Source organism: Labeo rohita, chromosome 1 (assembly GCF_022985175.1).
Source record: "Labeo rohita strain BAU-BD-2019 chromosome 1, IGBB_LRoh.1.0, whole genome shotgun sequence".
Classification (NCBI taxonomy): Eukaryota; Metazoa; Chordata; class Actinopteri; order Cypriniformes; family Cyprinidae; genus Labeo; species Labeo rohita.
Genome location: NC_066869.1, coordinates 26,311,791 through 26,443,341, shown reverse-complemented (window position 1 = coordinate 26,443,341; position 131,551 = coordinate 26,311,791). Strand labels below are relative to the sequence as shown.

The 131,551-nt window shown below is 37.5% G+C and overlaps 2 protein-coding genes across 5 annotated transcripts; one reads left to right on the top strand and one right to left on the bottom strand.

Moving 5' to 3' along the window:
* The first annotated feature begins 5,314 nt into the window (after positions 1–5,314).
* zgc:152968 (uncharacterized protein LOC564848 homolog) lies at positions 5,315–16,835 on the top strand. The gene is made up of 16 exons (XM_051123365.1): positions 5,315–5,666; positions 6,780–8,572; positions 9,274–9,360; positions 10,999–11,203; positions 11,289–11,491; positions 11,620–11,760; positions 11,843–11,957; positions 12,066–12,137; positions 13,590–13,730; positions 14,963–15,076; positions 15,156–15,229; positions 15,453–15,557; positions 15,650–15,765; positions 15,842–15,980; positions 16,127–16,247; positions 16,590–16,835. The coding sequence occupies exons 1-16, from the start codon at positions 5,540–5,542 to the stop codon at positions 16,679–16,681; spliced, it is 3,645 nt and encodes a 1,214-aa protein (XP_050979322.1). The 5' UTR covers positions 5,315–5,539; the 3' UTR covers positions 16,682–16,835.
* Positions 16,836–33,733: 16,898 nt separating this feature from the next.
* On the bottom strand, positions 33,734–127,453 carry znf827 (zinc finger protein 827). Of its 4 annotated transcripts, none has more exons than XM_051122138.1 (14): positions 127,033–127,453; positions 104,519–105,733; positions 100,532–100,704; positions 99,548–100,046; positions 84,667–84,894; positions 65,227–65,466; positions 62,120–62,174; positions 61,933–62,033; positions 51,626–51,763; positions 50,295–50,633; positions 46,545–46,742; positions 44,748–44,925; positions 38,423–38,473; positions 37,967–38,076 (listed from the first exon to the last, which is right to left on the bottom strand). In XM_051122138.1, the coding sequence occupies exons 1-13, from the start codon at positions 127,073–127,075 to the stop codon at positions 38,425–38,427; spliced, it is 3,456 nt and encodes a 1,151-aa protein (XP_050978095.1). In that variant the 5' UTR covers positions 127,076–127,453; the 3' UTR covers positions 37,967–38,076; positions 38,423–38,424. The 4 variants fall into 4 exon arrangements, with proteins under 4 accessions (XP_050975737.1, XP_050976528.1, XP_050978095.1 ...); XM_051121404.1 differs by having other exon boundaries at positions 37,970–38,106; XM_051119780.1 differs by lacking the exon at positions 38,423–38,473 and having other exon boundaries at positions 33,734–38,106.
* Positions 127,454–131,551: the final 4,098 nt, after the last annotated feature.

Sequence of the window (131,551 nt, the reverse complement as noted above, 5' to 3'; positions counted from 1 at the left end):
ACATTTAGAAATGTTATTTATTTCTGCAATGCAAAGCTGAATTTTCAGCAGCCATTACTTTAGTCTTGTGTCACGTGATCCTTCAAAAATCATTATAATATACTTTCTGGCTGCTCAAGACACAATTTGCCTTATTATCAATGTTTAAACAGTTGTGCTGCTTAATATTTTTGTAGAAAAATGCACGAACAGCATTTATTTATTTATTTATATATTTATATTTCATTTTATTTTACTTTATTTTTTTATTTATTTATTTTTTTTTATATCAGGACTTAAGGACTGATTTTGCTGACCAAAGTTTTTAAATAGTAAAAAGCAGTGAAGTTTTTGTTACTTAAAAAAAAAAAAAAAAAGTATATATACAGTAGTCAACATTTGAAGTGGATCAAAGTTCATCAAAGTTATCCTAAGACAAGAACGGGTATTGTTTTTGTTTTAGAACAACTTTGATGAAAGGTTTTGATCCACTTCAGATGCTGAGTACTGTATGTATAATTATACCAAACAAATTAATACAGCTTTATTTTCTTGATTTTTTTTTATTTTAGTATTGTTTTCTTCATTATGATATCAGAACAGTTGTATATACCCTGTTGAAAAAAACACATATGCTGGTTAGGTATGTTTTGAAACATGGCAGCTGGTTTGAGCTGGTTTAAGCTGGTCCTTAGTTGGTAATGAGCTGGTTTAAGATGGTCGTGAGCTGGTTATAAGTTAGTTATGAGCTGGTCCTAAACAGGAGCTAGTTGCTTAGGACCAGCTTATACCAAACTCATAACCATCTTAAACCAGCTCATAACCAGCTTAATCCAGCTCATGACCAGCTTTGGACCAGCACATGACCATCTTAAACTAGCTCAAACCAGCTGCCATATGCTGTTTTTTGTTCAACAGTGATAGACATGGCAAAAACAATCAAACTTGATTTTAATATATAAAAATCCACATGACAACAGAGATGTATTCAAGTAATTGTAAGAGTAAACTGCAGTGTATGTTTAAATAAATTCATACAGCAGTCTAATATAATATATAATAAAGCCACATTTTATATGGGATCAGACAGTATTCACAGCCAGGCATGTGAGAGATAGTTAACATTCAAATAAGAAAGAATAACAAACGAATTTGGGCGCTATTTAAATGGGTAATTGGATGCCCATTTTCCAAAAGTTGATATGATTCTTTAGGGCCTTAATGTAAAGTATATAACATACAGTGGCATGCGAAAGTTTGGGAAACCCTTGCAAAATCTGAAAATGTGAAGAGATAAGAGAGATCATACAAAATGCGTGAAAACTTCTGAATAGGATGAAGATGTCCATATTTTTCATATTTTGTTGAACTATCATTTTTTTTCCATTTAGCACTGCCCTTCGGAAGCAACAGGAGGTACAATTTACCTTGATCTTCAAATTCCAAAAGTTTTCACCCCCCGGCTCTTAATGCATCGTGTTTCCTTCTGGAGCATCAGTGAATGTTTGAACCTTTTTTAATAGTTGTGTTTGAGTCCCTCAATTGTCCTCAATGTGAAAAGATGGATCTCAAAATCATACAGTAATTGTTGGAAAGGGTTCAAATCTGCAAAAGATGCTGGAAAACTGCAGAATCTGCAGGACCTGGAGGATTTTTCTGAAGTGTTCAGTTTAACTGTTCAAAACAGACAAGGGACTCATGAACAACTATCACAAATAAAGAAAAACAGTCGTAGATCATCCAGCTAACCACACACAGTATTAAGAACCAAGGGTTCCCAAACTTTTAAAGGGGATTATTTTAAGAATTTTAGCAATTTTTTTGTCTTGTGGACTATATGTAAAAATTGTTTGTAAAATATCTATCAGGACGGGACTAAATAAAAAATAACATCCATCTCTCTTATTTTGTTAAAATTATTCACATTTTCAGATTCTGCAAGGGGTTCCCAAATGCCACTGTACTTTTGTTAAAATTTCTTAATGGTAGTGTGAAACAACACCTTTTTTACCCTGTCAAAAACAGCTCTGTTCACAGTGAGCCGTTTCAGTGCATGTCCCTTTAAATGCTAATGAGCTTTGCTAAACCCGCCCCTCTTTTCCATGGGGTGATGAGCAGTTTTCTGAGACTGTAAACTTTAGCTGCATTCGTCGCGGAACTTGCTAACTAGCACATTATTAGGAAAGGTGATTTGCAAAGATTCATAAAAAACCCTTAAACTCATATCTTCTGTAGGTGAAGCTGGATCATGAATGATTCACGGGGACATAAACGCATTTAGGCAGATCGGGGGCAGATTTAGGCATTCCCTTCAAAAACAAAAGTAATCCTCTGCATCCTCAGGGGCTCAGATGTCGGGAGTAAATGATGACTGCTATGTTCATTATTACATCTACCAATAGAACACCTCAATCAATGGCGGACAGTATACAGCTCACTCAGGGCGGGACTACGCTAAAACACTAGTGTCAGTCAACAATCGTCGGAGGGGCCTGGGCCTGTGTGACATCACACAGACAAGAATCTGAGAATGGCTTGATTTGATTTTTATCATTATAGGGTGGTTGTGTACACTGCCAACACACATTTATGTTCAAACAACATATAAAAGTGAATTTTGCATGTGATGACCTCTTTAAAAGAAATGTAGCCCACCTATAAAGCAACAGTTTCTTGTAGTTTTGCTGGTCTGAGTCTCTCCCTGCTGCGTTTGTGCTATTTCCCTCGCTTACATCTACACTCACATGTGCATGTGCTCGGCTGGCTGCCTCGCCGTCTCTCTAGTGACTGATGAGTGCGTAAGGCATTTCCTTCAGGGCTGTGAGCTCGGTTGCTGCAAAATGATCCTATGAGTGACAAACTAATGGGACAAGCCTGGAAGTGTGGAAGGGAGTAATACAAACTCCGGTTGGCACATTTAGAATAAACCGGCAGTCCTTTCAACTGTAGCTAAAGTGATTTTAGCCCTGTTGCGATAAGCCTTTTGTAATCCCTCACCACATCTGCAAATTACAGTATCATTTTTAGGGTGTTCTACTATTGCAGAATAAGTATTGTGTTTACAGTAGCTTAAAGGGATAGTACACCCAAAAATTTAAATTCCAAGCCTGACATTGGACCCCATTGACCCCACTGTCATCCTAACCCCACTGTCTTTCCAAACCCATAAACTAATGTTCATCTCCATTCAACATTGTTAAAATAGTCCATGTGACATCAGTGGTTCAACCGTATTTTGAAGATACAAGAACACTTTTTGTGTGCAAAGAAAATGAAAATAATAACTTTATTCAACAATTTTATCTCTGATTCAACTCTCGGATTTCATCAAAAATATCTTTATTTATGTTCAGATGAACAAAAGTCTTACAGGTTTGAAACGACATGAGGGTGAGTAATTAATAACAAGAATTTTCATTTTTAGGTGAACTATCCCTTTTTGGGAACACATTTTTGTGTTCTACTGACAAAGAAAAGTCATGCATGTTTGGAATGACATGAGCGAGAGCAAATGATGACAGAAGTTACATTTTTTGGTAAATTATCCCTTTGAGAGCTAAATTTAAACTTTAACGTTTGGCAATGAAAAATATAATATTACAGATACTGTTCAAATGGACAGCTCCCTAGGCTACAACTCAGAAATGTTTTTTAAAAGAAAATGTCTGCTTCAGAATTAAGAGAAGAGGAACTCAATTGACCTGTGGTAATAAAATGGAGTGAATAATTATTCTTAGCAACTATTGAATGATGATATCGAATAGAGGTGAATTCCTTTAAATAACTCTGTGAAAAGCAGGCTGCCGCCAGTCTTCGCCTAATGAATTCCATCTGGTTTCTGTCCCAAAATCAGGGTTTGATCAGGCCATGGTCCCACTGGTTATACTATTGCCTCTACAATGCTGATGTCAAAATCAACCTCTTCAGATACAAATGTATTTCCTGGCAGCACCGAGTGGCTTTTTTCTGCCTCTACCCTCAAGCGGAAACTCAGCATGGCTTGTGTTCTTGATGGTAATGGAGTGTCTCGAGATGGCAGGCAAACTCTCCTCAGGCCTCTAAACTCAATCCTTTTTAATCCCGGGTCTAATTGCTCGCTTTGCCAGCCAAAGTGAATTCAGCTGCTGGCTGTCTGTGAGACCAACAGTCCCTCTAGAGCACAATGTAATAACATCATAGATTTACAGAAATTAAAAATTTAAACAAAAGACAGCAATGTGGCAGCTCGCCTGTCAAAGAGGCCAGCGGCCTTCGTACTCCTCTTAAGACGAAAGAAAAAGAGACATCAAGAGAAGCGTGCCATCCATCTCTCTTGTTGCTTTAGTGGGTGTGAAAGGAGCAAATCCACTGTACTCTCCTTCCACCTTTCCTTTTATATTTTATACATATTATTCTAATATAACACTGCATTGTCATGAGCAGATGAGGAGAGCATTTGAGTCAGGCCGACACAGCACCCTTCCATTGTGGTGCTGAGTTTTATTTTCCACAGAAAACATCTATTTTGCTATGGTTTTGTAATATGCACTTTTAATCCTATGTGTCATTTTAAAAGGATGAAACGTCATAGCCTATATGATTACATTTTACAGTTGTTTGGAAGTGTATGCAGGGATGTTTTTCTTTTTATTCTGTGATTTTTGCATGCCATATTATGTTGAGAAAAACAAAAGTATATTTGCATTTTCAGAAGGAAACTGTTTTGCTGTTGCTTGCAAAGCAGCAACAGCACGGAACTAATCAGTACTGTCTAAACCCTGAAGACAATTAGCATTTTCGAGACAAGGATTCCCTGGAGAATTTTCATTGTTGAGCTCTGAATTTTGTTTTAAACTAAAGTCTGCATACAATCACAACTCAAACATGAATTATGAGCCACTAGTGTTTTGAAGAGATAGTTCAGATCAAAGTACGTGCATGTGGTACTCGGCAAAATGGAGCTAGGGTGACGCGAAGGAGAGAAGAATTTTGAATAATAAAGTTGTTATTTTAGTCTTCTCATAGCTTCATAAAACTTGAACCACTGATGTCACGTGGACTGAGTGGTGGGACCCTTGCTGTCTATGGAGGGTCAGAGAGCTCTTGGATTTCATACAATACATCTTAATTTGTGTTCCGAAGACGAATGAAGGTCTTACTGGTTTGGAACGACGTGAGGTTGAGTGGTGACAGAATTGTCATTTTTGGGTGAACTATACCTTTAAATCAAGCGATTCATTGAAAAGATTCGGCTCAAAAGAATTGTTCGTTCACAAATCAAACCTCGCTTCAAGACCAATCAGCCACACCTGAGGATGGACTAATTAAAACACTACCAGCCGCTGACGTTGCTAAAGTCCTTCCCAGTTTCACAAATACTACATACTTTTTGTTGAAAGCAGATACTTTTCCTCATACCGACTTTGTCCTCTTTTCTATCTTCTCAAAAGACTTTTGAAAAATGTTGTCAAATCTTTTCGTGTCACAGATGCTGAACTCTACAAAAGATAGAGAAATTGCGTTATACTGACAATCCAACAGTTCACAGAATAACACGGTATTTCGTGTGCAGAAAGCTCTTATGTTTCCTTCCACAGCTCTCTTCGATGAAATTGATTGTCCCTTCCTTCAATTGGGACGATGCAAGCGACCTTATTGCTTGTACAATCACGGTAAAGATAATAGGTCTGGCGAAATGACAACGACAGGTAAGTGAAGTTGATTAACTGTTATTTTAAAATAAGGTTTGGAAACTACGTTACATGCGCTGTGATAGACGCGTTGTTGACTCGCGAACCGTTCACTATGGAGCAAAAAATAGGCAATGTGCGAGTTTCAATCACTAATGTAAAGTTAAAATGCAATGCTAACACAATGGTGCCATCACATAAAAAAAAAAAAAAAAAAAAAAAAAAAAAAAACTGCTGAGTAACGTTAACTTTTAACTGATTCTTAGAACTAGACGATCTAAAAATAACCGTTTCCTAGAAATTAATGGAATTTCTAGATGTAAGACCTTAGATTTATGTCATGAAACTGCAGAAATATATATAAAAAAATGTTTTACGCCAATACAATTAACAGTTAGTTGATTTACGGTGCATTTTTATTACACTGACATTTTGATAAAACAAAGTAAAGCTCTCTTTTTCTCATTCATGATTTTCCACTCATATGCATAGTTTTCTTACCTAAATATTCTTGAACCGAACGAAATTTGCATTTTTTGCTAATTATTGCTGCTGAAAATGGTCAATTACTGTCATGTTTTGGGCTGTACTAATTGGTCGGACAGGTAAAAACATTTGAAGTATAGACTGCCAAAAGTTATAACAAGTAAGTGTACAAAAAGACTGTCTGAGGAACAAAAGGCGTTTGTGGTTGGCCAAACTGAACCAGGATTTCCAGGGCAAGAATCGTGTCAACATTCGTGTTTACCATTTCCGGGAACTATTAGGGTAATATTTTAATTAATATTGCTGGTACCTATCTTTACTACGTATTAACTTTAGTTTGTCAAAATATTGCACCCTTTCCTTCTCTATATGATTTCCACACATTTTTTTTTTTTTTTTTTTTTTTTTTTTTTTTTTTTTTGTGGTTTAGTTTTTTCAACAGGGCCATGCAAATAGTAACTGACCAAACCTTGACACAAGTGCAAACACTTTATATTTCCAAACTCACTTATGAAGTTTTTTGAGTTCTGCCATCACAGCATGGACAGATAACTAATGAAAGGGGTGGAAAAACATCTGCTGTGCGCTTCAAAGTATTGTTTTTGGGTTTTTAATGGTAAAAGTTTTTCTCTGCTTCATATTTAGATTTTGGAGATCCTGAAGTCACTTCTGGCAATGGAGCTTCTCACACTACTGAAGACAATTATGCTTGCCTTGAGGAATTGGAGAGGATCAACAAAGAAATAGAGGCAGTAAAGTATGAGGTGGAGAAAGAACAAAAAAGACTGTCTCGGTATCAGACATCGCAATCGCTTGCCCAGACAGATAGTGCAGGTCTTTGTTCTGATAAATATTTGAGAACCACTAACAGTCAGGGTAAAGACCAGAATGGAAACCATTTGAAATACAAACACTCAACCAGTGGTCTTAAGTATGTGGTTGATCGTGCCAGACCCAAGACCGATTTGGAATATGACCCTTGTTCCAATTTCTCAGCAGACTTGCTTTCTAGCAGCTCAGTAGACTGTAAACTAAAGTCAACTGATAAGGCGGATGCTGAACATAGCCTGAAGAATAACCGAACAAGAAAAAGCATTCAACCTGTGTCCTGTCATTTTGTTGACTCTGATGATGAAGGTACCTTGGTCATTGACATTCCACCTTCAGCAAAAGACCAGGGAAAACGCAGAGCCAAACAGAAAGGCAAGAGTACACCACGTTTACCTGAGGGGAATAGTGCAGTTAATAATGATCTTCTTGCAAATGCCCAAACAAAACCCAGGCAGTGCAAGGAAACCTTGTCTTCTGATAGACTTCCAAGTCATGAAATTAAAAACAGAGTGGGTGACCAAGAAAATCATACAACATCTGTGAAACCTGTGATGATCCCACAAGAACAGGAGTCTTCTGAAGGGGAACTTGTCATTGATGTGTCACCTCTAGAAGATGAACATAAGCTTTCAAAGCAGTTTGGAACTACAACTAAGGAACTACCCAGATTATGCCCTATTAGCGATGTCCCAGCTGAAGGTGGTAAAGAGCCTAATGAAGGGCCCTTAAATAAACAGGTAATGACTGCAATGAACTCTATAAAAGAAACCAAACCTTTTCTGGAGGATCTAACAGAAGAACCTGTGGCTGAAGCAGTTAAGTCTACAAATCTCAGTATGGAAGCGTTCGCTACACAAAAAGAGAAAAAAGCTCACAACATGGAGAATGTTCTGGATGACATTTCTACATGTCTAGACAATCTGAAAAGTGAGAGTGAGAGGATCAAATGCAATCAAGATGTTCTTCCTTTAAGTTCTGTTTATGGAGATGAATGTGTTTCTTCACAATCTTCTGCAGTTGTTGTACAAGATGCAACTTTTGTGGCAGAACCACAAATTGACATTTCAAGTTATACTCAAAAGTCAGAAGTTATTTCTTCTAACAAGATTTTGCAAGATCAAGCACTTCAGCAGTACTTTCCCATGGTCTCATCTCAATCCTTTCCTTCATCCTTACCTAAGGTAGAAGAGCACAGATGTGCTTCACACTCTCAAAACCTGCCTGAAACATCTTGGCTAACTGTTCCAAAAAGTCCTGTTGAACCATTTGTTCAGAATACACCTGCATATGTTTCAAGGATTGACACTGGAACTGTTTTTGCACCAGCAGCTAGTCATCTAAACCTAAGAACAACTGTGGAGCAAAAATTACCGACATCAATTGCATCATTGCCTGTTCCTTGTGAAATACCTGTTCCTTCACAGACCTTTGCATCCACAGCAGTAGCAGGAAGTAATAATGAAGCCATCGTAATTGACTCCAGTTCTGATGAGGAGCTAAAGTACTCTGACTTAGATCTTTCAGAATCAGACCCAATAGAAGAGTGCTACAGAATCTTCATGGAAGCCAACCAGAATGAAGGTCCTGTGGTTCAATGTGATGCACCTGTAAGTATTCACCATTATGTATTTTTATTTATTTTTTTCCTGATGTAGATCTTCTGTTGTGTGGCCACGCTAGTGTTCATAAATTTGGAGTATTTTATTTATTTATTAGCTGACCAAAAATACAGTAGAAAGGTAATTATCTGAAATATTTTAAGTTAACTTAAAACTTAAATTTGAATTTTCAGCAGCCTTTACTCATTCTTCAGCATCACATTATCCTTTAGAAATAATAAACAGATTTTGAGCTTAAGAGCCTTTTTTTATTGTTATAAATGTTGAAAACAGTAGTCCTGCTTAATTAAATATTACTTTTTATTTTTTTTTCTCTCAGGATTGAACAAAATTCAAAATAATAGCAGTGTAAGATTACAAGGCCAATTCACACTGTACTGACAGATGCAGAAAAACAACAACAGACATGTTCTTCAGGTTTTGTTAAATCAGTGTGTTACCCCTGTCTGTGTTTGTTTCCATTGGTCAGCACTTGTTGTTGATGTAATAAGTTGAATCTTTGACAGACTGTGGAATGTCTTGGTGAGTTAGTGAGAAGTTGGTGCAGTGTGATTTGTCTTTGTCAATTTAATGTATTATTGCTGAATATAGTTATTTTCTTTAAATCTTTTTTTTTTTTTTTTCCCACTAACCCCAAAGTTTTGTATGGTGAATGTACGCACCTTGTATTTTTTATTTTTTTTTGTTAGGAAGAAGTATTAGAGACCCAGGAAACTCAGAAGTCCAATTCAACAGCAGTGCTGAAGAAAAGGGTGGCACATGTGGCAAAGTTTGAGGTATGAGACGATTCATCCTCTGTGTATTATGAAAAGTACATATTGTATTTAAATTGGTACAGATGAGAAAGTTATTTCTTTAAGGAGAAGTCCACTTCCAGGACAACAATTTATAATGTACTCACCCCCCTTGTCATCCAAGATGTTTATGTCTTTCTTCAGTCTTAAAGAAATTTTTTTTTTGAGCAAAACATTTCAGGATTTTTCTCCATGTTATGGACTGATGTGGTGCCCAGACTTTGAACTTCCAAATTGCAGTTTAAATGCGGCTTCAAACGATCTCAAGTGTGGTTGTAAACGATCCCAGCTGAGGAAGAAGAGTCTTCTCTAGCAAAACGATCGGTTATTTTTATAAAAATAATACAATTTTTAATACAGTTTTACCTTTTTAATGTCAAATGCTCGTCTTGTCTTACTCTCCCTGAACTCTGTGTGTTCTAGCTCATGACAGTTAGGGTATGTCGAAAAACTCAGACGTCCTATATCCTGTTTTACTATTTTTGCAAAGACTGGGTCGGCACTTCTGCAGCGATGTAGGATGATTTTTGAAGTTGAGGGAGAAAATACGGTCAGAGTTTTTCGACATACCCTAAACTATCATGAGCTAGAATACACAGAGTTCAGGGAGAGTAAGACAAGAAGAGCGTTTGAGATTTAAAGTATTTAACTGTGTTTTTTTTAAAATGAAAGTAATGTTTGCTAGATAAGACCCTCCTTCCTCCGCTGGGATCGTTTGAAGCCGCATTTAAACTGCATTTTGGAAGTTCAAACTCGAGCACCATATCAGTCCATTATATGAAGAGAAATCCTGAAATGTTTTACTCAAACGCAATTTCTTTATGACTGAAGAAAGAAAGACATGAACATCTTGGATGACAAGGGGGTGAGTACATCTGTAAATTGTTGTTCTGGAAGTGGACTCCTTGAAGGGGCGCCATTATTTCGATGACATGAAATGGTTGCACTCAGTGAGCTACTGGCGCTACCTATTTTTACCGCAACACTAATACGATGCCATATTGTGTGGCTTTTGGTTATAATTTTCAGGCAAAGGGCAACAAGAGAAACCGTGTAAATCTTCACTGCTTTCCTAGTGATAAGAGGAGAAAAGAATAAGAAGATGCCCGTAGACGAATAAAACTTCCTAAAGACCTGCGCCTTTGTTCTCTCCACTTTACCCCTGATGCCTTTGGGACTTTTAGTAGATCACAGCTACTGAAAGAGCTTACAAATGGCAGAGACAAGAAATGCTAGATGTCATACTGGCAGGATGTAAACATGCCGACACATGTCATGATGCCGCAGCCACTGAAGGAGGTTCTCAGTGCGCAATTCACTCGATAGCCGGGGGCGATTAGATTCCTTGTTGGGGAAAAATCGATGGGAAGGCATTTGGTTTAAGCCTATGCTTGTATCCATCACCATCTGTAAGCACTTTCAGTAGCTGTGGTCATTGTATTAGTGTTACCAGTAATACACGGAGTTCCCTTTTAAAAAAATCATTTTTTTTTTCCCCCAACAAATTAATATACTATCAGGGTTTTTTTTTTTTTCAAAAGTCAATCCAAAACGTTGTGATATTTTTTTGGTAGAACAAATACGGAGTATAACAAAGCTGTTTTTGACTTTATTTAACAGCCAGCCAGTAAAAGCAAAGCACAGATTATCGTCCCTCTTCGAGAAGGAGGCTCCCAGTTGACCATTCCCTCCAGAACTCAGTTATGCCAACGAAGGGCAGCCATTTTGACTGCTGCAGTGAAAGGGTGTCAATCCCAGGTGACAAGCACTGCTCCAAAGAAGGTTTATACAACCAATGTCATCCATTCAAGTACAGTGCAAAACCGTAAGCATCATACACAGGTCCTTATCTTATCAGATTGGTTATAGTTTAGAGAAATTGTCTTTACTTTTGTTTGTTTGTTTTCAAGCCTGTGTTGGTATTATTCCGGTTGGTGCTACTGTACAGCTGGGGGCAAACTTGCACCTTATCGTACCTGAAGGAAATTGCGCTTTACCTCTGACACTAATTCCAACCACAGTGTCCATCCAACGGCCGCCTCAGCCTCCTCCATCTGTTCAGCTTTCACAAACTCTACATCCTCCACAACCAGCCAACTACACACCAGCTAAGGTTTACTTCACTCTACTATTCTGTTCGTGTTTTTCTCTTGAGACCCTTTTCTGCAACCCAGGTTTTGTATATTGTAACATTAATTTTTAAAATCTGTTAAGATGTGAATATTTGTATGCATTGTATAGGCTATGGGTGTGAAACGAAAAGCAAAAGTACGTCATGAGGTCGGGGCGAAGGTGCCACATGATGTTCGTCAACGCTACGTGAACCTCTTTGTGGAGGAGTTCCTGAAATCATCTGTGACAGTGCAAGATGCGTTTGAGAAGGTCTGTGCGTAAGATTATTTAGTGCTCTGGTTGTGTTTTCTAATGTGTGTTTTTCCAATGCATCTGTATTTCAATGCTCTAGGCTCTTGCAGAAGAAAAAAATGTTTATGACCGCAGTATCAATAAGCTCAAGTATCTAAGCATAGCTGTCAATGCACTCAAGAGGCTTAAAAACCAAAACATCTTGCCTGCCAAAGGTACGTTTGTTATATTTATGCATGTGCTTTTGTTCAAATTACTGCAGCCACTTTTGTTTACTGCACTGTACACTCCTATCAGGTCACCCTCCTTATATGTACTTACAGCTCCCAGTGAGAGAGATCAGCATGTGTCTAGAGGCAATGTACCACTAAATACTCAAGCACTTCAGGGACCCGGTAAGAGCCGGCTCTCATTTCAGGGTCAAACTAGAGTGCTCACCTCTGTCGCTATAATTATTTTTTTTTTTTTTTTTTTTTTTTCTTTTTTTTTTAGAGAGTTTATTAAAATGCACAGTAGGCGGTACTCTATTTTCATATTGTGCTGTTTATACATGGTAGTAATTAAAAACTAGATTTTACATTTTCCCGACTAAGGTGCTTTAGGGAGTTGCTGTGTATTGATTCATTTGTTTACTTAATATGTATATCAATACATTGGGACTCTATCCATCGGCATTCAAAAGTTTGTGATCAGTAAAACTTGTAATGTGTGTGTTTTTTTTTTTTTTTTTTTTTTTTTTTTTTAAAGTTTATACTTATGAAGGCTGTTTTTTTTGTTATCACAAATACAGAAAAAAAATGTAATATTGTGAAATATTTTTGCAATTTAAAATAATTTTCTATTTTAATGTACTTTAAAATTTGTGTCTGTGATGCAGAGCTGAATTTTTAGCATCATTACTCCAGTCTTCAGTGTCCCATGATCCTTCATAAATCAATTTATATACTGGTTTATCATCAATGTTGGAAACAGTTGTGCTGCTTAATATTTTTTTGGAACCTGTGGTACTTTTAGGATTCTTTGGGAAAAGAAAAGAAAATCTGCACCATCACTTGATGTCAATTTAACACATCTTTGCTGAAAGTAAAAGTATTGATTTCTGTCACAGGAAGAAAGAAATGATGACCCCAACATTTTGAACAGTAGTGTATATTGTTAAAAAAAAACCATTTTAAATAAATGCTGTTCTTTTAAACGTTTTATTCATAAAAGAACCCTGAAAAAAGTTTCACAGGTTACAAAACAAAAAAAAAAAAAAACTTAAAAATAAATATATAAAATAAAAACTTTAAGCAGCACAACTGATTTTAGAATTATTTTCTTAAGGATCATGTGACACTGAAGACTGGAGTAATTCACAGAAATGCATTATATTTTAAAGTATATTAAAATAGAAAAAACATTATTTTATCACAATAATATTTCACAATGTTACTTTCCCCCCTGTGTTTTCCTGTGTTTTTAAATAAATGCAGCTATATATATTTTATAACATTTAATAACTTGTATATAATTATGTATTGCTAAGATGCTAGGCATTGCTTCACTCTTTAGTGTCACATGATCTTTCAGAAATCATTTTAATATGCTAATTTGCATATAGCGTTTCTTATGAATGTTGAAAAATGGTTTCCAAAACCAGATACATTTCAGGATTCTTTGAATAAAAAGATAGAAACCGTTTTTTTTTTTTTTTTTTTTTTAACAATGTTTTTCAGTTTTTACTGTCACTTTTGATCAATTAACTGTGCCCAATGTGTTTTTTTTTTTTTTTTCTTTTTACATGTCATTGCAGGTGTACTTTAGTTTATGTATGTGATTGTAAGTGTCTTGTTTTATTGATGCAGGTGATTTGATTCTTTATGAGCAACTGAAGGAACATGTTCTATCTGAGGACATGTTGCGGGTAAACAACTTCCCTCGTAAACACAAGGATAAAGCTGATTTTGCTATCCAGTATGGAGATACCAAGAAGGCCATAAGTGACCGTGAGTTTCAAATGTTTGAGTAGTAACTTGTTAGGCTGTAGGAGTTTTTGTTTTATGATTACAGTCATTTTTAATTGAAAAAATGATTAACTTCAATATAGATCAGTGGTTCCCAAACTGGGGGATCAATGTGTGACGGTCCGCTCAATATTCGGCTCTATGAATGTGCGTTCCGTTGAGTTGCTCACGGCCCATATGAATACTCCACTCGTGTACCGCTTATGCTCAACGGAAATACAAAGACCGCTCAAATAACGTGCCAACAGAAAAGTTCTATGTATACTTGTTCCTGTTTGCAATCACATGCTCTGATAATAATAGCTTTGTAGGACTATACATTATTTTGATAATTAGTCAAAGAAAAGTTACTTTCAATAAATGTGGTTATTTTATTGGCTTGTGATTAAAAAGTCTTACAAAATGACTATATTAATAAAATATTTAAATTATTACAAAGCAGTTTCAGCCAAGAATTTATTTATTGGTACATCCTTAGATCCCTTGCTACATCCCTAGATTTTTATGTAAAAAGAAACATTTTCAGGGTGATACAACACCCCACTGTGAAATTATCTTGTTTATTATACGGCTACTTGGCACATATGTAAATAATTTAACACAAAATATGAATTTCATCATATTTTATTACCTCAAGATGACTCGCAGTACCCGCTGCAAGCTGTCTGTTATCAGCTGTGGCGATTTTTGTCGTAAAATAACAGACCACTGGATGGTGCAATTGATACCAGAAATGAGAATTGCCGCTAGCCGAGTAAAATTATGAATGAATGACGCATAGTAGTTCTGCTCTAAGCATGGACAAGTTTTTGAAAGACAACAAGTGCCAGGTAAACGTAAAGTAGATGATGAATCTACTTCAAAGATCGCAACTACAGTGAAGAAGAAAATGAGAAATTCTGTTTAAAAAACAATGAATGCTGTTACATAGTACAAAAAATAGTACATAGTAAAGCTGCATGCTTTACTTTTAATGTTTCTACTCTAAAAGTGACTAGTTCCTTGTTTAGTTTTTTTCAGTAAGTTGTCACTGAATTTTAATTACGTTTAAAATAAATCCTTCTGAAGTTTTATTTATGTTTGTGTAAATGCGGGGGTGGGGCTTGAATTTTTTTTTTATTCTACAAAAGGGGGGGCCAGCAGAAAAAGTTTGGGAACTACTGATATAGATGAAGCTATTAGCCTTTAAATAATTATGAATACAATGGTAACAGCTTTGAAGAGAATCTGCTGTCGATGTGGAGCAACATTTTCTGTTGACAAAAGTGGAAAGCACACCCGCAGAGAGGAGTGCAACTACCATTATGGAAAAGTCATAGAAAATCGAGGTAAGAACAGCTTAGAATGTCTCAAAAAGTGAATTTCTAGCATTTTCTATTATCTACTGTTTTTTTTGCTCTCTCATAGTGCCAGGAGGTGTTGAGACGCGCTACAGCTGCTGTGAGAATGCGGTTGGGTCACCAGGATGCCAAGTGTTCAATGTATTATGATTTGTGTTGGACTTGTACTCAAGCTTATACTTTGTTAGAGGGGCTGAAAGCATTTCACCTGCTTTGTCTCCACTCCTGTATGCTACGATCTTTCCTTGACCTGGGTTTTCAATAGTGATATTGTTGCATTTTATCAAGCCTTTAACCTAATGATCCTTATTCAGTGACTACAGTCAAAAGTGTTCACTGTATTTTCTAATGTACATGTTTACAGCTTCATGTCCATGACGCAGTAAGTCTTCAGGGCTTTGTGAACAGTCTTCCTCAATCTTCAGTGGCCAAAACATGTCCAGGAGTCTTTGCGGTCGACACGCAAACAGTAAGGGTTGTAGTAATCGTAATTTAAGATTTAAAAAAAAGAACGGAGGTACATTAATGTGATATTTTATTAATTTAAACTTGTTTTACCAGTGTTACACGACTCGCGGTCTGGAGCTAGCAAGAGTGACTGTGGTCAGCAGCGGTTTGCAAGTCGTCTTCGACTCTTTTGTCAGGCCTGATAGTGATGTCATTGACTATAATACCAGGTGGGATGTATTAATTTAATATTTTAATTAGTTTCATATTTAAATGTTGTAAACTACAACTTTTTATCCTGCTCAGGTTCTCAGGCATCAGCGAGGATGATGTGAAGGGTACCAACTCAACTTTGCGTGATGTACAAGCGGTGCTTTTGAGCTTTATTAATGCAGACACTATTCTAATTGGCCATGGCTTGGAGAATGACTTAACCACTCTCAAAGTGAGTTCTAACAGAATGCTCTCAAGGTTTTGTAGCTGAAATTTCGATGCAAACCTTGTCACCTTGGCATTGGCCTTTAGAACTAAGGTTGTGGTTTTCATTAGAAGCTCTTAAGAATTGCCTTTTGGTTGTTTTGCCATCTTTAGATTATTCACAACACTGTGATTGACACCTCTGTGGTGTTTCCTCATCGTCTGGGTCTGCCACACAAAAGAGAACTGAACAGTCTGACTGCAGACTATCTCCGGAGAATTATCCAGGAGAGCGGTATGTTAGCCTGTTAATCGCATTTGTAAGAAATGACCATGAACAAACCTCACTGAATCAGAAGCTGTAGCTTTTAACTGGATTCCAGGTGTATGTTTTCTTTTTTTTGTTTTGTTTTTGTTTTTTTCATGGCACATTTTCCATACACTCAGAGGTAAAGTACACAGGGATCATTCAGATGTGTTTAACTCTTCCATGAAAGTGCTGTTGGATTAATTGAGTCAGTAGTGAAGGGAAACTGGTCTTTTGGGGACCCTTACCATCATGACTTGCATACACTAAACAGCTCATGCTTCTTACTCACAAAGAAAACAAACAAAACACATTTTTCATTTGCCACAGTGGTGGGTCATGACACACGCGAGGATGCCACGGCATGCATGGAGCTCATGCTTTGGAGGGTGAAAGAAGACTCCAAAGTGAAAAGATGGTGACCTTCAATAAAGTTTATTCATTTTTCTTTGTTCATTCAAGGCATGAACCAGTGTATTTGGTATTTTTGCTTACATACAAATCTGTGTGGAGGGTTGGGTGTGTAGTGATTTTTGTTTATTATAAATGGGTGTTTGATATTTGGTCATAAACCATTTTTTTTTTTTTTTTTTTTTTTTTTTTCGTTTTCCTTTACACTATTAATTGTATATTTGTAATTTTTTTTTTTTTTTTTTTTTTTTTCTTTGTGTGGGGCTTATACACCGTGTGAGTAAATGTTCTAATGAATTCTGGAAAAGGGGAATTAAATAAAAGGCATTAATGAGAAATATCTGCATCATGTGACTTCTTTAATCATGCATCATATCTACAAGTGTTAATTGGCATTCAGGTGTTTGTGCAATCATGTGTAATGAGCTAATAAGACTCTGCTGCTTAGCACCACACATATGAAGTCTTATTCATTAGATAATGTGAACAAAAGTGACTAAGAAGTGGCTCTGTCTATATATATATATATATAATTTGTATGTGTGTGTGTGTGTGTACTTGTTTTTGCTACATTGTGGGGACCAAATGTCCCCACAAGGATAGTAAAACCTGATGTGCCGGTCCCCACAATGTTAAAAAATTATTAAAAATAGTAAATGGTGTTTATCTGAAAATGTAACGATGCAAACATGTTTCCTGTAAGGGGTAGGGGTAGGGTTAGGGTTAGGGTTGGGTTAGGGGATAGACAATATCGTTTAGTCAGTATAAAAACTATGGAAGTCTATGGAAAGTCCCCACAATTCACAAAAACAAACATGTATGTGCGCGTGTGCATATATGTCTGTGTGTATATATGTATATATATATATATGTGTATATATATATGTATATATATATATATATATATATATATGTATGTGTGTGTGTGCGTGTATATATATTTGTGTTTATATATATATATATATGTATATGTGTATATATATATTTATTTATATATGTGTGTGTGTGTGTATATATATTTGTGTGTATATATGTGTGTGTGTGTATATATATTTATATATATATATATATATGTGTGTGTGTGTGTGTGTATATATAATTGTGTGTATATATATATAAAAAGTCACTCAATTCTCATTAAAAAACTCAATTCTCATTAAAAAAAAGTTCGAATTGCAAGTTTATGTCTCAAAATTCAGTGTTAACCGTTGCACGTAATAAAGTCACAATTCTGAGGAAAAAAAAAAAGAATTGCAAGTTTATGTCTCAAAGTTCAGACTTAACTTATTGTGTGTTATAAAGTCACAATTGTGAGATATTAACTCGCAATTCTGAGGAAAAAAGTCAGAATCGGAAGTTTATATTTCAAAATTCAGACTTATCTCCCAATTGCGTGTTATAAAGTCATAATTGCGAGATATTTGCGAGTTAATATCTCGCAGTTGTGACTTTATAACAAAATTGGGAGTTAAGTCTGAATTTCTGAGAAAAAAGTCACAAATGCGGGTTTATATCTCAAAATTCAGACTTAACTCCCATTGTATGTTAAAGTCACAATTGCTAGATATTAACTCATAATTCTGAGGGAAAAAAGTCACTGTTGTGAGAGATTAACTTGCAGTTCTGAGGAAAAAAAGTCACGAATGCGGGATATAAACTCGCAATTCCAAAAAAAAAGTCAGAACTGCGAGTTAATATCTCAAAATTCAGACTTAACTCCCAACTGTGTGTTATGTGTTAAGTCAAAAATGCGAGATATTAACTTGCAATTCTGGGATAAAAAAGTCACAATTGTCTCAGTAGTGATTTCATTTTATGCAAAACCATTTATACCTTTATCCCCATTCCTTTCCTACTGTGGTGCTTTTTAGTATCCAGATCCATTGGAATGGTAAAAAAAAAAAAAAAACGAAATAAAAATCATTGACATGATCTGAAAAGTTTTAATAGATCCTGAAAAAAAGGTCACACTTGTATTCCTAGCGGTCAATAATCTATAATCTGTCCAGTGTCTTCTTTAAAAAAGAGACCAAACTTAAATCTGTGATCCAAAGCATTCAAGATTTATGACTGTTTTAGTTGGAAATTTCCTTTTCAGGTCTATGCTTATGTTCAGATCATTTGCCAGCTGTAGATAATCACAATTTAGTAGCTAACCTAATTCGTAATGCCAATAATAGTAATTTCAGACCTGAAGGGGTTCTAGATCAGGCCTTAGTCTCTATATCCTAATTGTTCAGAGTCTGACCCAAAATCAAAATCCCTGTAATTCATTCTAAAGGGACTGATTCCTGAAAAGAACCGAATCCGGGACAAGGCTACTGCTCTGAATTGACTTTTAAATGGCTCCTGGTGGAGTTTTACCTGCTGCTTGACTCTTTCCACTCTTTTGACAGGTGTTTGAGGGCCGTGGCTGCAGTGAAAAGCCAGTGTGAGGGCTGGTGAAACAGTGGGCTGACATGCCCGGGAGCAGTGCCAGGGCGCTGTTGGTGCTGCCCGTTTGGGCTCATGCTGTACAAGCTGTGTGAGCGTGGCCCAACTGGCTGCTGGGAATGCCTCAGCGACAGCCCTGGACTACTGTACCAGCATCCAGACGAACACGCTGCTCTTGGCACAGAGAGAAAGGAACCAGATGCTCCCCTTTCCAGCCGGGAATGTAGGAAAATCTGTTTGCATGGAGATTAATGATTAGTTTACAGAATATTTCCAAAGACATATAATCAATATAATATCTGTGTGATTGGATTTCTTTTATTACAGCCCCATACAGAAATGCATTATTTTACACATGAAGTAAAAATATGTGAAAACTATTAGAAATTGGAACAATTTTATGTTTCATCATTTATATTTACTTGTATAATATCAACATGTATTTAAAAAGTTGATTATAAATATAAACATTTTTGTATACATGTTGTTTTAATAAAGTTGCATATAACTTCTAATGTAAATTGCATATAACAGTGCTTATTGCTGGGTGACAAACTCTTGTAATATGTGGAGAACATTTTGAAAATGACATCTAATCTATAATCTTTTTAAAATTAACTATTTTGTACCGTATCCATGTAATTCTCTAGCCATAAAGGCTCTCTCTGGGGTTTTCTGCAACCATGATGCGGACGCATCCCGAATTTTTACAAACATATATCACGTTCTCAACATCACTTATCGCGAGAACTCGTGAAGACCGCGTTGCAAACAGAAGATGTTCGTCAGCCATTTTGGTGAGCTTCACAAACTTTGGAAATCTTGGCAATTTATAAATCTCGTAAGTAAATATTTGTATTTATTGGTTTAATATATTTAAAATTCTACATATAATACCATATAAAATAATAGATATGGATGGATTTTATATAAATTTTATATAAACTGTAAACTTTTCCCTGGTGAAAAAACAGCATATGCTGGTAGGTATGTTTTGATGCTGGTTTAAGCTGGTCCTTAGCTGGTCATGTTGCCGGTCAAGGACCATCTTAAACCAGCATCAAAACATACCTACCAGCATATGCTGTTTTTTTTCACCAGGGTTATTTTCATGTATCACAGAATCCAAAACTAATTTTGTGTTTCGAAAGATAATTAAAATATGTTAGCATGTAATTTTTTTTTTAAAGTATCCATTATCTATAATACATAAGGTTAAATAGCATTTTACAGTGGCATAGCAGATATTAAGATTGTATCTTTTCTTTCAATTTGTTTGACCAGGTCTTCCCTCAAAACAGAATTAATGACTTGTTACCCAGTGTCTTAATTGTAAGACAAATGACTATGTGGTACTATGCTAATTGATTGAAGACAGGAATTCAGTTTGGCTAATTGAATGACGCAGGAAAAATCATTCAATCTAAAGTGTGTTGCGTTCCTTGAAAACTCACCAAAGGTTAATTCGTTTTACCTTAGAATCAATTAAATGAAGCAGAAATAAAAAACAACCTTATAACCTTTTGGTTATGTTCCTATTCACACAAAAAAAGTGGCAAGAGAAATTTTGGATGACCGTTTTTTTTTTTTTTTTTTGGGGTGATGTGATCCAGTGTTCTGTATAAGAGAATGTTTCAAACAGGATATTTGCAGAATCCTTGACTTGTTACCTTTCAACACAAAGCGCCAAAATGATTTCTTTCCAATATACAGGCCATTCGCCTCCAAACCAGACACTGAAACATCAGAAAATTGGTAGCAATTTCCAACATTCCTTATTTGCTCTGAACCCAACAGCTAGAATGCAGCCTGCTGAGTGCATAGGAGATAAACCAGTGTCACAAAGTTAATTGCATTACTTAAAACTGTTGGCCTGGCGTTATCAGCTGGATGAGCACATTTATGATGGATGTCATCTTTGGACATAGTTCCAACATGGTTGGTGTGATAGTAATATAATAATATTTCTTTGATTCTCACTGGTGTAAAATATGCTGATTTCTTCTCGTATTCAAATAAAGACATGTCATTTTGCTATCATTATACTGTTGAATAATTAAAGACCGTAAAATAAATTCAAATTATTAGTGTGCACTTTCAGAATCATGAATGGCATTTCAGAAAAAAGAAAAAGGTACTGCTGCCACCTATTGTTCTATTGTTGCACCCAGTTCCAAAATAATTACATTTCCTGCAAAAAAACATGCAATGTTGCCTGTGTAACGCTTTTCAGCTCCTTAATTTTATAAGCTCTGGATAGTATTGTCAGGAAGGAAATTGTGCTGTTTAGAGCCTGAATTTGTTGATGGGCTTTTTGCTTTTGATGACAGGATCGTTGAGATCAGAAAGAAAAGTTGAGGAACAAAGAAGGGCAACAAGATAAGAACATGCTGCAGACAAGATTTGAAATAGCATCCTTAAGAATACAACTCATTACATCAGGAGCATGTGCACTATTCACTAAGGTAGGTGATGTACATATTCACAAACCCTTAGGAAACCAGTATTTGTTCCAGAGATTTTGTTATAAAGATTGTAATAATACCAATCTACGCAGCTCTATCATTGGAGAAAATGTAATGGTCAACTTGGATTTTCTTTGTATTATTTTTATTTAGAAATCAATTATGTGCTACATCAGATTGAAATGGACTGTTGATAACAGAGAAGTAAAGATTGCTTTAACATACAATATAACATTCTGAAAAAGAAAGAAAAAATAATTATCTTCCTTTCTTCCTCCAAGAGCAAAAAAAAAAAAAAAAAAATAAAATCTGTATTTGGCGATGTGTTGTAGGGGAAGTAGAATTCTCCCATAAAATGTCAGTTTTACATTTTTGTTTTTGTTAATAATAAGCATTAAGGACATCATTAGTGACTGTATTTCTAGTAAAAATAGGTTACAAGATCACACGCCTTATAAACCAATCAAATTATAGCTATTATGTCATTGAATCACTTTTGGAGTTGTACAAGTTTTTATTGTAAAATATGAATGAGCAGTACCGTAAACAGAATATTCCAAAATTGGCTGTGATCTCTCTAATAAAACAGGAATTTTTTCATCATAACTCTGAAATTAATATTTAATGGAAAATGCATTGAAGATTAGCAAGTTCAATAAGCGATAAGATGTTTCCTAAGCTGTTTCCTCTACTGACATCAATCCAAAAAAAAGAAAGAAAAAGAAACCTCTTTTCTCCTTTGCAGTGTACCACTGTGTTACGGGTTTTGTTTTTTTGGGGGGCTAACCTTGGAGGCTCCCCTAAGGCGAAGGGCTCTGTGTGTACTCTTAATTGGTTGCCATAGCAACCTGACCACCTGAACGATAGCATCATTCAAAAAATTGCAATCAACACACACTGTACAGTCAGCTAGTTCAAGTGTAGTGACTACACAAACCACCCTGTCTAGAGAGGCCAGCTTGCCAAGGGCTTGTGTATAATCCCTCTTTCCAGTGAGCGTTCCCTGTTGCGCCTCCAGATTGCTACACCCCTGGTCTTATCTGACACGTGGGATCACGCTATGGATGGGTGTGGCCTGTGTGGTCACCAATAGATGGAACATTTGTAAATCTAACAAATGCCAAGTTTTGTCATGAAACTCTAGATTGGTCGTTAATGCAAACTGATGATATTTGCAAAGTTAAAGGGGTCATATGATGACATTTCATGTTTTCTTTTGTCTTTAGAGTGTTACAAGCTGTTTGTGCATATATAAGATCCATTAAGTTGCAAAGATCAAACCCAAAGAGATATTATTTATAAAAGTTAAGACTCAGCCACACCTTCCTAAAACGCCTCATTCAAACACACCCCCACAAATATATGTCATTGTGTGGGAAGATTTGCATAACACCGCCCAAATGTATACGCAAAGAAAGAATGCATAACTTTTATTCTCGCTGTAGTATTGTTGTCGCCGCTGCTATGTCGTGGATACGCTGTGTTTCGTTGAGAAAGTGAAACTACTTTTGTTTGGCCTTCAAATTAGTACACAACTAGAAATCAGTGGTTAAGTTTTTTATATTTACAACACTGTTCCAGAACAGTACAACCCAAATATTCGAGTGTGCAGTGCATTTTATGGAGGATTGTTTCCTGAACCTGGGAGAGTAGCCTACATGACCGGCTGTGCACAAAGGCTGTTTCTATAAAGTGGGGCAATTCCAACTTCGCAAGGACAGTCTGGCGCTTCTGACTCACAGCCTGTAAGTACGTTTTCATATTTAAAGAATTTGCTACTGACTATCCAAACACGAGTTTTGAGTAATGTAAAGTAGTGCTTGTTGTTTGTCATTTTTTGCGATCAGAAATGCAGACATGGTGTTATGTTTACGCGGTGCGGTGCGACACAACGCAGCGCGTAAAAAGAAAGTATATGTCATTATAATCAGTAATTATGTCCCCACTGGATGCAACAAATGCCTCATTTCTAATGGGTTTTATTGTTTTTGTCTCATCGCGCCAGGACATGGCATCACAACAAGGTAAGGGGCGTAACATTTCCGGCACACGATTGAGGTATTCGACCAATCACAACGCACTGGATAGCTGGCCAATCAGAGCACACCGTGCTTTTCAGAACGATGATCTTTGTAAAAATCAACGTGTCTCAGGAAAATAAGGTGTTGTTTGAACCTTAAATCGCATTAGCACATTGCGTTACACCAAATACACAAAATTATGTTCTTTTTAGCAATATCATATGACCCCTTTAGACTACTTGGCACAAGCTGATTGGTTCATGTTCATGTGGCTGGTTAGCATTTACTAGAGCATTTTGCAGTGCAGAGTTACTCTGAAACCCTTCACCTGTATAGATCTGCTTTGGGTAATTATATATGCTATTTGTGCAGCAGCAGTATGTCTTCACTGTATTGGCAGTAGCAAGTTCCTGTACTTGTTATACAGCTGCAATAATCTACAACAACAGCAGCAGCAATTCAGTAGCATAGCAGATCTATTTCGTCAAGACCAAATACATTAACATTGTTGTATACATTACCATGCAAAAATCCTCAGAGAGTTGTCATGATAGAAATGTAAAAATGATCCAACCTGTGGATATGACAGCTTTTTTGCAACCCAGGCTCATTTGAAAAATGTGCCAGTGGGGACATTTCTGCAAAATATTGTTACTTCTCTAAACCTAACTGATAATGTTAACAAAACCAAATGTGAGTTAAATATGCAAACCATGCCATTTTAATTTGCTTCTACATGTCTTTGTGCTCTTTTATAATGACAGGACTGTGTTCGAGTTTCGTGTACGTGGCGTAGCACTTTCCAAAACATACGCGTTCCAAGATACACATGCAAATTTGCCTGATCTTTGACGTGATCGCGGGCGGCAGCGCAAAGTTGATTCTGTGCTTGCATGATTTAATATTTGGTGTTTTAAAAAATGTGAATCGCTAAAATTTCTGAATGTATCTTCCAGAACAGAAATTGACAGATGTCTGTCAGTGTAATGTAATGTAATGTACTCACCCCTTGTCATCCAAGATGTTCATGTCTTGCTTTCTTTAGCTGTAAAGAGATTATGTTTTTTGAGGGAAACATTTCAGGATTTTTGTCCATATAATGGACTGATATGATGCAGAGTTCAGGGAGAGCATGACAAGACCAGCGTTTGAGATTTAAAAAGTGTTTAAATTGTATTTTTTTAAAATGAAAATAACCAATCGTTTGGACCCTTCTTCCTCGGCTGGGATCATTTACAACTGCATTTGGGATCCTTTGAAGCCGCATTTAAACTGCATTTTAAAAGTTCACAATCGGGGCACCATATCAGTCCATTATATGGAGAAAAATGCTGAAATGTTTCCATCAAAAAACATAATTTCTAATATTTCATAATTCTTGAAGAAAGACATGAAGAAAGACATGTCGGATGACAAGGGGGTGAGTACATTATCTGTAAATTTTTGTTCTGGAAGTGGACTTCTTCTTTAATGATTTTCAGTTTGAAAGAATATGTAAAAGTATGGTATTTGGGGTAAAAAGCGCCCCTGCTGTAGAGACTAAAAGGCACACAAATTAACATGATAATTAATAGAAGGCTGACCTTTTCAATTGTTGACATTAGATTTAGGTAAATATCATATATTATGTTGGGTGTCCATCTTAGAGATAATCACCATATTTAGAATGAAACCATCATATTTAAAAACATGCTGTTAATCATATCACATAATAAAATATCATGTTGTTACTACTGTAAATCTATATTCAATTACTATGGGGTCTCCTTCAATGCTTACAAAATCTTTGTATTTTAAAATTATTTTTATCTGTACTTTAAAATATATGTTTTATATTAACATTTTAATGACAGTAATTGTGCTGAAGTAAATCTTTACAAGTCGATAATCATAATTTAAGTGAAAAAGAACAAAAGTCGGTGGTGTTTTACTGTTTCTAGTATCCATTTCACCTTGGAACTGCTTTGAATTTTGAATGTTTGGAGTTTTTCAAAATTGTATTCAAACTTTGTTGCTTTTTTGACAGCTGATTTTCTGTATCTACATTGATCTTACATCAAGATTAGCAAAAAGTCAACCGGTAAGTTAATCAGCCTGTTCAGCAGTCCTGCCTCCATACAGTCATTCCGTGTCTTTGCGTGCCCCTACTCTGTTTGTTTTCTCATCCCCGACCTGAACAGGGATCTCTCTTCACTTGGCTTGCTGCGGCTCCCTAACGCCCTCAGATCCAGCCATCTGACAGGGGTGAAGTGAGGGAGCCTGGGAAATATTGATGTTGAGACAACTTGGGAGGAGAACGTGAAGGTAGAAGAGAGCGAGGCGATGGAATGGAGGAAAAAGGGAGAACGGAGGTGGAAGGGGGGGTCTTCCTGCAGACAGGCACTCCTCTAAGCAGCTTTTCCTCTGGAGGCAGGGTTGCATGAGGTCACAGAGGGATTACACTTTTGGCAAACAGGAGGGAGCTCCTCTCACTCAGGCTTTTGCAGCAGCCAAAGACTGCAACTCCCCCATGACTCGAACCCGGCTGTAATAAAGCCAAGGCCGGCTTGAACCTACAAACAAAAAAGCCAACAGCCTATCGATTGCCTGCCGCCAACTTTCACACGCCTGTGTCGAAAGGTCGCCTCGGCATAGACAAGCTCCAAGCAAGGCGAGAGTAAAATCCCTTTACTGTTTCAAACTAGACACATCTTGGGTTTGAACACTACATTTTTTAAATTTTAATCCCTGACCCTATTATACAATTATTCAAGAGGATTACGGTTCCTCTCCTCTTAAAAAATGGATCAGATGCGATTCTGTTTTCGCTCTCTCGGCTCACTTGCAGAAATAGATACAGCCTTAAAATAAAATATGATTGCTGTATTCAAGTGTCTGTATGACTAAATTAGCCGGTATCTGGCAGAGAGATACAGTGTGACCTCATCACCCTGGAGACCCACTTAATCAACTTTCCCTTTCCAGCAGAGGTCAAGCTAAGCAGAGGCTCTCGCTGGCCTCCAGCCCTGCTTTGATGTTAATTAAGATGCGATAGAACATGGAGAGGATTCATTAAAGCCAGAGTCAATCTAGTGGCACAAAGCTGCAACATGGTGGACTTAAACCACCTCCAAGGTGACATCCTCCAGACTTGGACCCACAGCATACCCCAGCTCTTTGTTCCTCTCGGTAGAGCGACCCATAGTTCATTGGCGTTTAAACACGTGATTGGACGTTTGCCATTATCTGGGGTGTTGAAAGCATAGCAGCACATAACCCACCTCGGTCACATTAGTCACTTGGTAAGCGATAATACACTGTCAGCTGGTCAAAATCTGTAAAATTAATAAATATTTATTTTCATTAAGTGCATCAGTTAGGTTCTGGAAGTAAAAATCCCATTCATGTTCTCCATAGGCAAACAGAATTTGAACGATAACTTATAAATCTTTGTATTGCCGCTCTCATACTACACATCATGTGAAAAATACATGAAACAAAGAGGAAACTGACAGCACGCCAACAGACAAGACAAAGCAGGTTACTTCTGGTATGAAACAAGGTCTTAGCTTTAAAATGCCATTTTTTGTTTTTTTTAATTCAAACAATAAATACCGTTTTGTGGCTCTTTGTTGTGATAGAACACTGTATTGCCTTATTAGATCAGTCAAACCGATTGTCTTTTCTTCTTTACGAAAGCACAAAAGAAACATGAATGAACATCAGAATGTATTTGATTTCAACCATGGAAAGATGTCAGTACACACAAATTTTCAAGTTTAACGCCACCAAAGTTAATCCACTCTCCTGTCTGATTTGTTTGTCGGACAGAATGGCGGATTTGGCGTTATGACTTGTCAGATCACTTGTCAATCAAGCCGCTTGCGATATGTGAACCTATATATTAATAATAGCATTTAACATTCCAGGTAATTCCTGGTAAAAACTACATTGCCTATTAGAGAATCTGAAACAAGCATATCGTACTGAACGAATTAGCGGTAGTCATTTTTAATCTAATTGAAGTCTTTGTCTTTTTGTCCAATTTTCAATTTTTTTTTTTGCTTCAAAATTTTGTAATGTTGTGACTAACTTGATAGCTGTTTGGTATGGTTTATAACTTATAACTTTTATTTAAAGTGATAGTTCACCCCCAGAAAAAGTAAAATCTATCATTAATTATTGTTCATGTTGTTCCAAACCTGTAAGACCTTCATTCATTTTGTGAACACAATTTAAGATATTTTTAATGAAATCCAAGAGCTTTCTGACCCTGCATATACAGCAACTGAACTTCCACATTCAATGCCCAGAAAGGTAGTAAGGATATTGTTAAAATAGTCCATGTAACATCAGCGGTTTAACATTAATTTTATAAATTTAACCTGTTCTTCTCTTCATGTCAGTCTTTGACGCACATTCACGAAAGTGCCACAACATTGTGATGCTGTCATGAATGCGCGTCAGAGACTGACATGGAAGACAAGAAATCATTGTATAAAGTTACAAAAAGTATTCTCGTAGTTTTATAACATCGTGGTTGAACCACTGATGTCACATGGACTATTTTAACAATGTCCTTACCACCTTTCTGAACCTTGAATGTGTCAGTTGCGTTGCTGTCTACGCAGGGTCAGAAAGCTCTCAGAATTCATCAAAAATATCTTAATTTATGTTCCGAAGATGAAGGTCTTACAGGTTTGGAATGACATGAGTGTAATTAATGTTGGAATTTTTCTTTTTGGGTGACCTATCCCTTTAAATCCCTATAGGAACAATACTTCCAGAAGCAAGGCTGTTGAAAATGTGAGCACCACTGGTGCACTCTGTAAGACCCTATATCAACCTTTTACAGTTCATTATGCAGACTTTTTCTCTTTGCATTTGTGCTATTCATTTTTCAAATGGAATTTAGACCCTAACTGAACCTCAAGACTGAATGACTTGTAATAAATCAATCAAACCTCTGGCTGTATACATGGATGTAGGGGAGGAAATCCATACAGATTGCCTGCCTCCACCAGCATTACGGAGCAAGCCTGAGAGGGAGAGATGCCGTCCAAGGTGCTCCATAGCTCCGGGGCTAACAGTGATGAATGGAGCTCTTAATGTCAGCAAACACTTTATCTCTGCTTCATCTGTTTTCATTAGGCAGGACCAACCTTTGGCTTGGACGGAGCGCTCTAGCGCTCCCAGGACTGCTGAAGGCAAAACTAAGGTGGAGAGTGCTTCGCTTTTTTAGGCACAGGCAACCTCTCTTTTGGATGTCATGATCTTGCTGTAAACAGGAATTCAGGAAGGTTTTGGGACTTAAGACGAATTCTAAGAGGCATCTGAGGGATATTTACACTGATCAGCCACAACATTAAAACCACTGCCAGATGAAGTTAATAACATTGATTATATTGTTACGATGGCACTTTGTCAAGCGCTGTCTTGTATTTCAGTGTTGAAAGCAAGAAAAATTAGCAAGAGAAAACAGTGACTTTGACAAGGGCCAAATAGTGATGACTATGCAACTGGGTTAGAGCATCTCCAAAACAGTCTTGTCGGGTGTTTCTAGTATGCAAGAGTCATGGGTGCTCAAGGCTCATTGATGCATTTCCAATCACACAGAAGAGCTACCGTAGCTCAAATTGCTTAAAAACATGATGGCCAGTATAGAAATGTGTCAGAACACTGTGCGTTGCAGTTTGCTGTGTATGGGGTTGTAGAGCTGCAGAATGCCAATTATGACCTCTGTCCACTGGCTGAAACAACTACATAGGGCATGTGAGCATCAGAACTGGACTTTGAGCAATAGAAGAAAGTTGCCTGGTCTGATGAATCATTTCTTTTAGGTCAGGTGGATGGCCAACTGTGTGGGTTTTGATACCTGGGGAAGAGATAGCAGTAGGATGCACCATGCAGAATTTATGAAGGTAAATGCAAGGCTTAAAAAAAGACTTTTTAAAGTCCAAGAAAGAAAATGTAAACAATAAATTGAAGAGAAAATTTAGGGAATAAACTGAAGGGAGCACAATATGTCAATCAGGAGTGTTGAGATATACCAGTATTGACAATATTTAAAAATGAATAGTACACACAGGACAATATGACCCATAATAATCCAGCATCAGTGCCATTATGGAATGCTAAATTCTCAAAAGTAATTTGTTTCATTCATACTCTCACACAGAAAGTGACTCAGAGGAGCAATAGTAGATGAGTAAAATGCAGAAAGAAATGTTTTATTTGATGAAATGTAAAGACAGACAACACACGATTGCGTAAGTATATAGTTTAGATGTGTTCTTCAAGCCATCTCAGGTATTTTAAAAAGGACATGTATGCTAATCGACATAGCATTTGTCACTGTATAGAATACTATAAAATATCTGCCTTATTCTGCTATAAGCATCAGTTTACAGAAGGAAGTTAATTAAAACACTTGTTTTAAATATGTTGTTATTCTTATAAATTGTTGTACTTTGAAGCTGTAGTAATTTGTTAAGCTGTTAGCATTTTAACAACCTTCTTTTTAGGGTGATTGTTCTTTTTAAAAAAGGAAAAAAAAAAAAATCAGAATTTGATTGATAGCATGATTTATTTATTTATTTTTTAAGATTTATATGTCATGATCGTTATTGTGAATTTTTGTGGCCATGTTAATCGTGTAGTGAAAAATCTAACATCGTGACAGGCCGTTAAAGAAGTCCACTTCCAGAACAACAATTTACAGATAATGTACTCACCCCCTTGTCATCCATGATGTTCATGTCTTTCTCCATATAATGGACTGCTATGGTGTACTGAGTTTGAACTTCCAAAATGCAGTTTAAATGTGGCTTCAAACTATCCCAAATGTGATTGTAAAAGATCCCAGCCGAGGAAGAAAGGTCTTATCAAGTGAAACGATCAGTTATTTTCATAAAAGTAATACAATTTATATACTTTCTAATGTCAAACGCTCGTCTTGCCCTGCTCTTCCCGACCTTTGTTTTTTCCCGGTTCATGACAGTTTAGGGTATGTTGAAAAACTCCCATCTCATGTTCTCCCTCAACTTCAAAATCATCCTGATCACTGTTTGACCTTTTTTGTTAAAGGGGTCATCGGATGCGATGCTAAGTTCACTTTTTCATGTTGTTTGAACATTAGTGTGTTGGCAGTGTATGTACAAATCTACCCTAAAATGATAATAATCCATGCAGTGGTTTTTAATTAATCTGTAAAAATAATATCCCTTTTTTCAAATCGAGCGTCACACCGACAGAGGCCGCTCCCACGATGGCTGATTGACATGAGCTCTTACCTCAGACCAGCTGTTACAGTCCAGTAACTTTCCTTGTTTCGATGCCGAAGCAGGGATGTAAGTTAGATAAGAATATCTCAGATTGAGCGATTGAGGTGTTGTGTTGCTGGATGTAATAATGAACATAGTGGTCGTCATTTACTCCCGACATCTGAGTCGCTGAAGATGCAGTAGATTACATTTGTTTGTGAATGGAATGCGCCTCCCGATCTACATATATCCGTCTATATTCACGCAAATCATTCGTGATCCAGCTTCACTTACAGCAGAAGTGTGTATAAGCGTTTTTTTTAATGAATCTTTGCGATCGCCTTTTCCTTATAACGTGGTAGTTAGGAAGTTTAGCGGCTAAACGCAGCTAAATGCGGCTAAAGTAAACAAGATCGTCATTCCACAGAGAGCAGAGAGGGGCGGGGTGAGCAGAGCTCATTTGCATTTAAAGGAACAACCCCTCAGAATGAGATGATTTTTGCAGAGCTCATTTTGACATGGTAAAAAGGGTGTTGTTTTACAAAACCATTGAGAATTTTTAATCAAAGTATATTAGAGACTTTTCATTAAGACCCTAAAGAATCATATCAACTTGTGGAAAATGGGCATCCGATGACCCCTTTAAGGGTGTTTGATCTTGCATGTTCACTTTGCAAAGACTGGGTCGGCACTTCTGCAGCGACGTAGGATGATTTTGAAATGATTTTTGAAGTTGAGGGAGAAAATACGATCTGATTTTTTCGACATACCCTAACTGTCTTGAGCCAGAATACAGAGTTCAGGCAGAGCAAGACAAGACGAGCGGTTGAGATTAAAAAGTATTTTTAATGAAAATAACCGATCGTTTCGCTAGATAAGACCCTTCTTCCTCAGCTGGGATCATTTGAAGCCACATTTAAACTGCATTTTGGAAGTTCAAAATCGGGGCACCATACCGGTCCATTATATGGAGAAAAATGCTGAAATATTTTCCTCTTTACGACTGAAGAAAGAAAGACATGAACATCTTGGATGACAAGGGGGTGAGTACATTATCTGTAAATTAACATCAGTGATTAAACTGTAATGTTATAAAGCTGCAAGAATACTTTCTGTGTGCAAATAAAACAAAAATAATGACTTTATTTAACAATGTATTATCTTCCTTGTAAGGCAACACGCATTCAAAGAGTACCACAACACATGCATGTGCTGCTGGTGACGCAGGAGCTGGCATTCTGACATAGAACCCAGATGCGCTGTATCTTGTGTACAAGCAGAGGAATGCAGACACTGACACACAAGAGAAGAAACTGTTGAATGAAGTTTGGCCCTTTAACGTGGTAAATTAGTTGACGTTTATTTTTGATATTATTTTAACCAACATAACAGCCACACTGTAAAAAAAAAAAAATAATAAAAATAGGTACTGTAAATTTGTTGAGTCAGCTTAAAATAATTTGTTTCCGTGCTGCCTTAAAATTTTAAGTTGAGTCAACTAAAATAAGTTTAGTCAACTTGAAATGCTAAGTTGTATTAAGTAACAACTTAGATATTTGTGTTTGCTAAACTTAACAGATGGGTAAGTAACCCAGCTGCCTTAAAATTTTAAGTTGATTCAACTCAAATATCCAAGCTGTCACTTAGTATATTTTAACATTTCAGGTTGAATAAACTTTTTTTGAGTTGACTGAACAGCCAGGTTACAAATTATTTTAAGATGACTCAACAAATTGTTTTTAATAGTGCAGAAGGGATCATGTAGTGTGGACCAAGATGTAATTTTAAAGCAATATTCATTTTCACTAAATAAGAAAAATAAAAAGTTCTTTGGTAAGCCATAATAAAATATTAAAATATTAACATTTTCAGATACTAAGTCATAATTATGAGATAGAAAGTGAAAATATAGTAATGAAAATAAGAAAAACATAATTTTTATGACAAAATTATGTCATAATTTCTAAGGCTGCTCTTGACTAAAGATTTTTCTGGTCAACTAGTAGTTGTTCATTTTAAGCATTAGTCAACTATTAGTCGCATGTTTATTAATGAACCATATAAATCATAATAATGAGCCTTTAACTGCCCACATAGCCTAATAAGCGTTCAAGCACATGCAAAAAATAATTAAGGCATGGCAGATATAGTAAGTGTCAGGGAAAAACAGTAAGGAGACTACATTAATGTTTTAATAATTTATTGATAAACTAGTGCTTTCATTGTTTTCGGCTAAAGAGATGAAGTCATGAGACGACAGAAAGTGCATCCTGTTTGCTTTTATTATTTTAGAAAAGCACAACGTTTCGTTGTTATTCTGACCGCTCACAAGTAAACGTAGAGTCTTTACAGATTCAAAAGATGTGTTACTCTTATCTGAATGACCAAAATGACGGAGTATTTTAAGAGCAAGTGACCGCAGCTTCCACACTCCACACAGACACTTCAATAGCGCACATTTTTTTAGTTTAACATTAGAATGAGCTGTCATGTGAAGTTGCTACTACATAAATCTTTCAGATAAAAGCCATATTTGAGGTCGATGACTGATAGGTGAGCACGGACCGTCACGGACTGCGTGACTTTTCCACTTCCTCGACCAAGGCTGCTCTTGTCGATTGACGTTTAGTCGACTATTAGGGGGCAGCCCTAATAATTTTAACTATTTAAGTCCTAATTATGATTTACCATGATTTTCTCTTATTCTTATGTGGTAGCAATGGACTTCCATACCAAGTCCCAGCTTACCTGGTACAGACACCTTGGACTGATGTCACTCCCTGTGTTGTCATATATTTTTCTCCATTTTAACTACTTTAATTTTGGACCTGAATAAAACAAATGCAGGTTATGATATCAAAGTGAAACATGCATGGATAAAACAGACAACGAGACCTTTAAGGTAATATGTGATGTAAGCTTTACTTTCAAATCCTGTTACATTTAGAACTGGCAATTTGAACATAAAGAATGCAAAACCAATAAAACCAAAATACAAAACAAAATAAAAAGTACAAATGGTCTAATTACCAGTTATTGTCACAAACAACCCTGTACAGCCTTAAGAATGAAGTAATAAAAAAGCTTTATACAGCACATAACAAGTTTACTGGGTGCCAAATAAGAAAGAAAACAAAATGATACTTGAGCCTTATTGAGTTGTAGAGTACAGCAAGAGATAAAGCAAACAGATTGTGCAGAATAACCCGCAAAGCTAAATGCAAAACGAGTTGGTCTTTTTTTTCCGGACCCAAAAAAAAAAAGAAAAGTAAGTGCTACAAACTAGAGATCAAGAGCAATTCATGCATCTTTTGAAGTGCTAAAAAAGGTAGTCAGTCTTGTTTGATGCGCAATGACGCTAAAACAAAAAATGCTGCTCCTTGCGATTAGGCAAACAGAACGCCAAGTATTAAGTATTTATAAATACTGGTATTGGAACAGAGAGCGATCCCTGTTGCGCTCCTCTTGCCCACACAACTGAGCATGAAAGAGCAGCAGCCATGTTCTTCTACATGATGAATACATGGTGTTCCAAGGCAGACGGACAAAAGGATGTTGCCCAGTGGACATTCCGTTTGAATTCATTCTATCAAAATGGGTCCTGAGGATCAGTTTCACTTCATCTCAGGCTCTCGGGCCACTCCTTGCCACCAAGTGGCACTAGAGCATAAAAGATAATGGGTCGAGCAGGAGCTTTATTAACAAGCAAAGAAGCTCCACTTAAAATACAACATACCACTAGACTGCATGCTGGGCATCTATATGAAGAAAAAGAAATGATACTATGAGAGCAAGAAATACAAGTATAAAATAAGGATACTGTGCGGGGCCAAGAAACTGTCTGCCATCTTTTAATGGCCTGCATTTCATTTATAAACTGGCCTTAAATACAGACTTTTTAAAATTCTTTTTCATCCGAATCCTCTCAATGGGCAAGTTGGAGGAGAAAAAACTTAAGAAGAATTATCTCTTTGCAGTTCAAGGTTGACCTATCAAAGTAATGCTGCTACTTTTTTCCTTTTAAAACATCTAAGGTCAGCTGCTTTCGAAAACTTTTGTGTACCTGACGTGATTGATCTGAACAGGCCACGTTTTTATCCTTGTCCCTTGCTTGCATGAATAAACACGGAAGAGCATTGTACATCTATGATGGACAACGTTCAAACTATCGATCAGATTCTGTTGGCTGGACAAAAAAAGACTAAACGCATGTGTCAAAGAATAACGTTTCTTTAGGACCTCAAGTTTGAGCTTTGCACGTGTTTTCTCACGGTTCATTTAGACCAATATATTGGCTACGCCATTTGGAATTGGCCGTATAGAGCTTATGCGCATCAGCTGATTGGTGTTTGGTTACTAAAACCGAACACGCTAAGTTACTCTTTTAGCACCAATTAACGTTTCCTATATTCTAAATTCTTAAAACATCTCTGTCTATTCAGTAACTAAGCAAAGTGCTCATCAAAAATCAATCTGCTACAGTTTATCTGTTTTGAACATGAATTAAACTGTATTTGGATCAAAAAATGATTTATTCAGAGCTCGCCAATATTACGGCCAGTAAAGCCGTAATGGATGTTTTCCATTTTAGAGCGTTGAATAGAATTGCGTTCTGATACTTTGTTTAGAAAAGTGCAATTTTTTACAGCGCTGTGCAAAACCGCTGTTAAAAATTTAGCCTGGCCGTTTGGTGTCCAGGGTGGATTTTGAATTCAGCCGTCCGCATTACACATGCCGTACGATCCTTAAAAAACAGAGCAGTCTGCTGTTTGGCAAATACCTACAGGAAAAGGCTGAGAATTTGTGTTTTCAACCATCGTAGCAGACAACAAAGAAAAACGACACTAAAGGAAAAATTACTTAAGTAGCATTGAGGCTGTTTGACGAGGCAGTCGAAATAATTGGCATCAAGAACGTTTTCTATTGTGTGTAAGTGCTTTTGTTTGAAACATTTCAAAATTTTAAGTGCAATTAAAACTCAAAACACCAAGAGGGGAACATATGGTACCATGTTTGCCCACATATGGAAAGCCATGCTTCCAAAGATCCTACTCAAAATAATGGCTGCCTCCACATTGCACTTGAGAGCCATTTTCCAATGGGGTTCTCATAATAGCTTGTTAGTACAGGATATATATTTTTATATATATATTTGTATTTTACATTTCAAAGGCTCTTTCAAATGAAAAGTCATAATAATAATAATAAAAAACAACTAGAAGAACAAAAATTTAAGACACAGAAGGCCACCGAGATACCATTGTTTTTCCATGATCTCACTTACCACAGTCCAGCTACCTCTGTATCACTTCAACATTAACCAACAGAAAGTACATTCATTCAAGTCATTTTGGAACAGGTTTTTTTTTTTTTTTTTACACACAAAATTACAAAAAGCTCCAAAAAGCACCATTGAATCGGCCTTGGTGACAGAATAATTGGGTCTTTCCCAAAAACCCGTCACCTCATACATCTTGTTAAACGTACAGGTGCGCATTATATACTTTAGCTATGCACAGGGCGCTTGACTGGTCATTTCTATCTCATGCCTAACGGATACGGGCCACCTCGGTCAGCTATGGCACAATCTGTAGCGACCAAAAGGATGGTGAAGATATTGAAGGGCTGCATCATGGGTTGACGACCACTGCGGTAGTGGTAATGATTGCTTTTGCCATTAGCGTGCCCTGAATGGCTTGTATTAAGAAATGCCATCAGCTGCGCCTCGCAGGTGTCGTAAAGGGCCTTATGCTCGTTGCCGAGGCGAGATTAAAATTTGCAGACGGTCTCGCAATTCAGCAAAACCAGTCGACGCCAACGGGCGTGAGGGGGAGGAGAAGAGAAAAGAAAGACTACAAAACTATGTACAGCTTGATAAATTAACAAGTGCGTGGTCTGAGGCTTTGCTTTGGAAACAAGACTCGAAAGATAGCAATCCGTTTCATTGGTTTTTGTCGTGCCATATACTGATACTGAGCCCCTAAATGACCTCAAAAAACGATTGCAACACATAGCGAACATGCTTTCGGATTCCTGACAAAATGCACAAAAAAGCTTAGCGCTTGCGAGCTAATATGTTTCCTTTCGCCCATCAAAACGAATACAAAACTTGTAATAGATAAAGCACTGTTATCGGATCTTCCGGGTCATTCACAATTCGTAGAGGAAAACAAGTGTTGAAGAGGAACTCTTAGAAAAGAGCGACGGTTGGATTGCGATAGAACACAAATCGAAATGCCTTGAGCGTGAACAGCTTTTCCTCTGATAAACGGATGGTTTACTATCATCACTAGTTTTTAGGGCAGCGTTGTAGGCTGCCTGTGGAACAACAGTTAGTGGCTTCGGTGACTGATGATACGGGAGAGGAAGAAGAAGAAGAAGAAGAAGAAGAAGGGACGAGGATGGTCAAATGGTCTTAGCTCTCTCTGTCAATCCCAGGTATGCCAGGAAGGAGTGTTTGAGTGACGTGGGAGAGGGCGGCGACTGCGAGGACGAGTTGGACCAGAACGCCGAGAAGGGCGGAGAGGAGTTTGAGGGCGAGGGGCTGTGGAATGTGAAGCGGCGGGCCGTAAAGAGCGTGGTGAGGGGGATGAGGTGAGCCAGGTCACAGTTCCTGTACTGTTCCAAGTAGCGAGCCGCCAGTGTGGAGAACGTGCCGTTGGCCGAGAGGTAGCGCGTGGTTGGGGTGCCGTCTTGCTGCTTGCTGGTGATCGACAGGGCGACGGACTGCAAGGCTTGAGAGGCGGACAGGTTCATGAGCGGACTGGTGCTCCCGCTGTCCCCGCTCCCGCTGCTGCTCCCACCTCGCTCCAAAAGGCCCGGACGTGGCGTGCCTGGCCGAGCCTCACCTTCCTCGGCGCTCCCCTCCCCGCCTTGGTGCTTTTTAACGTGGCGGCTGTAGACGAACGGGTGAGTGGTGGTGAACGGGCACTGGGCGCAGCCGAAGGTCTGTCTCGGCGCGTGCTTGAGCCGCTTGTGGAGGTTGAGATTGTCCTTGCGTTTGCAGCTGTAGCTGCAGCGGTCGCAGTGGAAAGGCCGCTCGCCCGTGTGCACGCGCACGTGCTCGATGAGCTTGTTGGCTGTTTTGGAGAGGTAGCCGCACTGCTCGCACTTGTAGTGGTTGCCCAGGCGGTGAGCACGCGTGTGCCTTTCCAGCTCTGCCTGATTGGCCCACACGGCTTGGCAGATGCGGCAGCGATACTCCATCTTGTAGTGCGTCTTCAGGTGGCCCTCCATGGCGGCTGGCCTGTTGGTGGAGTAGATGCAGAGAGGGCACCTGGTCAAAGAGACAGGAGGAGTAGGGTGTAGGACACAGAGGTGGAAGACATTTAATAATGCGCCTCCCGAATGACAAAACACACTCTGTTGTCTTAAATGAAATGAAGAACACACAGAATGGACAAAGGGAAGGGATGAAGGAGGCATTTAGTGTGTCTTACCCTCTGTCGTGTATAGAAGCTACAGTCTGTGTGTGTATAAACTGCTACATGTGAGAGAGGGTGTGTGTGTTGTGTGTGCGTATGGCTGTGTGGTTGCGGACAGGTTGGAACGGGAATCAGATGAAGGTAAATGAATAAATGAGTGGCACTTACATTTAAATAGCACCTTTCATCTGCTCAGGGCCCCAAAGCGCTTCACAAACCCTGCAGAACAGAATGACCTCAGAAAGCACACTGTGAAGGGCGCCTCGCTACCTCAACACTGAACTAGAGCGCTGTGAAACTCTCTTGCCCTGACTAAAAAAAACAGTTGGGCAGCCATAATACAGCTAGAGTCCCGTCAGCTGACAGTAAGCTCTAAATGTATTTGGTCACTATTGTGCTTTTATGTTTTGAATCTGTATTGTGCAAAGACTCTGAAGTTTGTTTAAACAACCAAAAATCAGTTCATAATTTTGTTAAACCCCAAGCAGACACTGCATCCAGTCTTGTTTTTTTTAGTAAAAAAATCTATCTATTTTTGGCACCCCATTGGCAACTCTTGTAAAAATGTTTTCAGCATAAATCTATGGAAGCACGTTTCTGCCACTGAATACAAAAATAAAAAATGTTATTGACTTTTTTCTCAGAATTGCATGATACAAACTTGCAATTCTGACTTTTTTCTCTCAGAATTGTGAGATATAAACTCGCAAATGTGAGTTATAAAGTCAGAATTGCGATATAAATTCACAATTCAGATTTTTTTTTATTAGAATTGCGTGATACGAACTCACAATTGTGAGAAATGAACTAATTTCTGACTTTTTTTTGAAAAAGTGAATTTATATCTCAGAATTCTCGCAATTCTGACTTTTTTTCTCAGAACTGTAAGTTAAACTCACAATTGCGAGTTATAAAGTCAGAATTGTGAGATTTAAACTTACAATTCTGACTTTATTATCAGAATTGCGTGATATCAATTCACAATTGCAAGAAATAAAGAATTGCAATTAAAAACTTGCAATTCTGAATTTTTCTCGCAAATGCGAGTTTATATCTCGCAATTCTCGCAATTCTTTTTTCCAGCTATTCTGACTTTTTTCTTAGAATTTTGATATAAACACACAATTACGAGTTACAAAGTCAGAATTGCAAGATTTAAACTCACAGTTCTCACTTTTTCTGAGTTGCGCAATATAAACTCACAATTCAGACTTTTTAATCACAACTGCGAGAAATGAATTGTTATTGCATTTTAAAAACTTGCAATTCTGACTTTTTCTCACAATTGCGAGTTTATATCTCACAATTCTGACTTTTAAACTCACAATTCTGACTTTTTTTTATCAGAACTGCATGATATCAATTCACAATTGCGAGAAATAAAGAATTGCGATTGTGATTAAACACTTGCAATTCTGAATTTTTCTCGGAAATGTGAGTTTATATCTCACAGTTCTTTCCAATTTCTTTTCTGTTTTTTTGAGAAAAGAATTGTGATTGCAATTTAAAAAGAATTTTGAAATTGGAAAAAAGTCAGAATTGTGAGAAAAAAGAATTGCGAGAATTGTGAGATATAAATTCACAATTGTGAGAAATAAAGAATTGATTAATAACTTAAGTTAAAATTAATAACTTTTTTATAGCAGTTGTGAGTTTATATCTCTCAATTCTCTGAATTATTTTTTCTCATAATTCTGACTAACTCAATGGCATGTTATAAAGTCAGAATTGCAAGATATAAACTCACAATTCTGAGAAAAAAGTCAGAATTGCGAGTTTATGTCTAGCAATTCTGACTTTATAGCTCGCTATTGTGAGTTTGTATCATGCAATTCTTACTTTTTTCTAAAATACCTTTTTTTTTGTATTTTTTATTCAGTAGCGGAAACTGCCTTCCATATAAATCTAAAACACTTTTCAACAGTTTATGCATGTAACTAGTAGACAGTAAATTAAGTAAAAAAGTAAATTTAAGAAATTCTCCATAAAATACTTACAAGTATACTAAGTAAGATTAACACTGACCAAATATGTGCCAGCAGAAAGTATGACATCATACAACATAATCTACTGGTACACCTAAATTACAGACCTGCCTGGTAAAAGTTGACTTAAAACAATATGAAAGCTTCACCATTGGATAAATACAGAGAAAAGGGAATTTAAAGTATAGGTGTTTGTAAAACAAAACAAAAAAAAGAAGAAAGAAGAAGCAAACCATTTCATTTGAGAAACATTAATATTGAGGATTTTTTTATAGAAAAAAAAATATCTTTATTAAATATCATAGCTCTGTAATCTTTTAGTAAGTCTCAGAACCGTTTGAAACAAGGTTGCTACAGTTGCTTCAACAAACTGCAAATGAATATTCCATCAAGTAATGAAAAAGCAACCTCCAAGGAGTAACATTTTCCTATGGAGTATATTTACTGCTGCTTTTCTTGGTTACATCTTATATGGGATTATGTAAATAGCATAGAATTAGCAGAGAATCCCCAGAGACTATATGTCTAAGATAAGGACACTTAAGTACAAGTATTTATATACAAAAATATACAGTCCAGTTCCAAACTATGACACCTTGTATGGAATATTCATAAGCAGACATTAATCCAGCCAACTGGAACCCTGCTGTGGGAGAAAGATCCCGTGAAAAAAAAACATGCAGTGATTTGTAAGCAGTCAGCTGCTATACATATACTGTAACATTAATGCCGACCACACACACTTAAACCTCAGAGTCATTGAACCATTACAGATTCAAAATGTAAGAACACATAGTCGAAACAGGAATTGTTTAAGATATTTACCCAAAAAAAAACCACTCTGGAAATGCATTATTATTGGCTCAAATTCTGGGAATACGAAACATTAAATGGAGGATTGTTTTTCCAGTGGCTTTTATATAAGAGTTAACAAAAAAAGAGAATAATAAACCATAGATTACATGCTGAGTCCCTTTTAGATAAGTTCCCATCTGATACATTTTTAAATAAAAGGCAGAAAATAGATGGCCTGACTTAATTCAGAGTCATAATATTTAAAGGCGTATCATCCTTTAAACTTTTAATTGAAAATTTGTAATAGAAAATGCTCTTGTTCTGCTACATAAATGCTAAATAAGACCCCAAGTATAATACTGTCTGTCCCTCCAAGTTAGTTATGTATTGCTACTGATCTAAGTTTATTTCCTCCTTTACCTGTGGTAATGGCTAAGCGCTCTAATGAGTGATAACTACAAACTATCAAATGTGACTAGCATGGGAAAGCATAGCCATAAATGACAAGATGAGGCAATGAAATCTGAAATACATGACCTTAAGACATGAATTATGTATGTCAAACAACTAGACAAATACAACAGAAAATATCAAAGACTGGACTTTGTGTTAAGTTGCAAAAGAAAAATAAAAAAAGCCCCAAAACAAAAGATCTCAACTTGGGGGTCAGTGTGCCTTGTAAGTGTTTGGAAATCGAGTGTCTATTTGCTTTCAGATGAGTATTCATTGTGTTTAAATGTGTTGATGTAACTGTGGTGGCGGTTATGACAGGCTGAGAAAGAACAGTGTGAACTGTAGCCTAATGGTCTTGGCAGTGGAGCTGCTCAACAGATGGACAAGTGCTGACTGGCTTGTTGTGATTTCTTCAGATATATTTTCACATGCGGGCCCAGACCTTTTGCAGTAATGTCTACCACAAGCGTTCCAAAGGAAGGGTCTCGTTCCTGAAAGTGCCTGTGATTTGTATGCTCACCTGTGTAGATTTAATATCCCTGACTGTCAATAACACTTGTGAAGTGGAATTATGGGGAGCCCAACTTCCCTAAACACTGATAAGTAAAAAAGGAAAGGGTCTTTATTATTCCTCTTCTAAATCAAAATGTAATTCAATAAATCGAAGGTTTGTAGAACTTTTCCTTCTCTCGTTAATAGCGGCAGACTCTCCCAGGAGAGAAGAAATTGTCGTTTTTTTTATTCTTTGCGCACAAAAAGTATTGTTGTAGCTTCATAAATTTACAATTTAACCACTGGTATCACATGGACCACTTTAATGATGTCCTTACTACATTTCTGTGCCTTGACCATGATAGGAACCTTGCTGCCTATGCAGGGTCAGAGAGCTTTTGGATTTCATCAAAAATACAGAAATTTTTGTCACGATAATGAATGAAGGTCTTACGGGTTTGGAATGACAAGAGGGTGAGTTATTAATGGGTAAACTATCCCTCTAAAAAGGTCGTATAATATTAAATTCTTAAACAACTTCAAAAAGTATGGATAAAACAATAAATGTGGTCCTTATGACTCATGTGCTATTTTCTTAAAGCTATGTAAGGAACAGACCAAATTTGATTTTACAGAATATCTTTCCCTTCAAAAAAAGCTGTTAACTACAATTAGATCATGAATCATTCTGATCCATTTTGTGAAGCAGATGAACGTATTACTTGACAAGATTTAGACTTTCACTACTACACTAGAATAATCGCTAAAATTATGGTCTGTTCCTTTCAAAAAATAACAAAAGACTAGTAATATGTTGTAAGGACAACTTATACTTTCATGCCATTTTTGCATTCTTTTTGAAACCTAAAAGTGTCCATTTATGAGTTTCTTTCTTCTGTTGAACACAAAAAAAGATATTTTGAAGAATGTTGGAAACCAAACAGTTGACGGTAGCCATCGACTTCCATAGTGTGGAAAAAAAGAACTATGAAAGTCAATAGCTATCGTCAACTGTTTGGTTACCAACATTCTTCAAAATCTGTGATCCAAATCTGGTCATAAGGCTCAGTTTTTTGAAGTCGAGACTTATAGATCATCTGAAAGCTGAATAAATAACCTTTTTATTGATTTGTTAGAATAGGACAATATTTGGCCAAGATACAACTATTTGAAAATCTGGAATCTGAGGGAGCAAAAAATGTTGTCCTAATGAAGTTCTTAGAAATGTATATTACTAATAAAAATTATGTTTTTAAATAGTTTTACAAACTATCTTCATGGAACATGATCTTTACTTAATATCCTAATGATTTTTGGCATAAAAGAAAAATCAATAATTTTGACCCATACAATGTATTTTTGGCTAATGCTACAAAGATACATGTGCTAGTTACATCGTGTCTTAATTAATAGACAATATAAAAGGTGTCTTTTCCATGTTAAGTAGAGTTTTTGTCCTAAGTAGCCACGGCGGCAATGCGCAAAATTTCTATTTAAGAAACGGTTCCTATTTCCGTGACATCGCGGCTGGAACAACAACATACAAATGACGGTGATAATTTTCAGGTACAGATTATGTGGGTCATTCTAAGTTGAATGTGTCTAATGTGAGTTTGAATATCATTTTGTATGACCTTTATGGCCATACTCACAGAAACAACAGAAAGTTTACCTCATATTTTGAGAAAAAATTAAAGCAAATGTGTACATTAAAACTGTGAACTCAATGCAAACCAACAAGTGTGTCCCATAACAAAGACAGTATCAGTCACTCAATATGTACATTTAATAATGCTAAAAAGGTTTAATATTTATGAATTAGATCATAAACTTGCCCATTTTGTTGGGAGTGCAGTGTCTGCCCTTCTAAATGGCTGTGATAACTGTCGCGTTGTGTGTGGCGTGGACACCCAAATCGCTTGTCGCTGGAATTGTGCGTCGCGTGTGGTTAGGACATGGTGTTAAGACTGGTTTTGTGGTCCAGGGTCACATACATTCTTTCGTGCTCAAAGAAAGAAACTCATAGAGGTTTGGAACAGCTTAAGGGACAGTAAATGATGACTGCATTTTCATTTCTCTTTAAAGGAGAAAAAAACAAAAGAAAACAAATAATGATTTCATTCAACAACTTCTTTTCTGGTACTCTACTGAACGTGCAGTGAAGACTGACGTTGTTAGAAACTGTTGAATAAAATCATTATTTTTGTTTTCTTTGCACAGAAAAAGTATAAAATTAAGGTAAACAACTCATGCCACATGGACTACTTTATCGATGTTCTTACTACCTTTTTGGGCTTTGAACGTGTCAGTTATGTTGCTGTCTATGCAGGGTCAGAAAGCTCTCAGATTTCATCAGAAATGTCTTAATCTGTGTTCTGAAGATGAGCGAAGGTATATTTCAATTTTGGATGAACTACCCCTTTAATTGGTCAACTCTTCCTTTACTTTCTTTAGTAAATTCAAATCTCTGACTCAGTCGATTTGATATGAGTTGTGTGCTCATATATGTTTCAGGCACATTCAGGAACTCTCTGTCTGCAACATGCTTTTACTCTATGCAGCTCCACAGAGAGGTTACCCTGAAGCAATGATCGATGAACTTTCGCTCATTTATTTTGTGAATCCAGCCTGATCCTCGACCAGTGCTCCTGGATAGACTCTGTTTTTAACCCGGGCTGTGTCCTGTCTGAGGGGGTAGGGGCTGAGGTTGGGTGGGGGCGGGTTTTGTGAGGTTGTGGGGAGGCACGTGCTGTACTTGCTTTCCTTACTTGAGCCCTCCAGCGGGGACGGTGTGGCACTTCTTGTGCTCCAGGAGCTGCTCGGGTGTCTTCATGAACTTGTGGCAGACGTCGCACTCGAACATGCGCGTGATCAGGTGGATCTGTAGGTGCCGCTCGTACATGGGTCGAGTTTTACACACAAAGTTGCAGAAGACGCATTCAAAGCCTAAGAATTGGGTCAGGAAGAGAGAGGAAAAAAATGTTGTTATCATCTCTATATATTATGTTGTGTCAGTATGCGTTGGTTATAAGCAACTGGATCATCAAAAATTAGATATTTAATCAATTATTTAACTCGGTGATTCTCTTAAAGATTACTATATATAAACACAGCAAAATGTAAGACTTTTAATGTTTTTTAAAGAAGTCTACTGCCAAGCCTGTATTTATTTGATCCAAAATACAGCAAAAGCGCTAATATTGTGAAATATTTTTACTATTTAAAATGTTTTCTATTTGAATGTATTTTAAAATGTAATTTACTTCTGTGATCATAGCTACATTTTCAGCATCATTACTTCACAAATGTGTCACATGATCCTCCAGAAATGATTCTAATATGCTGATTTTTTTTTAGTAACATTATACACTATACCATTCAAAAGCTTGGAGTAAGGTTAATTAATTTATAGAAATGAATATTTTTATTTGGCAAGGATGCTTTAAAATGATGATTAAGACATTTCTAATGCCTAGATAATTTCTATTTCAGATAAATGTTGTTCTTCTGATCTTTCTATTCATCAAAAAAATCTGAAAAAAACTCTACTCAGCTGTTTTAAATATTGATATTAATAATAAAAATGTATCTCAACATAATAACAAAAATTACTCAACATAATAATGATGAATGCTTTTTTTTGAGCAGCAAATCAGAATATTAGAATGATTTCTGAAGGATCATCTGACTGGAGTAACAATGCTAAAAATCACAGGAATAAATAACATATTAAAATATAAAACAGTTATTTAAATTTTTTAAACAGTAAAAGAATTTCTAAATTTCACTGTTTTTGCAGGTCTTTGGTTTAATTAAATGCAGGCTTAATGAGCAGAAGAGACTTCTTATATATATATATATATATATATATAAAATCTTTTTTTTTCTCCATGGTAACACTGTATAATAACTTCTGTTAACTTTCCTGAACTACCATTATTACATTATAATGGTTATAATAATGTTAATATCATAAAAATTCAGTATTTTTTAGTTTTTTTCTAGAATACCATTCAAAAGTTTGGGGTCACTAAGATTTCTTTGTTTTATTTTTGAAAAATATTTTTGAAAAACGTCTCTTACGCTCACCAATGTTTGCAATGTTGCATTTATTTGATGGAAAATTCAGTAATATTATGAAATATTATTACATTTTTTTATTGGAATATAATTTAAAATGTAATTTTTTCCTGTAATGCAAAGCTGATTTTTTCTAGTAGCTATAACTCCAGTCTTTTGTATCACAAGATCCTTCAGAAATCATTCTAATATGTTAATTTGCTGCTTCTTCTTATTATCATCTTATTATGTTGAAAACAGTTGTGCTACCTAATATTTTTGTGGAAACATGATATATATATATATATATTGTAAGATTATTTGATGAATAGAAAGTTGAAAATAACAGCATTTAATTGAAATATATGTTTATGTAACAATGCAAAACTTTTAACTGTCACCTTTGATCGATTTAATACATCCTTGATGAATAAAAGTATTAATTTATTTTAAAAAATAATTTAAAAAATGTCAAACTTTTACAGAGTACTATATAAAAGCCTCACCTTTCTCTGCTTTTTCCTCTGTTCCTGGGCCTGAGCTTGATTGACTGCCCGCAGAAGAAGGCGGGGCCAAAAGGCTTTTTAGTTCTTCGTTACCTTGGGCAACATCTCCACCTTCAGAGCTGTTGAGGGAGTCGCTGAGGGCTGAGAGAGAGGAGGAAGTGCTCTTGGTCTCACTGAGAGGGCTTCTGGAATTGAGACCTGTGCGGGATACAAAAAAGAAAGAAAGAGAGATATTATGGGTCACTTCCAGAATATAAGACAAACTCCGCATTTGAATGACATGATGGTATCAAAGACTCGGCTTAGCTTAAGCCATCAGAGAATTAGGCGGGAGCATCTCTCAGAGCTCAAGGTTTGATAATGAATTCTGTAATGAGTAAAGCAAAAGGCAGAAAAATCCTCCAATTGATCGAAATCCACCCAGTGAGCCGGGCTGGAATATGTATGCCTAGAGCAGTGCAGTATTAAGCCTTAAAAGTCGGGAGGCGGGCTCTCTTCCCTAAGAGGCACTCTTGCGGGTTTAGCCTGACTTCTGTATCCAAGCAGCCAGAACACTCAAGCCTGCGCTCTTATTGATCTACGCTGTGCCTGAGAGCAGCAGGGGAGGGGGGCTGCCTAGGTCAGGGCCGCCACAGCTAAGATGGCGGGAGCATCTCAGGCCACGGCTCTCCCCTAGGGCTCTCAGAGCTCACGAAATGGCCGATACCAGCTCACACACGCGCTTCGCTCACATGTTAAGACTGCCGTTCCTTTGAAAGAACGCATGCGGAATACAGAGTAGGTGGTCATGTTTAATCTTTTGTCAGCTGCAATGACATCTTTGAATACAGATGCGCTGTGTGACTCGTATGCCTTATGAAGAGCAGGACTTCATCTCCGTGAGTGAACTCGACGGCCTCTTTGAGGCTACTGTACGCGGTGGAGGTGGGACGAAATATCAGGATGAATTAACGTCCAGGTTTAGCCGAACACCTGCGGTGTAAAGCAAAGCATGTGTGATGAAGAGAACAGCTGCCAGGCGGGCACCCTGGTGACAGCCACAACTCTCAGCCACCTTCCTAAGCAGGAGACAAAGAAGTGCGGGCTGGTAGGCGCTGACCCGAGGTCAGCCAATCTGCAGCAAGGGGTGTCTCTGGCAGGGCGCTAAATCGCAGTTGACAAACCAACTTGTTCTTTTGCTGTCACTCTCTGAGCTCACTGTCTTGCTGGAAGTGGACTCGAGCTCCGTGGTGTGAGGGTGAGTGTGGGAGACATGGCGGTGTTGGGCCTTCTTGGATGGTTAGTCGTGAATGACTAGGGCTATCGATTTTTCAGCCTCCTTGGGTCTAATAACACAAGGCCTCGCAGTTAAATATAAACTCACACACCCACTCAAAAGTGAACCCTCGGTCGGTTCCACGACCGACTAATAATGAACCCCACGCAGAACCTGAAGATTGAGGTGTTTGTCTATAATAACTCTGGTGAGTTTCTGTGTCAACAAGAACCACCCAGTGATTCAGACCTTAAAGAGATAGTTCACCCAAAAATCTAAATTCTGTGATTAATTACTCTCAGACATATAATTCCAAATCCCTAAGTCCTTCGTTCATTTTTGGAACACAAATTAAGATATTTCTGATGAATTCCGACAGCTTTCTGACCCTGCATAGACAGCAATGCAACTACCATGTTTAAGATCCGAAAAGGTGGTAAGGACATTGTTAAAATAATCCATGAGACATCAGTGGTTTAACCGTAATGTTATGAAGCTATGAGGATACTTTCTGTGCCAAGAAAACAAAAATACTATCTTCATTCGACAGTTTCTTCTCTTCCATATCTGTCTTTGCCGCGTGTTCAGGTGAGTACTACGACACGTGTAAAATTATGGATGAACCACTAATGTCACATGGACTATTTCAACGATGTTCTTAATACCTTTCAGGGTCAGAAAGCTCTCGGATTTCATCAAAAATATCTTAATTTGTGTTTTGAAGATGAACAAAGGTCTTACAAGTTTGGAACGACAAGAGGATGAGTCATTTATGACAGAATTTTTTTTTTTTTGGGGTAAACTATCCCTTTAATAGTGTAATTTCTGCATCATTGGCACCACCAAACATAACTTATACACCAATTTACTGTTTGCAAACAGTGATGACGTTTTCAAGTGGCAGTCAATGGAAGCCATGGAATAAACAAATACAAAAAGGTAAATTTGAGTCTTTCAAATCTTTCTCGGAATTCCGAGATTATATCTCACAATTCTGGTAAGAAAAATAAACTCGCCATTCTCTCTTTTGAGTTTATATCCTACGCTTCAGACTTTTTTCCCCTCAGAATGGACAAACTCGCTATTGTTGAGTTAAATAGAGTTATAAAGTCCGAAATACGAGATATAAACTTGCGTTTGCAAGAAAAAAGTCAGAATATGTGGAATAAAATAGGTTAATGTAACATGTTATAGCTTTAAACTGCTGTAACTGTAGGGCTAATATAATATGTCCCCTATGAACTGCATATGTGAATATTATGTAGAACTATTGCTTAAATTAAATTTATGCTTTAAAAGTAAAGTAATCATAGCAGGTTTCAACCATAGTCTGTCTGTTTAAACGTCTGCGTTTAGCTTCAAGTGGCGGTTTTGACGACAGTATTCAATAAAAATGATCTGCATTCCGATTCTGACATCCAAAGGCACAACAATACATTTTATCTCTTATTCTGTGGATTTTTCCCGTTTCTCTCGACTTATCACCAGTGTTTTTCTGCAACCACTATGCGCGCACATCTGCAAATGAAGTAACTGTGACGTCTGCTCCAAATTGGTCTATAGAACTTAATAAATGTAATAGAAAATAACTACAGTTATCAAACAAGTCAACAAGTCGATTTAGCAACTTTTCAGACCCCTTTAGCAACCAAAGATAATTGCGTAGCAACAAACCTAGCAAATCTGAATCCAATTCTTTCTTGGACAAACCTTACTTAGATTCTAGCAACATTTAGCAAGCATGCTTTAGCTGCTTTCCAATGAATGCAATAGTTTTTAGTTCCAAAATCTTTCATTTTAGGCAATCAGAACTTACCTAATTACAACTTTAAGGAAAGGAAAGGAAAGGACATGATGTGTGGCCAAGTATGGTGACCCATACTCGGAATTTGTGCTCTGCATTTAACCCATCCAAGTGCACACACACAGTATTGAGTAGTGAACAAACACGCACACACACCGTGAACACACACCCGAAGCAGTGGGCAGCCATATTGCTATCGCTGCAGTTAGGGGTTCGCTGCCTTGCTCAAGGGACTCACCTCAGTCATGGTATTGAGGGTGGAGAGAGCGCTGGTTATTCACTCCCCCCACCTTCAATCCCTGCCGGACCTGGAACTCAAACCCGCAACCTTTCGGGTACAAGTCCGACTCCCTGCCCCTTAGCAGAAGCAGTTTGAGTTTCAAAAGAAAAATGCAAATATTATGATGGACTTGCGCCAAGGTTTACCAAGTGTTTAAAACAAGATCAAGAAGGTATGTTAGGCACCCCCGCTAAAAAAGACCAGGCTAGACTATAGTGGTTAGATGCTAGTCTAGCTGGAGTAGCAGCAGTGGCATGATGTACATGCAAAATTTAACCAGCGTGGTCTTTCTGGAAAGGCTAGTTGACCAAGAAGACCTTGCTAGTTGAATTATTTAAGTGTACACACCAGCATCTAAAACTCAAGATTTCAACAGGTAATGTGTAAAATGTAGGAACGGTGAGATCTTACCTGCATGCCCTGCACTGATGTGAGCCTTCATCTCGGCCTCGTCCACTCCCACATACTCACAGGTGCTACAGCAAAGCGAGAACATCCACTGCTCTTTGTCTACATGGAGAGACATATGACTGACAAACTGAGCGTTTAACTCTGTCTGGAAGCCACAGACGTGGCAGCTGTAGTAGTAGGGGCAGTTTTTGAGCTCTGGGCCTTCGTTGGTAACAGCGGTAACAATCTGCTCGGCATCTGTGTTCACCAGTTTGACTGAGTGGATGGTGAGGTGCTGGTTGAGGTTGGCTCGGCACTTAGCCGCGTACGGACACAAATGACACTTATACTTCCTCTCTTCTGCGGAGACAAACAAGAGAGCATTTAGAAAGAAAACAAACAACATACACACTTTTGAAGATAGATGATGTTTATAAGGTGTCCCGTCTCTTCTTGCCTATTCTGAGATCTACTCTTGAGGCTCACCGTTCTCACAGGATTTTGTATTTATGTATTTGTTTTGTAGTCTAGACTGAGATGTATTTGAATGGACTGTGATCAGACGGCTCATTGATGCTCCTCAGGGACCTGCGGGATGCGATTGTTCAAGGATCAGGCGAGGCTGGTCATGGTTGTGTGGTGCTCCAGGGGAGCTTAGTGCTTGGGGAGACTTCTTTACAGCTTAGTAATTACTTAGGTACTTTTCCCACCAGGACTAATCAGTAGCCTAATCTCTTTAAAAGAAGGGTAATCTAGTCCAGTGAACCTTATTTACTTACTTAGAGAATTAGTCGTCCTAATGACAACATTCAACATTGTTGGACATATATGTGTACATGTGCAAATATAACATTTAACAAAGCTTTTTTTTTTTTTTTTTGGCCTTTGTCTAACATTTTGTGAACCAGCAGATGTCCTTAACCTGGTCAATTGGTAAAAGCCATTACCCAGACAAATTAAAGGGGATACTGGATGCAAAGTTCACTTTTACATGGCGTTTGCATATATATGTCTTAGCAGTGTGTGTGGACACAACTACCCTACAATGATAAACCCCCCTCCCTCCTGTATTAGTATATTTCCGCCCTCAGCTAGTTGTACACTGTCCGCCACTTTCTTTGTGCTCAAGCAGCTGTAGTGACAACGTCTTGTAAGCAATGCAGGTGTTTTAAAGTTGGATGTAAAAGTGAACATAAGAGTCTACATTTTCAGAGCCACTGAGGATGCAGTGGATTAGTTTTGTTTTTGATGGTAACGTGCTACCGAACACACCTAATTTCGCCTAAATATCCCTAAAGGTGGACCAGAAAAATGTATCCAGCTGAATGTTGTTTGAGAGCATGTATTCTCACCTGTGTGTAGGGAGAGATGCCTGGAGAGAGTCTGTTGGCGACCAAACACTTTGCCACAAACAGGGCAGGGAAAGAGCTGTTCGTTGAGTCTCCATTGGGCGAGTCCATTTCCTGGCTCACTACTCACCTTCTCTGGATCTGGACAGATTGAACATCAGATATTATACAGTAGTTAGTTTTGGTTCTTTAATATAGTCCAACAGCACTGGAATGTTTCTAGGGCTGCCCCCTAATAGTCGATTAACCATTAGTCGACGAGAAGAGGCTTGGTCGACCAAAATTTTGTTAGTTGCTTAGTATACTGCAGGAAGTGGCAAGGTCTCGCAGTCCGTGACGGACAGATCGTTAACATCTGGTCTGTGTGGTAATGTAGTACACTGAGCAGGACATCATAACGTGCACCTATCATTCATCGACCTCAAATATAGCTTTTTATGTGAAAGATGTATGTAGTAGCAACTTTAGAAAAGTGTCTGTGCAGAGTGTGGAAGCTGAACATAGCGCGCTCCCTGCATAACAAATTGAGGCACTTAAAATACTCTGTCATTTTTGGTCTTACAGATAAAAGTAATACATCTTTTGAATCTATAAAGACTCTATGTTTATTTGTGGACTCAGAATTACAACAAAACGTTGTGCTTTTGTAAAATAATTAAGGCAAACGGGATGCACTTTCTGTATAGTCTACTTGCCTTACAGACATTAAAAATATATCTACAGAGAGTGAGATGTCTACTTTTAAATGAACCAGTTAAACTAGAAAACAAATATTCTCAGATTATGTAGCCATATGAAACATGCATACAGGCACATCACTACTGCAGAGATGATGAGTCAGTGTTGCTGAATTCAACTCTTAAGCCAAAAACAAAGAAAGAGCTAGTTTATCAACAAATTATTAAAACATTAATGCAGTCTCCTTGTTGTTTTTCACAGACACACACACTCTGGAAAGCTTTTTTTGTGTGCACTTGAACAGCTATGTAGGCAATTAAAGGCTCATTATTATGATTTATATGGTTTATTAATAAACATCCGATTAATCCTTAAAATGAACGACTACTAATCGATCAGAAAAATCTTTAGTCGAGGGCAGCCCTAAATGTTTCACCGTTTGTATCACTCTACTTGTCTGTGCCAGCATTTCAGACCAGACTACTGCTCTTGTGATGCTTCTTAAAGGTATAGTTTACCCAAAAATGAAAATTCTGTCATTGATTACTCACCCTCATTTGTTCCAAACCTGTAAGATCTTCATTCATCTTCAAAACACAAATTAAGATATTTTTGTGTTTGAGATTTAATTCCAAATTTAGTTCAGAAGATGAACGGAGGCCTTACGGTTTTGGAACGACATGAGGGTGAGTAATAAATGACAGAATATTCATTTTTAGGTGAACTATCTCTTTAAATGATTCACATTTTGTCTCATTCCAGTCTGAAATCTTGGAATATTATAACTAAAAATTCTTTGGGTGATTGCTCTAGACATCCTTGAGATCACAATACACATGCTACACCAGAACATTTACTTCCTCAGATGAATCTGTCTGAATTCTTGACATATCATACTCATACTTGTGAGACATGAGGACTACTAATTGCAGGTACAACCGGGAAACCAAGAGACACGGAGGTTGGCAAGAGGTCAGTGTGTGTTCTGTCCCTGTGTTGGATAATATGTTGATGAGTCTATACATCCAGATCAGGGAGCCAACAAGGTGTTTTTTATCTTGACATTGGACTGTGTGCTCCTTTTTCACCTTTCATTAGAAGAGCGAGAGAGGGGAAGACAGAGAGTAAGAGAGAGAGAGAGAGAGAGAGAGAGACAGCATGCCACACAAGTGGAGGAGACCGGCTGAATTAACCTTCTGATGAAGGTGGTTGGCTTGGCGTCAAATTAAAATGCAGCGCCACGCCTTTTCTCTCTCCGGAAGGAGGCAGAGAGAGATAAATAAATGAATAGATAAATAAATATATAAACCGAAGAGAAATTCCGTCATCATGCAACACGGCCCCTTCAAATAGATGTCTGGTGCAATATGAACGCCTGGTCATAATTCTGTACAAAACAAGAGGCAGAGAGGTTGCCAAATGTTAAGCAACGTTTCTTTACGAGCCAAAACGGAACAGAAATATGTATACTTATTTAAAAAAAAGCCTGCGGTTTACAACTGAAAGGGTCTTTAATCATGTCAAGGCATTCAGAGATGCATGTTTTGAGTTTATAGGTCATATCAATGACTTGAGGGTTTTTTTTGTTTGTTTTTTTTGCTTGTGCATGTACCGATGCATTCTGATCCAGTCAATAAACATTCAAGGGGCTTTTTGGATATGCAGCGGGTGTGTGCCCGTCCCTTTGGACTTGTGGTTTGCTCATAAATAGGCACATTTTTTACAAATGCTGTCATAAGCAATGCAGCCTCAGGATTGATGGGGGCATGGCAAGGAAAAGGGGGGGCAAGTGGTTGGGGAGAAACAGCATTTTTTTGGCATATCAGAGAGGATTTAATGGTGGCAATTAAAGAGCAGATGCACTGGCCTTGGACGCAAGACCTGAAGGACATTTTCATGAGACTGCTCGTATCTTCTGCCAGAGACCAAACCCAAAAGTCCTGACGGGAATAGTGTCTCAGAGTGGCCCAGCGGGAGGGGTCGTCTGACTTGTCGGAGTCATAGGGAACGATGCTAAAAGTGCCCCTTTACTCCTCACGGTGATCTTGGATGAAAGACGCTTCTGAGTTAAATATATACGTCTACAGGGCAATCTAATGTCAGGGTGTCAATTTCATTGTTATCATGCACAGGGATGCCAAGGTTTTTATTGGTCCTAAAGCACCCGTTAAAACTAATGTAAGCCATCTATCCTGTGGTAAGTTCTGAAATCCATCATTATTTTAAGAGACATGAGGATAAGTGATGTCTTGCTTGCCTGCTCGATTTTACTGCTGATGTATTACTTACTTGAGAAAAACGAGGCACATTACTTCGGTTTTAAGCCAACGGGGGAAAAGTAAGGAAATTATGACCCAGAAGAAACTTTTATTGCTCAGACGCTACTCTTTTATAGATCAATGGAGTTCTCGGTTATGTTTTAAATAAGTAACAACTTTTTCTCCGATTTTTCTTTTAAAATTCCTTAGGTGAAATAAAAACAGACACAAATGAGACAATTGTTGATATACAGTAAAACCTCTACACTGTCAAAGAAATAGTTCACTTGCAGAATAAAAATTTCCTGATAATCAAAATATCATCCAAGATGTTAATGTCTTTCTTTCGTCAGTCGAAAAAAAAAAAGTAATTAAAACATTTCAGGATTTTTCTCCATATAGTGGACTTCAATGGTGGCCAACAGGTCAAAGGTCCAAACTGCAGTTTCAGTGCAGCTTCAAAAGGATCTACACAATCCCAGTTGAGGAATAAGGGTCTTATCAAGCTTTTGTGGTTAAATTGTATATATATTTTAGAAAAAGACAGATTGTTTTGCTAAATAAGACCCTTATTTCTCGGCTGGGATTGTGTAGAGCCATTTGAAGCTGCACTGAAACTGCAATTTGGATCTTCATCCCACTGGCTCCCATTGAAGTCCACTATATGGAGAAAAATCCTGGAATGTTTTTCTCAAAAACCTTAATTTCTTTTTCGACTGAAAACATCTTGGATGGCATAGGAGTGAGTAAAATGATCAGGAATAATACATTAAATCATTTGGGCTTAAAAGAATCTATTGAGAAATATTTCAGAAAAGAAAGATGATGACGAGGCAGTGTGTGGCCACTGCTGTCACACAAAATCATGTTGGAGGAGATGACAGGTGAAAGCGAGATACTGGAGAAAAAAAAGAGAATGCCAGTGTGTGAATTTTTTAAATTCCATAAAAAAGCAGGATGTTAGACATCCCAGTTTGCAGGAAGTGTAAAAAGCATTTTTATACAGTTATGATGAAAAACTCTCACTGCCTCCCTGTTTGCAAATCATTTACCAAAAATGAGAAAACACAAAATAAACAAGATGATGAATTTGACGGGGAGCTTTATTTAGTTTTTTTAGATATCATGATAATATTGTCTTTTAACCATGATAATCATGTAGTGAAAACTGATGGTGTCACAGCCCGTCTCTTCAGTGACAACAGAGAATCTTGCCCTCATTTGGCTTAAAGGGAAAGTTCTCAATCAATCAATCAATAACCTTTAAGTTGTTCCAAATTTTGAAAATCAGCAGTGGTCACAAATATTTTTCAATATATATGATCATGGACCAAAAAAAGTAGTCTTAAGTAGCACAGGTATATTTGTAGCAATAAACAAAAATACATTGTATAGGTCAAGATTATCAATTTTTCTTTTATCAGGGTTTCTGCATGGTTTTAAAAACTCTTACATTTAGTTGTATCAAATTTAAGGCAATAATAAGTCTTAAATTGTACAAGAATGTCTTAATTATGATTTCAAGGGGTCTTAAATTTGAGAACGGAAAGACCATAATTGCAATATGGCTTAATGTGATGATTAAAAAAAAAAAAAGGCTATGATTCCATTAAATATGTGCGCTGCACATTTCAAAGTCAGGTGCTGCGTTGCTTTGTGTTCTTTCATTACCGAGAAAACCGAGTTATATTTCTTCCGTTCCAAAAGCGCCACCTGCTGGCAGAGAATAAATGTGGATTTTCAACAAGCCTGTTGTTTTTGTTTAGACCTGTGTAAAAATCGACAATGTTTTTACCCTGCAAGCAAGCAGAGCTGAAAATGTGAACTTGTGGATATATAAGAAGATAATACATTATAAAATTCTAAACAGTAAAATGTATTTATATGTTATTAAATGAATAAAAAATATATTGAGAACAATTGATTAAATTAATATAATAAATACTTTAGACTCATCCATTTTCTTAAAAATGGTTTAAAGGCTGAAATGTGAAGTTTATCATTTTATAAAACTTTTTGTTTTTGTGAAAAGTTGTATCTGAACGGTAAATCATGCTTTTACAGTCATTTTACAGTTCAATATGTTACCATAGACATTGTCCTACCCTGCACATAATATATTAATTTTATTTGTGCAGATCTTAAAAAGTCTTAAATTTGAGCTTAGAAATCCTGCAGATACCCTGTTTATGTCAAAAAATCATTAGGATAGTAAGTAAAGATAATTTTCCATGAAGATATTTTGTACATTTCCTACCGTAAATATATCAAAACTTTAATTTTGATTAGTAATATGCATTGCTAAGAACTTCATTTGGACAACTTTAAAGGTGTTTTTCTCAATATTTAGAATTTTTCTTTCTTTTTTTTTGCACCCTCAGATTCCACATTTTCAAACAGTTGTATTTTGGCCAACTATTGTCCTATTCCAACAAACCATAAATCTCAATTGCAAAAAATTGACTCTTATGACTGGTTTTGTGGTCCAGGGTCACATCTTTTGTGTTCTATGAATGAAAGAATATAATACAGATTTGAAACAGCATGAGGATGAGTAAATTACACCAGAATTGTCATTCCTGCACAAAACTATTGCTTTATCCCCAAGCACCATTGCCTTATACCACTGACACCTTTAAGCACCTATTGATATCAAACTTAATATTATTGGCTGCTGTTTTGACCATATTTAAATCTTAAAGACTCAACTTTATTAGTAGTGCCACACTACCAGCATGAATTAGCATCGCTAAAGCGCATAATTAAACAACGGTGCCATGTGTGTGCCGTCTCCCAGTCGTCCCCCGCGCTGACCTGCACTGCATAAGAGCTTTAATTAAAACTACAGTGGGTGTTTTGCCCTCTGCTTCAATCTATGAGCGAGTTTAGAAAAGGCAACACACAATCAGACACAGGGCCCTGAATCAGCCTCGTCACCCTGGGGCCCACGGTTCCACTGAGTCACTGCGCTCATTCGAACCTGTGCGTCTGACTCACGTCCCACCAAGCGGCAGTGCGGCGTGATGTGGTGCTGACAGCTCTGGTGTGACACAGAGCCTGGGGACTGCCAGGGAAAAGATGGCACCTTCCCACAATGCCTCAGTGGGGGGACAAGAGCGAACGAATGCCTGTGCAATGCTTATGACTCTCACCTAATACCTTCATTTTCCTGTAACTGATATGTTTTTCTCTCTCCTTCTCTCCCTGTTGAAAAGACCGGCATTGCTGGGAACCAATGTTTTGTTTTCACAACCAGGCTTCTCAACAAACTTACAGAGAGAGTTTACCTAAAAATTAAACTTCTGTTATCATTTGCACACCCTCATATCCAACCTGTATGACTTACTTGTATACACTACTGTTTCTAAAATTCTAAAATCTAAAAATAAATTAGCTTAACTGATTTCAACATTGGTAATAATAATACATTTTTCTAATGCATATTAGACTGATTTCTTAAGGATCATAGGACACTGAAGAGTGGAGTAATTGTTATGCTATCACAGAAATTAAAATTTAAAATACAGAATAAATACATTTTAAAACCGAAAACAGTCATTTTAAAATGCCCACATATTTTTACAATATTTTGTTTTTTTTTCTGAATTTTTGATCAAATAAATGCAGCCTTGGTAAGTATACGAGACTTCAGAACTAAATTTTAATATATATATATATATATATATATATATATAATACATTTTATGAGACCCCAGAAAAAAAAAAAAAAAAAAAAATCAAAACTAGAAAACAGCTTTAAATACATTTTCATATATATAAAGAAATGTTATTTTAAATCATAAACATATTTTATGATTATTATTATTATTATTATTATTATTATTTTATTTATTTATTTTTTTGTATTTTTGATCAAATAAATGCAGCCTTGGTAAGCATAAGAAACTTCAGAAATACATTTTAAAATATATAAAAGAAAATAGTTATTTTAAATTGTAAACATATTTTTACAGTATTATTATTTTTTCTCTATTTTGATCAAATAAATGCAGACTTGGTAGGCATAAGAGATTTCAGAAATAAATATTAAAATATCTAAAAATAGAAAAGTTATATTAAATTATAAATATATTTTATGGTATTATTTTGTTCTATATGTTTGATCAAATAAATACAACCTTTGTAAGCATAAGAGACTTAAAAACATTTTAAAAAATCCCCAAACGTTCGAGTGGTATTGTACTTTGAAAAATCTTTCTTTCTTTCTTTTTTTTTTTTGGTGTATACATGAAAGTCAATTGTTTTTTTGGACGACATTGACTTTCATAGAATGGTCAAAAAAAGTTCTTTCAAGTATCTTTCATATTCCAGGTGAGTTAATAATGAAATAATTTTTATTTTTGGGTAAACTATCCAGTTTCTCGTTCAGTCAGCTGGATACGGGTTAACAATGCTACATTTGGGGGAAAAATATACAGAGTTCATGACTCTGCAATAAAAAATAAGGCATTGACGCTTAATTGAGACACTACAGCATTTACATCAATGCCTTGAAGTGGTTAATGGTTTAATTAGTGTTATTAGAGAGAGAAGAGACAGCCTCCGCAGTGATGCTGAAGATGACTCGGGGCAAGAGACAAGGATAGAAGAGGAGTGTTACACACACACACACACGCCGAACACAAAAAGGATGACACAGACCCAATGAACATAAGTATACTTGTGTAATTAAGTGAAAATCTAAAAGTAAGATGTAAAAGCAGACAGTGCCGTTCATCTGGTGCAGCCAAGAGCAACATAAATGCAGTTTTTATAGAAATGCTCAAATTGGCCATACAGACACACACGCAAACAAACACTGATTCAGATTATCTTTCTGGCATTCATACAGAACTATTTTAGAGCAATTCATTATTTTTCGACCACTGATTGTGCTGTTAAAAATAAAAAATTAGAGCTCTTTGTCTTAACTAAGGAGTGGGAGTTACTACCCACACCGGGTCAGATGTTAGACACTCAGCAATGAAATGCCAAAAACACGGAGCAAGAGAAAGAATTTGAAAGAGAAAGCAAGAAAGAGATGAAAAAGGTAGACAAGGGTCATGGCCGCTCTTATGTGATTTGTGTACGTCCGCTTTGTGTCTGCGCGTAAGAACCAACGCATGTCTGAGTGTGTAGTGAATTAACTTTCACGCACCCTGGACATGAAAAACCCAATCATTTTTTCATTAACTGGTGTAGGGAATCGGGCCAGGCGAGCGCAAACTAATTACCCTTTGCCAGAGGGGCCAGTAGAGGGAGGCAGGGAGTGCCAGCTGCCCAGTGCAGCGGTCTCAGAGCTGGGTGGGAGCACGTGGGGCCTCTGTAGCCTCGCATTAGTTGAGAGGGGCGGCTTGTATGCACAGATCTATGTAGATGTGAGCAGGCTCCAAAATGAAAACCAAATCCGCATAAAAATGACTTGTTACTGGACAGTACAACTGAAAGGAACATAATGTAGTGCCTACATTGATTTGTACAGACTGTCATCTGACCATGAGGGATGTCAAAAACATACAAGTGTCTACTAAACACAGAGTTTGTAATTCCTCGTGTTCATTTTTTTCCCCCAGCAGAAATGTATGTGGGATATTCCTCACGTTAAAGCACCAAAACATATATTAGCAGCAAATTAACACATGGGTCATTCTATAATTAGGGGTAGATTTAGAATTTGACATTATGAAGAAAAAGTTTCAATTTTTCCCAAAAACCCAAACATGACTTTACATAGCTGCTTTGAAACAATCTATATTGTATACAGTGCTATATAAATAAAGGTGATCTGTAGGAATATGTGCATAAAACACCATCTATGTTTGCTGCTGTCCACCATGTTACCTTTACTGGGTAACTTAGTTGACATTTTTAGTGTTTTGGGCCTATACTCAACATCGAGGCTTAGAACTACTGAGCATATGGTATGTTTAGAAATACATTTTCATAAACATAAGTTTTAGTTAATTTGTCTTGTTAAAATTTGCAGCAATAATACTTGTGTAACACTGTTGACAGTCAGTTAATCCACTCTTGACACCAATATTAGGGGAAAGAGAGAGAATACAACTTCTAGCATTTCATCCATGTGCTTTTAGAGGAAATATCATCATACTTCAAATTATGCGAGAATGGGACAAACCATTCCTTTTTGAGGGGGAGTTTTCTAGTGGGGAACTTAGTTGACAATGGTTTTCCTGACACAAAACAGAATTTATCACAATAAACACTTATTATTTTTAAAGCGCACACCCAAATGTCCTGATAACCTAATCTAACTGAAGGCAAACTATGAAATTAATTTATATTTGAGGTAATTTTGCTTAAATGCAGAGTACAATGAGGAAATGTATAAAATCAGAGAGCTGAATACCAGGGTTGTGTGTGATATGAATATCATTTTTAAACAATATATATGGCTTTTCAACACATAGTAGAGTGATTGGGAAAAACATAATTGTGTACTAAAAATTAAGCATCGGGGCTTTATATTGATGAAAATATATTAAAAATATACTTCACAGACATGAGATGTACCCACAATTATAGAATGACCCACATGATCATCAAATGATATGTGCTTTTTTTAATTTTTAAGGGGACAACAGATGTAAAATTCACTTTCACATTGTGTTTGCATATGTGTCTTAGCAGTGTGTAGACACAACCACCCTACAATGATAAACCCATTCACTCCTTTTTTTAATCCGAAAAAACCCTAAACAGTTTCAATTATCAAGCCGTTTTGATTTTCTGTGCAGTATGATGTCATACTGCTCAAGCCCCGCCCACGACCACTGACCGTCCTGTATTAGCATATTTCCACCCTCAGCCAGTTGTATGCTGTCCGCCATTTTCTCCACGCTCAAACAGCTGTAGCGACAACTATGTCTCGTAAGCAATGCAAGTGTTTTGTAGTTAGATGTAAAAGTGAACATAAGAGTCTTCATTTTCTCCCGACATCAAACCCACTGAGGACGCAGTGGATTAATTTTGTTCTTGATGGTAAGGCACCTCAGAATACACAAAAAAACAAAAGTGGGGGGTGGAGTGAGTAGTAGCTCATAATCATTTAAAGAGACATGCACCGAAACAAGCTGCTGTGAACAGAGTTGTTTTTGACAAGGTAAAATGTTTGTTGTTTTACACGACCATTGAGGAATTTTAATCAAAGTGTGTTGTAGATATTTCGCAAAGACCCCAGAGAATCATACCAAGTTGGGGAAAATGGGTATCTGATGTCCTCTTTACATATTAAGAATAATGAAATATACAGTTTCATGAACAGTAGAAAATACATACGACCGGTAACTGTCATAATGGCAATTTTGGATGCTGAATGTGAGTAAGTAATGGGTGAAGAGGAGACAGTCTTACCTTGCTGGGCAACCCTGCTTGAAGATCCGGCTTCAGCTGGGGAAGAGCTCTTGGAGCGCGTGCTGAAAGGTGATTGTCTAAAGCGGTCGTCTAGGAAAGGGCTGGAAAATCACAAGCTACTATTAGATTCGATAAATGTGATTCATTAAATTTTAGCAGCGTAATAGTTGCACAACAGCAAACCTACCTGTGTATACCGAATGACGCATTGTCTTTGTTTTCGTTAGCTTTACTTACTTTTTCTGAAAAAGAAAAACACAATGGAGTTAATAATAGGCTTGTTTTTGTGTTGTACTTACAAAAAGCATATGCCACCAGTAGGTGTAAATAAGGCAAACTTTTTGTTAGTAGAACTATTCATTAATAAATCTAACGATTAATCCATCCCTGTTAAAAAGACAATCATTGCTGGTCTCCATGTTTCGTTGTTTTGTATGTTTTGGACGGTGGTAGCATAGAATGCAGTTTTGCTGGTAATGCAAGATCAAGATAAGTTTTACTTATTTTTAGTCATTTCAATGCTTTCAATAAAATAAAACTATAATAAAAGTATTTTTTTAGTAAAAAGAATTAACAAGTTTCAGTTAATAAAATGATTGTGCTTGTCCATCAGCTAGAACAGAATTATCCAGCCAGGACAGATTTACCAGAATGGAATTCTTGTTTTCCAGTAAAAATATAAACATGAAATTGTTGGCACAGCTGTGATTCATTCTGATATACATCATTAAATTTACATAAAACATAATGTAATGAGATTTTGCCCTCTGCCAAAACTATTTGTTCTGGAACAAATAGATTGATGAGACTAAAGACTGCCCATTAGGTTTTCCCAAAATGAATTATATCTCATATTTAACCAAGACATCAGAGCCAGCGGCAAATTCCAGAAGAGGTAAGGCTGCTCTTGGCAGGTTCATGAGCTGAACAGCCATTGACGTCATGGAGCTCACATCTTCGAAAACGTCAAAGCAAATTTTCAAATAGACGTTATCCTCATTGACAAACTCTAAAAGTACATTCTCGCCTAAAAACTTAACCTAAAACGTGGCACAAAAACAGTATTATTTATTAAATTATAGTGGATTTCGGAGTCTGCCATGACACTCGCTGTGAGAAACAGCGCAAGCCGAGTGATACAAATGGTAAAACGGTTGATTTCTGATATGACTAGAATATCACACTCCTCTCAGCCAATCAGCAAAATTTACTGAGTTTACTCTTTAAAAACAATTATTTGCCAGTGGGGGTAAAAATGAGGATAAATAATGGAATTCTTGTTTTCCAGTAAAAATATAAAGAAATTGTTGGCACGGCTGTGATTCGTTCTAATATACAGCATTAAATTTACATTAAATATAACGTAATGAGATTTTGCCCTTAGCCAAAACTAAGGGTGAAATATATAGATTAATGAGACCAAAAACTGCCAATTAGATTTACCCAAAACAAATTATATCTCATGTCTAACCACTATAGAGACATCAGAGCCAGCTGAATATTCCAGAAGATCTGGCCGAGGTAAGGTTGCTCTCTGCGGGTTCATGAGTACTGGACGGCCGCTGACGCCCTGGACCTCACATCTACGAAAACGTTGAAGCAAATTTTCAAATAGACGTTATCTTTATTAACAAACTGCATATGTGACCATGGACCACAAAACCAGTCATAAGGGTCATTGTTTTAAAATTAAGATTTATACATTATCTGAAAGCTGAATAATCTTTTGATAATTGATATATGGTGTGTTAGGATAGAACAATATTTGGCAGAGATACAACTATTTGAATATCTGAAATCTGACGGTGCAAAAAAATGCCTTTAAAGTTGTCAAAATTAAGATTTAGCAATGCATATTACTAGTAAAAAATAAAGTATTGATATATTTAAGGTAGGAAATTTACAACATATCTTCCATGGAACATGATCTTTACTTAATATCCTAATGATTTTTGGCATAAAAGAAAAATTTATAATTTTGACCTATTCATTGTATTGTTGGCTATTGCCACAAATATACCCATGATACTTACGACTGGTTTTGTGGTCAAGGATCACATATTTGAAATTTAAACAAGTACATTCTCTCCTAAAAAAAACTTTTAAAACTACATTCCATGACACAAAAACAGATTTAGAAAAATTTAGTTAATTTGGGTGTCCGCCATGACACATGCTGTGACAAATACCGCAAGTGGAGTGATACAAACGGTAAAACGGTTGAATTACGATATCACTAGAAAATCGCACTCCTGTCAGACAATCAGCTAAATTGCTGAATAGTGAGTTTACTCTTTAAAAATAACTATTTGCCAATGGGGGTGAAAAAAAAAATACAAAATGCATTTCAGTAAATATTAGAATTTAATAAATTCTCTAACAAAAAGGCTTAATATATTACACAAACGTACTCAAGTAAATTTATGTTAGATATTTCTACTGGAAAAACAGGACAGAAATACTAAATAAGGAAATAATTCTGCTGTGCATGCTGATTTAAGATGGTCTTTTCAGCAGGGATTGCAGTGGTTAGATTTTTTTTAACCATGTTTTGCCAAACTGCTTTTAAAATCTCAAAAAACAGAGGGCAAAAGAGAACAGTGTCTCGTGTCTGTCTGTCTATCTGCCTGTCTTTCTCTCTTCTGGTGGTCTGGTAATGACCTTGCTCCCTGGGTGGCACTTCCTAAGCCCCCTCTCCCTGACACCCTCTCGGTCACACAGCTCACAGAGGATGGAAGGGCTCTCTGCGTTGCCATGACGATGCTGCACAGGAGCAAGAGGGAGAGAGAGAGAAAGAAAGAGAGAGACAAGGGAAGTGTGTGCAACCGAGTGTGCTTGAGCCAGAATGTTTGAGAACAATCTGAGGGAGTCGAGGGTTGAGGGGTTATACATACACACTGTGCAGCTACACACCACTCCCATGGGGTAGGGGGGGGAGGTGGGAGGGTGCGAATGGCGTGCGTGTGAGGTTCGTGTATAGATATATATACATGTGTGTGTGGGGGGAGGTTTTTTGTGATCGGCTTCCGAGGTGCTAGATGGCATTTAAAGAGAGCCGTAGCTGGCAGCGAGGAGCGCTGGGGGCAGGTTTGTCTCTGCTAATCCTCAGAACGCTCTTGGAAGAAAAGCTCAATCCTGCCATCATTTAACACCACAAATATCCCTCCACTCTCTAGTGTGTCAGTGCAGCAATCAGAGAAGACGGCGAAGAAGAAAACCTGAAGACTGTCGCTGCAGAGAGCTTTTTTTAAAACCCACAGTCTGTCCTTTGTTTCTTCTGTCATAGAGACTTACCAGACAGTTTGAAAAGCAGCTCGGAGGCCATTTTGACTGATATGTCCTGGGAGAAGAGGTCATTTTGGGGGCGGGGCAATGGATCTGGGAGGTTGACCATTGGTTCCTTCTTCTCACATGCCCCTGAAGTGCTGAAGCCCAGTAGATGGGAGGAGGGAGGGGCCAATTCTAGGGGCGGGTCCACTTCCATAGGCTCCGCCTTCACTATGACGTTCTGGTGGCAAGCTTCTTTGTTATTCTCTGAAAATGCAAATTAAAGTGAATGTTAATTCACTGGGAAACCACCATTATAAGACTGATTCTAATTAGCAGTGCATGCTAAGGAAGGAGATTTCAACAAACTTCTAAACCTAAGTGCTACACTTCTGCTTCAGGCAAAGATTTCAAGTAATGGCAGAAGTGGCCATTGCCATGAGTATGTTTGGAAACTGCCTTAATGGTTTGAACATGTCTGACTTAAGACTAGAGTGGTGTCATTTGTGTATGTGATAGTCAGTTGCCGTCCTGAGGCGAAATCGACATAAGGTGCTCGGATGCCTCCGGATGCTCCTTGGAAAAATGTACTGTTCTGAATGAGAGTAAGAGAAATAGAGCAGCACAATTCCATGAAATTGCGGCAGATCCGCCAAGGGTGATAGGGAAATTCTAAAACGCTTAATGTGAAAAACACTTAACGTGGCTTAATGCATTAAAACAGCGTTTTTAAAAGACCAAACTCAATCAACACATTATTAATAAAGCGTACCATGTACAGACAAGCAGATGAGTCCAGAATAAGAACGCAACACAAGAACTCCCACAAGGAAAACGCATAACGGCTTAATGCATTAAAACTGTGTTTTTTTTTTTTTAAATGACCAAACTCAATAAACGTTAATAAATCATACTATGTACAGACAGGCAGATATGTGCCATAGTACGAACGCAATTTTAATTACACATTAAGCATTTTTCTCTCATAGAAAACCGTTAAAGAAAATGCTTAACGTGGCTTAATGCATTAAAGCATTAAATGTATGTTTTTAAAAGATCAAGCTCAAGTTTGTCTGTACATAGTATGACTTCTTAATAATGTTTATTTAGTTTGGTCATTTAAAAACATTGTTTTATTGCATTAAGCCACGTTAAGAGTTTTTCGCGTTAAGCGTGTTAAAATGTCCCCTGGTGATACTTCTTATTTTTTTGGTTTTTGTTTTTTACATTAAAAGTAATTTCCACCGATTACAGTTTATGTAATGTAACTGTAATCTATTGGAGTACATAACCTTTTTAGTATAACCTATTGATTATGCAGTTTCATTTTTACCAAGCCTGGAAATGAAAGACCTCAAATCATGTGGTATACTGAGCAGCGGTGTTATTACAACAGATGCACAATAATATGGTACCACATTGACTATAAGATTATTGGTAACATTCTATTATTATTATTTGTATTTATTTATTGCTACATAGCACTGCTTGAAAAATTTGGGTTGGAGGGTAGTTTTGAAAGTTGTCTCTTATGCTCACCAAAGTTGCATTTATTTGATAAGAATATAGTAAAATAGAAATATTGTGAAATATTATACCTAGTCCTGTCAAAATTAACGCGTTCACATAGGTGATTAATTAAAAATATTTAACGCAGTTTATGCAGTGGCTAGGCCGACCCACTCACAACTGCCGCTTCTGTCCCGTTTTTCTTGACAAGAATTGCATTTATTTAGTCGCAAAACATCTTAGTCACGTTCAGCAGTGGCAGCTCTTAAAGTAATAGCAGCGAAATAACCTAATAACCCAGCTGCTGTGATGTCTGTTAATCAAAGAACAAAAGAAAAAGAGAAAATCAGTAACTTTTGTAGCTTTTAGGGATTCATCTATAATTAATTTAGAATTTAGTGTTTGATAACGTTATTTATTTTCTGTATATATCCTTCTTGCTGAAGGGCACATGTAAATGTGACATTTATTATAATGGGTTTAAGTTGCATAAAATGGAAACTGGAAAAAAAGAATAATTTCCTAGAGACATCAGTAGTATTGGTATAATACTCACCTTCAGCCATAAAAGAGATGCCATTTGATACATATTAAAAATATAAGTCTTTATTTTGTTTCTACATTTAATTTGAAGAGTGTATGAGAATTTATTACATTATAAAAGTATATTTAAAAATGTTAATGTTAGGTGAGATTAATCACAATTAATTTTAGAAAAATGTGTGATTAATTTTAGTTATTTTTTAATCGATTGACAGATTAAACAGACTAATTATTAATAATATAATTTCATTTTGAATAAATTTAAAATAGTGATTTATTTTTGTCATGCAAAGATACATTTTCAACGGTCATGTGTGACCCTGGACCACAAACCCAGTCATAAGGATCAACGTTTTGAGATTTATACACCATCTGAAAGCCACTGATGTATGGTTTGTCAATATTTGGACAATATTTGGCTGAGATACAACTATTTGAAAATCTAGAATCTGAGGGTGCAAAAAAAAAAAACAATAAAATATTGAGAAAATCGCCCTTAGAGTTGTCCAAATGAAGTTCTTAGCAATGCATATTACTAATCAAAAATTAAGTTTTGAAAATATTAACGGTAGGAAATTTACAAAATATCTTCATGGAACATGATCTTTACTTAATATCCTAATGATTTTTGGCATAAAATATTGACCGATACAGTGTATCGTTGGCTATTGCTACAAATATACCGTGCGACTTATGACTGGTTTTGTGGTCCAGGCTCACATTTCTCCAGTCTTCAGTGTCACATGATCCTTAAGAAATCATTCTGATATGCTGATTTGCTGCTCTAGAAACACTGCTTATTATTATTAATGTTAAAAAAACAGCTGTGGTGCTTAACATTTTTGAGGAAACAATGTTACAATATTTTTTTTCAAGAATCTCTGTGTAAAAAATTTAAAAGTGCAGTATTTATTTGAAGTAGTAACATTAAAAAAGCCTTTACCGTTACTTTTTAACAATTTAATGCATTGTTGCTGAAGGAAAGTATGAATTTCTTAAGAAAAAAAAAAAAAAAAAAAAAGTGTAGAATGGTAGTGAGTAAAGGACCCGAGCCACATCTAGGTACAGTAATGTAAACCAATGACCTGGTAAGCACATATTTATTGCATTATACAAAACCAAGAAGCAACACTTTGTAACCCATAAGCCCCATGGCCAAAGGAAGCACAAACGTCAACTCACTGTCATGTGAAACATATTTAAATTTAAGCCTTGTTGACTCATTTAAGTTTTAAACTGCTACAGAGACAAGGGCATCATTGAGATAAGGCTTTTACCAAAGGCGGTTAAAGCTGAAGCAGATGTCTATAATTTGGCTTTTAAAAAAAAGGGTTTGAAATCTGGTCAAAATGACTCAGAATGTTTTTTTCTTACTCCCTGCTCTAGGCCAAGCCAAAGTCAAATAGAAAGAGCACAAAAAGCCAAAGACCTCTTCCCAACACAATCAATTCTTAGTCCATCTCTTTAAAAAAATGAACCAGAAAATCTAATTTGTGCAAATCGAACAAATTCCAGAACTTTGGCACAAATTAAGCCAGATAGCTAGTGAGTTTGTTTTTGCACATTTGCAGTTATAAAGTGCTGTGGTGTAAAGCACAAAAGCAGTACATTTACAAACTTCTAAAAGTTTCAAGAACTTTCTATGGTTAGCCTAAGCGCCACGACAAGACAAAAAAGACAGACAGTCAGTGAGCTCATAGAAACGCCACAGCTCTTTTAATGAAAACCAGCTCTTGTAAACTCACTCAGCCTTTCTGATATAGAAAAACAAAGAGGTCCGCTCTCTAGTTTAGACTGGAGCAAAAAGGAGGGTAGAAAAACGTTTAGTCTGTTCCTCTTATCAGATCAGACGTCTGACAGTATGTACAGCTGAGCGGTAGATGGCATATGTTTCTCAGGGGTGACCACGCTTGATCAGACAGCTGGGGAGGGAGGCCGAGGGGGCGTAATCATATGAATTTAGTCTGGCCGGAGACGAGGGAGCAGGAGATTGTGGGTAGGCCGGGTGACCTCAACCCCTCCCGTTAACAGCGAGCGTTATTGGGCAGGGTCTGTTGGAGTGTTGTTGTCTGGCTCTGACCTAGATTGTGTGTGAATACAGTGTATGTTTACAGTGTGTACGAGTGTATGTGTATGTGGGGGGGTGGTGGGGTCAGTAGTGTGCCCAGGTGTCAGGAGCTGGAGGAGGCAATGGCACACGGGGACACTGACAACCACTAGCCCGTTAATCCCTTAATAAAGTGCCTGGAGCCAGATTGAGGGCCGGGGTCATTTAGGGGACACGCAGTCTCACAACACACGCACAGAGCAGTGCACTCTCGCCTTGGGTTCAGTGACGTCAGTAACTGCTTTTAAATGCATTTGTACAAACGTATGTAAAAAAAAAGACTGATATAGAGAGCGGGTCACTATGAGGAAGAGAGCGCAACCCTAATCAGCAATGTTTTGAAAGCATCTAAAATAGCCAGTGTGTTAGATATGCAAATTATCATGAGTAAATAAATGTGCAAATACAGAAAGGAAAATATAAACAAACACACATGCACTCCAATACACACACTCAAAGCGCAGGGAGGTTAAACCGAGGTTGACCAGTGGCAACTATCTGTTTAGCCATCTGGTCTATTAAAGATTCCTGCCTGTTAAACCTCTCGTGAGCTTTGAGAGTTATACACCAGTGCAGATTTACAGAAAACAAATAGAAAACACAGGCAAACCAAAGCTGTGGCTTAGCGACTGATGCATGTGCTACAGACATATCAAGCTTTGGTGCTCATGTGAAAAATGCATGTTTGATCTGGGTTGTGTCCTGACTTTCCCTGTTTCTTACCAGTGAGCATGTTTACATGCACACCAATATGTTAATAACTATAAAAAAAATCAGCTCATGACATTGGACTACATGAAAATCAATAACCTGGCAGGGCCAGAAAACTGCCTTTACAAGATTTTTTTAAGTGACGTCACAACATGATGTTCACAAAGCATTAAAACCAGAGTGTTCCAAAATATCAGCGGAAATGTGTTCAAAACTCATATTCCCCTCTGATATTTGCAGTTTCTATGACATTACAACTTTTTTTTTCTTTTGTATGAGATGAGAACACATTTTTATCATTTTTAGGTCAATAAAGATACAGAGAGTATATTATATTTCCTCCTCCTCTAAAAAGAAAAAAAAATACACAAAAAAAATACTATGGCTGAGTGCCCTTAAATCCACAGTAAAGGATGCTTTCTTGTAACATATCACTCATGCATAGGTTAAAGTGTTTACATGCCAGTCGAAATTGGGGTAATGGATAACGCTGCATGCGTTATGAACATGCGTCGAGAACATGCGTCGAAGACTGACGTAGAAGAAAAGAAATTGTTGAATAAAGTAATTATTTTTGTTTTCTTTGTGCACGAAAAGTATTCTCGTAGCTGCATAACATTACGTTTGAACTACTGATGTCAGATGAACAATTTTAACATTTTCCTCACTACCTTTCTGGGCCTTGAACGTGTCTGTTGGGTTGCTGTCTGTGCAGGGTCAGAAACCTCTCAGATTTCATCATAAATATCTTAATTTGTGTTCTAGAGATGAACAAAGTTTGGAGGAAGGTTTGCAGTTTGGAGGACCAAGTTCAATTCACACCTTAATAAAGCAGATACATTTACAGACATGCATAATATACCCCAGAATATGAAAGCAATGTGCTGAGTTGCACATTAGGGTTTTCTTAAGGTAGAACATGGATTAAATAATTTTTAATAATCTGAATACTATATGTATTTTTTTGGTGGTAACTGTCTGTAGAATGTCCCGTTTATCATTAGACTACTATCCTGTGACAAATGTGTTTATGAATTCAATTTTGACTTGTAAAGTAATAATTTTGACGACTTACTTGCTAATTTTACTTTTATAACTTTTTACCTCGTAATTCTGATTTAAGTCATAATTTCGATTTATGTCATAATTTCGATTTAAGTCATAGTAATATTTTCGACTTCATCTCATCATTTTGAGTTTATAAGTCATAATTTTGATTTTTTTTTTTATCTCGTAATTACGACTATTAAAGTCATTTTAAGGCATGATTTTTTTCTTGCGTGGCGGAAATGGGCTTCAATACTTTAAAACTGTTCAGCACAAGGTAAACACAGAGATAATAATAACTCCAGTGTATAAACAACTGTGAATTAAAAAGATTTTGTAAGTGCTTTAGTTTTAGATTTGATTATTCAAATTCTGTAGTATTTCTTACTACTGTAAGACAGTAATGCTACTGTTAAAACCAGAGGACCTGAAAAACTTTTGTTTTTAATTTGCATTTTTTTCTTTAATTTGTAATTTGCTTCTGTTCTTATTCTAAGAAATTAAGACATTTAAGAAATTAACAAAAAATATCTATATTGTGTCAAGAAATAAAATGTTTAATATTACCCACCCTTAAAATCATCAAAACATATCCATGCATTTTTATTATTATTATTATCAAGATTTTAGGTGAAAATTCACATTATTTTAGGTCACCTTTTGCTTTTACATAAATATTGCATGCAGTTTCTCAATTAATTTGGGCTCAAAGGAAGTGCATGTATAACAAAAGTTATCTATAAAATTAAGAAAACTAAAAATAGCTTCAGACAGCGTAAAGCATGTCACACCACACGACATGCCAGCTTGACAAAAGCATGTCATGTCAACTACCTATAATTATATTATGTGACTGCATTCACCCACCAGTATTTCTACGTCAAACATCTCTGAGGCGTCATATAAGAAGCTGCTGAAGGTTGGTGACAAAGACAAGCGCTGCAAACTTCACCCTCATTTAGACAATAAAGGCATGAATCAACCATCGTTCCCACCGCATCCGTTTGGCATACTAAACAATCTGACAGCCTCAGAGCATTAGTCATTCAACACATGCAAACCCCACTTGTCACATGCACTTTGATGCACTGTACAGTAGCCTGAGAATGTGAATTTGGAGGTGAAACAGTGAGAGAGAGAGAGAGAGAGAGAGAGAGAGAGAGAGACAATGAGGGAGAAAGGAAACCGATGCACAGAAAAGATGCAAATAGGAAAGAGGAGGGGAGCAGAGAAATGAGGAAGAGAAATTTTTTCTTTGAAATTTTCCATTTTTATATATTTTTAAAACATCTATTTTATTATTTAACATTTATTGTTTTATTTTTAATTGTGTGTGTGTATATATATATATATATATATATATATATATATAAAAAAATAATGTAAAAAGACATGCATCAGAGGGGCAGATGCACTGGAAGAAAAGCTAAGGTGAAGAGGAAGAAAAAAAAGAGAGGGTGAGATGGAGGTGGAGGAGAAAGATAGAGAACGAGGTTGTCATTCTGTACTACGTCTCCTCTGGCCCGACGGAAAGGATGACCCGCTTAGACACGAGGTGAAGAGTTCAGCCGCTTCAAAGAGGTCCAGAGCAACCGCAGCCCACAAAGAGACAAGGGAGAGCTGATCCCAGACCAGCGGCCGAACAGCCTCTCAATAATTCAACACATCATGATGCAACGCTCACCTCAGTTGGAGAGCGAAAGCGAGAGAGAATCAGTGCTCCACATGCCCCTGAAGAGGCTACTGGAGGGATGCTGAGTTGTGTGTGATGCAGGAAATGGTCAAATGGCTGTGCAGGCTTCACAGTGGTTTAGTTTCATGGGGAGGAGTATCTGCACTCTAGATTGGTGAAAAGGCTGTCTTTCTGCAGTTGTAAAATACAGCTGGGGAAAATCTTTTAAGCTGGGGATAGGTGAGGATGGTCTACTCGCCCAACATCCTTGTCTGGGGGATATATTTCTTTTTTGGGTTGGATATTTTCAACAGGCATGGTGATGAATTGAGAAATGCAAGCTCTCGGAGAAGGTTAGTGTGATAGTGCTAGTTAGCTGTTTGACAATGTACGTTAAAACCTTTTTAAAGTGCTTTTTCCAGTATTGCCTTTCATTAAGTGTGTAATGTACCTTTTTGTAAATGTAACCAATCTGCAAAGTTGTCAAGCTGAAAGTACACGATAAATAAAGTTATTCTTTATAGCCAAAATCGTGAGTAAGTTAATAATTCAAATCTCACTTCCATGATGGCTACACATCACGGGGTAACATATTTGTATAATTACCAACTATGTTCTACGTTGGCTGGCCACAAACAACTTGACCCGCCTTCAAACATGTCATTTTACTAATGACTGCTTCTCTAATTTCAGGAAGTTCATCATCAACACTTTCTCATGAAAGATGGCTCAGTAAACAGTTTATTTAAACAACCTGGCTCCACTGAATCACAACCTTTAAGTATGATAAATAACGGTATATTCACACGGGGCGTCGGCGTCAACGCCTCTCGTTTACTTAGAATAGAGCGACGTTAAGCATTGCTAAAATGAATTGTGGGTCCATTGTGTTGCGTCACTGGCGTTGCTTGGCAGAAAGTAAAAACTTTTAAACTTTTTAATCACCATTGCAGACGTCTGGCAACTAGAATGTCTTATGCAATAGTCTGCTGCAGACGCCAGCCAGTTGGGTTCATGCAACACCAGAAAACTAATATGTTGGCGGTCGCGTCAGCAACAAGCTTCAGACACGCCCTCCATCAAGCATCGACGCTGATGTCTCGTGTGAGTGTATCGTAATAGATGTTTATATTTTGTATTGCTTGAAATATGTAACTCTGGCAATGACACGCAATGTACGCAGTAGAACAATCACAACAGACTGGGCAATCTGACCAATCAGAGCAGAGTAGGCTCACAGAAAGGAGGGGTTTAGAGAGACTAAATCTTAGAACCCAGCTGAGGAAAAAGGGTCTTATCTAGCAAAACGATTGGTTATTTTCATAAAAATAATACAGTTTATATACTTTTTAATGTCAAACGCTCATCTTGTCTCGCTCTGCCTGAACTGTTTTTTTCCGGTTCATGACAGTTAGGGTTTGTCGAAAAATTCCCATCTCATGTTCTGCTTCAACTTTAAAATCGTCCTAGATCGCTGTTTTACCTTTTTTGTTAAGGGTGTTTGATCTTCTTTGCATGTTCACTTTGCAAAGACTGGGTCGGTACTTCTGCAGCGATGCAGGGTGATTTTGAAATGATTTTTGAAGTCGAGGGAGAAAACACGATTGGAGTTTTTCAACATACCCTAACTTCAGTTAGTAATCTTGAAGCATAATTCAGGTAAAGCAAAACTTTGTGCATTTTTTTAAAAATGAAAATCACAGAATGTTCGTAGGTTTCGTAGAGTATCACGACGCTTTCCTCACATGTAAACAACGCAAGCTGCTGACGTAGAGCACGCATGCCGTGACACTCTCCAAAATGGCGCTAGGCTGACACAGAGGAGAAGAATTGTTGAATAAAGTTATTTTTGTTTTTTGCACACAAAAAGTATTCCCATAGCTTCATAAAATTCAGATTGATCCACTGATGTCACATGGACTTTTTTTATTGATGTTTTTGGTACCTTTCTGGGCCTCGAACGTGGCAGGACCCTTGCTGTCTATGCAGGGTCAGAAAGCTCTCGGATTCATCAAAAATATCTTAATTTGTGTTCCAACGATGAATGAAGTTCTTACAGGTTTGGGACAACATGGGGGTGAGTAATTAATGACAGAATTTTTATTTTTGGGTGAACTAACCCTTAAATGCATATTTTGAGAAAATGAAGGTGTTTTTGCATCTTGCATGCATGTAAACCTATCATAGGAGACTCCCAAAACAATATTAGGAACCTTAAAAATGGCATAATAGGGGCAATAAATGAATCTTTTTTACAGCCTTAAAGCCAAACCTTTGTAAGGAATCCACAATCAACAAATCCAACCTTCATCAACATAATTACTGTCACACTTACAATGTTCCTATTATTATGCATAATCCATGGGTTCATTTTTCAAGAGAACTATTATGGGCTAAATCAGGCCCATTTGTAAAGAATATCTGTCAATTACTCTGTTGGAGGGTTATTAAATGTTCTTGCATTCAAACTGTGCCATTTCTTAATAATTACTGAAATATGCACACATCCAAATGAACGTCTTTGGTCAATGTGGCACATTTATGATTTTCAGCGTTTCATGCCACAACCCTAAACTATACAGGACTTCCTTTGGAACATCCAGAGGTTCTGTTCCAAGTATCACCATTCAGGCGAGCATTATCAATGATCTCTCAAACCAAAATCAAAAGATTTCCACATTGGTCAAATAGAAATCTTTTTAAGTTTAAGCTTAAGGAATGTAAGCAATGTCATAACATCATAGTGCTGCTGCATGAGCCTCAACCCTTGATAGGCCCTTCGCAGTACAAGAGCCCTTAAAAACATTTACAGGTTCTCCAGCTCTAAAATACTAATACTTAATAAATAAATATTTTTATTAATTTAAAGCAGCAGAATTTTAAAACCTTGCCCGTCTGTTTAAAAGTACTTGAACTGTCTGGTTTTATTGATATCATGGTCAAAACAGTGCTGCATCCAGAGTTTATCAGTGAGTCAAAAACAGACCGCTCAGCAGCTCTCAAGACTTTAAGGGCAAACAATAATATCTCTCCTTTTTGTTGATTGCCTCAGTTTTAGCTGTTTCTTAATATGGCACAGGAATAAAATAGACATGTCAGTGCGGTCAGACCATCATTTAATCTATTCACATCCTGCTCTGCCAATTTAAAAATAGGGCTATGCATGAGTTGAACAGATGCAAATGTAAAAAATATACCATTTAAATATGTTTATAAAAACAAGTAATATATTGGTGATAAAATCACTTAAAGGCATAGTTCACCCAAAAATTAAGATTACCCCACAGTTAACTCACCCATAAGATAGCCTAGGTGTATATGACTTTCTTCTTCTACAAATACCATCAGAGTTATATTAAAAAAATATTCTGCCTCTTCCAAGCTTTATAATGGCAGTGAATGGATGGTGAGATTTTTGAAGTTCATTAAAGTGCATCCATCCATTATTAAAAAGTGCTCCTTATGCTATCATTGCACTTTATTAAAAAATCTCAACAGCCATTCACTGCTATTATAAAGCTTGAAAGTGCCAGGACATTTTTCAATATAACTCCAATTGTAAGGAATGTAAGCCATGAAAGTCATATACACCTAGGATGCTTGAGGGTAAGTAAATCATGAGGTGATTTAATTTTTTTTAAGGTGAACTATCCCTTTAAGTACAAAAATACTAAATATTTTTCAATATATACATATATTTTAATAGTGCAAATGTTCAGGGTCATCCTGTGTACTGCCTAAAGGAATTCCACCATTTGAGAACCACTGCGCTAGTCAATAAGAAGTTTTTAATAACCCTTTCCACTGTAGACATTTACAACACTGAAAAAAATGGTCATCGCTTTTCTATTGAAGGCCATCCGCTGTCAAAACATATTTTTTTGAGTAATCAGTTCTAAATTTTTTAACTAATTTCACCTCATTGGAGTATGATTCTGAGGTGGGATTTTTGAGGTCATGGCTACCCAGCCACCTACCGCAGCATCTCTGGCTGGCATGGCTCATGTTGTCTTACTCCTGAGCTCTGTGATGATGCCTCTAATTGGCTTTGGGTAAAACAAAAAAAAAGACCAAGAACCTGGCAGAGAAAAGGAAGAGATGACCAGGTCAAGAAATAATCCCCCTGAGAAAAAGCTGCAATTGGATGTATCTGTATTGGTAGGAACAAATACAGGTTGCGCTGTGGAGGATGAGAGGATGGCAGTCCTCTCTTAGGTCCTGTGTGCCCCCTGGTGCAGCGCCGCATCAGGGTCCATCTGTTGAAACCCAGGAACCATCAGTGCGGAGGGACTAACACGGCAGTGGTAATTAGCCCCAGGATGCAAACAGCTACCATCAAACAGATGTGGGGGAAGTCGACACATTGTTAACTGGTTTGATGGGGGGGTGGGTGGGGGAGGTGACCTACTTTAAATCGTGTGATGCAACACCTCAAACCGGGAAAGCTGCTATCCACACCATGAAACAAACTAACAACAATTTTATACTGATGTCTTGTCAGTGCTTAAGACCAAATCGCTACAAGCCAACCAGAGCCAGTGGTCAGGTTTATCATTTTTCGGTAACTTTCAAACAATGGGACCATGAACTTGGGACCATTAATCACATGGACAATCCCTCGGGAGCAACCTAGAGATAAGTATCGTGAAGGTACATGAGCAGATGCATTTGTACTTCTGTGGCAGAGAAGAACTACAGTATGTACAATTTGGTCTGCCTGTTGAGTTGAGTACACACATAGGACTGGTTGGTAGTAATTTTTTGGTAACACTTTAGTGTAGGAAACACATATTTACTATTAATTAAGAGTTTTCCCTCAATAAACTCCTAATTTCCTCCTTAATTGTTAGTAGGATAGTTGTTAAGTGGATTTAAGTGTAGGATTAAGGGATTTAAAATATGGCCATGCAAGATAAGGCATTTAACTGCTTTATAAGTACTAATAAACAACCAATATGCTAATAATATGCATACTAACAAGCAGATTTAATTAAGTATTAAAATGTATAAATGAAGAGTTCAGATGCAAAACCAGCTAAAAGCCATCTCGGTCAAAAATGAGATAATGATACTGAGTGAATGCTCTCGACACATATTATACGTCCATCAAATACCTTTTCTTCAAACTCGCTAAAATACCAGCCTCAGCCCAATCAGAATACCAGTACTTACATAGAAACCTATACATCTGAGCCTGATAAAAATGCATTTTTTAAAGAAAGACGTCAGATGGATTTTTGCATCTGAACTCTTCAAATACAAAGTTCTGTTATAAAAACTCTAGATGGCGCAGGACGATAGGTTCTAACTCTAATGGCGCAGCTGATTGGTTTCTTTTCGCATCAGCAGCCAATGAGCTTGCTGCTCAACATTCAAATACTTGGCTAGTGCTTGCTGTAGCAGTTGCAGTGCGCTTCAGAAACCCTCCACCTTCCCCAGCTCCACCTGTATAGATCTTCTATGGGTGTTTTAATGTATGTTATACCTGTAAGATGTAACCCGTGAGATGTTTGTTTATCTTTATAACACAAATTAAGATATTTCTGATGAAATCCGAGAGCTTTCTGACAAAGCAATAGACAGACAATTGACTAAAGATTTTTCTGGTCGACTAGTAGTCGTTCATTTTAAGCATTAGTTGACTATTAGTTGCACATATATTAATAAACCACATAAATCATAATAATAAGCCTTTAGTTGCCTACATAGCCTAATAAGCGCTCAAGTGCACTAAAAAAAAAGCTTGCCACAGTACACCAGCAGATATAATAATTATAATTGTGTCTGGGACAAACAGCAAGGAGAATGCAATAATGCTGTAATAATTTATTGATAAACTAGCGCTTTCTTTGTTTTCGGCTTAAGAGATAAGTCGGGGACACTGATGCAGTAGTGATGCACCTGTATCCATGTTTCATATGGATTACGTAATCTGGGAATATTTGTTTTCTCTTTAAATTGGTTAATTTATAAAGTAGACATTTTAATCTCTATAGATATATTTTTCATGTCTGTAAGGCAAGTGTACATGAAGTTTTGCGCTCAAGTTCACAGAGATCAAGACGACATTGCTTTAATTATTTTACAAAAGCACAACATTTCTTAGTTATTGTAAATGCACACAAATAAAAGTAGACTCTTCACAGATTCGAAAGATGTATTACTCTTATCTGTATGCGCAAAAATGACTGAGTATGATGAAGCATTTTAATGAATAATGAATGAGAATTTTAAGAGCAAGTGAGCGCACCAGCACCTCCATCTGTCATGCAGTGAACATTTCAATAGCGCACATTTTTCTTAGATTGAGAGGCTATGTAAAGTTGCTACTACTTACATATTTCAGATTAAAAGCCATATTTGAGGTCGATGAATGATTGCCCAATATTATCACATAGACCAGCCGATAATGATCTGTCCGTCACGGACTTTGTGACTTCGCCACTTCCTGTAGAATTGTTTTTCTGCGACTAAGCGACTAATAAAATTTTGGTCGACCAAGCCTCTAACAGTTAGTGGACTATTAGGGGGGCAGCTCTAGTAAGAACATCAATAAAATAGTCCATGTGACAACAGTCCAATGTTATGTAGCTACGAGAATACTTTTTGTTTGCCAAGAAAACAAAAAGTAAAACAAAAAGCACAAACAGTATTCTCATAGCTTCATAACATTATAATTGAACCACTGATGTCACAAGAACTATTTTATCGATGTCCTTACTAACTTCCTGGGCCAAAAAGCTGTTGTCTGTGGAGGTTCTAAAATATCTTAAGTGTTCCGAAGACGAAAAAGTTCTTATGGTTTTAGAACAACATGAGGGAGAGTAATTAATGACACAATTTTCATTTTTGGGTGAACTAATCCTTTAATTTTCAATGATGAATCAAAGTCTTATGGATTTGGAATGAAGTGGGCGACAGAATTGACATTTCTGACTAAACTATCCCTTTAAATAATTGCCATGTGGGAATGATGTAATACAATGTGGCTACAATTTAACTAAATAAGATAATAAATTCATTTGTAGGAACAACATGGCCAATATATCTTGTTTTTTCCCTTCTGTCGTGTGGAGGGCTCTGTAATTTGCAGGAATTGACAGGTTTTGTCATCTGTTATGGCTGTTATGTTAAGGCTGTTTGAAGGTGATTGTGCCAGGCAAGTTAGTAAGAATTATTATTAATGCATGTTTAAAAGTGATTTGCTAATATCACTTAAATATTAGCACTAAAATGCTAAACTTCATTGCTTAAGTGCACATTCAGTGTAGAAACTGCCTTCATATGGACATAATATCATACCACAAAAGCTGAATGTAAAGTTCTACCTCACTGCCATTTCAGCTGATATTCCGCATTGCCGAGCGTTGTTTTTGAAAACAACGCAATGGCGAGCATGTCAAGTATAAACATTGAGCGCAGTGAGTTTGCGTGCGCAGTCTGCGGAGGTTTGCACGACAGTGCCAAACGTCACTATAAACAACCACTCCAGTACACAACCCACATTGCATGTCATGTAAAGCCACGTTAGATGGCCTTAAGAAGAGCGAGGGGGTTGTCAAGACATCCTCGGTCAGCAGGGCAGTCCGCTTATGAGCATATGAGCCAGACGGAGACGACCTTCCCCCAAATGACCTCTCAAGACTGCACCACTGCATCACACACAAGACCACAGACGATGTCATTGTTTCCATGGCATTGATCCCCAGCCTGCAGCTAGCAGAGCGCGGCTCTTTAGATCCACTTGGTTGCATGTCTGCACGCCGCGGTGGCCGCGCTGAGACGGATCTGCGAGGCCATGTCGTGTAAAACTGCTTCAGCTTGACAACAAACAGGCTAATTGGTCCCTGTTCCTGGCCTCTGGAGACGGAGGGAGAGAGAGAGGCTGAGGAAACACATCCTGAAGGTGGGGTGAGCGGGAAAGAGGCTCTCGCTTGTAGTAGCACATGGAGAGTTTTGATGTGGGAAGTCACGGAGACCTCTCACTGAGCTTTACGCACACACATAACGCTCAGTGATTACGTGAGTGAAGCGTACTTGGTCTTTTCTCACGTCTTACTACTTTCCATGCTCATGTACGCAAAGACTTGGTTCTCCAGTTCCTGCGCACACTTTCACTCACTCTCTGGGGAAACGTGACCTGGGGCTGTGCAGTCAGGAAGCACACGTGTTAAAACCAGCTCTCTCTTGGTGCGGCTGAGTCACGCTGAAGTGTAAGGCATCATGGGGAGGGAGCAGCAGCAGCTGGTGTGTGGTGCCCGTCAAATACGCTGCTTTAGAGTGAATCACTCCCTATCATCCTCTATAATGGACTACTCTAGATCTTGCTCTCTCTCTCTTTGACAAGTGCTTTTCTCACTCATTTTCTGTTTGTCTGTCTCCTTCTCCAGCTCTTTTATTACCTTGCGAACACGTCTAAAATCCCACCTCTGTGATCTCACAATTATTTTCTCAAGATCAGACGCATAAAGGACTGTGGGGTTATACAAAAAAAAGAAAATGTTATCTTATTTCTGTTACTTTGAAAAGGATTAATTACTTTTTATTAAATATTGTAGTGTTTTTCACAAAGTACAAAGCTCAAAGTGTACTTCAGCCATGCACATTCCGCAATGTGATTTTCGTCAGTAAGGACATGTCCATGGACATCCGAACGAATGTTCGAACGATTTTTGTGTTTGCGCAGGCGTTGTGTGTACAACAGCACATGCAAAAGGAGAACGTTTCTAAAAGAGGAGAGTCCACTAAGGGGCCAGTTTTACTAAACAGGGCAAATTAGTGTTAGAGTGCAATTCCATAAAAGCGCCGATGGGAGGGGAAAATTCTGTGTGATTTACTAACAATGCGCACATTGAAGAACACAGGCACAGCCAGATCATTTACATAATGACCATTGTAATCTACCAAGAGCAGCGCACATTACCCCCTGCTTTAAGACATGCTTTTTTTGGGCGTTACAGAATGGCGCAAATTTGACAAACGCAAATGTTAGTGAAGCGTGTTGCGAAGCTGAGTGCCTAAAACCCCCTTAGCTGTTTTAAATTCACTGTAAACCACAGCTTCATGGGGCTTATTGCTTTTATAAAACGGTTATTCCATATACATAGTAGGATTTCACTAAATAAAACAGAGCAAATAAAGTGTAATGATATTAATAAAAACATTATTCTTCCACCAAACAATGTAGTTCCTTAGAAACAGTTGTGGTTGCAACAAAATTGTTGAGCAACACACAGACGTAAACAAAGGTGTATATTTGTAGAGTAATTTACAACAGCTTTGAACGCATCTCAACCAATCAGAATCAAGGACCGGAACTATTTTAGAAAATTCATTTTAATACTCTCCTCCCATAAATTTTGCGTCTGAAAGGGAAACACCTACAAATTCAATAAGGTAAGGCGGAAAAATAACTGTGTCCAGCCTTTTCGGTGTTAATTCTTTACTGTAAATCCTGACAGTACTATTTTACCACCAAAAGATGGTTTGCGCTGACGCAAGCTGTTAGTAAAACTGGCCCTAGGTGTCAAACTCATCCATTCACACTCATCCGTGGTTGATTACACTTTCAAAAGCTCCGCAGACACAGCTGTTCGCGAAACACATTTTAAGAAAATAAACTCTTTACCTATTAGCAAGCTGTCACTTAAACAATCACCACAATTAGCAAATGAGGAAAATTCAATCAAGTCCAAATGGACAAAATCAAGTCCTGTCCTACTTTTTTTTCTTGTAGTTTCACGTAGGGCTGGATGATTAATCAAAAAGTAATTGGAACCGAAATTCAGAACCTCCTACCAATGTAATTTTCCCATGTTGGTCGGCGCCAATAGCCTTGTTGGCAGTGCGCCAACATATGGCGTTGTTACGCTTTCGCTGTCTCGAGTTCGAATCCTGCCTCGTGGACCTTTCCCATCCCATCCCCGTCTCTCTCTCCTACTCACTTCTTGTCAAATCTCAACTGTCCTGTCACAAAAAATGCAAAAATGGTAAAAAAAAAAGTTTCCCATGTTGGTCATTTCATTTTTTTAATCCTGTTAATACTTTCCCATTAAAAATTTACTGCCGCATGTGTAGTCGGCGCTATACGGACGCGTATGACAGTTGCGCTCATGCCTCGCATGTGAGTGCCACGTTTAAGATGCCGTGTCAAGTTAACAAAATTTAAACTTTAATGTGCAGTGCCACTCATCAATGTCAAAACAGTGGACCAATCAGAAGACCACGAAGGCAGGGCAAGCATTGCAAGCTTTTGTTTATAGTAGCAGGTTGGCATGACAACTTTTGTATTTGATGGCAACTTTTTTTTAAAACCATTCCTGAGCGCTGTCTCGCATTTTAGATGCAAAGACGTGTTCTGTCTTAGCGGGATATGGACATTTTTAAAATTTCAGTACTGACTAGTACTTAAGTTGGTACTTTTGACAACACTACTCACAACTGGACTTTTGAAGGGAACCTAAGACTAGAATGACTTAATGTAACATAAATGACATCTCTTACTAAAATATGTAGTAGAAAACCCATGAAAGATTTATGTTATTTTAAAAATCCATATCGTTATTTACATATCTTGTGCTTTGGGGGGCACCATTATTTTGAGTATGCAGAACAGTTGCACTCCGTGAGCTACCGGCACTGAGCTACTCTATTTCTGCAACACAACTCGGAATACACAACTTGGAAAATAAAATATAGACACAATGCCACATTGCACAGTCAAAAGGCAACAAGAGAAGTGACTGCTTTCCTAGCAATAATAAGAGGAGAAAAGAATGGCAAGATGTCTGTTGATGAATAAAACATCCTAAAAAACCTGCGTCTTTGTTCTCTCCACTTTAGCCCTGATGCTTTTGAGGCTTTTGGTCAACCACAGCTACTGAAAGAGCTTACAAATGATGATGCTCTGCTTCAACTGTGCGATAACCTCATGAGGGGTGACTAAAAATCCTGTCAGAAGCTCATCCAATCATCCGATTGCTGCTTGGAAGATATTAATCGGCACTCGGATCCTCCTGTACACTGCACAGCAAAAGATGCACGACAAAGCTCAAGACTCCAAAAAAGAGTTGCACAAGTCAGAATTCGGCTCAAAATCGGAGTGCATCGCAGTGTATGCCCGACCTTACGCAAGTTCAAGTCTGGCTCGCAACACTATCATTTTTGGCCGCCTTCACTCCATTATTTTACACACTCTCTTTTCTTTCTTATCAATAAAGCATTTTTTTTTTCACAAATAAAGTTGCATCTTTGTGGTGGTGAGTCCATTTCAACCTCATTTAAACACAAAAGTGTACACAAAATGGATCAACACAGAATACTTTTTAGACCTGAACTTTTTCAATCCCCTTATATTGTAGAGTTCAAATAAAGATTGGACCAGCGGCCCAAAACAGCAATCAATGGGTTTATTTTGGCAGAGGACTGCCCAGGATAAAAAGCACATTGACTGAACAACATGAAAAGGAATTGACCCTATTCCTTCTGCCCAGAACACATGAGTGAGTGGAATGGACAGCAGCAAGTCAGAGAGACAGAGGAAGTGCAAAAGAAAGAAAGAAACAAAGACAAAATTTACAGACAAACACAAGCGAATAAAAACGACCACTGGATTTTATGACCTGACAGCGTTTTACATAATGTATAGACATACTTATGATGCAAATATACAAACTTTAGCTTATTCTATAACTGTTGCATTAAGGGTCTTCTAAATATGACCTTAGCAATGTGTCGGAAAAAAAAAAGAAAAGAAACACACGCACCCACTCACTCAATCCTCTGGCCTTTGAGTTTCCTCAACAGCATTCCTGAATTCAAGACTGAAAATACTCACACACACACACATGAGTGGATGCACCAAAATACATCTGCTGACCTGAGAGCTTCATAAGCAGTTCAGAGGCCACTTTGACGTTGATGTCCTGGCTGAGCAGGCTGCTCTTGCCCAACATCGGGCTCCCCTCCTCTCGTGGCTTGGTGGACCCTGGGGGTCCTTCTTGGCAGAAGCTATAGCTTGGTCCCCTCTGAGAGCTTAGGGGCTCTTCCGCCTGGGGCTCCTCCTTGACACAGAATGGACCCTTTAGGGCCTCCTTCTGGTTCGCTGCTGTGGGGCAAGAAAAAGAGAAACAAGAGTTTTAAAAACAGTCCTGAAGCCCATGTTTTTGTTGACGGCAAGGTTTAAGTGTATGTGACTGTATTCCAAGTCTTCTTAAGCCGTATGATAGCTGAAGACGACATGGGATAGCATAAAATTATGTTTTTTTGCAGATAAAATAACACTGTATTGTTTGGAATAATACATAATGACAGAGATGTCCTTTCTGACTAAACTATCTCTTTAAAATAAGATATCCAAACATTATGGTTTGTTAGTTTAGTTAAGTCTGAATCAATGTAGAGGATAATTTTGGAGGGTTTAGTATTTGGTTCTGTTAATAATTATTTGGTTAGCAGTCTAGTTTTGGCTCCATGTTAGAAGAACGTAAACCTTTTGAGAAGACAAGATAAATAGATTAGGCTAAATTGTCTTTCAAATTCGGTGGACATGATGAGCCTTCTGGCCTAGACCGAAAGCCCAGCGGAAACAATTTTACAGGCGGTTTTATGGAAAATATGGACAGTGTTCTTTCTGAATCATCTAACAGTGTGAACATCTAAGACTGTGTTTTTGCTGACTGTCTGTAATTAGACAGAAAGTGATTGGTGATGATACATTTCTGCCCAGTTCAGATGTGATTAAAACACATTTCTTTTCTCACTCAATATGCTGTAAAAGTGGGCCATTTCTAATCAGGCTTCAATGAATAATTAATATTAAGACATGGAGCCCCTTCTTATCAGTGCCAGGAACAGAACACAGGCCACTGGTTCTTTCCGACACAAACACATGTTTGTTTTTCTATAACGGTGATGACTTCTGTTGATTTTATACTCATGTTCTGGTGTTTTTATGCTCTAACAGTATTTTCTATGACAGCCTTTTAGTACCACTTAAAAAAAAATAAAAAATTCTAAGATTACGAGATTGAAGTCGTAATATTTCGAGAAAAAAAGTTGAAATACTACAAGAATAAAGTTGAAATACTACGAAAATAAAGTCGAAATATTTCAAAACTGAAGCTGAAATTGTTAGAGAATAAAGTCGAAATGTTTCGAAAATTTAAATCGTAGAAATTAAAGTTACAATGTTCTGAGAGTATAGCCTACATTGCACATGAAAATGGCCCGGACTGGGAGCACCGGGAGAAGTTGCCAGGTCACCGGAATTTATTGGAATATTGTGCGTCCAAGCACGTGCACAGACTTTTTAATATAACACAGCTTTCAAATTCTGTTTGCTTTCAAATTCAAGTTTATAGCAAGATAAAAGTGAAAGGAACATCAGAAGGCATGAAAAAAAACCCAGCACAGCCTAATTTAATGAAACAAATGTCTCATTATTGTAATCGGAAAGATGACTGATACACATGCCACTTAAACTGAGGCAAATACAAAGATCTTTCATGCCACATTAAAGAGCGTGAAAAACACAGTATTATAATAGACATATTGTTTGTATTCTACTATAAAACAGACAGAATTTGCAATCTGAGACTCCCTGTGCTCCCAATGCTCTTAAAGTAAAAATTAAAAAAAAAAAAAAAAAAATTAAATGAAAAATTCTCGTAATGTTTCAACTTTATTCTCATAGTATTTAGACTTCATTCTCATAATATTTCAACTTTATTCTCATAATATTTCAACTTTATTCTCATAATATTTCGACTTTATTCTCAAAATATTACGACTTTAATCTCATAATCTTTTTATTATTTTTTTTTTTTACGTGGCACTAAAATGCTGTTGGAATTCTATTTCCCCTCTATTGCTGTTTTTTTTTAATTGGTACATTTTAATTAAAAAAAGATTTTTTTTTTCATGCCAAAAACATACACTACCGTTCAAAAAGTTTGTTGTCAGTAAGATTTTTTTAAACATATTTTTAAAGCAGTCTCTTACATTCCCAAACGCAACATCTATTTAATCAAAAATACCGTAAAAACAGTAATATTGTGAAATTTAAAGATCAGTCAAATGTTGAATAATTTCTTTCAGTGTTTGAACAGTAGCGTACATAAGCTACACAGCTACTATGCAAAATAAAGGTACAGTCAAATGAGTTGAAGTGACAGGTTGTAGTACAAAATGTATACCCTAGTAAAAAGTAATATATTTAAAATACATTTATTTTATACTAAGTTCTAATCTATTAACATATTTACTGACATATCGCTTGAAACTTGATATAAAAATTATGATTAAACTTTATTTGGAGAACTACTACTAATGCACCTTTTTTCAATATTAAGCCTAAAATGTGTTTTAATGTCACTACTGATAAGGATTGTATGATCCTTCAATAATATCGGTCTTTAAATGCAGGATATTTAAAGTGTACTCTTTAGCACAATCAAATATACTTCAGTATATCTTTAGTTGGGCTTCAGCACTAATTCCACACAATTAAAAGTGTTTTCAGCACAAAATTAGATGCTTCAATTTAGCAGACTTTAAGTACACCAGTTCAGTATTTTTTTATTAAGTACATAATATGTAAATGTATTTGTATTGTGCTGTTTATACTTTGCATGAAATGTATTTCAAATTCATTTTATTATAATTATTTTTGCATAGAAAAACGTGAAAGTGCACAGTGGATCAGACTGAAAGCCTTGTGTTGTGCCTCTTTTGAATTTGCAATCTGACTAGGTGTGTGGATTCCTTTCTTTTAGTTTTAGATTTTAATCAAAACATGATTTAGTAAGTTCATTAAACCATTCTCCTTGTGGACAGTGTTGGCTGGTAAACACAATGCATGTGATTTCAGGTTTTAATAACCTTTTAGGAACATTTGTTCCTCACAATATAGATAAAACCTGAACCAGAACTACATTAAAAAAAAACAACTTTTTCTTAATGTTTACCAACATGACGTAACCAAAGATAAATGTAACTGACATTTCCTGACAAATCCTACACAATACCTTGAATTATAAATCAAGCTTATAGTAGTGAATCAGGGCAAGGTAAAGAGACCATTTTCAACGAAACTTTATGTACTTGCTCAGTAATTGATTTTTGTTCAGTTGGGCAACTTTTTTACTCAAAATGTCATAAGTCGATCTTCCGGTGAAAACAGTTTCTCACTCTGATCATTTCTAGTAGTCTGCTTAAAATTGCCACTGTATTACTACTGACCTCAAAATCGCATCCAGATCTGACTCAATCCAACGAATAAACTCTAGAATAGACATTACAGTATGGAAGAAAAATCTCCCATTACTCATTTCATTGCGACACAGAGCCTTTTCACAGAATGGGAAGATGCATTTTAACAGTTATTAAAGGGATAGTTCACCAAAAAGAGAAAATTTTGTCATTAATTACTAACTCACATGTTGTTCCAAAACCATAGCACCTTCGTTCATCTTCGGAACACAATTTAAGCTATTTAATTTGCATGCGTCGTGATATTCTTGTGAACGTGCGTAAAAGACATGGTGGAGAATGTGCGACTAACTCGTTTAGCATATTTGTGTTTGCGCTGAGGGGAGATTCAAACGTTTCTACATGTTTTTGCAACGTAATGTATCACAGACATATCTCACGAATCCTTTCATAAACAAAGTGTAGAGAGAGTGTAAATAAAGAGATTCATTGTGCAGTGCAGAGAGCTTCGTTGATCATAATGGAACTGTTATAATAGAGTTTGTAAATGAGATATTGATTTAAAGGGGTCATCGGATGCCCATTTTCCACAAGTTGATATGATTCTTTAGGGTCTTATTGAAAAGTCTATAATTTACTTTGGTTAAAAATTCTCAATGGTTGTGTAAATCAACACCCTTTTTACCTTATCAAAATGAGCTCTGCAAAAATCATCCCATTCTGAGGGATTGTTCCTTTAAATGCAAATGAGCTCTGCTCGCCCCGCCCCCTCTCTTCTCTCTGTGGAGTGACAAACTGCTCTGAGAGATTTACTTTATCTGCGCTTAGCCGCGAAACTTGCTAACTAGCACGTTATTAAGAAAGGTGATTGCAGAGATTCATAAAAAAAACGTATACTCACTTCTACTGTAGGTGAAGCTGGATCACGATGATTCGCGCATACATAGACGCGTTTATGTAGATCGGGAGGTGCATTCCCTTGACAAACAAACGTAATCCACTACATCTTCAGCGGATCAGATGTCCGGAGTAAATGACGACCACTATGTTCATTATTGCATCCAGCAACAGAACACCTCAGTTGCTCAATCAGAGATATTCTTGTCTAATTTACATCCCTGCTCCGGCATCGAAACAATGGAGGTCGGACTGTTACAGCTGATCTGAGGTAAGACGCTCAGAGCGGCCTCTGTTGGTGTGACGCCACACCGACAGGTATCTGAGAATGGCTCAATTTGAAAAAGGGGATATTATTTTTACAGATTAATTAAAAACCACTGCATGGATTTTTATCATTATAGGGCAAATTTGTACATACACTGCCAACACACATTAATGTTCAAACAACACGTAAAAGTGAAGTTTGCATCCGATGACTCCTTTAATACAACACAATCAGGCAATATACTATTGCCTAATTTAGCTCTATTTCGTCATCAAAAATAGTCTAAAACAAATCACAACTGAGCCGCTGCGCATCTCTATTCAAACACAGTGTTGTTTAGTTTATGAATGAACGTGCGTTTTTAAACGAATCTGGTGAGTCAATGATTCAGTTCCCCATTCATAAAAGCAGTCACTTGCTTTATTCCTGAATGAATCAGCCGTTCGAACGAATCAAATGAATGAATGATTCAGTAATTAAATCTGTGACTTGCCGCCACCTACTGGCAGATTTAGTTTCATTTTTAAGTATCTCTTCAGTTATTTAAATCATTTAATATTTCTGTATTCAAAATGTTATATTTAAAACATTAATCTCAACATGAATTTATGAATTTGATTGCACATCTGAGCCTCATTAAACACATGAAAATACACTTACAAGCCACTTTTGTGCTCTTCTATGCCACCTCTGTAGTACAAAACAATTTTGTTAATACTGATTTCATTTGATTTGTAACTTATTTTACTTATTATTCTGTTTTAATTAGAAATTTTAAAAAGATTAAAATATATATATTTTTGAAAAATGTCATTAAAATGACACAAAGTTAGAAAAATGCCATAACAAAAACAAAATTCCCCTGTAAATCACTTTAAGGAGTCAAACATCACCTCGTAATGGGAAGGCTAATGTTTGATCAGAATTTTTGATTATTGATTAGAAGGTGCTCCTAAAATTTTGACTGTTTGACACAAGTGTTCCTAAATAGAAAAGTAATCGTAGAGCCCTGGATGCTCTTACTACCTTTCTGGCCCTTGACCTTGTCAGTTGCATTGCTGTCTACGCAGGGTCAGAAAGCTCTCAGATTTCATTAAAAATGTCTTAATTTGTCGAAGATGAACAAAGGCCTTATGGATTTGGAACGACATGAGGGTGAGTAATTAATAACAGAATTTTCATTTTTGGTTGAACTATCCCTTTTACGTTGTACATCTACCAAAGCTTTTTATATTCTTACTTGTTATATTGTTTACAGAAAACCAGTTTAAAGGGAATACAACAGTTATATTTGTTATAGTTTCCATTCATGGTGACTTCCACCTCTGAAATCCCCAGAAATGTGAAAAGGCTCCATCTTTAAAGCAGTCCTTGTGGAGACCTTCGGTTGGTCCCTATAATCTAGCTGATTTTAGGTTTTACTATCACTGTGTGGACATTCACTCCAAACACACCTTTTCCATGTTTTAAAATTCATTAACACACACTGTATGTCAAATGTCAAAATTGTTCTACCCATCTCTGATCTCCGTATCACACTTGCTCTCCTGTTCTGTCAGTCTTTTCCACGCAAGTGCCTGCCCATCGTCTTCCCTCCCTCCCTTTCTCACCGTTCCTCCTTTCATCTCTCTTACAGATCAGCAGTGATCACTCACCCCTCCTGTCTTTGCCACACTCCCCACAGCAGTCATCTGATCTCCCCACCACCCCAAACCCGAGAACATACACCATCCACAACGCCGCTGACTCTTCTCATCAATCTACGCGAGCTGACCACCGCCTCACTCCGATGACTCTGATTAATGGTGACGTGCATCCGCGACAGCATCGAAGGTACAGTCAGGTTAAGGGACAGGACACGACTACGAGGTAAAGATCGTCAGGAGCCATTGGGAGGGTTTATGACCTTCACGTGGAGAGTGCAGGCGGTGAACGAGGTGGCGGCGGGGGTGGTGTATGTGGTGGCACCGGCTGGAAATGTCACCAGTCAGATGTCAGCGGACGGACTTAGCGTGGTCCGGTCAGCACCTGGAAGGGCATCCTCTAATTAAGAGCGTGTCGGGTCGCGTGTCCTATCAGACAGGGACAGTGCGTGCGGCACCCGCACACAAGCGCCCTCTCTTTCGAAGACATGCAGAAAAGTACAAGCTGGAGATGTGAGCGCCGAGATACAAAGTCACACCACTCTGGTGACCTTTCGGTTTGCAGCTAAAAATAGAGCAAAATTTCCATTCGAATTCATGTTACAGAGAGCGCTGAATAATTTATCAGCTTAATCCGCCAGCCAAGTTTGTTTTTTTTCCTCATAAGGCATGAATGTCTTCAAAATACCAAAATTAAGCTCGATGAAAATGAGCACTTTCTGTTTACTGACTGTTTTATTAGACTTTCATAAAGGAGTAATCCCAAGTGCCGATCTTGATCTTTCAAATCCCGACCTGTCATCATATCATCTTTGGCATAAATTTTTCTACTTTTGAGGTCTCATGTGGAGGCTGCCATCTTTCTAGATCCATTCACACAGCCAGTGTACGTGATTGGCAAAGTAGGTACAAACAAACAGGTGTGACTCTTAAATTGTGCTGTTCACGTCCACCTTACTTTTCAACGCGGAAGTAAGCCGTTTTCAGTGAATGTGCGAGACTTCCAATTCATTTACCTCTGTAGTGAAATAATGAGAACTATAACAAAGTGCAGTAAACGGTAAAAATGTTTGCCCCTCAAACTAGTGTTTTTATGATTAACATAATACATTAAAAAAATATAGTATGATACACCGGTTTGTGATATCAAGCAGCAAAACGAGTTGCTTTGTACAGCTAAAAATAGCTGGAAGCGAATGACACCGGAAGGCTGACACATTAAATTTACAAATGGCCCACTCTTACGGGAAAAATAAGGTGGATAACAGCACACAAAAATGGCTCAAATACTACATGTATGAACAAATAAAAATGAACATAAAGTCAAGCACCTTGTATTATCTTCATAATTTAAATATAAATGTAACCATAGTGACAGTGTCAGAATGATGTATCAAAGATACATAAACTGCAAATTCTTTCAGCTGCATCCATTTGAGGCGTAAGTTCATCAGACATGTTGTTCCAAACACGTGTGACTTTGTTTCTTCTGTGGAACAAAAAAGAAGATATTTTGAAGAATGTCAGTAACTACTGACTTTCACGGATTGACAAAAAATAGACATTTCTCAAAATATCTTCTTTTATGTTCCACAGAAGAAAGTAGGCCATACAGGTTTGGAACGACATGAGGGTGAGTAAATACATATATTCGCATTCATGTTAAAAATGTTCTAATCTCCATATTACACTTCCTCTACTGTTCTGTGGAGCGATTAGAACAATAAAATTCTGACATTTTTATTCTTTACATGACATTTAATGTTCTGAAATGGTATATTTTCCATAATTAGGAGCACTAATTTGGACCTATTCAAGATTACATAGGATAATATACAGTAAAAATCTAGTCAAAATAATCAAGGCATGTTTTCCACAAATTTTCTACAATAGCTCATGCAAGAATCTTTAAATCTATTTATATCCACCAATATTAGAGCTGGGTTTTGACACAAATTTAATGATTTGATCATGCTTCACAAGCTTGCAATTCAATTCCAATGTGATTTGATTCAACACTGATTATTTTATAGTACATACCAAATTTACTCAAGGAAAAAAAATCTCTCAGCTAATGCTGTGAAATATACATGAAAGTCAGTTGGTTTTACATTACTATAATATTGTAGGTTAAAATTAGCTAATTTGTTAACAAACAGAATAATTTATACTTACATAATATGTACTCCAATTCATTTTAAAATATAAACATTTAAATTAAACTTGACGGATTTATTCAAACATAAATTAAATATTGAAGAACAGTAAAAAATTAAAATTAATATGAAAATGCTCCTCTCTAGATTTATTTTTTCTAGCTGAATACCAAGTTTATGGTCACAAATATGTTTTTTCTGAGGTAAATGTGACATTGTTTACAATCTTTCCACGGCTGAAACACTGAGCGAGCTATTACATGAGACAGGTTATAGATTTCAGTTAGTTGAACTCTTTGTTTTAACATACCTTAGATTGTTTATTCATGTTTATTTCATGCTGTAACTGGTTAAACCGGAGGAGATGATCAGTTCATGCGAGTTTCATGCTGCAGCTTCTGCTGAACTGAGGCGCTACAGTGATCTGTCACTCCACATTAAACAGCGCCAAAACAGTATTTATCATTTGAATATTGTACTAAAATGGGCAGAATTTAAAATCTGAAACTTTCATATTAAAAGTAACAAAGCACAAAGCTTATTACGATTAATTGGATGGGAGGTGCGCTACAATGTTCTGTTCATTAACTGAAAACAGGCTAGACTAATCGATTGTTGGGTTTTAAGAATCAATATTGTTTCGTAAACTGAGAATCGAAAATTGAAAAATCTTTTTTAGCCAGCCTTGACTGATATATCAATATTCATTCATAAACAGCAATATTAAACTAAATGAAATGCCATAAGGAGAAATGATGAAAAATTACTGATGATTCACTTATGACCTCAATAAACAAAATGTAAGACTTTTTTGTTTATTCAGGAGTTTTTAAGTGATTTCCAAGACATATTAAATATTTTTTAACATTTAAGTGAATCACTTTGATTATTGAATACAGTTGTCTCTCATTTATATCACTCAAATGTGTGCACATAATCACATTTAGTGCTGTAAACAGCACTGACAAATATATTCAGCTTCTGTCTGAATGCAGCCTCTCTCTCACTGTGTCAACTCTCTCTCTCTTGCTGTGACTGGAGTGAAGCCCCCGGTCAGTGTTACATCAACACTGGGGCTATCTGTGCTCTCGCCGGTGAGGCTGTCATCTGCCGTTGCTGTCACCTGGCCTCGGTTTTTTTGCTTCCTCCTCTCTGTGGGCTGATTCGTTTCTCTGCTGGGCGCTTGTCCAGTACCCTGTCACCTCTCACTCTGTTGCGGCTGCCCACTATTGGACCACTTCATTAGCTTTCCACCTCTGTCATGCAGCTCTGCTCCCAGCTCTGACAATTGGTCAGCGCTCCCGCCGAGGATGGCTTAACGTGGCAGGTTAAGGGGGCAACAACAGCCAACAGTCCGCTACGGTAGGAAGGCTTTGCTACATGAAGCAGCAGCGGTGCAGCTACACATCACTGGATGCTGGATGCAGCAAGGGTCACTTGCGAGCGCAAGCGCAGCATGGTGGATGTGGGAAATGGCTGGCAAACCTCCGTGCTGCGAGGACTACAAGGAACAAATGAATGGAGAGCGTGCAAATAACAATGCGGATGGAGTAAACACTCCAGCTTCTGTTCGTTCCTTGGATTCGCCAATTTCAACACCTCCCACAATTGTACAAAGCAATTATTCGCCCGTGACCAGAGTCACACCCAGTGTCACTTTCTCTGAGAGGAAGAGGCAATGTGTGAACTGTCATTATTGAATTAGGTCCAGCAAGCATGTGCAGAAGCCTGCATTTCAAAGCATTTCCCCAGCTTTCATCTTCAAATCAAAATGTGTATCGCAACTGGATGGCTGACAGTCGTGTCAGCGTGGAGGAAAATCAAAGCGGATTGGTCTGAAACTCAGAGGAGAACCAGGCAGTCCAAAGAAATGATAGGCCAATTATGTCAGAGGTCGGCGAGAGTTCACCTCATGTGTGCGTGAGCATTTGTGTGTTTTGCCTGGGGAACTCTAAAAGCACTAGTCTGCTATTTTACACTTCATTCTGACTTTAGTTCTCTAATTCCCTTCCCATTTTACATTCTTTGTTTCCCCCTCCGTTTCTCTCTCCCTCATGTACCCCAAGCGGGCGTATGACAACAACAGATAACACTCAAGAAACTACTTAAAGGGATAATTTACCCAAAAATGAAAATTACCCCATGATTTTACCCTCAAGCCATCCTAGGTGCATATGACTTTGTTGTTTCAGACGAATACAATCGGAGTTATAGAAAAAATGTCCTGGCTTTTCCAGGCTTTATAATGACAGTGAATGGCTGTTAAGATTTTGAAGTCCAATAAAGTGCATCCATCCATTATAAAAATTACTCCACATGGGGGGGTTAATAAAAACCTTCTGAAGCGAACTGATGTGTTTGTGTAAGAAAAATAAACCAAGTTTTGTTTACAGCAAAGGAAAATCAGTTAATAATGAAAATCACAAATAATGTTTATATATGCATATTTTCATTGTCTGACTATCTGGGATTTCAGTATGGAGTTAAAGGGGAGGATTATAATTTTTTTTTGCTAGTATTTTCACGTTGTGAGTGTGTATTAGCACCATTAGTTGTTCTCTCATGGCATCTGATAGAGCGTTTGGACATAGAAGCGGTGACGTTTGATGTCAAACTTAACAAGCAAATTGGACAATTGAATCTGAACAGCCATTCACTCCCATTATAAAGCTTGTAAGAGCCAGGATATTTTTAATATAACTCTGATTGTATTCGTCTGAAAGAAGAAAGTCATACACACCTAGGATGGCTTGAGGGTAAAGCCAGAGAGTAAATCTTGGGATCATTTTTATTTTTGGGTGAACTTTCCCTTTAAGAAATATGGAGGATGTGCAGAAATACTTTGCCACATTCACTGGTGTTAAACAAGTTGCAGCCCTAGTTAAAAAAAAAAATACATTTGCAAATCCCTAAGTGGTGTTATAGCAGAATGAATCATAAATGTACACTGATAATTACTTAATTATTTGCAAAAAATTCACACATAAGCATATACACACATACATTCCTGTCAATTTCTGAGCTCTACAGTCCCAATCAGGCAAAAAATAGCATAATTAAACATTTAAAAATCTATTATAAATGATAAAGCAAAGAAGCACAAACAAATGTATGTAATTAATGCTCTTCAGTACATAAAGTTTCACAGAGACTCACTTGCGGTCAGGGTGTGTCTTTTTGCTAACCGAAAATACTTCTGTGAATTTGTGGATAAGAACAACCATCTAATCCAAGTTATGTGCCATGCAAAAAAAAAAAAGCCTCTTAAGTACATTAAACAGCACATGAGTTTATGAGTGTAATAAAGTACTCTCCCATTTTTGACAACTTGGGTCATGCGCATTTCCTGCAATAGCTCTGTGACTGCTGCCATTTATCATGTTTTTTTTTTGTTTGTTTGTTTTTTCAGAAATGCATGTGTCATTGTAAAGTGATGTCACTCACAGATCCGACTAATCAATAATCTGAACAATTTTTAAAATGACACGTAGTCTCAAAAACCAAATGTTCATGCTACAAATCACTAAACCCATGTCTTCGAATTAAAATGTATTATCGAAAGGCTGTAAACATGTTAGAAAAGCACTGCTCTGATAGCTGTAAAGCACTGCTTTAATGGGGATGACTTAAAAGACGCAACGTCTCAGAGACAGGTTCAGCGTCCTGACGGTTTCAGCACACTAAAGCACAGCACATGAGAAGAAGTGGTGTCACTTAAATCATCCCTGTTAAAGCTCCACTGCACAAATTATTAAAGTAAATAAATCCAGACAAACTAGTTGACTGAGGGCTATTCTAATCCATCCCTAATCTGTCTATCCAAAGGTTAGCTTCTGCAGTGCAGCATATCTCCTACTTGGAACATCTTGCCTCAGTTTAGCAGGAGTTGTCCACTATATGTTAACTCCATTTTTGCATTGTTGAGGAGTCTATCTAGTCCTCTGGGACTTAAACCCATTTGTTTGGGAGTCCAGTAACACTGTGCCACAGGCGACAAGAGGGCGACAGTGCCATGAACGCAGACTCTGCACGTTCCACCAAGACGGAGGTGAAGTTAACTAAGCTGGAACAGTCCCTCTGCATCCAGGCAAGAGGTCACACGATGGAGCTGAGGGCGCTAATCATTTCCAATTACAGATTCCTTTTTAATTATGAATTATGCATGAATTTTTAATTAATCTAATGTTCCGAAGGTTTTCCTTTTTTTCTGTTCCGAGATCTCAATCTAATTACTCCGCATTAAGCGAGGGAGCTGCGACCCTGTTGCCGACCTTCTGGGTAACCCTTGGTCAGCCCTTTCGCATCAATCTCGCTGCTGTCTCACAATTACCTATACTTTCGACTACAACAACATGTATTTAATGGTCTAAAGTTTGGAGTTTGATTACATAAACAAGTGTAATTGTGAGTTTTGTATTTTAACAACTAAATTTCCTTTTACCCCATCAAATTATTAATTGATACACTCAGTATTAGCATAAGCATTACTTGCATTACGATACTGTCTGTAATACTCAACAATTAGGGTTAATTTGTTAAAATTAGTTAATATATTATGTATCAGTGAACAATACTTACACAGCATTTATTAATGTTGCTTAATGATACTATTAGAATTTTTACATATATTAACATACAAATGAGGTCAAAAGTTTACATACGCCTTGCAGAATCTGCAAAATGTTAAATATTTGACCAAAATATGAGGGATCATATAAAATGCATGCTATTTTTTATTTAGTACTGGCCTGAATAAGACATTTCACATAGATGTTTACATAGTCCACAAGAGAAAATAATAGTTGGATTTATAAAAATGACCCCATTCAAAAGTTTACATACACTTGATTCTTAATACTGTGTTGCTACCTGAATGATTCACAGCTGTGTTTTTTTTTTGTGATAGTTGTTCATGAGTCTCTTATTTGTCCTGAACAGTTAAACTGCCCACTGTTCTTCAGAAAAATCCTTCAGGTCCCACAAATTATTTGGTTTCTCAGCATTTTTGTGTATTTGAACTGATTTTGAGGTCCATATATTGAGGTCGAGATTTTGAGACTCATATGCAACTATTACAGAAGGTTCAAACACTCACTGATGCTCCAGAAGGTAAAACAATGCATTAAGAGCTGGGGGTGAAAACTTTTGAACAGAATGTGTACAAAGATGTGAGATTTTTCTAATTTTGCCTAAATATCATATTTCTTTTCATTTAGTACTACCCTTCAAAAGCTACAGAAGAAACGTGCATGTTTCCCAGAAGACAAAATAAGTTAAATTTACCCTGATCTTCACATTCAAAACGTTTTCGCCCCCTGGCTCTCAATGCATGGTTTTTCCTTCTCTAACATCAGTGAGCGTTTGAACTATCTGTGATAGCTGCACATGAGTCTCTCAGTTGTCCTCAGTGTGAAAAGATGGATCTCAAAATCATACAGTCATTGTTGGAAAAGGTTCAAAAATGCTTAAAAAAACAAAGAATTTGTGTGACCTGAAGGAATTTTCTGAAGAAAGCTGGCAGTTTAACAAGGGACTCATAAACAACTTTTTTAATTAAATGTAAATTCATGTCCCAGTCACATTTTCTTTGTTAAACATTACTTACACTACTAGAATAAAAAAATCTATATTGTATACTTACATTAACAATGTAATATGTCACAAATGTGGAGATGTACCATTAATTTCAACATCATGATTACTCACTAAAAAACCCACAGATCACATTTTCAGCCCATCCGAAGTTTGATTTTGACTTGACAAAGTAGTAATATAAAAGTGTGTGAGTTGTTTACTTATTTTTTAAAATAAGTCTTCCCATTAACGCCATTATATTGTTCATTCAGACTGATTCACGAAAGCGGAACGCGCACAAACACAAGTGGCAGGATTTATCGTATGAACAAATCACAGCCGAACATAACCAGTCATATCCAATCATATCGCGATAGAGGTATTCCTTCCATTCACGTGACTTTCCCCCACTTATTCTCAATTACCCCCCACCAAACTCACGCTTTAGGGGGTCTGTTAAAACTCACTGGGCTCAGAGAGAGACGCAGACTCCTGCTGTAACTTTTCCCATCCAGTTTTTTGAGGAGACACTGCCTCCTCGGAGGAAATGCCCACTGGTTAATTGCTAAAGTCAATTATCCTCTGTTTCAAGAAAAATGGCACTGATACGTGCAATGCCTTCAACTGACTGAAAAAGTCAGTGAAAAGTCACTGACTTGTGATATTTTTATGGCAGCCTTACATGTGTATTTTAAAACCTGTTAAAACCACCAGAACTTAAAAAAAAATAAAACAGGATCAGGTATCAAGATGGTATAGTGCAGCTATAATAAACAGGCTCTCCATGGTAGAGCGGTAACTGAGGTTAAGAATTAATCATGCAGACACAGTCCTGCAGGATCTTGGCTTTGGGTTCCCATCCAGCAAGCCGAATTCTACTGCCTTTGCCAACCCGTAATTATATTAGCAATTCATTCATCCTAAATACAAGGAATTATGGATAAATCAAGCTGGTTTACATAATCTAGCATCTAATTCCATTGCAGGGTAGTTTTAAGTGAGATTTCTTACCTGAGAGCTTTATGAGAAGGTCCGTAGCCGTCTTGGTGGTGATATCTGGGCTGAAGAGCGAAGCAGCTGTAGGTCCAGGCCCCGGTGGACTGGATTTAAGCCCAGGCAGATCCAGAGAACTGCTGCTGCTGCTGGGTCGCTCCCTACACAGGGCAAAGGGAGACATCACAGACAGATCCCTCTCCTGGGGTTCCTCCTTGATCTGGACGTGGTTCGAGGGTTCTGCAGGGGAGGCCAGCAAACGCCCGTCGGGTTGGCTCACAGTGGGAGACATGGAAGCATCTGTGTTCATGACCTGATCGCCAGCGACTCCACCGTCCCCCATGAGCAAGCCTTCGCCCTCCTCCGTGTCTGTGCCGGGTTCTTCTTTGACTTTGAGGTCGGGACGGGGGAAGTGCTGATGGCAACGCATGTGCAGCTTGAGGCTAAAGTGGCGGGAGGATGTGAAGGGGCACAGCTCGCACTGGAAAGTCTCTCCTCGGTCTTGGTGCTGATGGACCTGAGATGAACAACAGAAGAACTTAGAAAAAAAGATGGGAATGAAGCATATTAAAAATGAATCCTCATCCTCATTATTAATTACATTGACAGTAAGTGTAAATTACTTTACGATTATTAAATTAATTTACGATTATTTAAATATTTCTGCGGGCTGTAATGATGTAATGGTTTACACATTATGATATATATATTTTAACAATTTATTGACTTCTAAAGCCAGTTTTTAAAATGTCTATTCAATGTTTTCATTTACCACAATAATATAATACTTTGGAATTACCTTAATTTTCCTGCAAATATTTATAGATGTGATTAATTGAAATAGTTTACTTATTTGGTATATCATGTAATTCATTCAATTAAAATTATGAATTGACAGCCCTAATAATTTTGCATCATAAAAAATCTGCATCTAGGGATGTTAGGATAATTGATTTGTTATGATTTATGACAAGCATTTCTCCTCTCAGTAACTGAAGTCACCTTCATGTGGGACTTGAGATTGTCTTTACGAGCACAGCGAAAGGGACAGAGGGGACACTGGTGACTTTTTAAGCCTGTGTGGATCACCATATGTCTCTTCCAGTAGCTCTTTCTCTTGATGACCAGACCGCACACCGGGCACTGAAAGGGCTTCCCTCCATCCTCAGGAGAACCTGCAATAAATAAATAAATAAACTACATGCATATAAATGCATACAGATCATGCATGCATTTTATAAATGTTATGTTTTGTTGTCATCTGTGTGTAATTGTTGCTAGCTACATAATGTTCGAAAAATGTCTAGTATTTACAAAGAACCATTAGTTGGACAATGATGCCACATTATTAGATAGCCCTTTGGCATGCAATAACACGTAGGCTAAATATCCTTTCTCTCTTGTCAACCTTGCATCTATTCGTGTGAATGAGATAAAAATTGTGAGCTATGATTACACCGATCAATGCCAAAGACTCCTCACAAAGGAAGCCAAACACAAGGATGTTTTTAGTAAGCCGATTATTGTTGTTGGCTCCATATCCGGTGTCCATTAGGGCTTAATTGGTCTTATTAGAAGCTGGCATGATTGCATTACAAATTCTACGAGGGCCTGTCAGGATGGCTTCATAAGTATTCCAGTCGTGTTCCTCGAAAAACATCTGGTAATCAGTGTTTGGTGAAATTACCGCGCTCAGGCATTCATTGACCCGGGGTGTAAAACTTCGAGACTGCCTATTTGCAACAATAAACCACCATCTGTGGCTCAACCTCTCCCGGCGAGATCACTGTGGAAACTGCCCGTGAGGTAAAAAGACTGAAGGTCTTTGGTATCAAGGGAAAGGAATGAGAGCCGTTAGCTGGTTTCTCAAATTTTAATGTCCAGTTGGTATTGTTTCATTACCAGGCAAATACTCCTCGTGTGACCCTCTTATATAATTCACATTTACAAAAACAAGCCAGGTGAAGCTCAATTCTGATTTTAAGTGAGGTGTTCTTATTTAGCATTTAAAATTTTGTGATCATGACTTTAACATTATACTCTGTGTCTGCAGCTCTTTTTGGTCAATCCTGATTCCAAGTCATAAGTCTGCGAATTAGTAAAAGATCAGCCATATCTCAGGCGCTCAACCCCGGGCCTGTGCTGAATGGAAACTCTGATGGTTGTGCCGGCTCTGGAGCCTGACCTAAATTCCGGGGGAATCTGCTGAGATGGTCTCCGACTGTTCGGGCTATGGGGAGCACACACACTGCCGGCCTCCGTTTGGCAGGCTGCACATCCGCGGGAGATGAGCTGGGTCTGGGAACGTGCCGCCAACTCCAGCAAACCCCCACTGTGCTAACAGACCTTTCCCAGATTCTCCAGCCAACCTCTTGCAGACGAAGTATGACCTTATGGCACTACTAAATCACTACACAGTGCATTCTTCAGCGGTGTAATAATCACACATTTAGGCACTGTTACCTTAAAAAACAATAATTACTGTTAAGTAAAATTACAAGACAGGTTAATGACTATCTGATTCGAAATTCTCTAGAGTGACATTTTCTATTTATTTACTAAGTATTTGTTTTTATAGCATTTTCTTTTTAGTCATTTTGATCTTTATTATCTGTAGCAATAGTTAACATTTGATGTAAATTTAACATATATATATTTCCACCTTCGCAGTAAGTCTGTGAAATTTCATCCCTATTAGATATTCCACAGAAAAGCGATAGCTCAGCCAAAAATAAAAATTCTGTCATTAATTACTCACCCTCATGTCGTTCCAAACCCATAAGACCTTCGTTCATCTTTGGAACACAAATGGAGATATTTTTGATGAAACATGAGAGTTTTCTGACCGTGCATAGACAGCAACGTAACTACCATGTTAAAGGCCAGAAAGTAAGGACATTGTTAAAATTGTCAATGTGACATAGAGAATATTTTTGTGTGCAAAGAAAACAACAAATAATGACCTTATTCAAGAATTTCTTCTCTTCCATGAACGACACGTGTGTTTGCAGGGTCAGAAAGCTCTCAGATTTCATCAAAAATGTGACCCTGGACCCACAGTCCATTTTTTAAAATTGAGATTTATACATCATCTAAAAAGCTAAATAAATAAGCTTCACACTGATGTATGGTTTGTTAAAATAGGACAATAATCGTTCGAGAAATAACTGTTTGAATATCTGGAATCTGAGGGTGCAAAAAAATCTAAATATTGAGAAAATCACCTTTAAAGTTGTCCAAATGAAGTTCTTAGCAATGCATATTACTAATCAAAAATTAAGTTTTGATACATTTATGGTAGGCAATTTGACCCATACAATATATTTTTGCCTATTGCTACAAATATACCCATGCTGCTTAAGACTAGTTTTGTAGTCCAGGATCACAAATATCTTAATTTGTGTTCTGAAGATGAACAAAAGTCTTACAGGTTTGGAATAGCATGGGGGTGAGTAATTAATGACATAATTTTCTTTTTTATATCTTTAAGAAGATGGCTGAGCAGCTGCATAGAAGCCCCACATCATCAAGTACATTGCCAATGGATGGAAAAGTGTAAAGCATGCTGACACTGGACTCTGGAGCAGTGGAAACGTGTTCTGTGGATTGGTGAATCACACATCTCTGTTTGACAGTCTGTTAGATGAGCATGGCAGTTTGACAGATGCCAGGTGAACGTTACCTTTCTGTCTACATTGTGCCAGCTGTAAAGTTTGGTGGAGCTGGAATAATGGTATGGGACTGTTTCGCAGGGGTTGAGCTAGGCCCCGTACTTCCAGTGAAGGGAAGTCTTAATACTTCAGCATACCAAAACATTTTGGACAATGCTATGCTTTCCAACTTTGTGGGGCAGTTTGAGGAAGGCTCTGTTCTATTCTAGCATGACTATGCCCCAGTGCAAAAAGCAAGGTCCATAAAGACTTGACTTGGCTGGGTGAGTTTGGTGTGGAAGAACTTGAGTGGCCTGCACAGAGCCCTGACCTCAAACTCATCAAACACCTTTGGGATAAACTGGTGGATAAACAGAGTTTGCGAGCCAGGACTTCTCGTCCAACATCAATTCTTGACCTTCCAAATGCTGTACTAGATAAATGGGCAAAATTTCCCACAGAAACACTCCAAAATTTTGTGGAAAGCCTTCCCAGAATAGTGGAATCTGTTAAAGCTGCAAAGAGGGGACCAACTTCACATCAGTCGAATGTCATTAAAGGGTTAGTTCACCCAAAAATGAAAATTCTGTCATTAATTACTGACCTTCATGTTGTTCCAAACCTGTAAGATCTTCGTTCATCTTCAGAACACAAATTAAGATATTTTTGATGAAATCTGAAAGCTTTCTGACCCTGCATAGACAACAACACAACTACCACAATCAAGGCCCAGAAAGGTAGTAAGGACATTGATAAAACAGTCCACTGTGTTTTTGTTTTCTTTGTGCACAAAAAGTATTCTTGTAGCTTCATAATATTAAGGTTGATCCACTGTTGTCACATTAACCATTTTAACAACGTCCTTACTACCTTTCTGGGCCTTGAACATGGTACTTACGTTGCTGTCTATGCAGGGTCAGAAAGCTTTTGGATTTCAGTAAAATATCTTAATTTGTGTTCCAAAGATGAACAAAGGCCTTACAAGTTTGAAACGACATGAGGGTGTCTCTTTAAAAGTCCTGTTTGGTGTAATTGTTAGGTATCTCAAAGCTTGTAGTGTCTATATAAGAAGGTCTACATGAAAATGCAAATTCATACTCTAAAAGCATGTGGTGCTTGTTGGAAAAGTTGAAATACCCGGTTTCCCTGGTAATTCTGGGACACAAAGCACTGCATTTAATGGATTCAGGTGTGTTATCAGGTGAGCCTGACTTTAGCTTGTGTGATTTCATTTTAGTTTTAGTGTTTAATCCTAAAAATGTAAACCAGCTGGCAATCTCCTCTCAAAAGCACAAAAACAAAAAAAGGCATGCATTTATTTTAGGGAACAAACTGTTACCTGCTTGACTGCTGGGCTTGGCCCTTCCCTTGGGGATTGCTGGCAGCAGAAGATCCATGGCCTGGGTTGGGGTGGGCACCTTCTGGTTCCTGTCTAACAGGGGCTTGACATCTTCGGAGGCTCCCAGTACTAATGCGGGCTCTTTCTTATCAGCTAGAAGGTTCCCTGCTGCTCGTGCGGCCACCTCCTTTAGCAGAGCTGCTGAGGAGGTCATGGAAACCAGAGAGAGAAAGGAGCCAGCTGAGGGTTGATGCTCAGATGAGCCCACCTGCTGCTGACTTCTTTCAGACACTTTCTTTGAGAGGGCAGCAAGCGTGGAGCTGGCTGACTGCGGACTGAAGGGTGAAGCGAACGGTTCAAAGCGCACCGCATCATCAGAGCGAGTGCCCAGGGCTGCCATTGAGGAGGAGGTGACCGAAGAGGACGAGGAGGAGGAAGAGGAGGATGAGGACGCCGAGGTGGAGGAGGCCACCGCGCTCTTGTCTTGGAGCACGGCGTTGGCGGCCGCCTTTAACTTCTGGATAGCCGAGTCTGGCGATAGGCTGCTGCCGCTGGGAGCCGAGCAACTAGTCGATGGCCATTTATCGGCAACGCCTACCCATACGAAGCCACTGCTGCCTGAGTTAGGGCCATTGCTGGGGCCATATGGGTCACAAGGCTCCTGCTTGACAGTTGCTACAGACGCAGGTGATGCAGAGTTCGAGTTGCCGCTGTTGTTGCTGCTGCTGTTAGCCAACCTCCTCGCCAGGGCACTCAGCTGCTGTGCGTGATGTGAAGATGGAGACAGTACCAAGCTGACCGGGGGCGACTCTGGTCCTCTGCCCGTTCCACGCCCAGTCAGGTCCCCTCCCTCCAGCTTTAGCGAGCCAGCCTCCAAGAGACGCCGCAGGTTGCTGCTGAGGGGCTTGCCCAAAGCCTGGTTGGAATCTCCGTAAAGAGAGGACACCTCAGAGGACAGCATGTCCTGGGTCGAGAGGACCCCACTGTCCAGCCCCAGTAGCTCCAGGGAAGCCCGCTGAACTGGCGTCGGGCAGCCCAGGGAGCTCTCGGCTGAGGTGTCATGGTCCGGTCGGGGAACATTGTCCGGGGAAACCCGCAGCTCATCTTGCACATCACCGTAGGACGATTCAGAGGGGCTGTCGGAGGTATTCCCAAACCAGCTGTCCTCCTCTACTGAGCCACCCTCTGGCCCTCCATCCTCTACCGTGTCCACATCTGCGAAACAGGAAGAAAAACATGATTTATCCAAATGCTTTTCTAGCAACTGACAATATTTCATTATCATCTGTTGTATTCTATAAAACAAGCATCTTATAAAAAAAATCATATGCAGTGACATGATTATTAATAAATGCGGGAGGGCAAATCTGTTAGGACATTGTTAGTCCTTACAGCCATTGATTGACCTTTTCCAAGTGACTTTTCTCATTAGGACTCAAATAGACGGTTTGAAAAAATATGTTCTAAGCGATATAATACAATCGAGAGCTGTCCTGAAGAGTATCTGACGCATCCCTCACAAGGCACAGCGGAATAACTTGCTTTCCATTCTTTTTTCAACCATGTTTTTTTCCAAGGGTCTAAAAGAGTGTAGTAAAAGGGTTACCATGGTGACAGGCCCTTCCGGGAGGCTAGACAGCAAAGATTAGGGTAATAGAGGTTACAGAACTGGATTAATATTCATGAGCTTGCCGATACCACAAGGGAGCCAATAAGGATAGGGTTAAGGTCAGCAAGGGTCATTAATATACACTTCGTGTATCAATATTCATAAGCAAAACATTACAGCTTGCCAGACAAGGGCGAACAAAGAATGTGAATATTCCTGATACATATTAACAATCCCTCCACAAGAGCATGTCAGGAAGCAACAAGCCTAGATGAGGGAGGATGTCAAAACTTATCAAGTGAGGGGGTTTTGTGTCCGTTCACTTGACCAAATTAAATCCTCACACCTCTGCGAGAGTGCGAGAGAACAAGACCTGGAGACGGCAGAAAAAAAAAGGCCGGGGACTTGTGACATCGGAATATGATCTGTAAAAAAAAATCATTTGAGCATCTTTTCTTCGCCTTTTGCTCGCACACATAAAGGCTGGTCTCACCTTGCCGACCCCAACATAAGCCTGGCGAGTAAGCTCTCTGTTTACAGGGAAAAGGAAAAGCCGTTGCCTGGCAACGGTATCCCGTCGACCCGTAGGGATCATTACAGTCAACACACATCTGGCCAGCACTGCTTACTTTGGTCCAAAGGGGTGGCAACCGCCACGACCCTGTGCGACCATGCACCATGATACCGACAATGCAGCGGAGCATGCTTCGTAACTCGAAAATCAAAGAAAATAAGATATAAATCCGACACACACACCTCTATGTGAATTCCAGAGCCTTACTGTTAAGGTTCGAGCGTTTGATGCACATCGCCAGGGCGTTTCACTGACCGAGCTCTCGGTCACCTGAGCAAAACAGTGAAGTATGTGAGGCATGACCCATTTCCATGTGACACCAGGGAGGACGGGCAGTAATGGCCATAATGTTGTTAGTGAGAAATGGCTAGATTGCTGACCAGAGGTCTCTGAGGCAGTGGCAGAAACTCGGGCTGAACCCTGCTCTCGCCACGCTAGGTTAAGCTAGGTTGTGCTACGCCCCGCCACTCTTGTTCCTAGCTGCACTGGAGAGGCAGACACAGGCAAGCCACTCCGTGGGCGGCCTGACATTTCCCAAGGTCACGGCTCGGGCCCCAGTTCCGCATGGCTTTGTCTGAAACAACCCCCTGCCTCTAAAACGCACACACGCGCATACGCGCTCCTATGTGGCTTGAAAAATGGGAACAAAACCCTGGTAGTTAGCCGCAACGGCAACAATGCTATCGCATAGCAACAAGCTTGACAGTTTGGGACAAGGGACAAGATACTGGCCGTCTGCCTTTGAGAGGTTCGTTTAATGGCATAATGGTGAGCATGACTTTGTGTGGCCAGAAAAACAGCTGTGGGAGGCACTGTGGTCCAGATCTGTTATCAGTCACTCTCACTGAGACATCGTGCTCGTCTCTCTTGAGGCTAAACTGCGCTTATGATTGTGTGCTGCTGCGGACATGACCCTTCAACCCTACAAACACAAGTGCTAAATGCAAATCATAACCTCTACAAAACATGAAAAGAATGAAGAGCGTTACATTCAGCCTCTGAAATTAACTTCTTAGCCTAGCAGACAGTCAGATTTCTCATAGCCAATTTAGCAAAAAACATATTAAATATGAATGACTGTGTTCTCTAGAGTTTAAAATAGAAGTGTTTGGAAAAATAAAGGTTAAGGAGAACTCCACTTCCAGAACAATAATTCAAAAAATAATTTACTCACCTTGTCATCCAAGAAATTATGTTTTTTGAGGAAAGCATTTCAGGATTTTTCTCCATATAACGGACTGATATGGTGCCCCGATTTTGAACTTCCAAAATGTAGTTTAAATGCAGCGTCAAAGGGTTCTAAACGTACTATTGAATCACGTCGGAAGGTCACGTGGACATACAGGAACTACACAGAACTACAGACCGAGTGTTTACAAAGGGAACAGGCAAAGACTAAAAAAGTGCAAGTAAGTCAAACGCTGTTTACAAACAAAAACAGTGTCGGACAATTCTGAAGCTGTAGGAGACAATAACATGGAGTTTTTCGACATACTCTACCTTTTTACACAGATGATGAACTTGTGGAGGCTTTTGTGCTTAAAAAGTACACAAATTTTTATTTTTCAAAAACAATGACCAATCGTTTCGCTAGATAAGACCCTTCTTTCTCGGCTGGGATCATTTAGAGCCCTTTGAAGCTGCATTTAAACTGCATTTTGGAAGTTCAGATTCGGGGCACCAATGAAGTCCATTATATGCAGAAAAATCCTGAAACGCTTTCCTCAAAAACTATAATTTCTTTACGACTGAAGACAGAAAGATATGAACATCTTGGATGACAAGGGGGTGAGTAAATTATTTGTAAATTGTTGTTCTGGAAGTGCAGTTCTCCTTTAAGAAATACATACTACACTGTAATCTGTATCTAGCTTCGTCATATTATAAAAAAGAAAAAGAAACCCTTTAAAAGCTGCATGAATGTTTACAGCAATCACTAGTTCATAGCAAATAATTACATGTAACAGCGTTACTTAATAAAAAAAAATGTATAATTAAATGACAGTTTCTTATGAAAATGTTACTAATTACAAAGGGGGTTACATCTGAATATTTCCCCAACACACACACCCACAGATTTAATTGATTTCTTTTTCCAAATTGGATTGACTGCTGTTTCAGAGACTGAATAGGACACATGCTTATATGATAACTCTTTTATTTGCTATTTGGGTTTATGCATATGCTTTATTTTTTAAGATTAGCTGTTTTTCCCCAAGGCATTGTTAGATGCTACTGTCTGCAAAGGCCTGATTTCAAAAACATTATCATAGCTATTCAACTATTTCTTGTTATGATTTTAAATCTGTATTTAACCTTAAAATGATCTCAAAGTGAAAAGAAGCTGAAGTGTGATTTTGTGGTGGCTGTGCTTTAAAATTAAATTATTATAATCCTAATTCAAGTGATGAAGGATTTTGAGAAGACTGACAGTAATCAGTGTCGAGTACTACTGTAAGGTTAACACTGTCTGCTTTAAATGTTTGAAAATGATTAACAGTTGAAAACATTTAGACAAAAAATTGAGGTAAGTATTCAAACATGTATTACATTTACAAAGTAACCTTCCCAACACTGTTTATAGATGACAAAGAAAAAAAATCTAAGTGTTAACAGGAATGTTCTATAGAAACCCATTCAAATTTCCTCTTTTGGACCAAAGCATTTTATGTAAATGCATATTTAATTATTTAATTATTGTGCCCATTTCTCTGATGGGTTCCATCTAGTTGACACACATGTATGTATGTATATTTGCTAAATAAAGTCCAAATTTGCGTGCTGTCAGAGTATATACTGAACTGGATGAAGAAATTCTTGACTGTTGTTGTATAAGTATGCATGTGTGTAGAATACAGTCCAGACATACCCTGATAGCACATGTACATCACAGAGACGTCTATTTGATGTCTGGATTTACATCTGCAAGACGTATTTTTTAGAGTGTTTGCTCATCTGCAATACATCTATTGGACATTTCTTATCAGATGTCAAATAGATTTCTATTAGATATCTTTAATTTTACAATGTATGTAAAACTGACATTTTACAGACATCTGTCAGATGTTTGTACACAGCAGACGCTTTCTAGATCAAGTGATCTTTAATAGACATCTTGCAGATGTACATCTGCTATCTGGGTACCATTTACCATTTAGTCTTTTTTTTTTTTTTTCTTTTACATTTCAGCAAAGATCCCAGATAGCTCATGTACGTCTGCAAGATGTCTGTTAAAGATCATTTGATCTGGAAAACATCTGCTGTGTACAAACATATGACAGACATCAGTAAGATGTCAGTTTTACATACATTCTATATCATAAACATCTTAAAGACATCTAATAGACGTCTATTTGACATCTGATAGGAAACGTCCAATAGACGTACATTCTAAAAAATATGTCTTGACATAATGTCTCAGACATAAATGCAGATATCAAATAGACGTCCCTTTAAAGACTTCTATATTGTTGTAAAAATTATTTCTACTTTAAATAAATGCTGTTTGAACTTTCTATACATCAAGAATCCTAAAAACATACAGTTACCACAAAAATATTAAGCAGCACAACTATTTTTGATAGTAATAAGAAATGTTCCTTGAGCTGCAAAACAGCATATTAGAATGATTTATAAACAATCATGTGACACTAAAGACTAAGTAATGATGCTGAAAATTCAGCTTTGCCATCATAGAGTTATTATAAATTGTAATATTACTGTATATACTGTACTGTGATAATACATTTTTGATCATTTAAATGCAGGATTAGGGGTCATTGGAGATTTCTTTAAAAAACATTAAAAATATCTTACTGACTTCTAACTTTTGAATGTTAGTGTACTCCAAAAATGAAAAATAAAGTGTCCATCAGCTGTGTTAAAATAACCAACATAATCTTCATAATTTCTACTTTTGTTTCCACTAAAAAAATCATATGTTTGAAACTCAGTGTGAATAAACAATGACCAAATGCTGATTCTTGAGTGAACCATTCTGTATGTTTAAGTTAGTATTTCTACCACATTGGTGTACAGCAAATTATGCTCAGGGTATTTGTTCTTCATATTACAATTAGACTTGGAAAACATCTTAGGGACCTTGTTAATTCTGTTTTGTTCTTTGCCAGAGTACATGGATCTAGTGTAATTGTAGCCTATATTTCCCTGGATTCATTTGAACAACAGCCGTTGGCATCTATACAGTTAATGCCACAACATCTCAGCTGTGAGATGCAATAAGCCACAAGGCCGAGGAGGAGGCTGGGAGCGTTCTCTATTAGGGCCAGCAGCCACATGACTTGCGTAAGGTTGCCTACCAATACACTGAGGCTATTCTGCGACTCAGTCGGGCATAAAAATCGGCCGGCCTGACCCAGAGGTCGCGGAAAGGGCACAGAAAGGCAGTGCTGGGTGGGAGGGTGGCTGCTTCAGCAGAGTGAAGGAGAGAGGGAGAGGCCATTAGTCGATTAAGCCGGGGTGGAGCCATCAATATTCCACTGATGCCAATGAAAAGACACACTCGCGCAGTCTCGCATGAGAGGCTCGGGTCGAATAGCTTTAACTCTATCAGAGATATTGCAGTGCCTCACAGCGAGCGCTGCTATCGAATGTTACAGGCTAACTAACCACCACTTTGGCATCTATAGTTTCCCAGCATTCTCTGTGGATTGCAGAAGCAAGTGCCAGTGGCGTTCGAGGGGTGGGGGGCTGGCTTTTGGAGGGGAGATAAAAAGTGGTGGCGGTAATTAAGTGTCCGACTGGGCCCTGGCGGGGGTTGCCACGGCCGCAGGCGATGCTAATGAGCCCATCCGCCGGTCAGTGCTACCTTATTAGCCGCCGGCCGACAATATGGTGGGAAGGACGCACTGCTACCACCACCAGCCACACGTCGTCACGAGTGACTAACGCAGAACCAGAGGTGGGAAGTAATTCTGTTAATTAGGGGGCTCTCAGGATGACCAGTCTATGCCTTGAAGAAAATGAGCAGTCAGTCAAAGCAAAACTAAGATTCTGCAAAAATACAATCGTGTATCGATACACCACGATTCATTTTCTCACAATAAAGCATTATCCTTGAGGTTCTCGTATCGATCCTTGTTCATTCATATCATTTCCTACAGTTTAATTATTAAGGAAGCAGGAAGTCTAAATTAGCATACACTGGCAACCGGTGTTTCTCAGTGCAGTCTAAACCACTTCTATGGTAATGGACAAAAGCGAAGGGAACCGCATGAGAGAGATTAACACTGATACCACAGATTACAACTCCCTCTCACTGAAATGCTGAGTCTCTCTCGGAGTCACAATTCAGTTATGATATCATGAAACATCACAATGTATTAAATCGTGACAAAAGTGTGCCGTAACATGTACCCAACCCTAGTATCTTAAATGGATAGTTCACCCAAAAATGAAGGTTCTGTCATTAATTATTCACCTTCATTTAATTCCAAACTTATAAGAATTTATCTTTGGAACACAAATTATTTTTCAAATGAAAACCGAGAGCTTTCTGACTCTGCTTAATCAGCAACGCAAGGCCCAGAAAGGTAATCAGGACATCAATAAAATAGTCAGTGTGACGTCATGAATGTAATGTCATGAAGCTATTAATACTTTTTGTGTGCAAATATATCAAAAATAAAGACTTTATTCAACAATTTCTTTTCTTTCATGTAGTCCGAATACTTTATTCAGAGTATTCTCGTAGCGCCATACAATTACAGCTGACATGGACTATTTTAACAATGTCTGTACTACCTTTCTAAACCTTGAATGTGTCACATGTGTCTATGCAGGGTCAGAAAGCTCTCAGAATTCATCAAAAATATCTTAATTTGTGTTTCGAAGATGAACAAAGGTTTTACGTGTTTGGAATGACATGAGGGTGAGTAATTAATGACAGAATTTTCATTTTCGGCTGAACTATCCCTTTAATTGATTACATAAGACATGACATTACTTCAATTCCATCCTATTAAACACACACACACACACAAAAATTAAAGATTGTGATACAATATAAAGCAATTCTGGTAACAAACCAGACATCCCCCCCCCCCCCAATTCTTTCTTTCTCCCCTAATGTATTGTCAAAATTAATTTTACATGCAAAAAAAGAATTTCACATGCAAATCAGTTTGCAAGAATAAAAGTCTTAATAGCCATTAGGTCTGTTAAAGGTCTGACTAAACTGGTAATCAGAAATTATCTGAAATGATCAGAATAATCAGAATCAGAAATTATTTTATTTTTTAAATAAAAAACTAAAAAGAAAAATGAAAGTGAACAAGCTATTCTTTTTAATAGTCATCAAAGTCGCTAAATACCGGTAAATTTACTCTAAATTTCACCAAGATGATTACTCACTACAAACTCCCACAGATCAAGTTTTAATGTCACTTTAAGTCTTATTTTGATGTAACAAAGCGGTTATATTTAAGTGCGAGTGTGAGCTGTTTACTTACTGTTTTAAATTAGTCTTCCCATTAACGCATTACATTGTTCACTCAGACTGATTCGCAACAGCAGAATGCGCACAAACACAGGAGGCGGGATTTACTGCATGAACCAATCACAGCTGAACATAACCATAACCAATCATATCACGATGGAGCCACTGCCTCCTCTCATGTGACTTTTCCTCATTCATTCTCAGTTACCCCTCACCAAACTCACCGAACACTTCAGGGGATCTGTTAAAACGCAGGGGTTCAGGGGAGGCAAGAAAGACGGAGTCCTGCTATAACTTTATCTGCTGGTGTTGACAATGTTTCTTTAAAAACAAGTGATTTCTACACTTTTTAATGTTAGATTGTGTAATACTGGCCAATATTCTGATGTATATGAATCAGTATATGAGAGTTTGTATGAATATACTCTGAGTTCAAAGGGAAAATACAAAGTTTCTGGCTGTCGAGCACCAATCATCTCACAATGACACATTAGATGTGGTCAAAGTAAGGTGCTGTCACACGTTTTGCGTAAGTGTGAACCATTTCTCGTCACAGATTTTACAGGTTTTTCACACAAATTCACATGTGACCAACAGAATATTGGTTGCTTTGAAAGTGATTTCTGTTTAAGCTGTGCTTTGTGTAACACTACACTATTGACAGCAGACAATGCACCTTTTATGTCAGCAAAATTTTGCTGAACCGCTTCTTTCATTATTACATTATTTTTCTAATAATAAATGAAGTGCTCCCACACACCTATCATTTAGTCCCTAAACTGCAGATTCTGTCATATTTGCTGATTCCCTAAAAATGTAAATTGTAGACATTTTAAAGCAAATTACTCAAATTGCCTGACCGTAAAACCTTGCAACAGTTGAGCAAAACACAGGTCAACAAACATTCTATTTTGCACTACATATACAAAATGATTATATTTTATGCTGTGATTTATAGTCATTTCGATCGCTTGTACCCGACACTCATACTAAACAAATCAGTCGCCTACGGTATTCCACATTAGCACAGGCCTTCATCAGCATGTATTAGCAAAGCATACTACATATTACCATCTGTGTGTTTTCCGCATGGCCTCAGCGGTCTGTGGGCATGTTGGGCAGGGTGCCAGAGGTGAAACAGGAAGGAGATGTGTTCTTGGAAGAGACTGAGACAGTGTTGGCTTCCAGACCTCTGAAATTCCTCTTTGTAGATGAAGCGCCCTTTTGCACTCTTGTTTATTTCCCCCAACTTCCATTTATAGAGACCAGAAAAAAAACAAGGAAGGCAGCGCCTGGACTAGTAATCTCAGATGTGCCATCAAAAAGTTGGTTCATAATCAACCGTGAGATGCTAACTAATGGGATCCACCGCACACTGATGTTTCTTTAAGGGCATAAAAGTGGGGCATGGAGCCCGGAGCTCAACGGCCTTGAAGATTTTACATTTACAGCAAGAAAACAAGTAGTGGAAAACGCCGGAACGAAAGTCAAATGGACGGTTCGGTGTTCCCGCACAGTCACAGAAACATAAGATAATAAGTAAGGCTCTGTGTACACACCACGGGGACAGGAAGCAGGGGTGGATTCAGCTAGGTGCTGTGACGCTAACACCACAATATGCTGTTGCTACAGCATTACTGCCGCCTACTCAGATAGACAGCATGCACACAGGTTAGAGCTGACAGGGAAACTCTCCAACTACTGTAAATCACACTTTGTCCCAGTAGCTCAGGCGAGGGATGCAGCCAAGCTTGACTAGCCAGCCACCCAGAAAGACAGGGAGAGAGAGAATATGAGGGGGTGTGTGAGAGAGTGGAGGAGGTATGTGTGCGGCTGGGGGGGTTGAAGAAAAGGGATGGCTTTTTTACAGTGATACCGGGTTGACAGCAGCTTGGCAGTGGCGCCCACGGCACTGCCTGCTTGGATCCAAGCCTGTCACTCAAGACAAGGGCACTAATCAGGATTGGTCCCGGTTTCTTCCTGAAGAATGGGGGTGGCAGTTTTGCAGCCATTAGAGCTGGAGAGGAGAGTGGGGGATAGAGCGGTGGCACAGCAGGAGAGGCTAACCTCATTTGCATGCAGGTCTTGGAGGAGAGGGAGCTGATTCCTTTTCCAATCTCCATGTTAAACGGTGGCCGGGGCGGCCGATGGTTAGCGCCGCATTGTTCGCTCCTAGTGCTCTTTGTCACGCTGATAGCCATCTCGCTTTTGCGAAGGTAAAGACGTACGGGCGAGATAACGCCGACGGCACCCACGTATGACTGAAAACGTGCCGTGTCAGAGGAGTAAACGAGAATAGTTGTTCACCTCTCCCCTTTCGTTCGCTTCACGTCAGTGTAACCAGGTGCTTCTAATTCAACCCTACAGTATCTGGGTGACAAATGATTGCAAAAAATATGATCACTATGACAACCGTAACTGTGCCTTTGGAGAGCACGCCGAGCCAACATTTTGTGCCTAACCTTAGCGCTTCGTTTAAGAGTCTCTGCATAGACGACGACTAAACGACTACAAGGGTAAACTGTGCCCGCTGAAATACGAGTGTGACTTACAGCTGTGGGGGACTGAGAGAGGAACGAAAAAACAGTCCGCTGCGAGTGCCAAATGGGGACGTCTTTATCGAGAGTATTTGGGATAATCTATAAAACCGTAATGAAGATATGCATAAAGATCTTCAGCTGAGCAAACAGCAGAGTTATAGTCTGAATCAACACAGTGCTCTAAAACAATTCACTCCAGCAACAATACAGCAAATCAATAGTGGCGCATAAAATGAGATTAACCATAGCTGATAAATGCGATATTATACATTTTAGATTTTAGAACGGGAACACAAGTAACCGGAAATAGAATAAGCTTAAACAGTAAAATAATGCTTAATAGAAATATTAAAAAAAACAACAACAAAATGACTAAAATTTCAACTAAAAATTAAAAATGAATTGAAGATATAATAATACACATTATAATATTATATAAACAATACAAGAACCATTGAAACACACACATGAATAGGGTTGCAGGAATAATTATGGCAAATAGCCAATAAATGGCCAATATAATATTTTGCATACATAAATTTAAAAAATACTAAACACTAAAATCAACCACTTCAATGTTTAATTTTGGTATCACTTTATTATTATGTACAGTCAGTCAGTCAGATCTCTGACCAAAATATTTACTAGTACCTCTGAGATTGTAAGTTAATATTTAATGAATTTAAAAACACATTATTTCAACATTTTTATGATTTATTTTTTAAGTTTTCATCAACTTACAAACACCAGTTGGAAAAACAGAAAATGGATATTCATTATGGGATTTTCTAAAGATTAAATTTAGCCGAGTTTTTAAGATTAACTTTAAGTTAGTGTTAGATGAAAAGGCAATATAAGTGCAAAAAAAAAAATATATATATATATAGCATGCACAACTCAATATACAATATGGATATTGATACATTTTAAAAGATCTCTTTGAAATTAAGTATAAATGAAAAATTTCAACTAAAAAAAAACTTTTTTTAATTGTTTCACTTTGCAACTAAGGGAAATAAAATAAGTTCAAGTTTTAAGTTAAGTACTAAAATGATTAACACTTAAAAACAGTAAATTAAAGCTTAATAGAAATATTAAAAACACATAACAAAATGACTAAAACTTAAACTAAAAATGAAAAAATGAATTTAAAATATAATATCATATAAATAAAACAAGAAACACTGAAACACACACAAATAGAGTTGCAGGGATAATTAAGGTCAATAGACAATAAAAATGGGCAATATAGTATTTACATTAATAAATGTAAAATAAATAAATTAATTAAATCAACCTTTCAAAATCAACATGTTTGTCAGTCAAATCTCTCCGACAAAAAATATTTACTTGTACCCCCTGAGAATGTACGTTAATATTTCAAAAATTTAACAACATACTATATTTCAACATTTAATGATTAAAAGGTTTAATCAATTTACAAACCCCAGCTGATGTACAGTATGATTTGCTAAAGATTATATTTAGCTTTTAAATTAAGATTAATTTCAAATAAGCTTTAAATAGCAGAAAAGGTTATCCAAGTGAAAAAAAAAAAAGCATTTTTGACATTTCAATATATTGTATGGGTTGATATTGATACTTAAAAAAAATACAAATAAATATTAAGAATTTAAACTTAAAAAAAAAAAAAAAAACTTTTTTAATAAATGTTCCCTTGGCAACTAAGTGAAATAAAATAAGTTTTAAGTTAAGTTTAAATACTAAAATTACTAAAACTAAAAAGGCTAAATTAAAGCTAAATAAAACTAAACAAAAACAGCCAAAATAAATAAATAAATAAATAAATAATAAATATTTTAAATATTAATAAGATACAATAGTATATACACACTAAGCAAAAACCAAAAAACAAATGCCAAGAGCACATACAATTACTAAAACCTAAAATAAATTAATACAATTAACTCCACAATAGTATATAAATAATACTAAAATAACACTGTACCACCCGTTTCGGGGTTGTATATATTATGCATCCTTACATAACAATGCTTTGACTTATCTAACATTTTATCATCATACTAAATAGAATTTATATATAGTTATTATTTTAGATCTTTTTAACTCTTTTAGTTTATTCAGTCTAATTTATTTTGCATAGTCATGCAGTCATGTGTTGTTTTTATTTAGCACTATTGTCCTGGAGGAATGTTGTTTAGTTTCAGTGAGTACAAGCTGTATATGGTTGAAATGATAATTACCTTTGAGGCTACCATGCCAGTGACAAACTGTTGTACCCGTAAACATCCAATTTTTCCACTTTTTCCTAACAGTGTACAAACCAGTAACCCAGATTTTTAGCCACCATGGTTGTCCAGTCCAGTCACTCAGAGCATAGTGTGTGTAACAAGGTTTAAAGAACAGATAATTCCTTAGCCTCCAACCAAAATACAGGTAGACTACCCAGACCAATACTAAACAGCTACCGACCTCGTCGTAACAACTAAACATGAATACCGCAGCTTTGCATCAAGGTCGGGAGTAATCAAACATACTGAGAAGTCATCTGCAAATGCGAAGGACATTTTTTACACGAGGGGCTGAGCAGGTCTCAGACACTCACCTACGTTTTAAGCCTCGTAAATCAGCATAAGACATAGTGACAATAGCTTTCACAGAGATGACTTCACATCATGAATATAATATCTCGCCTTTGTAAAGCAGCCAAACACCTCTACACTTGCCGATGATATACCGTTTCCCTTGGAGGCTGTCAATACCTCAGGGTGCCACTACTCTGTGTCTGTTTCCTTCCTGGCACTTTTAATCTTCTCAGCTATAAAACAGCCCCGTCTCCAGAAAAACCCTTGGAGCACAGCTGCTAGTCCGCTAGTTAAACTCATTAACATGCTTATGTTCTCCGCTCTGGACAGTGTAGTCTATCTCAGAGACGTGATGGAGGCAAAGCTAGACTTCGTTTTGGCAAATACCCAAATTTCAAACCCTCATTAAGCATTTTTTCTTGGGATTTGGAAGAAATCAAATTTGACTGCGTTTGGGTTATATATTAAAGACGCTTTTCGCATTTGACCCAGGTGTACCGAGCTCAATGAAATCCAACAAGCGTGTAAATATAACCGGTTCCGTTCTGAAACTACATCGATGTCCCGATGTCTCTTGATGCTAATGATGACAATGATAGTAATTACCATCATTATTATTGTTGTGTAATTACTATGATTATGATCGCCGCATAATTGTGAGAGTAAACTGTCCAGTTGAATCAAACTTTTTTTGTCAAACGTTTTTGGCGATACTTTGTTGGTGTGGAATCAGCCTCCCCAATCACAACACGAAAAACAAAAAAACATCAAGTAGCCATAATGACAACAGAACTGATTGGGACTGGGGACAATCTATTAAAGCTGCACGCATTTAATAATAGTAGCCATCTGGAGTCCATTTCAAGGTGGAGAAAGAAAACAAAAACAATCCATTCCATTCCATTCGGTTTGAAAAGAAACCGGTGTAACCTACCTCATGGCTTTAAGGAACTTTTACTCAAAAGGTCAAAATTTTGGCTGCAAATGAATTCAAATAATCAATGACTAAAAACAGCAAAAAAGCTGTTTATAGTCTGTATACACTGTGTGATTCAAAATGAATAAATTGCACTTTATTCTGTCCGTTCCACTGCACGTGGAGCACGCTTGGGGCTCAAACTCAGCACAGTTCGCAGCTTGTGTGCTCTTCACACAAAGAAATGAGAAATGAGTCTTCAAGACTTCAAAGTTTCTGTGTCAGTGAAGAAATAAGAGAAAAATAAATTGCTATTATCATATATTAAAGTATAAAATTTCAAATTCAAGTTTGCAATATCATAAAAGTTTATTATTATTAGAAATGTTCATGTTATAATAGTAATATATCTTTCCCAATATTAGACAAAAACATTGTTTTTATTTAGTGAACAATTTTTTTAGATTTTGGGATTATTTGGCTTATAATGTGTTCAAACTAGTGAAAAAAAAACATTCAAAATACAGTTTATTTTATTGCATTTTATCAATTTGCATCTGTAGATTTTAATTACAATGCATAAGACAGAAATGATTTTTTTCAAAATTAATTAGAAATCTCCACTTACACCAAAATTTCCAGTTTTATTCCTATCTATATTCTGAAGGTTTTTACAGAGGGGTTTTGTTCAAACTTATATATAATTTGTCTGTTTTTATACAACATTTTATTCCTAAATTAATTATCCATGATGATTTTTTTCCCTAGCTGTTGACAGTATTTTCTGATTTATCAAGTGATATAAAGAGACACAAATTTGTAATATGTCAAATAAATCAAATAAGATTTTTTATTATTATTTGTCTTCATCTAATGTTTATATTTCTGTTTGGGAAATGTATGCAAATTAGTGTATATTTAATTGTAGTTATTAATGTATTCAATAAACTGGGGACATATAGTGTCCAACTGTTAATTTTATTAACCTGGAGTCCTTTGCAACATAATATAATTTAATATACACTGCCAGTCAAAAGTTTTTGAACAGTAAGATTTTTAATGTTTTTAAAGAAGTCACTTCTGCTCACCAAGACTGCATTTATTTATTCCAAAAAACACAGCAAAAACAGTAATATTGTGAAATATTTTTACTGTTTAAAATAACTGCTTTCTATCTGATTATATTTTAAAATGTAATTTATTCCTGTGATCACAGCTACATTTTCAGCATCATTACTCCAGTATTCAGTATCACATGATCCTTTAGAAAATATCTAATATGCTGATTTGCTGTTCAAGAAACATTTTGCATTATTATTATAATTATCAATATTGAAGAGTCAAGTACATTTTTGTCAGGATTCTTTGATGAATAGGAAGATCCAAAGATCAGCATTTATCGGAATTAAAAAGCTTTTGTAAAAGCTTTTATTTAGCAAAGATGCTTTAAATTGATCAAAAGTGATGATAAAGACATTTATAATGTTATAAAAGATTTCTATTTCAGACAAATGCAGTTCTTCTGAACTTTCTATTCATCAAAGAAACCTGAAAATATTCTACTCAGCTGTTTTCAACATAATAGAAATAATGAATGTTTTTTGAGCAGCAAATCAGCACATTAGAATAGTTTCTGATGAAATGTAGATTTGATCTCAGGCATAAATTACATTTTAAAACATGTTCAAATAGAAAACACTTATTTTAAATAGTAAAAATATTTCAAAATTTTGCTGTTATTTCTGTACTTTGGATCAAATAAATGCAGGCTTGGTGAGCAAAAAAAGACTTCTTACTTAATCTTCTGTTCAAAAACTTTTGACTGGTCCTTAATATCTAAGCAGCAGCAACATATGGGAGTTTTTTTCATGTTTTCCAGTATTGTACCAAAAAGTCTATGACTCTATAGTGATTAGGCACCGCTCAGACAACCGGCTCCAAAAGCGTGTGGCCTTGAACCACAGTGAGCAAGACGGCAGGTCGAGTACAGAGGAGTCACGCGCCAGCCAAGCAGCCGCCATTCAGATGAATGAGAATGGTAACATATAGCTTTCTCCAGGTATTATTGACCTCCCCACATCCAAGGCCTCCTCTAAAAAATGACGATTCAAATGCAGTTTTAAAAACTGACAGTGGCTTGCCTCTTCTCATTCCCTGTCAAGTGAACAGACTGCTCTTTGATTCTGCCCAGTAAGCCTCATCTCATCTTAAGACAGACCCAGAGTACTGACTCATAAATCAAATCACAGTTTGGCATAGCTCTGCAGCCGGGGTCTGCGTCAGACCTGTCTGTTCGATCCCTTGTGCGGTGTGGCCCAGTGTTAGCAGCCTGTTAAAGGTTTGTCCTGGAGGGGATGGATGCACTTGTGTGGTACAACAACACAGGAAAGCGCCTGGAGCTCTCCAGCAGCTCCCCCCACCCTTTCCCCAGCTGAACCAGCGAGCTGTTCCTTATGAACCACTGCCAACAGAATGCCTGCTATGAGCTGGTTATTACTCAGTGCTGGGCCGCCACTAGCCAAAGGGCTGCTCTCCGAGCTGTAGATCTCCATGTTGTGACTTGTCAACATGCGGAAAATCGTTACCCAGCTCAGGCACTTTTATTCCGTACAGGATTTGATTGAGACTTGGGTGGGTGAAACATTGTGTTCAGACTTTATTTTTTTTTTTTCATTGAGGCTGTAGTGCTTCATGAAACATATGGACACAAGGTGTGTCCTATAGTTAAGAAAAAAATATTACCAAGTGAGCATGTTGATTAACTACAGGCTTAGAATGATCGATGGTTCAGAGCACAACAGTAAGTGTTGTTTTTTTCCCCACTAAAGAGTTTATTTGCAAAGATAACTCGTTAACAGGTAATGTTTTTAACCATTTTTAAAAATTCCAATTAATCTCAATCAAACTGCAGCTGGGTAATTTTAATATAAAGTAAAAATAAATAAAAAAATACTGCTAACTAACACAATAAAAACATGATAATAATTAAAAAAAAAAAAAAAAACATGATTTTTGAAAATGTAAAAAAAACAGTTATCTTTTTTTTTTTTTTGCAAATAAACTCTTCGTATTTTAAAATGTCATTTTTAGTATCATTACTCCAGTCTTTAGTGTCACATGATCCTTCAGAAATCATTCTAATATGCTGATTTGCTGCTCAAGAATTATTTGTTATTATTACCAGCTGAAAATAGCGTAAAATAGCGTAGAAAATGATTTTCTAACACGCATTTTATTGGTGCATTAAAATTGTTTATTTTAAAAATATACATTTTATTTAGTAATATTTAGCAAAAGAAATTCTCTTTCAGAAAATGTAGTTTTTTCTAACTCTTATTTATCAAAAAATCATGGTTTCCAAAAAAAATAACAAGCAACACAAATATTTTCAACATTAATAATAATCTGAAATGTTTCTTGAGTGGCAAATCAGCATATTAGACTGATTTCTGAAGGATCATGTGACACTGAAGCTGAAAATTCAGCTTTGAACAGAAATAAATTATTTTTTAAAATATATTCAATTAAAAAAAAACTCATTTAAATTGCAATAATATTTTCACAATATTATTGTATTTTTGATCAAATAAATGAAAATAAAATAAAAAACATAGAAAAACAAAACAAAACAAACAAAAAAACAGCATTTACTTAAAAATATATATATATATATATATATTTTTGTATTTCAGTTTGATGCATCCTTGCTGAATAAAACTTAACTTCTTTAAAAAGAAGAAAAAGAACAAGACCCCTTACTTTTGAACAGGTTTTAAAAACAAATGAATGTCAAATAAATATTACAGGTTAAGATTTTTAATATTTATCTTTAAATAATTTTAAATATTATTATACATTTTTCACACATTTAAATTGGATTTAAAAGAAGGAAATATTTCAATAACATCTGGATGACGATGATTATAATAATAAATAATAATAATAATAATAATAGCTGTATAATAATTATAGAGTTAATATGATTACCCAATAAACACCAAGAATTACTAAACTTAAAATTACTACTGATGATTATAAAAATGGAGTGACTTGTAATTTTAAACCCATTTTTACTGACACTATGAAGACAACCCAAATCATTCTTATAATTTAGTCAAAACCTCATTTGTTACCCTGGACCACAAAACCAGTCACAAGTCGCATGGGTATATTTGTAGCAATAGCCAACAATACACTGTATGGGTCAAAATGATCAATTTTTCCCAAAAATCATTAGGATATGTTCCATGAAGATATGTAAATTTCCTACCATAAATATATCGAAACCCTCAGATTGCAGATTTTCAAATAGTTGTATCTCGGGCTAATATTGTCATATCCTAACAAACCATACATCAATGGAATTATTTATTCAGTTTTCAGATGATGTATAAAACTCAATTTTTTAAAAAATTGACCCTTATGACTGGGTTTGTGGTCCAGGGTCACATTTGTGTTAAGCCACTTAGATCATTTTACTTGGTTTTAAAAGATGACAAGAAAAGTTCACAACCAAATGTTACAGAAAAGCAAATGTTTACATCTGCAAGGTGTCAAAATGCACATGCAATCTCACCATCCCATCATTACTGTTGAGCCCTGAGCTTGGCTTCAAGACTGTTTGTCTGATTCAGTGCTTTCACAGGCGAAAGCAGGCTACTACGTGGCTTATCATTTTAAAGATGCACCTTCTTTAATAATACATTACACATGATGAGCCTAGTCCGTTACAATCATCGAGCCGTACAAAAATTGTCTTAATTATGTCACCGCAGTGCCTTTGACTGAGCACTCACGGCTAGACTACACCTGTGATGAAAGCCAAGCGATCCAGCTAGCCAAATTAATCTAAATGTTCTGGTTCAGTATGCCTGGCTGAAGCCCCTTTCTGTGTAAGCACTTGTTCAGGAGAGCATCCACCACCCTTCCCCTGCCCTTTAATTCATTTCTGAGAGGAAAGCCTGTGTATCATTATTCGCTTGAGCTCAAATGGGCAGACACCGGCGAGAGAGCCTGATCAAGTTGGTGGGGCAGGGGGAAGAAAGAAGAGGAGGAGGAGAGGGAGGAGGGGGTATTCTTGGCAGATTTTCCCTACAAATCAGATGCCAAGAGCGAAATGGAAACCTCCCCTCATTTTCCTTTCCCCTTAATCCAATGTTTTCAAGCCCAAGCCCAGCCAAGGTCATTATAATCATAGATGAGTGGAAAGGAGCCAGTGACCCACCATTACGGTAAGGTGGAGAGCCACCCAGTCGCACACACACTCTGCCGTCGGACTGTAATGGAGAGCCGAAATCCGCGCAATGCTCCAATTCCTCCATTTGCAAATGCAGATAACCTTAAAGATCATGTGTGTATAATGGAAACGGCCGGTTCCCATAGGGAGACATTTTAGCTGATGGCAAAGGTCAGGGTGAAAGAATGATACGGGCTATGTACTTGCACAAAATGGAGGCCTGCGAGTGAGACAAAGAACAGCAGAAAAGGAGAAAAAGAGCTAACCTCGGTCGACCCCTACACCTCGGAGTGGAAATCTGAGAAAAACAGCTTAACGAGACAGGAACGTTTTAACCTAGGCTCCCTTTCCGCGATTAATTTACTGGAAGTTTGCTGAACTGTGACCTGCGGTTTGAACAAAATGTAGGAAAACTGGAAAAAGAAGTGTGCAACAGGCCGCGGTTTTGTAATCCATGTGGTTTTCATTGTAGCACTCAAGCCAAAGGTCATATTTAACTGTCAAGAAGATCATCTGACTGTATCAGGGCCTTAATGCCCTCTTGCATGTCTTGACCCATGCACACCGTGACGCAAGCGCTCCTGAACTCAGCTATGTATTCTCGAGAAAAGGAAGTGAAAGATACACTTGCAAACGGATACGCCATAGCCTTTAGCAGATGCCTGGCAAATTACTTTCTGCAAACAAACAGTTGCAGCGCACAAATTCCACCGTCCTAGTCTCGTATTTTTAACTTTTCAAGGCAGCATACAGTAATCAAATAAATTTAGATCAACAATTGTGCTTGTCATCTGCCCATCCGCTCACAGGTGTCAAAGCACAATGACCACAAACGGAACGTAATGAAACGTGACATCACTCCTCCACGGGTGCATGAGAGCGACACCAAACTTCAGACGAGCTTTTGCTGACTGGGTGATTTTGATACGAGGCAAATGGCAGCTGATATGTTGCAGTTCTTAAACAAACATGACTGAAATACAGTGATTAAAGTTATGAAAATTAGCATGGTTTATATACCATAGCCTGAGTTTTTGTTAATGCATAACTTTTTATGTTTAGTTAATAAGTTATGCATGCTTAATAAGTTTAGTTATAATGATAAAGTATTGGGGTTTACATACCATATCCTGAGCTACAATGTAATTATACATTTAAGTACTGCGTAATAACAGTTAACGACATGTACTTACTATATGGTTAGGGTTGCTTGCATGCAATTATGCAAAATGTATTGTTGTTACTATAGTAAATAAATATAAGGTGTAACAAGTTTTCCTCACTGTTGACTTTTCTCAAACATCCAAATAATGTCATAAAAACTAAACCCACAAAACATGTCATTTGCTTTATTTTAAAGTCAAATCAAAGTGGTTCTAACTTGAAGAAAAATCGAGTTAGACGCGAGTAGGACCGACTGTGACAAGTTCAGTGGATGTAAACAAACACGTCTGGGATTATGAAGAAACACACTGTAGAACACAAGGAGAAAATTCCAGAGAGCAGCGACAGAGAGTGTGTCAGACTTTCAAAGAAAGTCCCAAAAGGCGCCGTTTCGCTTTTGAACGGCAACACGCACAAAGATGCATTATGAGCGCTTGCTTTCGTGCACTTAAAGCGCCACCGTGCCACATTTCGCCAGTTCCTCTGATCGATGTTTTCCACACTCTACAGCGTGTCCCCTCTAGCGGCCGGCACACGCAAGTGCAGCCCGTTATTAGCGAGCTGATAAAAGCACAATGTTAACATCCAGCTACACAGGGTCAAATGAACAAATTTCGCGATTAGTAATTCCAAGCGCAAGCCGTGCAAAGCAGCGGAAGGCGTACGATTTCCGTCGGCCGAACGCGAGACGGCGAGAGCGAAGCGCGTTTTGCCTTTTGTGCGTTATTGATCGCAGATTGTCTGCAATGAATGGCTGCATGAGGCAGGAAAAAACCCTGAACTTCAGGTGACCGACCATGGCTTTGACACAGGCAGCCTGCAGACATGAACCCCACTGAACTGGGAGGGGTGGAAGAAAATACCTCAGCTTAAAAAAATCCCGCTCGCCAAACGAAAGAAAAAGTCGCGCACACATACACACAGAGAGACACTCGACCGCGGAAGGCGGAAAGTTGTACGAACGTGTTTTCGGACGCGTTTTCAAGTTGCGGGCTGCTGCTCGATAGCGCCGGAGCTAAGTAAAGGCAGGGGCACGGATGGAAGGCTGAGTCTGGCTCTCAGTCTGATCCGACTGACCCTTCATTTTATTGCGGCCAGATCCTCAGATCCTCCCCTTTCCCTTCCGCGCGTCTCTGCCTCGCTCGCACGGACACATATAAGAAAAGACGCGCGACCATAAGCGCCAAATAAGCGGCGATAACGCGAGCTTTACTGGCCGCAACCTTTAGGCGGAACGGGACCTTTATCGATTATCTGCAATTAAAGGCACCGCTAGTGCGCTCGCTCGCTCCGCTAGCCCCCTCATCGCCAACATGGCTGCCTAGCACAGACCTAAAAAAGGAGAAATAACCTCCGCCGTGCCTTTGTCTGTTTCACCTCTTTAACCCTAAACTACTGCGCAAAACACACGGAGACGCGCTAAAATCGCGGCGAACGAGAAAACGACTTACGTGAAGGCAGGCGCTTGGGTTGCTCCTGTTTCCTCCTTGGCATTTTCCCCCTTTTATCACATTCTCCTTCTTGTTTAGGGATAAGAAGAAAAAAGGTCTTTTCCCATTGAAATTTTGCGAGGGAGCCTGATGGCAGGGACTTGTCGTGCACCTGGCTGTCCTCGGTTAAGTGTATTGTTGGGAACAGGGAAGAGTAGAGGAGGAGGTGCTGTTGTTGTTGCCGTGTCTTGACTATGGCTGCTCTCTGTAAGTGTGTGTCTCCGAGCCCCTAACTAACACTAATGCAGGGATCAAAGGGCAGCAACAGCAGAGCACACACACACACACACACGCATACACACACACACTCGCGCGCACACACACACACACACTCACTCGCTCGCTCGCTCGCACACAGAGAGAGGAGCTCGCCCGACAGAGCAACGAGAAAGGGACAAGGTGCCCCCAAGCTTTCAGGGTGTATACTTGACTGACCACGAAGCATTTTTTTTTTTTTTCATATAGAAAATGGATTCTGACTAATGCGTATTTAAATAGCTTAGGGGGGAAAAATCACCAAAAACGTTTTTTAAAAAACATAACGTAATGATAAAAAGGTGCAATGGGTTTAAAATGAATAATAATAATAATAATACAAAATTACAGTCACAAATACGTATTTTTTCACAAATGCTTTTTTGAAATGCTTCAATGAATCTGAGTTGACAGAAACCCTCAAATCACTGCAATTCATTTTAAGGTCCATGATGTAAACGTAAATGGGAATAAAATTGATTGATTGCTTTTTATAAATGTTTGGTTAAATCTCACTTTACAGAAACCCCTAAATCAGTACATTTCCTTTTAAGTTTGATGTAATGCTACAAATTTAAAATAGAATTTACAGTAACACTTTACAATAAGGTCTGTTTGTTAACATTAGTACTGGTTAACATGAACTATGAATAACACTTTTAAAGCATTTATCAATATTAATGTAATAATTTAGTTAATCTTAATTCAGTTTATTAATGTTAGTTTCAACAGCTGGTAACAAAAGGTGTTACACGTCACATGTACTTACTATTATAATAACAAATATTTATGCATAATTACATGCAAGCCAAACCTTAATTCCAACCCTAACCATACAGTAAAAACATGTAGTTAATTATTATTACTCAGTACTTGTATAGTTATACTGTAAAAAGAATACCTTAAAATAAAGTATAACCCAACATTTACTAATACGGTTATTAAAATCAAAAGTTGTATCTGTTAATATTATGTAATTAACCTGAACTAACAATAAAGATTTGTACTTTTATTAACTAACATTAATTATTGATTAGTAAATACTGTAACAAATGTATTGTTCATTGTTAGTTAATGAATTAACTAACATGAACTAATGGGACCTTAAAGTGTTACAAAATTTACAAGTAATTATACGATTGTTTTCATTTTAAAGATTTTATTATTATTAAGTTTCTGTACAGTTAATTTTGTAATATACACAAATAAATGATTGCATAACACTATACAATAATGCTTCATTTGTTAACGTTTGTTAACTACTGTACATTAGTTAATATTTACTAATACGTTATTAAAATCAAAGTTGTATCTGTTAATATTATTAAATTGACTTGAGCTAACAAAATAATAATGAACAGTTGTATTATTGTTATTATTATTAACATTAAGAAGGATTAATAAATACTGTAACTAATGCACTGCATATAGGAATGTCTTTATGCATGTGTATTTTGTGAGGAGCAAAAATCTATTAAATAACACAAATAAATCTTCAGTTTTTTCTTTTTTAAAAACTTAGTTTTTATTTTATTTATTTATTTATTTTTAAATGACACTTTATTGCATGGTAACTACCATAATGTGACTTTAAATCATAATGTGATTAACAGATTCCCCTCCACCTCCCAACACAAGCACACACGCGCACACACACACACACACACACACACACACAATATTCTGTTCTATGCATAGCACTGAAGCAGCCGGCTGTTCCCCACTCAGGGCTGGACTCCAGCAGGCTGCATGCTGTTGGACAAGTTCGTTCTTTCACACCTCTTTGGTGTTAGGAGGACTGTATCCTCCCTCATGCCATGCTGCCATCCTCCTCGCAACCATCCACACGTGCAGCTCGTTACCGTGGCAATTAGCACAGGCTCAAATTAGCCCACTTCGCCTCTGCACAGGTGACTGACACACACTTTGTAGCTTGCTCATTAGAATATGGCTGCCTCGCCATTCCTCTCTCTCATTGTCACCCCTTCAAGTCCACAGAGAGGCTGTTGAACTGTACACTTATGGACATCGGTGGTAGCGTTTACATGTGTACCACAGTAAAAGTAATCAATTCTATTCTTGGAAGTCCAATATTGTGCTTTCCTTATTTTAGAATCTCAATATTTGCTGGTCCAGCTCATTCGCTTATATCTTGAGCTAGTGTATTTGATGTGTGATATTAGGAAACTCGTTTTATGGTAATCTCACAAAATCTCCCCTGCTTGTGTGTGCGCTGCTTGTTATTGTTTAAGATTAGTTTAGTCTCCATGGCGAGGTCACGGTCTGTTCTGTAACCCCGCCGATGCCAGGCAGCTGAGGTAATGCGTGCAAGCAGACAATCTGCTGATAGTAGTCATGGCAACAGCAGCATGACCTCACACTTGGTAGCAACCTAAAGGTCACCTAACAGACATCATGTTTTGATGGGCACTGTATCAACTGAACCTGACAGTGACAAACATCTGCGAAAGAAAGGAGACCGTTTCCATTGACATATCTGTTTCCATTTGATATTGTAACCCTTTCATTCTCACTGCAGCGTTGCCTTATAAATTACTCACAGACCTCAATTTAATCCACATGTATCTGATTCAATTTCATCCACACTTTGGATGAACATAAATGGTCAAATGTTTTCCTTATGTTGTAACATTATCCTTACATTATAATCATTCACAAGTTGTTCGTTGTGTCTGTAACTAAATACATGTATTATATGAGCAATGTCACACTCGCTGTGTGATATGGCTGTATATCAGCACAGATGTGATTCAGCATGCCGATATACAACCACATCACACAGCTATGAGTGTGATATTGCGTTTATACAACAGTTTGATGACATGAGTGTGTAAATACATATAAAACAACAGTGTCTTTAAAAACCCTCTTTTGTGCAGAACTGTTTTCTTCTGGTACTGAATCAAATGTCAATTTGACAGTTTAACAGCTGAGCCCAATTTGAAAACATCACTTTAGAACTAGTAACAAAGGAACGTTGCGTTGCTTCATTAAAAGCTTGTATTACTGTATTAAAAGCTCACTGTATTACGTAGTAATTTGTATTATGAGAGAGAGATTGACTGAGCAAGTGTGATTACCTGCATCTGATACAGCATTCATTCTTCAGATCAATCTCATATTCACAATAAAACATTAGTTTGTATATCCGCTGAGGAAAGCATCATCTTTGTTGTACCCTTTAATCTGTTAAAAGTGATTTCCGATGACAGCGCTGTTTAGTGAATTTGTTGGCTGCGACTTGCATGTGTTGTTGAAAGCAACAATAACTTCCTTGATACCCTGTTTCAGTCTCTTTCAATAGAAAAGTCTTTACTGCCGACTCACTCATAAAAACAGTCTCTTGTCGCCAAAAATCTAAACCACCAATGATATTTAATACACAACCAGCAGTTGTTAGGCAATTCAGTCAAAAGTGCAAAGGTAGTGCTCTGATATACAGCATTGAAGTTACACAAAACATGATGAGATCTTGCCAAATCAATTTGCTGTGGAACAAATAATAGATTAATGAAATTAAAGACTACCTGTTAGATATCTCGAAACAAATTGTATCTCATGTTTAACCACTATAGAGACATCACAGCCAGCGGCAAATTCCAGAAGATCTGGCTGAGGTAAGGCTTCTCTCGGCAGGCTAATGAGCACTGAACGGCCACTGGAAGTCACATCTCTGAAAACGCTGAAGCAAATTTTCAAATAGACATTCTCTTTAGTAACAAATGGCATATTTGAAGTCTAAACAAGTACATTCTCGTCTATAAAACATTTTGTGACACAAAAACAGTATAGAGGGTTTGCACTTACATTATGGTTTGCTCAGTTACCTGGATGCACAGCCACATTGGAGATACTCGGATGTAAACAACTGCATGGGTTGTACAGTTACTACAGGTACTACTGAATATGTTGTTCTGCTCATTTATGCTGTCTAAACCACTGAAAAAAACATGTGGAAGCTGCTAAATCATATAGAGAAGGGCTTAGTAAGCAGGAAAGGTCACAATAGTTTGACAAACTCAAGTTAATAGGTGGTAAAGTACATACAAGCAGTTTTAATAAGATATTAGCCTACTATTGTTTTTCCCAAATGTTTTTCCCTGTCCGACCAACTAGTACAGCCCAAAACATGACAATAATTGACCATTTTAATGATAATAGCAGCAATAATTAGCAAAATTTGTGTGTTCTGTTTGGTTCAGAT

Bases quoted from the DNA above. Each gene is read 5' to 3' on its own strand.
- znf827 (XM_051119780.1), bottom strand. From the start codon at position 127,075: ATGCCAAGGAGGAAACAGGAGCAACCCAAGCGCCTGCCTTCAC. The intron at 51,764-61,932 runs GTAAGACTGTCT...CAATCTGTCCAG, and splicing joins AAGCAGGGTTGCCCAGCAAG to ATCCAGAGAAGGTGAGTAGT. The intron at 38,107-44,747 runs GTAAGGAAAGCA...CTCTTTGACCAG, and splicing joins GTCCCCGCTGGAGGGCTCAA to GTGCCCTCTCTGCATCTACT.
- zgc:152968 (XM_051123365.1), top strand. From the start codon at position 5,540: ATGTTTCCTTCCACAGCTCTCTTCGATGAAATTGATTGTCCCTTCCTT. The intron at 11,204-11,288 runs GTAAGCATCATA...TTTGTTTTCAAG, and splicing joins TTCAAGTACAGTGCAAAACC to CCTGTGTTGGTATTATTCCG. The intron at 15,077-15,155 runs GTAAGAACAGCT...GCTCTCTCATAG, and splicing joins AAAAGTCATAGAAAATCGAG to TGCCAGGAGGTGTTGAGACG.